Here is a 143,697-nt window from a genome sequence, read left to right on the forward strand (position 1 = left end):
GACTCTCTAGCACTGATCTCTGCATGGGTTAACTTACTCCACTGCTGGAAGAGACACTTGCTTCCCATGCCACAGAAAGTAGAGCCAGGTTATTCTGCCAAATAAACCAGTCACAACCAGCTCAGGTATCTCTGTGCTGCAGTACTGTCTGCACTGTAGACATTCATCACATCTTCTCAGGTCAGAGATTAGCCCCTAATCCCTTGGCCATGTTTCCCTGTAGGAACTTCACAGTATCTGGGCTTCGCTCATCTCTACAACCTATGGTTTTGCAAGGTCCAAGCTCCTTTGCAAGGATTGCAAAACTTGTTTGAACTTGTAAGTTCTCCCAGTGCTCATCCTTCCCCCAGTCTAACATGTTGGCAAGAGGGCTGAAAACATGGCGAAAATAAATAAATATGGAACCTGCCCTGGAAGTCAATAATTTCTCAGAAATTGATCAGACAGATATGGATACAGACACACAGAACTTGAATTTATCACCTTTGTATGTTCTTACATTCTTTTCCCCCCGTCTTTTTCCCTCTAAACTAATTTCACGTTCCAGCTCCCGCACTAATTTCTACTGTGGGTTTTCTTCATGCTTCTGGTGTAACTGTCATACATCCCTTTCCATCTTGTTCTTGCCATGTAGTTAGAAGTGCATATAAATGATTGCAAACGCTTGCAACCTCACTGCAGTACGTTTCCCAACATTAAGCTCCTCCAGCACCCTGTTGATCCCAATCACTCTGAATTTTATTACCCTCCTTTGTATCACCTGACTCCCTGACCTGACCCTATAGTTTACAGTTAGCCCAACCCTTCCGTTTCCATCAGAAGACACTTCTCAGCTAATATTAGAATCAAGTCTTTTAGAGCTACTTAATAAAAATTCTAAGAAGTCCTGAAGGGTGGAACCAGGGATGCAAAAAGCACAGGAGCAATAAGCTTGTTCCCTAGCAAGCATGATCAAAATGATGGATCTTGCCAGAAGTGTCAGTTGCCCAATTTTTATTCTTAGTAAAGCTGCAGGGTTTCCTTCACACCCTTTAATTACTCAAACCTTACTTAAGGAAGATGGTTCAAACAAACAAACATAAAAAAAAGTTACAACAACGTAGGATGATCTTGACATACAAGATGTCAGAACCATTTTAAACCCCTTTATTCCAGAATGATGTCTTTTGTGCTTCGAGGCATGCTTGCTATTCATAGATCTACTGCTCAGCTGTTCCAGTTTTTAGTTCTGCATAAATGCCCACTCATTATGTCCAGAGGGTTTTGCCTGTAGCTTTGTGTTTGTAGCCTTGAGGCAAATGTCTTGATGGCTTAGGGAACTCGTAGCGAATGACCAAATAACATCGGATTTTCCACAGCAACGAAGCCATTATGGGACAGCATTTCTATGTAACAGCACCCTTCAGTGTGCAGTCATTATAACTAAGGATTTAACCAGGCTCTAGGGACGTAACAAAATCACTCTGAAGCCAAAAATCCACAGTGAAATATTAAGCATTAGATTTCTGAAATGCCTCTCACAACTGCTTGAGTCAAGCTGCTCTGGCACTGGGGAAGGAGTTTTATGCACATCTTAACCATGTATCCAAGTATTCAGACCGGTGCACACAGAGCTGGGGGTGCAGTATGCATCAGCTGTACGCAGATTTTGCAGCTGCATACAAAGCCATCAGAAGCTCGCACATGGCTCCTACATAACATTAATATTTTTAAGCATACCATTTTCACTACCAAAAAATGTTCAAGTACATCGCTTACAGTATAAATAGAAATCTGTAGTTACACAGCTCTTGTAGGTCTTGCGGCCCAGAGAGTGCAGAGCCCCAAACCAGACCCACTGCAGCTGCAGTGCTCTCAGCTGACTGACATGAATGGAGCTGGTGAGGTCCTGCTGAACCTGAGACCAGCTTTGTGGTGGAACAGAAGATTGTGATGAAAAGAACCAAGGCATGAGGGATGGGCGAGAGCTGCACCAGGAGAGGTGTGCAAGCTGACCCAGGCTGCAGCCCCACAGCCACACTCCAACCTCCCTTTTCCTATGGCCTGAAAAAGCTCAGGGGTCAAGCCAGACTCCACTGCTTAATCCTCAACTCCTCGACCTCCAACCACCACCCAAGGGGCACAGGAGGGCAGGGGCTCCTCTCATGCCCACGCACTCCTGCACGGTGCCCACAGGGCAAGCAATACCTCCTGCAGCACCCACAGCACCTCCTCCCCTCTGACCCTGGCACCTGTAGAGCTGTTTCTGTTGGCTTTTTACATCACATTTGGGCTCACTGTCCCTGCGAGGCACCCCCAATGCTGCTGACAGACCCGCAGTGCCCTGAGGTGAGCTGCAGCCTGCCAATTATGTGAGCAAAAGACAGATTTTGAGAAGTCACAAACGAAGCTAGGGCCTCTCCGTTGAAGGAATCTCTCAAACTGAAAGAGAAGCATTGGTATATGGGCAGCTGAAACCTATTATAGCCACCTCTTTCCTCTGCGACGGTCGGGGTGCACACACACAGGTACACACACATAGGACTGCAGCAAAGCCCCCCTTCATGCCTCTGATCTCAGCACTGGAAGAAGAGCTCACTCAGATAGCATGACTGTTCTGACGGAGGGGTGGGAAGCAATCGTATGCGGAGCAATCTGTGCAAGGCAGCCCACACCCCTCATCTGCAGATCTCATGGGGGGCCTTTGTTAATGAGCTTGCAGTTGTGGCACATGAGAAGCTTCATTGCAGCCTCAAGAAGAGGAGGCAAGACACCTGCCTGCTTCACATATGGCCACTTCCTCCCAGCAAAGGTGGGGAATTAAATTGAGCTCAGGACAGCGTGGCTGAGAGAGCAGGTGTCCTGGCTCCATCAGTCCTGGGGAGAAAGAATGAGGCAGAGCTCCCAGCTGGGTCCTTCCACCCTTTAGCACATGTGCCCCAAGACAGCCAGCATTTCACCCAGCGTACATCTCTCAGGATGAGCAGCTGTGCTTTAGGAACTGCAGAGATGCTCAGGGTAGGATAAGGGCTGCATTGATGAGGCAGGAAGTTGAAGCATGGATCAGAAATGCATGACTGCATGGAAAATATCAGAGGTGTACTGAGACAAATGACCCTCTTGTATACGAAGGTGATGTGGTCCAGCACTGGACTGAGATGGAAAAGGAGCTCCCAGTCACATCACACCCAGTTTGTAACCCTTGCAGACAAGAGCTATCGTATTATGACATGACTCAGAAAAGCTAACTACAACACAAGGACTAATCTGGCTGCCCATCTCGCCCCAGATACAGTGTGATTTTTACATCTCCGAGAAGGCTGGATTAATAGCAGGAGCCAGCAACATCACTGTCACAACATGTTAGCGCTGCCAGGAGAAGTAGCAGGAAGAATAACATCTGTACTATAGAGGCTTACAAAATGGTTCAACCCAGCAGCATCGCTAGGCACTGTTTTAGCTCAGCAGTGACTCACCATAACTGCTCACATGCTCCTCACATGCTGGAAACACCATGGAAGGCTCCCCTCAGAGAGTCTTTCAGCAGCCCCTCTGGGGCCACACTGCAGGTTGGCGCAGCCAAGAGCAGTTGTGCATTTTACTATCATCTTCCCTCCCCATAGATGCAGTTTCCTACCTGCCCTAGTAACTGTAGATTTTAGCCCCGATGGAAGGAGCCTGGGGGTTACATGGTTGCTTCCCTCCCCCACCCCTCCTTTTTCTGTTCTGTTGTTGTGAGGATGTACATTCTTTGACACCCTTTCCTTGTAATAAGGTCAACTAACACATGCCAAGTGAACATGTTCCTTTGAAAGAGAGAAGGGTTCAGTTCTTTCCATTAGCCACCCAGTTCAGGCTTCATTTGTTTTTAGGTTTCTTCCTTAAACACAGTTACCTCCTTCTCTTCAAACTGCTCTTTTGGATAAACTGGAAATCAAAAATTTTGCTGTATACAAATTACTTTAAACACCATCCCAAAGCTGCCTGCATTTGATGGTCTTTCAAGTCTCAAAAAATAATTGCAGAACACAAGAGTCACCTGAGAGATTTTCAGCAGCCAGACATCAAGTCACCAGCTGCAGGACTCAGCTCTCACACCCAGCAGCAGCAGCACAGACTGGTTTGCTTGACTGGTTATTGTAATGTGGCTTATTAAAGTCCTGAGACAGTATTCCACAACATCCTGGCACCAGCACATCACATAAGCATTTCCATGTTTCCTCCAAAGGAGAGAGCTTCTTGACAACCCCTAAACACACACCAATCCAGGCTGTATTTAGGGTTGAGGGAAGTGTAGGAACCACAAGAGGATTCAGCTTTTCTTGTGTCCTTCTGAAAATGGCAGCATGATGATACAACTCATTCTGGATCTGTGCACACTTTAAAAGACAGGGATATAAACCCTGGAGAAGAAAGCACATTCTTTTGCAAATTAAGTAACCCATATCTAGCACAGATATGGAGCGTTCAGGCCTCTTTCAGTGTGTTTGTGCATTTCCCCCCCCCATTTCGAGGTTTGCACACTAGTACAAAGCAACAGATTTCCCCCACATCCACAAACTATGGGGTTTATTTTATAAGAGATGTGAAGGAATGGAAAGGGAGAAGGAGAAAAGATAAAACGTTCTGTATTTGTATTATATTTTCTCACCAGACCTAAGCCCAGTTCCTTACACAACCACTTTATACTGGGCATGCTAGGCTCACAGTGTGGATTCCCTATCCATGGCACTTTGCACCCCAGGATCATCACACCCCTCACAGCTTTGCTATGGTGAGAAGCCACGCACCTGTTTAGATATATATGCTTAAGACAGAAATAAATACACCCTTTCGACCTGCAGATCAAATAATGTGCGCAAATAATTAGCTGCTATTTATTTAGGTGATTCTTAGGGGCCTAAGTATATGCCTGAGGGGACAAGAGATAACTTGGGATGTAACTCACTGTGACAAGTCACAAATTTACACCTCTTGTATCCAGAGCAAGCAGCTGGCCCTGCTTTTGTTGCTGTACAAACAGATGGACATGCTCTTGTACATGGACATAGCCATGGACAGCACTGCTAAGTCCTAGAGAAAAGCAGAAGACCACAACTCTGTGAGTCCTGCACAGTGTTTGAGTGAGGGATTAGTTAACCCAGCCCTGCTGAAACAAACATCGCAGGAAACTCAATACTGCTTCTCATTCAAGTCTCTTCATCACTTACAAGTACAGGGCTGTACTGGAAGCTGTTTGGTTGGCTTTCAAATAAGCAACAACTGAAAAATAACTTCCAACTTTATCTGCTGGCCATCCCCGTTCCCAGCAAGGGAGCTGGACACCTGCCCCAGCATCGCCCAGGAGCTTGCCCACCCATGCTTCACCACATTTGTAGGGAAGCAGGTGTGCTGCCATCCAAGAGGGGCATTTTGAAGCACAGATTTGCCTGCTGCACTCCCTTCGAATGCTGCAGTTATGGCTAACAATGTGCATGGCCATAGCTACACTCAGGGATATATATCATACTTTTCACAAACACAAGCTAACATTTCCTAATGCATCAAGATTTCTAGTTTCCCATGGAATTTTCCTCTTCACCTCCATATATTTTTCCACTAAAGAACCCTTGCAGGATTAGCCCCTAACGTGCAGGAGGGGCAGTCAGCCCTGCAGCAAGCCCTCAGCAGCCTGCTGCATGGGGCAGCCTTTGCCCGAAATCCACTCATACACACCAAGCCAGCACCGGCTGAGCCTGCAAGTAAGGTGCATTTCTGGGGAACATACACCATTTACTGACCTCTGCATTAGCACCCGAGTCACTCACAGTAATTAGGCAAAGCAAGAATACCTCGGGTTTGTGACTTGACAAGCTTCAGCAGCCCTCCCCATGCAACAGCCCTGCTGCAGAAGGAGGGTTTCCTCCAGCATGCAGCAGCCAACAGATGGGAGAAAGCGCTCATCCTGAGGGATGTGTTCCCAGGTCACAGGTCTGATTCTTACTTTGGGAGCACCCCTCTCCCTCTGGGTTTTTCTTTCGTCCAAGGACACGTTCCGCAACAGATTCCTCCTTTAGACTGTCCCCCCTGAAATCATTTCAAGCCCAGATACTGACACTGTCATTTTGAGAGCCCCGGGCTTCCGATATCCCATTCTGTAGAGCTCTTTCACCTATTTTCTTCCCTTTTATGCAAAAAGGAAAAAAAAAAAAAAAAAAAAAAAAGTTTCCTCAGTTTTAATCTTGTAAAACACATTATGCAAATTTATGGTTTTATGTAAGATGATGGCCTGTGGCCATATCACCCCCGGCCCCGGCTGTGATCTCGTCAGATCTCCCAGCCCAAACAGGCCAGGGCCTGCTCAGCACTGGCTGTGAGACCTCCAGAGTGAGCCAGGTGCTGCCCGGTGTGCTCCGGTAGGTGGCCCCGCCATCGTGAGTCAGCACCCATGGGTGCACGAGTTCGGCCTGGCCATGAGCACAAGCTAAAGCTCAGGTCCCCATGGAGGTTTGCAGCATCCCTGCATACCATGAGGCAGGAGCAAGGCACTTCCGAAAGGTGTTTGCCATACCCTCCGTAGCCCAGGCAAACAGTACTATCTGAAGCAATCCCAATAGCTGGTGATGGTTGTCTTTTCTTTCTTTCTTTCTTTTTTTTCTTTTTCCTCCTCTCACAACTTGTGTTACATAAGATAAATGAATGAAAAGGAAGCCTCATAATTGATTTAATATGTTTCTGCCACACTCAAACTCTCCTTTTAACCAGCGCCCAGCAACTCATTCTCATCTTTGCCCTCCAGGTGCAATTGATTACCCCATACCTTTCCAACAAACAGCATTTTAGCTGCATTGCTCCTTAATGCCAGCATCAAGCATTCAAGTCCTCAGAAGTCTTAAGTACAGATTAACTTTACGGTCATCTTTGTTAATGGTTATAGTAGTTTTCTCCTCTGGACGAGCAGTTTTTCTGCAACAAATCCCTGGAAACTCTCTACAGTGGAACACCTCAACACAGCCTTACCTGAATCTTATCCACTTCTATCTCCCACCAGACAAAGCCACTAACTACAGCTTTTATTTGCCAAGGCAACACGAACATGTCATGCTATTGGAGCTAGAAAATAAGACTTGAGGCTCTGAACAGGAGACCCTCCCATTTGTATGCAAACATGCATAATTTTTCTCCTCCTTTAACGTCATCACAACAGCCGCATACACACACAGATGTGCACCCTGTCACCAGACACACACACACACAGCAGACTGAGGAGAAGCATTACCTTTGCTGAAATGCTGGTGCAGGTAAGTCCAAGAGGAGCCCAGCCCAGCACAAATGCTGGGGAAGAAATGTTTCAGGCTGTTAGCTGCAGCTCTGCTAAAGTCAATCAGCCCCAAACCCAGCTGATGCCCCTCAGTTAATCAGGTGACCTCACAGCCTAATTGCTAAACCTGCTTTCACTGGGCACCTCACATGTGAGGTCTGGAAAAACAGTAACCTCTGCAGTGAGGCGAAGTGGTAAAGCCTCTATCCACATTACAGCCTTCCCTGAGTCACATCAACTGGTTACAGCCTAGTTAAAAACTATAAATTTTCAACTTAATATAATAAGACCTCAACTGTGAAAGGGCTTTTTCCTCTTATGGCCAGAACCTGTCTGCACTGGTGTTTTCAATAATATCCCCACTGGGGTTTCTGGGTTCAAAGTAGTAAAGATCTAGAGCCTCATCCAGTGTGTTTCTGGAACAGAAAATACAGTTGGGCTTAAGCCCTAAAGGTTACTTGGTTATGTATCTGTGATGCAGGAACTTTCTGCTGGGAGGTTTGGTGGTCATTACCTTATGAAAAAAGGGAACTTGTAAGACACCCCAGGATAGATGTCCAAATATCAGACAATGGCTTCTAGCAGCTCAGGACCTGCTCCCAGTCCCACTGACACATAGAGCCACAGGGCTTCCTTTGCACCTACGTGCACCTTGAGCTCCAAAAACGCACATTTTCAGGCATCTCCAGCTCTAAATATCCTCCAGCTTCTCTCATGTTTTCTTTCTCTGGATTTCACCACACCTTAGCCTTAAATACAGAGTGCCATTTTGGGGTAATTAGAGATTCCTAATTAATTAGAGTTATAGATTTAAGGATTCAAAGCTTGACAAATGAGCTCAGGTAAATTTTGCAGCACAGGCTGGAGAAAATTACTGGCCCCAGCTACCTGCCCTGCCCCTGTGCTGGAGGTTAATTACCGTTTCTCTTGCATAGCCAAAACCACGCGCGCCTCCATCCCAGCTGCTCCAGCTCCCCGTCCAGCACGCAGCTCAGTCGCAGCAGCACCCAGCTGCCAGGCTGCACCAAGGCTTCGCTCAGCCTTTGTCCCACTGTCCTCCAGCAGAGAAGGGAGCAGAGGCTGAAGGCTAGCCCACAGCTGCAGCCCTGGCAGCAAGGCTGGTGGGTGCAGGTCTTTTCCTTCACCCCTTTAGGCTGTCTCAGGTCTCTCAGCCACAAGCAGAGGTGCAACAGCCTGACACTAAAGAAACAGCATCTTAGTGCCTTACAAGGGGCAAAGTAATGCACTGCACTCAGTATGCCTCAAAGCCTTGCATGGCTCATGGTTTTTGTCTTTCTTTTCTTTTTCCTTGAGGATGGTAGGAACCTATCCCTTCTTTGTTTAGCAACCCTGCCTGTAACAGGGGTGCAGCATCATTTTAAACTGCTTTCTGTTTCTACTGATAAACTCTTTCAACTAACTAGGAGACAGTTTTGTATTGCAGTGATCAGCTGAAGAACTCCACCGTTCAGTGACAGACTGTATGAAGACATTTTACGCTGCTATTTTTCCTTAGTTGGCGGTGGTTTGACCTGGAAATATAAACTCTGAAGTTCAAATAAAATATTAATTCTATTGTTTTGTATATTGTACATCTCTGAACTTTCCGCACTATTAGAAAGCAGGAATTTTGAGTTTCACAGCATAGAAAGCGAGAGTTTGTACATAGTTTGAATTAAAAATCATGGGTAAAAATATAAATCAAGGGGAATATTCGGAGAATGCGCCATGCACCAGTTGCAGCGTGGGAGCCAGGGCTTCAGCAGAGGGTTAAAGAGGGTTGCTCAGCCATCGGAGAAGAAAAATAGGCTATTGTGGGCAGACCTTACACAATAATGGCCCATGGAAACAAGTAAGGATACCCACATTGAGACGAGCAACGACGTCCAATAAAAATGGCATGAGAAATCTTGTTTATATAAGTCTGTGAAAGTGAAAATGAAAGAGAACGCAGCAAATGGTTCCAGTCATCCATGCAGCTCTGCAGATAACGTGACAGGGAAAAGCAGCAATAGCCATGTGTCACAGAAATGTTACGAGACCACAACTGGTTTAGATATTGCACAGTTTGCAAAGGCTCCATGCAGCTGGCTGCAGCCAGGGGTTAGGAGTAAATTCTCATTTGCATGGTTCCATCTGCAACATGCATTAACATCACATGCAGGGGGGAAAAAGATTGCAACTAATCTACACAGCAGGATACTGCAGCAAGTAAGACCCACGCTTCCTTTTCTTCTTACATATTAGCAGCTTTTCATCACTATTTCTCTCTGAGGCCATGAAAAAAATCTTCAACTGAAAGTGAGGCAGCCATCAGGTCAAATGATTCAGGAGCAGAGGCTGACATTAGCACCTACGCTGGCAATGCAAGTACTTAAAATGGTCCGTTTTGACTTCCTACCTCAGAAGAGCCCTATAGTGTAAAAGCAGTACTGAGTGTGAAAGTTTGAAGAGGGGTAAAGAAACAAACCAACCCCCCTGTTCGGGTAACTACTTCTCAGCCTCCCCCAGAAGTTACTGACCTAAGCATGTTCCCAAAATCGGTTCAGCTGACAGACAAGTTCAGGTCAGTTTAACTGTTCTCCCCAGCGAACGGAGCAGAAGACACTGTGCTTCCATGTGCCTGCAGAGCAGATGAGGAAGCTGAGCCTCAACATAATGTACCGTCTAAAACATACAGTAGAGGAAAAGCATTAAGGTAATGGAAACTCAACGTTTCTAGTGTTCCAAACATATAAATAGAACCCGAGCCAGTACATTAGACAATTGACTGGCTTTGTTTGAATGCATGCAAGAATAAATGGAAAGATCCTTATTTCCTATCCCAAGGGGCAATTATTTTCAGAGCCTGGTTTTGTGCACTAATAAAAAGCAAGATTCCATTGTCTGGCAGCTAAAATCTTACTGTATATACTGTATAAGTGAACAGTGCAAAAAGGGGAAAAAAAAATATCAACCTGGCATCACATTCTCAGATGAGCAATTGTCCTTTAGCTCTCACCATACCTAGCATATTTCTGTGGGTAGATATACAATACAGAGAACTGGTAAAATACACAGATATAAGTCAATGTACATTTGTTTACAGATGACCAAAATGCTCATTCTTCCAGTGTTACAATGGGCCCAAGCAACACGAACAGGAATTCCACAGCTCTCTCAAGCAGGGAGCTGAGTTGCAACTCAAACTACAACACAGGCTTTGCCCCAGTCCACTGCCAGCAGCAAGTTTGTTTCTTTCTTTGAGCTTCCCCCTCCTTCCTTCTCCCTGTACACCTTCAGAAATTTGCCTTTACATTTCAGAGGAAGAATAGTGAGAATAAGAATTTAAACTTTGAATGTTGCATCTGTTGTTTATTATCCAGAACTGTGCAAAAACACACCGCACTGCTGCAGTTGGAATTGCATTCTCTTGCTGTTTTGTCCACTGCCATCATTTGCAACGTTTGCCCCAGCCCCACAACAGCTGCATCCATCAGGTGCTGTAATTTCAGGGGCAGCATAAAGGCAGAGCTGGCATCACTCCTGCTTTAGGAAGCTCTGCCATGCAAGTCCCCCTTCAGGAAGCTTTATTTGGCTGCGTTGCATCTGCGACGGCGAGTGCCTCAGATGCAGCCTCACCACTTTGAGGACTTTCTGCAAAATTCCTTACAGCACTGAAACCAGATGGCACATCTATCACATTTCACATGCCAGGATTCTGCAAATATTTATCATTAGAGAGACAAATTATTCCAATAAAGGCAGATTCACTGGAAGGCAAAGCTGGCGGAGATTGATTTTTATTTAGAGGAAGCCTTGCAGTTTGTGTTTAGATTTCAGTTTGTGTTCTATTTAAATAGGCAGCTAGCATGATCATGACAGCTTAGGAAGGGGGGGGAAAAAAAAAAGAAAAAGGATTCTTGGAGATACATAGCATGTTTAATTGAAACCATTAGTTTTACTGGCAAACAGCTCCGTATTTCTGTTCTGTTAATCTGAACAAAGTGCTGCAATTATGACTCAATACATAATGTCCTCTAGTGCTATTCGCCCCACATTCCCCAAGTATAGAAAGAAAACCAAAACTGTTCTCAGTTAACAAAACATCCCATGCTTCTATCCAGAATACTTTTTATTATATGGTTATCATATACATCAGCATTATAGCGGGAACATTTACAAATATGTAAAGATAGCTCAGAACCTCCATTATTCACATACACACGAACTCACACACTCATTTTGCATGTCTGCTCAGTTGCCGGGTGGATGATGCACAAAGTTGCTGCTTTGTGAACACACACCTCAGATTAGATTCCATTTTCAGTGGCAAGAATCGCAATATTAAAAAAAACAAGTCTTAAATACCCTGTATAACATACCTGTGCATAAACCTAAAGATATGTTTAGCTTACCCATTACCTTTGAAATACTTACCAAAATTAAAATCTGAAAACCCATTTATAAAAAAAAAAGTATTAAAAAGTTCACCATTATTTACAAATCCGATTAAATTACACATAAATTACTATTTACATTCAACACACTGCTTCCCTTAATACACATAAAGCCTCCCTGGAAATTATTTTTTTGGCCTTACAAGGCAAAAAAAAAAAAAGTTCAAAAAAAAAAAAGTTATGTGCCTATTTTTCCAAGTTCCCCCCCTCAATTAAAAAACAAAAAGACAATATAAATAGGTGAATAAAGCTGCAATATCCTCAAACACAGAAAGTGAATTTTCTAAGAGTTTTCATTTTGTACTGATCCTCGTTAAAAAAATACCGAGATAATTTCCACTGCAGCCAACATTACTGCAGTGTTTAAAAGCCTGAACATTTCCATAAAAATAAGCATGACCAATGCCATCAGATAACTTTATCCACCAGGATTTTAGCACTCTCTTATGGTAATCTGAAAATAAAGGGAAAAAGGAAAAAAAGAGAAAAATCTTACTATTTTCAGGTGTTTGTAAAAAATTTTTAATGTACATCAATCTATATAGCACTGTTTAATACTGCTTTACTGCTGCTGTTGCATGAAGAGAGAATAAAACCCTGAACATTTATCTGATAACAAATAACCTCCCATGTAAAATCTGCCTCTTAAGAACTACACACAAAGCTGGTTGCCACCAGGTACCGAGATGTGGGAAAGCAATCTTATGTATTTCATCTCTTTGTCTATTTCCAACAGAAACCCTTATAGCACCACTTTTACAGCAAAGGATGGCAACACACGGGTACCAAGTACTTATCTTCAGGTCACTGCTTCCACAGACAAGGGACACTGCAGCTTTTGGAAAGACTTGTCTCCCGGATCCAGGAGGAGCGAAGATCCTGAATGATTTTGTTGTTCTTGTTTCCTTTTCCCTCCTTTCTTAATAAAGAAGAAAAAAAAAAGTACCCAAATTGCTACGTTCCCCCCGGCAAGAAGATCCCAGCCTGCGTTAAGGAGGAAGAGTCTAAAGTCTGTTTTTTCTCCTTTACTTCCTGTGCTTGTCCATTTTATCCATGGTTTTGTTGGTTTCTGCGGGGCTCTGGTCGCCAGTGTTCATGTATGTTTTGTCTGCTATTTTTAATGCTTCATTTAGGTAGTTCTGGACGGATGTCATGGCAGCACAGATGGCAGCGCTCCCAAAGCCATGTGTGATCAGGCTAAAATGAGTCAAACAGCCCTGGATGCCAGGGTCCAGGATGGGACTGGGCCTCGTGTTTCCCAGCGGAGTTCTGTCCTGAGTGAGGAGGTCTGTGAATTCCTTACAGATCTGCCTGCAAGACACAAAGCGAGCGTGCTTTACACCACGGTGCAAATTTGTGCAAAAGCAAATAAAACCACCAAGTCCCCGCCAACTATTTGGCATACGTAGGAACGGAGTTTCAGAAACTCATTACAACAAGATAGGGGTGTTCTTCACAAGCTAAACTTAAGGCTTATTCCTTAGGATCAGTTCCTGACAAGCCTGCTGTTTGATCTGGGTCACACCAACACGTATCCATTCTGCAGAGCAGCACCCCACCGCTGCTGGCTGAGCTCTGCAGCCTTTGCTCTGGATTTAAGGCAGAGCACAGGTTTAGGGCCAGATTCTATGAGAACTTCTGCAGCTGCAGCCCAGTGATTTAAGACGACTGAAGCAGCTGAACAGGAGACTCAATCTAGTTGTGCACATTATGTGTATATGCTCTGTTTAATAAGGACCCGGGCCCTGATCCTGCAAACACGAACACATATGCCTGGCAAAACATGAATGGTTAATAACGCTCCAACATATGTTGTTTGCTGCTTGTAAATCTGTCCCCTTGATGTGATTTCACATGAGATGAGCAATCTTCACAGAATCATCACTTTATCAGAATTTCTCAATCACAAACATCTCCCAAAAGATGACTGTTACTGGTGTTAATAGCAATGCCAATAATAATAATGAGGAGCCAAAGGATTAGTGTTCAATAGAAAGCATAAAGTTCAAGCTATAGGAAAGAGATAATCTATTTCTAAGAAATACAGTCTTGTAAAAGCAGTCTCTTTCTCAGGGAAAGCCAGATTAAATCAAGAACAGGTGGAGTGTAGAACCTCTGCACAGGATTTTGCTTGCTTAACCTGAGCACACAACTAGGGCAACTCTTCTCATCAGTTACACAGGATTTTCTCAGATCCTCTGCATGGAACCGCTGCTTTCAAAAGCAAGAAATTGCACCAACCCTACCCAGAAAACATCTCAGACCAGGACAGAGGGCTTGATTAAACCTCAGCATAGCAGGGGACATCGAGCACTGGTTTATAACAGGAGTAACAGATGCTGCCAGCCACGGCCCTGCTCAGCACGTGGGTAATTTGGATACAGGTGTCCTGCAGAGGAGCTCTAACAGAACATCTCCTTCACCTTTCCCCTCCCCGAGATTTCTATGAATTTAGTAAAGAACAGGGACTCTTCCCATCTGCTAAAGGCTGCCTTTTTCACTGAAGATCTTCATCTCCAACAGTGAAATGGGACCATCCACAGCTTCTGGTTCCTGGAGTCCTGCGATGGACACCTGCCCGCTGTTACTGCTGACAGCAGCCAGGACCCGTGTCTGAGCTGCCCTTGCTCCCCTGTGCCCACCAGCAGCTCCGTGCAGCTGCACATACACACACAGGCAGGTCTGCCCTCCGCTCCCAGCTTTCCCAGCCACACCTGCCCCCAGGCACTCAGTTCTGTCACACCTTAGGGTACGTTTTCCTGCAACACCCCCAGCCCCCACTCACTTGGCAGCCAGCAGCATGTTCTTCCTGTTGGCCATCTCATTGCGGCCCATGTGCGGCCGGTCAGGTACTCAGCCACAGCCTTGGAGGGGAACTCCGTCTCACACACGTAGCCGAAGTCACGAGCAAGGTGCACAGCTTCACCTGCGGCAGGCAGAAGGGAGAGCTTGTTACAGATGTGTTACTGCCTATTTATTGTTGGGAGATCAGGAAAATTAAAGCAGGGCGAGCTGGAAGTGTTATTCTCCTTTGGAAAGGGACGCTGCTGTTTTTTTCACCATACCATCCATCACCATCCTCTGATCAGCAATTATCAGTGTTTCTTTGTAAATTTCCATCAAGAAAGAAAAACCGACGTGATGACAGCTACAAAATAGAACTCCCTTGTCGTCTTACTGGAAAGAAAAGCTTTGGTTTTGTCTCTATGCAGATTCACTACAGAGCAAAGACTGGAATTTATTCTACAACTAATTTCCCACTGATACATAAGAAAACACGCAACTAAATTCCACCAACGTAATAAATTTTTCCCTTTAATGCATTTCTAGCTCTGTTTTATAATAACCACCTTTGAAAGGCGAATAAGTCAGCTTTTTTTTTTTTATTAGGGTAATTTCATCAGGCTTAAGGAAAATGGATTGGCACAAAGTGGTGCTCCATGTAATGCTGTGTGTGTGTGTGTGTGTGTGTGTGTGTGTGTGTGTGTACATACAGAAGCTCTCAAATCCAAATTCCAAGTGCTTTTCATGGAAGCTGCTATATTACTCCAGTTTGTGCAGCAATGAAATAGCAGTGAGGCAATGCTGGACCATTCTTCATGTTTCAGTCACTGCTTCCACTCCCCTTAAGTTTTACCACTACCAGGAGCTGCTTTCAACAAACACAACCCACAGCCACACACATCCATATATACACACACCCTTCAACTCCACTTAACCAAGAGGGTCCACATAACATGCTGCAGATTAAAGGGGCTCCAGTTTCCCATCAGGAAGCCAGAAGCTATAAATCTCACTTTATACGCCTACATTTATTAGCAAAGCTTCTGAGGACGCTGCTGAGGGAGGGCCGGGCACCGGAGCAGCTGCCCCACATCTCTCCAGTTTCCCAGTGGGGAACCAAACCCAGTTTCATCCCTTTTGCCCTCCCTGCACACACCCTCAGACAAAACCCCAAACAGGGAGCACAGACTGGACAGACGGGGTGTTCTGCAGAGCCTGGCACGCACACGGGAGGAATGGCATCTCCCTGCAGCACCCTGCCCTATGGTGGGGGCACACAGCCCCGTGCAGGCGGGTGGGCTGGGGGCAGAGGGGAGCACAGCCCAAGGCAGCACAGCAGTTGCTGCGGTGCCCCCCCGTTGCACTCACTTCAAAATAACCCCCCCAGCAGCCCACTGACTAGTTGGCCTTCCCGTGCTTTGTTTAGGAGGATAAAAAGCTGCGCACGAGGGAAAGAATGTTTATTTTTAAGACATGTTCAGGACTGACCTTCCACCAAAGATGTCAACAGTGTCACATTTGCAGCTTTCCTTCTACCAGCTGGAAGGTTCAAACCAATCTTATCCAGCTTTTCCCTTAATGATCTGCCACCATTTTTAGATTTGGCTCTGTAATTAGGAAAAAAAAAAAAGTCTTATTTATCTTCAAGATACTTTTTTTTTTTAAATAAAGATGAGAAATTCCAGTTACTGACATTCAATAGGGTTCTACTGGGGGTAAGATAAAAAGCAGGCTCTTTCCCAATGACCTACTTTTAAACGCTTTGCTACAAACCAGCCAGGATGAAACACAGCAGAGGTCAAAATCAAAACGTGTCAAACTGCACTGCTGAAACCAGCAGCTGTAGAACAATCAGGAGCCAAATTGTGTTAAAAAACAAAACAAAAAAGAATCCCAGACATACAGAGCATCTTTGTAAAGGCAAAACGAGATCGTGAGATTTAATCCAAAAATCGTTCCACAGGAGATGGTTTGTTACAGGAACTGGAAAGCTCCACCAGCAGCAGTTTTAGAGACAAAATCCACTGTTACACAGAGAAGGAGCGCTGCTGTCAGGGCTGTGAGCGGCACTGCTCCCCATACGAGGCACAAGAGCAAAGCAGATTTCCAAAGCCCATTAGGATTCAGCGCTGCTGGGCTTCTTAAAAAGCTGGAGTTTGGTAAAGGGCTCTGAGCTCCTCATTGTCCTCATCTGGCTGCAATCACACAACACGCACATGGGGGGGAAAATAATAATACTGTCATACAGGTGACAAATATTGGCCGGGCTGCAGCGTACCTTCGGAGCACACCTCCCAGCAGAGAGGCATTGAGGCACTCCGGGGGGGAGAGCCGCCTCTGCACCTCCGCCACCGTCACTTTGTACTTCGATGTGGAGCTGAGGAGGGACAGCCGCCCCGGCACGGAGCAGAACACTTCGTTGGGGTTTATGACCACTCCGATCAGTCCGTCCTTCTGGCACGGGAGGCTCAGAGCGCTGTTCTTCGTTAAGGAAATGGGACCTGTGGGAAGAGGAGGGCAGCGGGTATTTTAGAACCGGAGAGAAAAGCGAGAAGCGGCAAGCGGGTTTGCTTTGTGCAGGGGGAGGGCGGGAGAGCGATTTCGTTCTGCACTGAACTGCTGAACAGAGCAGTGCTCTGCCACAGTGCAAGGAGCTGCCGAGAGAACACGGCTTACAAACAATAAATAAAAGGCACATAACCTTCACAACATCCCTATCCCAAAAAGCTACGAAGCAGTGCGCGAGTTAGCAAATCCCTTCTTCTAAGAAGCTGAACTAGCTGTAGGCTGTGCCAGCATCCTTCAGCCAGGACAGGGGAAAGGCTCCACCGGGCTCATCCTCCACCCCAGACACACTAGAGAACGCCTCTGGAACCCCAGCAAATTCATAGCAGGGAGTACTGGGGGGATTAAACCCAAAGGAGAACTGAAAGCAAAACACGGCTGTGCGTGGCTGAACGGGGCCAATGCAGCACAGATCAGCACTCCCCGCTGACCCACGGCTCCGAATGGGTTAAAGGGCTGCAGTTCCGGACGGGAGGGATTCGGCCGTGCTCCATCTGACAGCGAAATCGCTCTCCCATGAGCTGAAGGCAGCAATCAGCGCCCTGCCCGGCACTTCTGCTTTTCCTCAGTTTGGTGTTCGTTTGAAGTCTTCAAAGCAAAACCTCCACCGATATATATATATATATATATATATTTTTTTTTTTTTTGAGCACGAATTTGTTTAAAAACAAAAGGAGGAAAAAAAAAAAAAAGAAAAAAAAACTACTCCCCAAAGCCCTACAACCAAACTCCTGCACTGAGTCACTGCTGCTCTCGCTCCCCGGCTACAAAACCGCTTCGATTAAGGTAAAGCTGAGCAGGCTCACCGCACCGAGCTGATGGCAAATAAGGGAAACGGGGGGGATTAAAAGAAAAAGAAAAGAAAAAAGGCTGCTACCGAGCTGAGCTCCCTGGTAACAGCTGCAGCACCACGCTCAGCCCCGCCGCGCACACGGGGGGGGGGCACGGCCGAGGCACGACCACCGGCAGGCGGGGACGAGCTGCCCCTGTCTCCAGCTCCGCTCCGGAGGCAGCGCACACAGAACCACCCCCAACTCCGCTTTAGGAGATGATGGAGCATCCGTGCGCCGCTGCGTCACCCAACGTGAGCACTGAGAAGGGAAAGCGAGCGGCGTGCCGCCGTACTCACCTTTTCTAATGACTGTCTGGTCGTGCATTAGTAAGTGTTGGTCTTCCACGTTCTGCAAAGAGAAACGGGAGAAAGTTTTGCATCTTGAGACGTGAGGAGGAATGAATTGAGGGGGGTCGCGAAGCCCACCCGCCCCATTCAGGGCGAGAGAAAAAGCGACTTTCACTCCGAAGGTGGGGCGGCGAAGCTGGGCTGAGCGCTCGGGCATCTGCAGGCTGTGGGGTGAGGGGTGGTTACCTGTACATCCTCTATCTGATGGGCCATGTCGTGGAGCCCCAGGTTGTCGGCCAGCGCCGAGGCATCCAGGCCGTGACCGTGGGGCAACAAGAGGTCGGAGCGCCGGAACGTTTCCCGACGGCCGCCGGCCGAGCCGCTCTCCAGCGCCGAGAGGTGCGGGACGAGGCCGGGCCGGCCGTGCGGCGGGAGGCCGGCGGGCTCCTGGCTCTGGCGGTTGGGCCAAGCGCTCTGCTGCTGGCTGGGGGGCGGCGGCGGCGGCTGGTGCAGCGGGTTGATGGAGAACGGGTCCCCGAGGTGCGAGTAGGGGTCGCTGGATTGGGAGTAAGGCAGCGGCTGGTAAGGGGGGGGGAAGTAAGGAGGCTGGAAGTCGGAGGCTCCGGAGTGGGAGAGCGGCGGGGCCGGGCTGTACAGGTGCTGGCTGACCGCCGAGAGGTGCGGGAGCCGCGGGTTGCCGTTGCTGCTCCCATCGTGGCGGTCCTGGAAATCACACGGAAGGGGGAGGGAGGAGAAGGGAGGCGGCGGTCAGGGGCTGCCGGGCCGCTGGCGGCAGGCGCCGGGCGCTCGAGGCACGACAACAGGGAACAACTTGGGAGGGAGCGGGGGGTGAGGTGAGGGGGAGGCAAAAGCCGCCCTTCTCTATTTTCGGGCATTTCGTAGGAAATCAACGCAACTTGTAGGGAAGAGGTTAAGAACCAACTCCCACCAGTTTCATCACAAATACACCGCAGTAACCCCTGCACTTCCAAGAACCTATCAACATCTTACAACCACCATTAAAAATAAAAATAAACAATAAAAGGCACCGGCCCGCTTCCACCCAGACCCGCAGCACAGGCGGCTCCGCGCCCGCGGAAGGGCTGCATTCCCAGCACAGCACGGCGCTCCCCGACGGCCTCACAGCGCTCGGTCGGAACTGGACGCGCTTTTCCCCCCCAACCCCGACTTCAAAATCTCAGCAGTCAAAGCTTAAAAGTCTACACGAAGCTGATCGCGAGATTTAGCAGTTTCAGGCTTCACGGTCGTTAAAATAACAGCGCTAATTAATAGGAGGTGAATAGGGTCCCAATGGTGCGTGAAGCGAGGGCTACAGATAATCTGCTGCAACCGGGCAGGCAGATGATGACCGGCAGAACCGGGCAGACTAAGACCGCAGCCCGGGATCGCCCCGCAGGGCTGCGGGAAGGGCGCAGGGCGGCTTTCTTTACGGCAGTTCCCCTGGAGCGGTCCGACAGCTGCGGTGCTCGGGGCTGCGCGCTCCGTCCTCCCCACTTTTACTGCTCCGATTCACTGTACGGGGCAAAACCCCGTGCCGTAAGGCGCTGCCTCCGGCTCCTTACAAACGGGGATGCCCCTTTTTATTTTAACGTCCAGAAGTTTTGGTGGAGGAAAAAAAAAATAAAAATAAAAAAAATTAGAAATCCTAAACGAAGTAAAAAGCAAAAGGAAAAGGCTCGGGGAACGGAGGGACTCCGTGTGGCGGAGGGACGCGTACGGCCGCCACCGAGCGGGCAGAGCCCCGCGGCCACACAACGCGGCGCTGCCCCGCACCGCCAACCCGACCCCCGCCACCCCCTCCCCGCGCCTCTCACCTCGCAGTCCTCCTCATACTTGACGTTATCTGCCAGTTTCCACAACATGGCGTCCAGCGTCCAACCCAGGTGTGCGGTACCGAAAGCAGACGAGAGCTCAGCCCCCCCCCACGGGCGGTAAATCCACGTCGGCGCTGGGGAAGAGGAGCTGCCCCCCGGACGGAGCTCAGTTGGCAGGCATGAAGGCTGCTGGCGGACTAAACCCCCGCGCTAATGGTCACTCGGGTTTTTTTCCCTGCCCAGACGCCCTTAATGGCAATAGGATTATCATAACTCCTCCCCAGGGATGGCTCGGGAGCCGCGGCCGGCAGCCACTCAGGAGGCGGCGTGGCCCTAAGCCACTCCTTGCGCGCCCGCGGAGGCTGCGCGGAGCCGGACTCCCCCCCCCACCTTCGGAGCGGCCCCGGCCCGCGGGAAGGGGTACGCGTGGGCACCGCCTGCGGGAGCGCTGCGAGGAGGGCAGCCCCTGAAGTGCCGCCGCGTTCCTTCTCCGTGGCTGTGGTTTATTCTTGGTGGGAGGCGTGCTGTTTGTTCGGCAGCCCCCCCGCGTGGAAGTGCGCCCGGACTCCCAACCCACGCGGCTCCGGCGGCTGCTGCTCGGAACGCCGGCAAAACCCTCGCCGCGAAAGCGAGAAAAAGTCCGAGCGCAGCCCGAACTCGATTTGCATAATTGTCGGGAGTTTGAATTACTGATTACAACTTGTAAGCTACCGATGGTTAAGGTATAATTTGCTTAATTATCCGACAAGGTTATTGCAGCCGGGCTCAATCCCTCCTAGGTAAAACAGCGCTGATGGAGCGTCCCCGATGCGCGGCGGTGCGGGCGGTGCCGCGGCTTTCACGCAGCGCGCTTCCATCCGACGGCACAGAGCGCTGCCCCCGCAACAGCCCCATCCCTGCGGCGCTGCGCCTCGGACAAAATGAACGTCGTGCTCAAAAGCAGCGACATCTCGCAGTGTTCGAAGGTCCGGATCACCGCTCGTTTACGCGAGAGCGGCGGCTGCGGGTTTGCTGTGCTCGGGACAAAGCCGAGTCCGGTCAGTGAGCAGCTCTCGTGCCCGGCAGCTGCTCCGAAGGGCTGCGGGCGGAACCACGCCGGGATCCCGACCTGACCGAACCTCCGCCACTTTTTTTTCCTGAAGATCGGGGAAGAAATAATAATAATAATAATAATAATAATAATAATAATAATAAAACCACCAATAACAATGAAAACCAAACACCCTCAGCACCTCTCCCTGATTAAATGAACGATCCAAAAATAAATCCGAGGCGGACGGTGCTGCTGCAGGTAACCGTTGGCGGTGTTATCAGCCCGACCTGGCACGCAGGTGCTGATTTGCAGCGTTGCGCTGAGCCCAGCAGCAGCAGCAGCGACTCCGCATTATCATTTTTGGTGGAGTCTCTATTTATTTTTTTAACGACGGTGTTTTTCTTCCAGGGATGTTTCTTTGAAATGCAGTTCACGACGATTATTAGCGAGTGTGCTCGCGCGGCTCCTGGCGTCATTAAGACTAGGAATCTAAATAATAAAAGACAGGGGGAGCTTAAAGTTCATTTGTATTAAAGGGACAAGATGGATTTAAAGAGAAACGAGGAGGGGAACCGTCGAGCTCCCCAGGTTTGGGAAGATCGCCCTCCTTTCTCCCGAAGGCATCCTGCGGTGCAACAACGTGGGCGTTTTTACCAGTTTCCCTTCTGCTCGCAAACGTCACACTGAGGGGCGACGCAGTTTTTCTCTTTTTTGGTGTTTTCAAGATCTGAACACCTTCGTTTTGTTTACTTCAGCGGACCAAAGAACGCAGACGAATTCGGCTCACTATTTGATTACGTATACCTATATGTATAATATAGAGAAGTAGAGGCGTGAAAGAGGGATTTAGAAGAAATTACCAAAACAAAAGGACGCCTTGGCTTCCTAGAAAACCAAGAGAGCAGAGGAGGCTGAGCACGGGGTGTGGAGCGCAGCCCTCGAGCCGCCCCTCCCGTAGGGATCCCCGGACCCCCCAGCGGCGCTGCCGAGCCCGGCCCGGCCCCGGTGCTGCTATCGAGGGATGCTCGGGGCACCTCGGGCCTCTTCCCAAGGTTGGGAGGGGGAAGGGAACGCTGCGAAACGTGGCTTTCTGCAGCCCCCCCACGTTCACACCTAACCCGGAGAGAAGCGGGCTGGGCGGGAGGCGATGGAGCAGCTGGGAGGAGAGGCGGCTGCTGGCAGGTGGCAGCTTTCCTGACTTATTAAAAGGGGGGGAAAAAAAGGAAAAAAAAAAAAAAAACCCAGTGCCCTTATTTGCGGACGTCGCCTATTTGCAAGGAGGGCGGGCTGCCGGCTGCTTGCAGGCTCAGCTCCCCCTCACCGCTCTCTTTTTACGAGGCTGCACCTTCCCGAGGGGCCGTAAAGCACCCCCAGGTGTGCGCGCTCTCGGGGAGCAGAGGAGAGCCCGCTGTCCCACTCGGTAGTTTTCCTATTTGGCAGCAATTATAGGAGAGCGTGGGGATGCTAATTGGTTACATACTCCTTCCTCAAAAAATTATTTAAACGCGCACATATCTCCGTCCTTAACGCCGCAGAAACCTGCCCGGCTTTTCGCTTCGGCTCCTGCAGAGCAGCATAAAGACTTCCATGGCCCCGGAGTCGTTCCGTGTGACTCCACGGCGCGTGTGGGGAGCGCTGGGAGAGCAGAACTTCAGCCCGGCCAGGCTCTATGGGGGGCTTCCTTTGGCGGGGATCCGGCTAAGCTCAGAGCACATCGTTGCCGCTCGGACCCGTCCTGCAGGTCTACGGGGGGAAGGAGTCACGAGCACCTGGGCGCAGAGCAGCGCGCCTGCGCAGCCCCCCCGAAATACCAACCAAACAAAAACGCCCGCCCTGGAGGCGCAGGGGGGGATTTCCCCGTGGCTGCCGGCATCGGGAGCATCCCTGACCGGCGGGAGTCTCTCTACGCGCGCGGCGGCCCGGGAGCTTTGGCTCCGGCGCCAGCGGCGCTCCGGGATCCCTCCCGCACCCCGCGAGGTGGCAGCGGGTTTTACCCCCGGCCATCAGAACCACAGCGGCGCCGGAGGTGCGGCGGGACAGGGAACTGCGAGCATCCTTTGCCCCCAGCTCATAGCTGTGGGCTGGGAACGTGCGGTCGGTGCCCTTTGCCTGCCTCTCTGCCAGCCCTCACTAATGCAGGAGGCGAGGGGAAAGCGTGCCCGCATCGCAGCTGCTTTTTCCCAACCTATTAATTTGCTTAATAAACGCGAATTCAGCTCTGCTTCCTCCCCGCTCCCTTCCAGAGCAGCAGAGTCCCCCGGCCATAGCGTGCTGCCCGCCAGGAGGCTGTGCTTAGCAATGCATGGGCAGAAGTGACAGACTTTGACACCCGGCACTTCGGGGCCCTAGGTTAGATGTGGCATGGCATGTGGCAGAGGCTTAGCAGCGGGGCACGGCTGCCCGGGGCTCCTGCACGGAGCTGCACGCACAAAGTTTTGTGCACGGCAGGAGATGGGGCTGAGCCACAGCACGGGGAGGGCGAGCAAGAGCCCAGCTCTCAGCCTGGCCGTGCCTCGGAGGCAGGCGATGACCATGAATGTCACTGCAGCTGCATTTACTTCCATCTCATCCTTTCAGTGAAAGCAACATTTGCAGTGCTGGGCTCCGGCAGGTGGGAATGAGGGAGAAAGGGGTTATGCTCCCCAAGATCCCTGCATGACTACCCCATGATGCTCCTCCTCAGGGCTGTGACATTTTGCCTGTGTCTGTCCATGCTGGAGAGATGATCTCGTTTTTCCTTTTTATTCCCTCTGTTTTATGTCCAGCAGGAGCAGCAATGGCATCAGCTTTGGTGCTGTGAGCCGGCGCTGCTCCAAAGGAAGCAGCAGGCTGTGTGTGTCAGTGCTGCAAGAAGGCTCCACACCAAAAAAGTGAAGTTCAGACCACCACAGTGCTAAATGAGAAATCGGAATACACACATCTAGCTCCCTTCTGAAAGCAAAAAGAGAAACAGCTTTTGGCATGATATGTGTAATTCATACTTTAAAAAATAAAGCCTCGATGGATCACGCATTCCTACAGCTAATTGCCTATACTACAATAGGAATAAAAGCATCAGTGCCACAAAAAGGAGGATTCCAATAGGCCAAAACAGCAGAAAACAAATATTTCAAATGCAGGCATAGAAATGAGCTGAAAAACCATTGCTCAGCACAGTTCAGGCTGCAGCTGATACAAATCCTTCAGTGTGAAAATGTGAACCTTCCATTCCTTTTGCCCTGTCAGAAAAAGGAGCGGGCACTGCCACTGCGCTGTACTTACACTGTAAAACATGGCACTAGATGCTCTCCTTATCCTTTCCTCTGCTTTCAGGGCATATGCAGACAGTCTGATGCCTTAAATGATGCAGCACGCTTTCAGAAGGCAACAGCTGAGGCAGAATGGGGATGGTTTGGGAACAGTCCCTCCTCTGACAGTGAGATGGGACATAAGGGCTCTCATCCCCAGCCCTGGGGTCCCGCAGGCTGTGCTCCTTCAGGGCATTCACCACATACCCACTTCTCCATGTATGTATGTATACACACGTGAGGTTAGAAATCCAGATAGACACATTTATTAAACTTCTACTTTCAAAGATGCTTCAAAACACATGCCTAGGGAGTTTAGAAGAGATGCAGGCAGTACCTGTATGGTACAAACGGAATTTACAGAACTATTCACCTTTTTTTCCACTTACCTGCCTCTCTTCAGTCATCCCAAAGGGATGATGAAATCAGAATGACCTCCATGTGGAGAAATTGGGTCACGTGTGCTGAAGCTGAAGATTTTCCCTGTGGGCAATTTAAAGAAGAAAACAAATTTGCTTTCTCTTTTACTCCTGTAGTCCAGATTCTTGAAAACCTGCAATCCCTCCCCATAGTCTTCATCTGAGCCTTCCACCCAGCACTGGGGCAGAGGAAATCTGAACTCGCATGCACTGATATCACACACATATCTGATATGCCATACAGGAGAAATGCAACGCAAAAATCATTTGGAGACAAATCCAAACCCCCAGAGCCTTTCGCTCTTTTTTACCACTGAGGAGCAAAGAAGACACAAAGGCCACTCTTTTCCAGTACTCATCCCTGCTCGGAGATTACCACAGGTGTTTTCTTAATTGCAGTGTATCGGAAATGCAGAGGTTTTGCTGGCACCACATTTCCTCCTTGGTGGTGTGCTGGCAGGGCTGGGTGAGCTGCAGCACTGCCATGTGGTGAGAGGAGCAGAGCTCTGGGCAGAAAGCATTGATCTGCTGATAAAAACTTTACCCCTATTGCACTCCATCATCTGTAGTCACACCAATAATGCAGCAGTGAGGGGCTGCCAGCAAATGAGCTCCAAATTCTTCCAAGCCCACTCCAAGCTGCATTCCTGGTGTTGGAATGTAGGACCTGATGTTGCTGGTGTATTTGCACAGACAGGGCTCTGTGATGACGTTACAGTCACTGCAGGAAACCTTTGCAAGGCATGATTTGTTTCTTTCTTTTTTTTTTTAATAACTTGATTTTTTTTCTATGCAAAATGATTTGCAAAACTTCATGCAGCACTATTGCTGCAGAGACACGAGGGAGATACTCCCAGGTGTAAGAATTCACAACATTTATCAGACCATTTAATTGTGTTCCCCTAACTGAATACAGGTATGATTACAGAAGGACAGACTTGGGCTGCCTGAATGCCTGCATTTGCATTAAAACCCTTCACTATTCAGTAATAAAATGGAGCCCATACGACACAGGTTCGTCTGTTCAAGTCTGAATTCAGGCAGCATTTCAGGCATCTTTGGACATTTGGAAATGCAATTTTTTTTCTGCCATCGTCCCTTTTCCCTCTAGCTGCAGCCACTGTCCAAGACTTTGTGTGCCTGCTGTCATTACAGTTATGCACAGGAGCACCACTGTGGTCAGGCAGCTGTGGCTCTCATGCCTGATTCCCAGCTCTCTCTGCCTGTTCTCAATTTCTGCTTGCTGGAGCAGAGAAAAGTGCCTGGCACAGATCAGTCCTCACAAGCTTAAATGCTGTAAGAAAAGTGTTTGCTGGATTTCCAATCTGTGCCATAACTGTCTCAGGGAAGAGCTGCACGTTCCTGTCCCAAATGATATAGGAACCAGTGTCCAGATGCCTCTGAGCAATAGTTCAACCAGCTTGAAATCTTTTACCACTAGTACAAAAATCTGCCACTGGAAAGCACTGAGACAGTACACATTTGCTCTACCAGTACAATTAAAAAAAGCGGTTGATGTTAACTTGGTACCAGCAGCTTTATGCCGCATGAGATGCCTTTTGCCCACATCACTGCATTCAGATGTGGTCCATCACACTGTCACCAAAGCCAACTCAGAAAAGCAGCAGCACCAAAGCTGCCCATAAGCACGTGCATTGACTAACACAGCAGGAAGGCAGAGCTGGACCCACGTCTGTCCAGATCAAATCTGTCCCGTGGGATGACGTGGTGGTCCAGCACTGAGATAACAGCCCTAAGGAGCACAGCCTTGGACTGCAGCCACAGGAAGGTGAGGAAGGGATGTGAGGAGAGCTGCTCCCTCCCTCTGGGCACTGGGAATTTTGCTCTGTGGAGCTGTGGGCCAAGAGCCTGTTGAGGAATGGGAGAAAACTTTGACACTGGGGAAGAGTTCTTGCAGTCGCAGGTCGCATTGCTGCAGCACGGCAGGTCGCCCTGCAAAGCCAGCTCCAGTGCTGAGAGAAGAGCAGGGCTGCCACTTCCTTGTGCTCGGCTGCATTAGAATTGAAAACAATCATGGCTGGAAAACAAAACCAGCTCAGCTGAATGGATGCAAATCCAGTGGCAGACATGGGCTCCAACCATGTCAAGCTGCACCCACGCAAATGATGGCTTCCCCCGCAGCGCGTCGTGTCTGCAGAGAGGGGTGCTGGGCTGGCTGGGCTGCAGCCCGTGTGTCAGGGCTGGCAAAGTGCCTGCCAGGCACCGCCAGGATCCCACAGCCCCCCAGCAACCCACCCCTCCTCAGGGACTCTGCCCGTGCAGCTCCACAGCAGAGCTGCAGAGAGAAGACAAGTTAGCCCGAGGGGAGATTTGCCAGTATAGCTAGACCGATAAAGCACTCCTCTTGTGTAAACACAGAATACACCAGCTAAGTGCTCTTCTGTCAGCATAGCTTATCCCAGCACAGTTTTGCCAAAGGAATCCTTGCTTGTGTTTCAGCCAGACTGTAAATCTATTGTAGTGTGGTTAAGAGCAGCTCGGAGCAATATCACAAGCAGTGCAGATCTCTGCAGCAGTTCAAGTTTGCTCCTAGGTTTCCAAGACAGTGTCGTTCTTGCACGGCAGGTGTCATCTGCCCTTTCCCAGCCAGCCCATAATGCCAGCAGAGCCACTATGGTGGCCAGCAAAACACGGCCAGCCCTGCACTGCCTTCTGGAACCCAAAGCTGGCCCTGCTATGGTGGCCTGTAAATGGTGACAGGAAGTCCTTGCAGAGCATGGCAGGGAGCGGTGAGTTCCCCTCTGCTGCACAGCTGCCTGCAGACCAGGCAGAAGGGCAGCAGTGCAGGAGTTTGTCTGTACCAAAATGTTTGCGCTGACTAGGGGAGGAAGGGGCTGAGGAGCCACTTCAGACTCTTGAGCCTTCCCTTTCTAAAAGCCATTCCCATCTTCTCTGGAGCATGTATTGTGCCCACAAGCCTGGTCAGCAGTGGGGATGTCTGCAGCAAGCAGAGAACACGAGTGTCCTGGTGCAGGCTCTGAACATCAGCCATGCTCTGTGGCCTTTGCTAGATCTGCACTACCTGTGCATGTAAGCAGCATGATGTGCCTGTCCCCAAAGTTTGGGGATGCAGTATTTCCTTGTTTATAGCCAGGCAGCAGGAAACACGGAAATGTAAAGCATATCTACAAGCTATGAACACCTCCAGCTCGCCCTGCCCCTGCCCCGAGCTGGCCAGATGGGATCTGGGAGCCCCAGGAGCCCTTGCAGTGCCCAGAACACCGATTCCCAACTGGAGCAGGCTGACCGGCTCCAGCAGAGCGATGGCTGGCAGCCTCCCAAGCCCTCTGACACATCCATCCAGCTCAGAGCAGGAACAGAGAAAGCTCTGCTCTCTGCAGACATGCCCAAAGGGTCTTGCTCAACACAGGAAGTCTGTGACGGCACAGAGGTGATGCTGGGTCTGCCACCACCGCTTCACCTTGGATCCATCAGCAAGGCCTGGCCATGGGCTGCCAGCTGCATGGCCCCAGCATGGCGATGCTGAGGTGCAGGCTGCATGGCCCTGCTGAAGCTCTGGTGTGGCACACAGCACACACACACACCTGTCGGCAGGATCGGGCCTTGCCGGAGACCTCCTGGCTCCAGTCTCTGACCTGAAGCATGCAATTGATGCTCCTTGTAATTTTACTGGAGCTGGTGCCATTGCAAATGCCATTCTTATCTACCTAAGTACAGATCCTCTCTTGAATTGTTAACAAGGTAATGTAGCAATTTGTTACATAAGCTCATTAGGTTTTATAATATATCTATGTTAATGGGAACATAAATATGGAAATCTTAATTCCAAACCTGTTTCAAAAAGCATTAGCTGGGAAACTAGTCTGAGCAAAAAGCAAACATGACCCAGGAATACCCAGGAGTTTTTGTTCAGGGCAGAGCACAGGGATGGACAGGGCAGAGCAGGGGGTGCAGGATGCCCAAGGTCTATTCCTCACCCATCGCTCTGTGCCCTTTTGAAATGATGCTCTCAGCAGAAAAACTTCAGTGGCTTTGCACTGCTCTTCCTGCCCCTCGCCATGCCACAGTCACAGGCTGCTTTTGTTTCTCTGATTTTTGTCCTCGTTGCAGATGAGTGGTTAATACAAATAAAAGTGCACTCGTTACCCAAAGGAAACCAAAGGAAACATTGACTGCTGCCCAAGTATGCACAAGAACAAAATAAGATCACATACTGCGTTAAAATGGTATTCACCTGTCTTGCATCTGTATGCGTTTCAGCGTTAGTTAGTCGCAGCTGCAAATGCTCTTTCAGCTGCGTTTGCGTTTGGCTTGACCCATTCAATCTGGCAGCTTAACATGGGGGAACATCGGCTCACATCATCATCCTCCCCCAAAGGGCTGCGCTGGTCACAGTGCCCTCTGCCATTCAGATCAGTGAGGCTACTGCTCTTCCAGCGGACCTCTCCCTGTGCCACCAGCGCCGTGGGCTGCGAGCCTTGTGAAAGCTCAGCGTGATATTTAGGGACCCCTACAGCTGGGCACTGTGCTGGCTGCTGGCTGGAGGCGATCCAGGGAGCAGGAATCGCTCCATCTGTCTCAGGGCCACCCGGAGCGCTCACCCAGCCCGAGGTGTGGATTCGAGGCAAGGATTCACTGTCTGAGGCAGGGATGGGCCGACCTGAGCCTGCTTTGCCATTCGCAGCTTACTTTCGTAAGCCTTTTCCGACATCGTGGCGATGGCCGCTAATACCTGGCCTTACAGCCGGCCATTTCTCGCCATTGTCTCCGCCAAACCCTTTTGAGGGCCGGGGAGTCTGGAGCCCAGACGGGGATGGAGACGTGAGCAAGAGCTGAGGCATGCAGCGGCCCTCTGCATCTCACTGGGGGCTTTTAAATGCAAATGTCGCCAAGTGCTCTGCAGCCCCCACCCTCGAAATGGCCATCTTGTGTCGTTGAGATTTATTGTGAAATATTTCAAGTTGTTAATTAGGCAATAATGACCAATGGGAAGGGCATTTCCTGGCTGTTAATCGGAGGCTCCTGACCTCAAGGTCAGTTTCAGTCACCCAGGATTTATTAAAACACGGCGGAGAGGAGCAGCCCGAGAAGAGCCGACGTCGCCTCTTTGGAGATCACCCCCCGCCCCCAATGGCTTCCGTTTCCCAATTCGTCGCTGCTATCACGAAGAAGCAGTCCACCACATATTCAGGATTACATATTTTCTATTACGCGGCAAAAATGTGGACGCGCGTAATTGCGGGTTAGCAATGAGCTGAGCTGCTGCCGGGCTCGTAAGCAGCCACTGCTCCCTGCTTCTGAAGGGAGGACTCTTAAATCTGGGACCCTTCTCCCATTCGCTTGCCCTGCTCACCCTTACAGGTGGTTGTGTCACTCCAAGCCTTCCCCGGGTTAATTAAACACAGATGAGTTGCTCTATTTCCCAAGGGGTGACGGCTGTCCCCGGCTCCAGCCCGACATCCTCCCCATGCCTGCCTTGGGCTGCAGCTCACAGGCCACATCCAGAGGACAAACAGGGAGCAAAAATTACCATTGCTGTGCCCTACTTATCCTCGTGGAGTTTGGCAAATAAACACGACTCCGAATGTACTTTAAGAAGGAACAAAGAGCCAGAAGGGAGCGAAGAAGCTGCCTGCCCCGTGGGGCTCCTGGGCTGCATGGTGGCACTGCCACTTTTACTGCCACTGAGTCACAGCCCCAGCAGCCTGGAGGCCCAGCACTACAGCTGCTGACCCAGAGCCACTCCCTCCCTCCTCCAGATACGTTTCTTCGAGTTTTTCCAGGCAAACCCAGAAGTCACAGTGCAGTAAGTGGTCACGCACAGGCTGGTAACACCCAGGTCCTGGGTGTTTTAAGTTCACATTAACCCCAAGTAATGTTCACGCTTTTGGCTAAAGAAATGGTGATGAGATACACAGAGAGGAAATTGTTAGGCTCAGAGCTTTGGATGTCCCTTCTTCTAGGAGAAATCATTAACCACAGGCTGCTGCCCACAGCCTTTGGTTGCCCATCCCTGGCAGGGCTGCAGGCAGATGAGAACAGCCCTGCCAGCACTGTAAGGAGAGGATGACACCCCCAGATCCTACAGCGTCAGCTTCGGCCTCGAGCACCACCTGCAGCATCCTGAGCTGGATCCGTGCTCACAAACCAGGTGATGATCTTGGACAAAGAAAGAGAGATGAGCGCAGAGGAAGTCTCACCTTCATCACAAAGCAAGCAGGTTGGCACAGGGTGCTGCAGCAGCTCCCTACCCGTGGGACAATTCTCCCTACAAAGTTCAACTGGTAGCCAGATAGAATATTGAAAAATGGAGCCATTCAAGCAAGGTGTTTTTTTTTACATAGTGTTTCCTATTTGTCTATGTGCGAGGGATGCTCTGAGCTGTGCTGTTTAACACGCACTGTATCCAAATGTTCTGTCAGATGGGTGCAGCTGGGTGCAGGCACGAGGCGGGCTGCTCCTCTCCTCTCCTGTCCTGTCCAGCTTCATCTCATTCCCACAACAAGCAGGTAAGTCCTGTTAGCCTGTCTGCTGAGCCTTGGTTCTTCGCTGTGATTTCTGAAGCCAGTCATGATGTGTGCCCCAGAAATACTGGAACATGAGTGACTTTTCTTGAACACTCCTCGAGGACCGGAATTCACTCCTTTTTCCCCCAGGTGATACCATTCCCCCGGGTGGGTGTGTTAAAGCAGCAGCACCAGCAGGGCAATGAAAGGACCTGTTATGCTCCGTCGCCAGGGAGCTTTCCCATTCCTGGTGAGGAGCATAAAGCCCTTGAAACACATCAGAAATTGTACAGAGGAGGGTTTATGTGCAGCCCGGATTGATGAGCTGAGGTATGCCGCCTTTTAACGAAGAATCACAAAGCGATCCACACCCAGCACAAATCAGAGGGGAATAAAGGCTTTTAGCAGACAGTTCCTGCTTGTGAATTCTTGGAAAAAAAAACACACTATTCCATCCTGTCTCTGCAAAAGGTTGGTGAGGAATTTACAAACGCCGTAATCCCCCCCTAATCCCTTAAAATACCCAGCTGTGATCCCACACGCTGCTTGTGATCATGGCTCTTCCAGGCTTGTTCAGATACATACGAGGAGATTCTGACTCACTTCTGTCACAGGAAGGCACAGTGGCTCAATGCATTCCTGTCACACTTTGTGTTCTGGAGGGCTCTATGGGGCTGTGCAGCCCCACACCATCACCACGGCTCCGGGGATGGCAGCAGCAGCAGTGTGCTATACAGGAAAAGCTGTAGAGAAGCACACAGCTGTTATTACAGCCTTTGGTGGTGCCTTCAGCTTGATGGAGTCCATGGCTGCTTTAAGCTGTGTGCGATACTTCTGTGCGCAGATAACCAGGGCAGAGCTGACTCTTAACTGCTCATATGTGTTTAATTAGAGCTGCATTTTTAATCCTTTTAATTTGTATCTCTTTCTTAATAACCTCAGCTTGGCAAAGGTTGAAAAGGAATAAGTTTCATTTGAATATTGGGTAAAACTTGGTAACAGCAGGGCAGATGGTTTAGCAAAGGGGTTGCAGCACGTTCTTAAAGTCTATAGGTGAGAGTTTGGCTCCATTAAGCTCCCCAGCAGGCTGAGGTTTTTGTCCTTTGAAAATCGTTTCAGAGAAGCTTAATAACAATACATGGGAGCTCCGTGTATCATCCAGGCTTGCTTTGGGAAATTTAACTACGCCAGCGAGGCGTGATTTGCCTGCAGTCTCGAGGCAGGTGAGATCACAGCAACATTGATTCGTTTTTCCAGCACTTCTTAAATAGTAATGCAATCGCCTTACAAATTTCTGTTTAGTTTTTGCCCAAAAGCAGAAAGTCATCGCGGGCTCCCGTTGATGAAAGGAAATCTCAGAGATGAAAACACCGCAGAACGCTCCGAGCTGAACTAGCAAAAAGAGCCCAACAATCTCGACATCTCGAATCCCGAGCAAATGGAAAGGAATTAACCTATTTCCCAAACACTCGCTGCTTTGTTTCAGATAGATTAAAAGCCCGGTTTCAGAAGACCTCTCAATGAGTGCATGTAACTTGAAAAGAGGAGCAGCTCTGGGCAGTGAATGCTGCAGGGAGGGCTCTCCCCAGCGGTGGGTGGGCAGCTCAGCCAGAGGGCTGCTGTGCAGGCAGAAATGAGGCCCGGCTCCTTATGGGAACAGCACCGTTTTCAAAGTGACATTTCAGGCGTCTCCCGTGCCAAAATCCATGGCTTTATTTTTTTGTTGTGCCATCACAATCCGACACTGATCTTCGAGCAACAGCCATTCGCATCTCATTGAGACGGGGCAGCCAATGTTTTTGGTTTTGGTGTATCTGACTATGAATGGAGGTCAGTTCTCAGCATACTTAGTTTTGGTGATCTCCAGACATCTTCCAGAGGATGCCTGGATCACTCTGTAGTGAACGTGTTTTTTTCTTTGCATTGGGAAATCACCCACAAAGCCCCCGAGGCTCCTGCAGCTGGCTGGAAAGCAGCAGTGGAGATTTTTAAAAAGGCCAGGTGTAAAAGGAACAATTTAATTTGTGCTCTGGCAAATCACTGCATCCTTATCCTCAGGACAACTACCTTGCAGACAGCAGCAGTACAAGCTCACAAACAACCTCCTTTTCCATCCCTGGAGATGTAAGGATGTAGCCCAACTCACAGCTAATCCTCAACTTCTGCGGTTGCTCCCTAAGTCACTGCAACAAAAGCACCTCTTAGGCTGCTCTGCGCTCCTTCGCTTTCAATGCAAGTCAGTAGGAATTCTTGCTCCAGATGCAGAAGGTTCCATATTGCTCTCAGACAGCATTCCTTCCTTCCCCTGTGAGTGCCAATGCCCGCACTTACATGAAACATAAAGGCATGTTTCCGCATGAAACTTGGTGCAGCTGCTGCATATCTGCATGAAGTGATCTACAGCAGCAGTCCTGCGAGCAGCACGTCTGCACCACTCGGATTCTCTCTCAAGGACTCCGGTTTTGCCTGGGATTGTTGTGGCCACGTTGCACTGGGATGTTTTGAAATCAATAATCAGTTCTCCGGTCAAACTTCTTGCCCAACGCTGCTGTGCTGTCTGTGTTTGATGGGGTATTTCATGCTGGGTATTATGTGTTACTTCCCAGAAGGCATCTGAGTTCTCCGACCAAATTATATAGTTTTCATCATTGCTTTTGTTCATACAGTCACCCAGTTCTCATATGGACCATTCTGTGGCACTGCTGAAGAACGAGGGCAATCTTTGTGATCACAAAACGCCAACATCCTAGAAAAGCAGAGCTTGCCACAGCAGCAAAGGGTTGCCATGTGTTTGTGCTGAGGGACATAAGGCTGCTGACATTTCCAAACATGTTGCTTCCACTTCTAAGAGAAAACAGCTATACAATGTGATCCCGAGAGCTCAGGCATGATGGAGAACCTTTTATTGCAGAGACTCAGGGATGTTCACAGTAAGACACAGCTCCACGTGGATAGGGGCTGGTCAGTGAGTATGCTGCCACGAGCTGGTGGCAGTCGTATCTGATGACATTGTGTGAGAGTTGCAAAGTAGTGAGGGCAGACAGAGCATCTTCAAAACTGCACATTCGCATGTGGATGGGGCTTGCCTCTTGAAATTTGGATGGTGTGAGACTGATCTTTCCAAAGTGAAACAGCACAGGGTTCCATTTTCCCAGTTGTTGGGCTGTGTGGAAGGAGCCCACTGCCAGCACTGCCACAGGTGTCCCTGAGGGAGCACCCAGCACAGAGGCACTGGGTGGGCAGCAGTGTGGGCTGTCACAGCAACCTATGGACCCACTGCTGTCCTTGCTGCTGCTTTCTATCAGTGCTTGTCAGCAATAGACAGATCCCCTAAGACATCCTGGCCTCCAATTCCTTTCCTAGATACTATTTGACTAGCAGTGATACCAACTCCATCAGCTACACCTCTGTCAGAGCACGACGGCAGCTCTCAGGGAAGAAACACGAAAGGATGACAGCGCAAAAACACTGACTTGTCTTACTTTCTGAATATCATTTTTCCTCAAAGTAACCCCATGTTGGGAGCTGGAACCTCTCAGACACAGCGCAGCTTCTCCTGCTCACAGCAAACTCTACAAACTCCCACATTCCTGGTCCTGTACCTGTGCCTGGAGCAGTGGCAGTGCTTCGCAGTCCCCGCAGAGCTGGGATGGCACCTGCTGTGAGCCAGCAGCACGGCCAGAGCAGCACGGCACTGATCAGTAAGCACTCAGATACACACTGATGCACGCTGATACAGTCAGCCCCATTCCCAAAGCAGGCTGGCTAACGCACACTGCACTGCGAGAGAGTTCACGTCAAGCACTGCTTGCAGATGCAAACGCCTTTAGTTTGAGTGAACGCAAACCAGGTGGCAGTGATGTGCAGGGAAGCGGATCTGTAAGAGGCACAGGCAGTCGTGGCACAAGGACAGCCTGCTGACTGCAGGCACTGCACGAGCACACCGCTCTTCCAGCTCCATGACCAGTCTGCCGTGCTGTCACCATTGCTGCTACCACGGGGTTGGCACCGAGGAACACTGTGAAAGCAGACCAAGTGCCTTCCTACTGCCCCACTGCCTGGAACCAGGCTGCAGAGCCAACAGCTGCAGTATGGATGTCAACCCTGCAAGCAAGACAGATCATTGTGCCATCTTCTCAAAAAGTCATTCTCTGCCTTTGATATGGTAATTCTGCGTAAGGCAAATTCTCCCATTAGAATATAGTCCATTCTGGTCCCCATGCAATCTGCACTATCCAGTTCAAAGTTAAATTAAAAATCCCAACCTGTGTGAATGTTGCAATCACATTATGAAATCTGTAAATCTATTTTTAATGTCTTAATGCTGCTCTAGTTGAACAAGGCAAATAGACCTGCTGCATTGCATTTGCTTCACGCTTTTTTTAGATTCTCATGCACTTGTTAAATATTCACTGTGCAGAGTTTGCATTTCCAGTACTGCGAGACCCTAAAATAGAAGACGGGTTTTTCTTTCCCTCTTTTGTTTTCAAAACTTCAGCTAGAGCAACTTGACTGGGGGATGTCTCCAAAGCAGTTGTGAAGCACCAGGCATTGCAGAGGGAGCAATGCAATAAAGATGGCAGATGATAGGATTGAAATCCTGAACACAGCACTGTTTGCAGTGTTTTGAGGGGATGAGAGAGCCGAATATTTTATTGCATTTCACCCCTAAGATAAATGAATGCGAATTCTGTGAGCAGCCTGTTTTTAAGAGAGAAAAATAACTGAGGATAGCTGGAACAACACAAGGAACGGACTGAGCTGCTTTATCCCAAGTCAGTGTTGTACAGCACATTACTTCGGGGTGTTTGTGCTTCTCATTCTGATTTGGAATGGAAGCAATCTCCACAGCACTGGAATTTTCAGTGGAGCAAATACTCAATTTTCTGACTCTTCGAAAAATCAGCACGCTGAGCAGCCAAATCAATCCTGCTGCTTTCACCCCAGTCGTCCTATTAAAAGGCAGGCACGGTTTCCCCACTGCCTTCTCCCTCTAGAGATGTTTCCCTGTTCTTGCAGTCCATCTCCTTATTACTGTCGGTATTTCTCCACTCATAATGAAGATGCGTTGCCTGAAATTAAGGGCTTAAAAACCGCATTCATATGAAAACAAATGAGGAGAAAGAAGGAAAGGACACCAGAGCCAGCAATTTATCCCGTGATCACAGACTCTCCAGGGCAGACACTTGGGCAGGCTTCTCCGCGCCCCCGTGCGATGCCATCTCCCGAGCGGCGCTTGGAGTTACAGGTAATTAGCGCACGCTTTTGGAGGCGACAGAAAGGAAACCCGGAGCCGATTATTACACTTGAAAAGTGTAAACTCCACCTGGGATGGGATGACTTGCAGCCCAATGAGGGACTTTCGGTGCAAGCAAACCGGCAGGGTCGGAAGGAGCTCAGCTTTTGCAGCTCGGCTCGTCACCCGGCCGCAGCTCCCAGCCCCGGGCAGCGCAGCCCGAGCCGCGGCCTCTGCTGCCACCGCATGGGCAGCGCAGCCAAGCGCAGCTCGGGCTCCGTCGCTGCCGGGCTTCGGAGCGAAGCCGCAGAGAGAAAGATAATGTACGCACTGAGGGAGCAGCTGCACTGTAGTGCCCATACACAGCGAGGCTGCTGCTGGCTTTGAAGCAGATGCATGCTGCAGCTCCGCATCTCCCAGCCGGGGATGCCCGGGGAACCTTCGTATACATTCACAGCACGGCGGTACGCGTTCACTCCTTCTCCAATTTTCGGCCATTCAGCCGAATTCCAGCTCCCCTCTGCGGACGCTCTGCTGTGGCCCTGCTGCAGCCGGTCCGACGGCACGGGGATTGCTGCCAGAATGGAAACACGCGAACAGAGTGAGCTACGAGGAGCTTAAATGGGGAAATAAATGGCTACAGCTAAAGAGATCCAAGCAGCCCGGCGTGCCCGCTGCTGGCCACAGCTGTAAGGCAAGCAGGTGGTGGGTCGCTGAGTTAAAACAGCAGGGCTCGCCAGGAAAACCGAGACACACAAGAGCCGAACGCGTTACCACGAAGGCAGCCCTGCTGTGCGGAGCAGCCCCGTCCCGCACCGCGCCGTTCCTAGAGAGCGAAACGGACACCTGCAACGATTCAAGTTGAACTTCCCTGGCTTGAACAGACAACGCTGTCTTAACGACTGAGATTTCGTCACTTATCGGTCTCAGCAGGGAGCAGCACGAGCAGCTCCACAAGGGACGCTCCGCTGCTGAGCTCCTCGGGGCTGAGGAGCGCTCGGCCTCAGCCGGTGCTCATCGGCATTTCCATTCGCAAGCATGGAAGTGCCCAAGTATTTCTCCCCCACTTCCCCCCCGTTGCCATTTAAAAAGTATCTGACCTAATTATTACTATCCCCGTTGTGTAAATTCAGCACTTTGTCAGTGTGAATAAACGTACATTAGCCTTAACATGAGTTAAACAAGTTTAAACAATGAAGCACGCTTTATAAAGCTCCCTCGCTTTTTAACTTATTTGACACCACACTAAAGAGCCCATTTAGACTAAAGAGTTCAGCACATTTTGGGACCCATTAAATCTCCAGGTTGAGACTAGATATTCCCTTTTTCTTTTTTTTTTTTTTAATTTGTCCCACCGAGTTTGCTAAAGTCAGCACAATTGAGCAATAAGCTGCTTTGCATTTCTGCAGCTTTGTAGGCAAGTTGGAGGCAGCTCCACCCATCTGTTCAATGCGGCCCTTTCAAAGCTAACGTGGCAGAAAGCACTCACTGCTGCAAAGTGGATATTAAGTGGCTCCACGGAATTACTTTTAATTTAAAAAAAAAAAGGGGGGTGGGGGTGGAAACTCATGGAATAAAAATGTGACGCTGATAACTGTTTGGGAAACACAGAATGCCAGATTGATGCTATTTTCATCCAACGCCCAATTTCTTTCCCCAGTCAGCTCAGCCCACAGAACGCATTCCTTCCTCGCTCACAAATGACGCCGCACAGCAGCACGGACACCTGGTGCCCCACGTGTCATCATTAAGGCATCTTCACACAGAGGGGAATAAAGAGAGCGGATGGACGTCTGTCTGGTGCCGGAGAAGGCAGAGGGCAATGGGACGGGACAAAGCCAGACCAAGCACTGTGTTCTGTGCTGCAAACAGGACCTCACTCTTCACAAACCACCTGCCAGGTCCCAAGGCAAACCTATGAGGTGATGAGCTGTAGCCTGGGGTAATGCCTCCAGCTGCTGCCCGGGTCACGACGTGGCCTGGAGGGTGCAGAAGGTTCTGCCAATGGGACAGGCACATAACGAACACAAATCAGCCCCAACGAGCAAACAGGGACACACAGCCTTCCATGCCACCATTCCCTGCTCCACCAATGGCTGTTACACAAAACGCTGCACTGATTTCTGTCAGCAGAAGAAAAGAAGGAAAACTGGATGGAGGAATGCTGGTGCAGTCTGACAGATGAATGCCTCTGCAAGAGAAAGGCGACATTTTTCACTAAGTGCACCCTTAACTTTTAATGAAAGCTCTTAGGGAAGTGATGCTGACAAGCACTGCACAAGGGCTGAGTGGCTGCTGGGTGCGGCACAGAGAGCTGATAGGGCAGCACTTGGATACAGAGAGAGAATGCCATTTTCACAGTGTCACAGTGAAATCAGTTCTTTCCCCCAGATAAGCTCTGTGGTCAGTGTGCAAATTGAATGCTGTCACTGACCTGTGCGAGATACTTCAATCCGCGTGGAGTCAAATGCTTGACAAAACCACAGCTACGAAGCTGTTAGCAGCACCTCCAGTCCTGGGCAGCTGGGTGGATATTGGATTGAAATCCTGGCTCGCAGGCAGAAATCCCATTGACTGCAGTTGGATCAGGATTCCATCTTTCTTCTTCATTTTGAAGGCTGGTAAAGTTTAGAACACAGAAAAAAAAAAAAAACGCCCAGCCCAATTGTAATTTCTAGCTGTCAGGAAGGAATTCTATCAGTCCCGTCTTACAGAAGGAGATCTGTGCTGTCTAGCAGTAATCAGCTCCATATTTGTGAAGCCTTCCAACAAAACACTTCTTGTTTATGGTTTGTATTCATCTTCGGACGTCCTGATTTCAGACCCTCTGTGGATTGTAATATAATCACAGCCCTTTTATTTTTAAACGCAGCTATGAATCTGCTTGGCAGGGTCACCACAGTTTAAATCTTGAACAAAATATACCAACTGCAACTGGCGTCTGGGCTGCAAAGCAAATGAGATGGGACACTTAAAGACAATTGTGTTCGTTCAGCTTAGCTAATAATAGGACATTAATAAGAAATATTTTAATCTAACAAACATCGTTTTAAAGGGAAGAACACTGAAAGCTTTTTCTTGGCCAATTTGATAGGCATGTGATGATCTCATGCTGTGGAAGCTGGAGACTGAAGCAGAGAAGTTTGGAGGCTGCAGTAAACCTGCCTTAGCAAACAGCACGCATTTTCCCACCATACAGCCCTGTATTCCCACTGGATTGAGGATAACTCTGCTTTTACTTCTAGAAAAAGCACTGAAATAAAATTTTAAAATACTCTCACAAAATGAGCGGTGTCCACTGAAGCTCATTACTCACTGACCAGTTTTATCAGCAGGATGCCACTAAATTCCACCACCTCCAGCACATCCACTCATTTCTTTTCCAGTTCTGTCCTCCTGTGGCTGTTGGGGTCGTATCCATGTGTGCTTCTTCTCTGAGAGACATCAGTCCATTTTCTAGATTTTAAGCTGCTGCACTCTCACTTGTCCCAGCAAGGTTATAAAGCATTATTGAACCCGAGCTCAGCTTCAGAGAGATGTAATAGCCCTGAAGACACGCAGCTTTAAGAAGTCCTGATGAAAGGATGGTTGGAGAGGCAAAACCTCCAAAGAACACACTTGCAGAGGCCTCCTGCCTGACTGCCAGTTAGAGTGGAATGGCACTGGGAGCACATTCAGGTCAGGAGATGTGTAAGGAACTCTTTGGAAACAAAAGTCACCTTTCATTGCAATGTGCACATGGCAGGGGAGAAAGCCAGCCCAAACTCACCTCTGTAGCTCCAAGCTCATGGTCCTCCAAGGGACAAAGCCACAGTGCCAGCACCTCTGGGCCTCTTCTCATCTCAGGTTGGTTCATCAGCTGCTGTATTGCATGTTGGGCTGCATCATGAGGCCTGATGCTGCTCGTCTCTGGGGACAAGGGGAGCAGGTAGTTCACAGGATCTGCCGTGGGGCTGCGTGAAATGCCACATCTGATTTGGTAGGGAATAGAGCTACGGCACTGAAACTGATAGCAGGCTGATCTCCAGGGAGTTCAGATGTATGGACAGCCTCAGATTTTCAGTTTTAGAGGTACAAATATTGAAAGTACTGATATTGTGCCAGTGTGCAGAAAGGCAGAGAGCTCACAGGGCTGCACAACAGGACAGAAAGCCTTACAGCCCCTGCCCAGTGGTGCAAATCTGGGCCAGGTTTCACGACCAGCCTATGATTCCTGGACTACGTGAAGGAAGCTGTTTGATCTCAGTCCAGTTCTTGGTGGCAGGTTCCACTACACATACAAAGTATTCCTCTGTAATACAGCTGACACTAACTGGAGCCTTTTTAGGCTCTTCAAAAGAAAGACCAAGACTCGAACTTCATGGAAACAGAACTCCTCAGAACAGAGGCACACGGATGCAATGCTGCGGGGACTTACATGGCACCTCAGAAATAGAGGAGGCTTCAAACTTCTGCAGTCTTCAACTTTCACCAACATTCAAATTCACCTACATTAAAAGAAAATTAAATTGCCCTCCCCCACAAAAAGAAAACCACAACAAAGCAAACATCCTCCAGCAAAGTATTTGCTTGAATCTATTAAAACTTGCCAAGTCAACGTTCCAGTCTCAACTGCCTACCCCAGCCTGCCAGCAACAGAAGTGTCCGTTTTTTCCTCCTCTTTTTTACATTAACAAAAGTCAATTGTGGCCATGAATTGCATCACACGCCAGCAATATATCACATTCCTTCACAGCTGTTTTTTGTAAAGGGAAGGAAAAGACCTCATCAGTCACTGACAATGCTTCCATAGGCCATAAACAAAACTTTAAGAACTCCATCCACAAAGTCAGGATGGTAAACTACCAAAACAGAATTCCTTCTGATGAAAGGGAGCAGCACAAACGATCAATTCCAGAAAATAAACCCGAGTGTATACAAAGCATGAGTATATTAACCAAATCATGGTAATCATACACTTATTTTAATAGCTGAGCAGGCCAGATGGAAAAGAAATAACCTCTGTAATGCCTCAATGAGCAGGAAGGTTCATTACCAAGTCAGCAGGTAGGCCTCTGCATAACGTGCTATCAGGAAAAGGGAAGCAGTACAGCACATGGCCTTTTCTCACATTCTTCAGCAAAGTAACAGCTAAATCAAAAGAACGAAGGTAATTCTCCTTAGAGCTGATTGAAATGAAAGAAAAATGCAATCCTATGAATAAGACCTTAACCCTTATTGTCAAAACAGAATCAGATTGTGAGTAAAGGGACTGCTGTGGTCTTGTGCAGAAACTTCACTATCTGTAAGTAACAAACAACAAACAAACACAAAGCAGAAAGAAGAAAGCTGATAACGAGACATGCTTACAAAGTGTGGCTGCTCACCTCCTGGAAGCTCAAGCAAGCCCCAAATTTTGCTGTGATATGTAGATCCACCAACAAGAATGCATATGAACTCTACAGAGAGCCAGTGTTTAATTACACCTATCAAAATAAAAACAAAATCCCAGCAGTTTCCTTCAACACGCCTGAACCATGAAGATCACCTACACTAATATAAGCACAATATTAACCATTGCCAATTATAAATGGGGACACTTTTCAAAAGCAATGATGAGGATTAATTAACCATTTTCACACACAAAAGTAACGCTGTGATGTAATGCACAGGGGTTGTAAAAGCCACCTTCCTTCTGCACTCCTATTCTGGTTGGTTTGAGAAGATCACTAAAGCAGATTTTAATTTTTAATAAGGAAGAAGGAAAGGTGAAAAGCCTCCATGCCTCTTCCTGCTCACTGCAGGTATTACAGAATTCAAATATTCAGCTACTAAATCTTTGCTATGGAATAGCAACTTTTTAATAGGCCTCCTGGATGTGAAGGAAAGCTAAGAATAAAAGGGCTAAAGGAAACCCCATGATAATGCACTATGATGGAAAGTTATTCTGTTCTAACACTAACAAAATAAGAGTTTATATGTCTGTGCAACTGAACACAAAGGGTCACAGCTCTGATATGCTCCATCGAAATGTGTGTCATTGAAAATGCCTAAAGAATCTTGAACCAAGATGAATTTCTGTGCTGATATAATGGAAACTTCAAATACAGTTGCAGCAAACATCAACAGGAGAGCAGGCTCCTGTTCTCGTTCTCCTTCTGAGACTAGTTACTGTAGCAACTGGAGAAACAACAAAAGACACACAGGGCCAACAATCCATCATCTCAGCACTCTGATACAACACGGATTCTGGTTACCTATTTTTTATTGAACAGAAGCTGCAACTAACACAAATTCATTAGCTATCTGTTAGCTTACAAACAACTTGCAAACTGAATTCCAGATCACATCAGTTACTTTCTGCATTGGAGTCGTACAAGGAAGCCTCAGGGAAGGAAAGCAGTGCTGAAGGTTACAATCAGGCTCATCGCTGTTTCAGAAGCAGTAGGCTGTGTGAGTAACCCAATTGGAACACTCTTCCTTTGGGCGTTTTGCTGAGCTGTGTGTTGTAAAAATAGACTTGTACGCCTCAGATTTCTCCTCGCTGTCTGCAATGGATCTCTTAGCGGCAGTAGAAGCCTTCGTGACTTTTCCAGGGACAGATGAACTTCTGTCATCTGCTAGAAAAAAAGGAATAGAATCACACATACGTGACAGCTCACAATTAAAAAAACAAAAAACCAACACAAAGAGGTTTTTACATGAATACTGGTCAAATTATTTTAAATACTGTAGGAACAGACAAGGAGCACGTGCACTTTCTCCACACACACAGAAAATGTAACTGAACTCAACCATAACGCGTTCCTGGCTCATAGAATTCATGCTGAAAATGCATTTACAAATCCTGGAGAGTAATTCTCTCCTACTCATGTAACCCCCTTGTGCTGTAACTCAGTACTGACAACATTTATTCCTCCCAGTGAAAAAACGGCTCAGAACTTGAGTTTTAAGAAAGAAACATTAAAGTCCTCCATTACTCTGAAGTATTGTCTGAAAATCAGCTATCAAATGACCACAGCTAAACTTGTGAAATACTGTCCCCAGGGAATCAATCCTCTCCCTTTATTCTTTGCAAAGTCATTTACAACAATTGTCCACATTCTTTTTTTGGGGGGGTTAGGAAAAACACCCATCCCTCTGGTTTTGATACCATCTATCTCAGTGTATTGTATCTACCACTAGAGAACCAACCAAACAAAACCCAGCTAAAAGAAACTTGCTCTTTCTAAATGACTGCGTATCTCTCTCTGCTGCAGGAAGACAGTGTTTCAAAAAGCATGTAACAAACCTCTTGCACAAAGAAATTACTACATTGCAGCCTGCAGAAACTCCATGCATCTCGTGCATCCTAGGCACAACTGTGTATAAATAACTGGTGGGGAGCCTGAAAATGCACTTATCTGATTTCAGCATGCAGTCACAAGAATTCTATATGCAATTCTGAAACATGACTGATCAGATCCTTTTCATGTATTTGGAGAATGCTGCTTTTAATGGCACTAATAGTTGTCTGGAAAGAATTACCAAACAATGGATTTGAAAAAATGGATGTGTATGCTGCAAGTCCAGAAACCTTGGGGTGCCTTGTTCACAAATTAATTCCTATGCGACTGGCATTCCTCACTCCACGGATTTTTCTTTATTTTCTCTCTCTCCTTCTATTCCCTTTCTGGTCAGTACAACTGCTGTCAGAAACAAACCAGCAACCTGACATTTCAAAAGACATGTCTTTCTCCTTTGCATTATTGGAAAAGAAAAAGACATCAAACATCATTAGAACCACTAGGTTCCTAAACGTCCTAGAGCAATTTAACAGATCTCAAATTAAATGCTTTCAAAAGTTTAACCTTTGTGAAAGCAGTGAATGGCAGGTGAAGCATTTCCAATGGAATTTTTTGAGAAATTCCATTTCTCAAACAGAGAAATAAAACTGTAGATAAATTATTATTAGATTCTTTAAACAGGTTATACTGTCTTTTCCTGTGGCTGCAGTACTTGAACTCTTCACTTTGAAACCTCAGACTGGCTTGAAAAACACACCTGAATTTCTGTACGAAGACATCAGTATTAATTGAAGATGTCAAAAAACACAGTATGTGTTTCCTACAGAGAATCCACTATCCTTTAGATTAACAGAGAGGCAAATTTATTTGTAGTTTCATGGCAATTGCAGATACATCAATACATCCTAACGTTCTATTCCAGTGCTACCAGAGGCACACAGCAAACCAACAGCTGAAATGAATGACTACAAGTCAAGCCATCAGCTCAGGATGTTTTAATACACTTCACTGAACTGAGCTGTCATGGAAGATTTTTTTTTGACCACTTGCACTCTGGGAAAACAATAAAACAGATGCACCAAACCCTTGTCTATACAGCTGTGTGAGTAAGAATTTCTGATTTCATTTGTTCACGTTGATTTCCACCAACTCAAAGCTTAGCAGCATTGAAATGACATAAGCAGGTCTGCCATGTCCCATTGAAAAAAATGCAATTTGGCCAAGAGTGTTTATTACTTGCTTAGTTCTCACCACAACACTCACCACTCACAAGCATGTGCAGAGTCTGTAGTTTTAGGTATTATGAAACCATAATAAGAAGCCAATTCCCACTATACTGATATTTACCAAAATTCACTACATGATGGAAGTAGATGAGACAAACTGGGCAGAATGAGGAAGAACTGACAGAGTTTCAGCAGAGTCAGTTCTGTAGTTGTGTACACTTTTTGCAGACAGTATTGCAAAACTCTGTTTTAAGAAAAAGCTGAGTACAGTTCCTATTGAGCAAGGAGCTTTGTGCCAGCTCACGAGGCAGCCTCCTACTCCAGCCTGAAATGACAGCCTTTAGGACATGCTTTGAAAAGAGTGGATTCTTTGAAATAGCAAGCCACGAAATCATGGCTCACATGGAGACAGGAACTGACCTCTTATTACTGAGAAAAATAATACATTAGGTAGGCTGTGAAGAAGTTCAAAAGTCAGAACGGGGGGAACTGAAAATATAAAAAAGTATGAAGCAGCAAAGACACAAGGACTGGTGAGGTGAGAAAAGTGACAGACTTTAACCTAAGTGTGTCTTTAAAAAAAAGACTCAAAAATAAACGAAGTAACAGGGCAGCTTCTGGAAACTCCAGTACAAAACTGTCAGACATGGATCACAATATTTTTCCAAGCATATCTACTAGTGTGCTTCTTTCACACTTAGATGAAAGCACATCCACCAACCTGAGCTTTTGGTGAAGACGATGTGTCTCTTCTCCCCAGAGCTGGAAGCGATGCAGTCCTTTCTGTTCTTAACTTTAGAGGGACCTGCAGAATCTATGAAATAAAAAAGTGGAACTGTCTTTCTGTTTCATGGCTTCCAAGAGTGCAGCTGATGCACAGCTGTGAAATTACCTTCAGTGGTGACTTGCAGGGCAGCTGATTCTGCTGACTTACATTTCTTTGACTTCTGAAACAACACAAGCAGAAATCTGATGATGTACTGATTCCCAGTTTGCATCTGATAGACACACAGCTTGCCATATTTTTATGTCTCACACATTGAAACTGTTCCTTCCACAATATCGCTCCATACTTTTACATTATTTATATAAGGCAAAAATAATAATCTCAGAAACCTTAAAGGAATCCTGAAGAAAACCATACAGGCCAAAACTAAACCATCCAGCTTGGCTATTTTGGTTTGTGCACTTTGCAGTGGGGCAGCAGGAGGGATAATCACCAATGTAATCTCATGCTCTGGACCCACTTGTGGGACAGGAAATGGAAGGACTTCCAACAGGACACAGTAACTGTAATTGATAAAGATATTTTTCATTAAGAAATTCAGAATAATCCCACATCTTATATCGCATCTTTTCATTTCATTAAGTGAAAAATCCCTTCTGGGTAACCTGCATTAATTGGGTCCTTTATTGCAAATTCCTCGGGAAGAAAAGGTGTGAGTAATTGAAAAATTTTAAAAGCATCTGTGGACCAGATTTTCCAAGTTAATTTGTGATTGTCCAGATGAAAAAAAGAGAACAAACAAAAAAAACCCCATAAACAGCAGCAACAACAAGTATCCCATTACTGGCTTGGGTTACATAAAATGCCAAAGTGAAAAAGAAAGATGTATTAGAACAGCCATTGGTGTCATTATCATAAAAGCAGACTGCATACACTCAGAATGGAGCACATAACTCAACGATGTCAGACAAACACAATGAAAATAAATTATTGAAATATTTTATGAGAATTAAGAGAACCCATGCTGTGAAGAACATAGTTAACGCTTTGGGAAAAAGATGCCACACCACAAGTTGCTGCAGAGCACGGCCAGAAGGTGGTGGTAGAGCAGCACAATGCTGACAGCAGGCCAGGCTTTCCCGGAGCTCTTCACTGTAAATGCACAAAACAAACCCACCCTTATTTTCAGGGCGCTTTCGTCTTTGTTATTACTGACAAGTTTAGAAAGAAAAGCTACCTCCCATTATCTGGCAACATTATGTATAGTACACATGAATGTAGGTGAGCATATATGTATATTTCATCATGGGCACATATGAGAAATTAGAACTTGAAAAGATTGCTAGAGAAGAGAGTTAGCTCCTTCTTCCTTATGCTCTGTCTTATGGGTAGGAAGACAGGCAGCTCACTGCACTGCTGTCATTTGACAATTCTGTGCCATGCAGCAACTGCTACTTGACAGAACAGCAGTATACATGAGAGTGCACAGTAGGGATATTTTGATGGCATTCTGCCTGTTTAAATTAAAAAAAAAAATATGCCAAGACAGTGAGAATGATCACTGTCATTAATCAGGACTGGTAAGAACTGCAGAACACGACCACACTTCTTGGCTTCATTATACCTGTATCACTGAATTCCATGATTTTCAGAGCACCGTGCCTGCTAGTCACAAGACAGATTCCAGCAGATACAAGGTGAGCATACTGTGAGTGGAATATGGACACAGCATCTCACAAGCTCTGCTTTTAGAAGTGCACTGAAGTACAACACAGCACACCAAGTCCATCTTCCAGCGGGTATAAAGAGCAGCAGGAAAAGTTATGTGATCTGACAGAAGATTGCATCACACAAAATAACTCAATATACAATAAGATTACCTTTTCTAATTTACTTTTGAGTCTTCTGTCCTCCATTCTTTTCTTCAGTACTTCCACATCTTCTTTATTACCATTAAGGATAATCACATCTTCCTCTTGAAAGGGAGCACCACACTTCAAGGCAAGAGGAAAAAAATCACTACTTTGTCAGGATCTTCATCCCAGTGCACCTTTGCTGGAACTAACCCCTCTCATTACCCTCTTCTCTCTAAGGAGTTCTCTAATCTTTCCCTTTGCTGCTTGTCTTTTCCAATATTTTTTCTCTTCTCATTGTTTCATACAGCACTTGTAACACCAAAGGGAAAATCATGGCAGGTTCTACTACTGAGCAGAAAAGCACTGACCGTTGGTACCACGTTCTCACAGAAAGAAAAGCATTCAGCTTTGTAGTGAATCATGAACTTCTGACAACCACATCTAACAGCAGCTCCCACACCAGTCTGCACAGCACATTCTAAAAGAATTTCAGAGCTATGGCAATATTGGTTTTTTTCACTTGTGAATGCATTTGATTAAAACCTAAGCAGTACAGCACTGCATTTTTCCACTCACTGACAGTCATATAAAAAACAATGCCTGAGAGCAGCAATTCATTTAAACAAAGGAGCCCCGAAAATGGCATTATTCATTAACCCAGCCCTGTTATCTCACTGTACTTCACCTGATTTATTAAACACGACCAAGTTTTACATTTTCAAAGAGCATTTATTAATTAATCTGGATTATATAAGTAATCTGCTTCATGTAACTTGCTTCCTGATTGAGTACACAGATGTCTGCACAATTTTTAATCATCTGGAAAACAGCCAGCACATCCACTATGGCATTTTCCATTTTAAGATCTCATTAGTTTTTTACATTTACATTTCTTTTTAATTTTGGTAAATCCAGAGGCTTTCTGCAAATCTGCAGGATTGGTTCATGTTCCTCTCTGTTACCACTCCTCTGTTTTCTGCATTGAGGTTTGTAAAGGTTACTCATGCACTGGTAGCAGGCATTAAGGTACCATACGTACCTTTCACTTGTTCAATTACAACAAACACAGGTAACCCAAGTGATGAACAGTTTGAAAAATGAATGGGGCACTGTGGCAGAGAAGTAAGGGTTGCAGAGATGAATATTCAGTGCATTGGGCAGAGCAGTGGGTCAGAAGTGGGAGAGCAGCCTGTTTTTCCATCGCTGCTCAATGAGCTACTGTTGGAAATAGCAGCTCAGTCCTCAGGCATTTGGGAGTGAGAAGTCTCCCAGTCAGGACAGACCACAGTCTTTATCCTGAGGACAGAACGACTGGAACAGTTCTGATTCCAAAGAAGCCCTCCATGCTCACTTCTCGTTGATGTTCTTCTGAATGCAGCAGGAACTGCACACAGCCACCTACAGACTAATGACTTAGGAAGTAGTTTTTAAAATCACATCCTATCAAGCATATGAAACCACAAGGTTGCTTCCTGCAGTGAAAGTTCACGTGAAAGCACTCTAACCTTCATAAATGTTTTTAAAAAGGAAAGAAATTCCGGGCTCTCATCTGGAAAACACAGTTAGAACTCTTCTAAAGTGAAATTGCACTGACTCCACCTTCTCCAATTTCCCTATTTACAGTAGATAGTAGTATTAATTCTGGTTGCTTTTTTTTTTTTAGAAGCAAACACTGTTTCTTCATGAAAAAAAAAATAATTCAAGTACTTGAAACGTTTGTGTAAAAAACAAAGGAATTTCAGCTTTGCAAATTCAGGAAGGTTATTCCTTCTGGTCAAGGTGTTCTCTGGCAGATGTTTGTCTGACAATATCACAAGGTCTCCTTGCTGTACCTTGTTTGTACTGGGACTTTAAATACGTATGAAGGTATTTGCCACAGTTCCTTGATGCTATTGCAGCACTCTGAACAGAAGACACTCCAATGAACTTGAACACTATTCTGAAATGGACAAAGGCATCAGAACAGCAGCTTGCAGAGCTGTGGGTGAGACTCAGGGTAACTGAAGAGCTGTAAGCTGAAGGGATTTACACTGAAGGACGTGCTGGATGGGCTGTGTAGGTTTTGCCCAGATGTCCTTTCAGGATCCAATCACAAAAGCATAAAAGTACATTTGTGACACCAAAATGGCCTAACATACATCAGGGAATTATTTAAAGGCTGTGCACATACAATTAAGACGTCTTCAAAAGCTGATATTATATGTTTATATGTAAACTGTATATCCTACAAACAGCCTATGATTCTATAACACACATGAACACATCCACCCACCATCAACTTTACACCCTGAAGACTTAAAATCACGTGGACAATAAGGTTATTTTAATAGGGTGGGATAGTTGTCTTCATTAGAGAACAAAGGTGCTGGGTTTTTTTGTTTGTTTGTTCGTTTTCAGTAATAACAAAATCATCTTTTGTGGCCAAAACTTAGAAGACAACATTTGTACCCAATTCCTTGCTGTTCATTACTTCTGACAGCCATTATTTTGTTCAGTGTTTCAGATTAGTTGCATCCATGACTACTGCAGCCTCATAATACAATTAGATAACAGGCAAATACATTCCCATTATCTAAGTATTTACATCAGCATTAAAATCTAATGCCCTACAGAAACCTGAAAGTCATTTCCTGAACTACGAACACCAAATTAACTCCTGCAGTCCTCCCAAATGTGACCATTATGAACAAGGCAGGAGTCGATACTTTTCCAAAACCACTTCTCTCCAGAACAGGGGATGTGCATCCCCACGGCCCATCCATTCCTTTTTAGACAGGGCAACATGCAGAGATGGCACTGAGCAGACATGCTATTCAGCCAAGGACCAAGCCAGCATTCATTTACCAGCCACACAAGCTTGCCGAATTAACAGCTACAAGAGACAGTAATCGTTAACTATAAACATGAGAGAGTTTTCCAGAAGTTCCTTCACTGGAAGGGCAGCACTGCAGGAGCTGTGAGCAGCACTTCTTGCACTGTGTCTGAGCAGCAATGGCACAAAGACTGATGGATAACCTGGGATGAGTGGGAAAGTCTCCTCCACACACTGCACGTCTGTGCAGAGCCCTTTCTCTCAGGAGTTACACAGCATCCACTACAGCAGACTGCCCGAGCTGCAGCCTCTATTCATACAGCTTCCCTTCAAGTCAGTGAGTTTTCTATCTGCTGTGCCTGCAGCTGTGCCCTAATTTACTTTGAGGTTTTCTCTTTATTTCCGAGCAATATTCTATTTTTATCTGTAAGTATCCAAAATATGCCAGCCTTCCCACCCCACTTACTGCAACAGCTTTGCAAATCCAGTAAACCTGAACTGTTAATTTTTCACTTATTAAAACCCCCAAGAGTCCTAATAAAAGCACAAACAGTGAACAGTTCAGGAGGATGACATTTCATGCATTGTCCCTTCAGTGCCAGACATCAGTGGAAACGACCAGAGGCATTTCCTTCCTATGCTTCTTTCCTATGCTGCAATCTGGAAAGTTTCAGCAGGCAAACAGTTAAGAAGGAAGAGGGAGGAGGAAGAGGAGGAGAAAGGGCAGCTTTCCCTCCCATTCTCATCATCCAGCACACTCTGCTAGCAGCACTGGGGTTAAAGCCTTGGAGGTAAACCACAACTATTTACAATCATCAGCAATGCACTCTACGTATCTGAAAGTCTGATTTCAGGCCTTTTAAAGACTGTCTCTGAACAACGGCACCAAAAATTTGGAGAAGCTCACATTTTCTCTTATTATTGTGAAGCAGAGGACATTTCTTCTGAAGCTGAACAGCACTGCTGCAGAATAAATATGCTAAGCATCGCAGGGAACCAGATCAAGTCGTGTTAATGTTTAACCCCTTTCGGTTCTATGAAATTTCCACACAAGCAACAGAATGAAGAACGCTGCCTGAGTGTTGCTGAAGGACAACGGGACCCTATTTTTTATTATGCTGCCTTCTCCTGGCTGACTCCGGACAAGGTAAGATGAAATAAATTACATTCTTGGACTTCAGGTTTTTCACTCTCTTAAATAAAGCACAAAATAGTCTAATTTTTATGAAAAAAATTTCACTTCAGAAAGGCCATTTCACTTTAGAATACTCGAGCCTGCAGTCGGGGTCTGTTTGTTTTCACTCTGTCATTGATGTGCAGGACAGGTTGGCCATTACTACAAGCACTGTTTACATCAAAAGTCTCAACGCTTACAAATATGTGGTTTACTTCTGTTCCAAACAGCTTAGCATCTCACAAGCATGTATCTCAGGGGTTGAAGCAGCTCCTGTAGTATTTGACTGAAATTGCAATGAGGTCAAGTACACCATCCAACAACAAAATCATAGATAGGAAGGTAAGTCTCCAAAAATCTGTTTGTATTTATGGGTAAATATTGATGTAATATTCAAATAAGAATGCTCTAAAATGTATAAGGTGGTACAATTTGGGATTGAAGAACATTTTCATTTACTTGATACGTGTCACAACGCAGAGGCAGAATCAGCATACTCACCCAGGCTGTCTGAAAAAGCTAAGTAAAAAGCAGTTAAAAACACCAATTTTATAAATGAGTTTATTGAGGACTAAATTAGTATTCACTTGCTTATGCAGGCCTTAGTGTAAACATCTTTCAGATGACAGACAGATGTAAAAATATTTGGAAATACAAGAGCTACAGCCTTTTCACCATGTAATTATTAGAAGATGAAGCATTCCTAAGCCTACATTAACATTAACCAGTTCAAAGGGTACAGGCAGAGCAGGAGGTTCAGAGAGGCAACGCTGCACTCTGAAACCCTACAGCAGGAAGAAACAGTGAGCTGTGAAATGATCCCATCCTAACTCTGAAATGCACTGCAACACATACAGTTAATGGGGCTTTTATAAACTGAGGTGATATTTCACAGGCCTATTTTCAGGTATAATTGAATTTTTCTCCAGAGTTTACCTTTTAATGGAGTTGGATTAAGACAGTAACTCTCCATTAGGTAACTGTCCACTAGGACAGCAGCCCAAGGATGCGTGACCATCCCTACAATGGGCTGTTCTCTGAAGAATGCCACTCTCAGCACTTCTAAAAATTAAAGACAACTTCATGCTCTGAGTTTAGCAAACCTACCCATAGTACAGAACAGGCTGAGTTTCAATACCTACAGTTGCATTCCAGCATAAGAAAACTGAAAGACATGGCAGCCTTGGTTAGTCCTGGAGTGTGGATGTTCTTAATGGTAAGAAATGATCTTGCTCTTCAAGGGCAGGAAGGATATGGTAGCACAGCTCTTCACAGCAGGTCACAGAGCTGGGGCTAGGAGACTCTTGTAAGTCTCCTAGACTGCATTCAGAACAAGACTAACAGAGACAATTCCAGCCCCAGAACCATTAACACACAAGCAGAAAGTTAGTTTGTGCATTCTGTAATATATACTGAGGTTGAAAGATGTCAAGTTTTGCTCTTGTTGGAAAGGCTTCATCATTAAGTCATTCCCCAGAATCATTTAAGCATTGGGGAAGGAATTATTTCCTCTTGGCTGACAGCAGTGTTTGTATGCCCTTATGCTGCTATATAAAACACAGCTTCTAGATGCTACACAGTTCAGTAGGAAAAAATCCACAGTAAATACTTAATCTGAAACACCCCTGGAAGCTATGATGTGATGGGCAGTAAGAATTTCAGGGATGGAACAAACAGGTTACAGCTTGGATCTGCAGAGAGCTAACCTTCACAAACTGTGCAGAGCTGTAATGAACTAAAAAAAAAAAAAAACAAAACCAAAAATCCAACATGTAATAAACAATGGAAAAGCAGAAAAGCTGACAGAATGCTCATGCTGTACAGACAGATGCTGTTTTCCAAGCAAGTCCCAAACATTTCTGTAACTGCGCAGTACCTTCAGTGAAATTTTTATGTCCAGAATGTGAAGTTCCACAGAGATCTCATCACATTCACTATTTCAAAGTAACTGTAACGTCTCTCCTTTAATTATTCACTAAGAACAAACTGTTTTTTCTAGCTTCGGCTCCAAAAAGGTTCAATGTTTCTGTAACACTCCCTCCCCAACTTCTGCTTTTGCTAATGGCCCTTATGCAAATCCCTGCTTGGCTCTGGCAGTCAGCTGGTAGCAGCCTGCAGCACCACCCTCGTCCTTTCCACTGCAGAAATCCTTACTTCCACCTTACACTGCCATTCCTTTTCCCTTCCTCTCTGTGTGATATTGAAAGATTGGAGTGGACTCGAGTTGCTAAAGTTTTTTTTTTTTTCCATGCAAATGGCTGAAAGACAACCAAGGTTGTTTACACAGTAAATTTATCCCTTGGGAGCAGCTGAGGGAAAAAAAAAATATATTCCCCTGGGCCTTGATTTCCTCCTGTTTTTCTTTGGCCTTTGCGTTCAGTGCAGACCGAAGAGCTCCACTGACAGAACACAGAATCAAAATGGATGAATCCTCCACCTAACACACAAATCCACTTTCCAGAATGCTCAGTGGAAAAGAGGCATTCACCCAGCATGAAACGCAGTGCATACTGGTAAGGACAACAAAATAAGTACATTTCTTCATGACAACCTAATGGATCTTAAGATATTACTACTATACAGTATCTGTTCTCTTGGTACGAATTCTGTATTTTTAATGCTTTTAAAATTCTTAGTCTCTCTCTTTTTTTTTTTTTTTTAAACTTTCTCTATAATGCCCTCTTTATTTTCAAGCTTCTAAAACAGTCCTAAGCCATGTTTTCTTTTTAAAAATTATTTCCCACTTTTATCTAATAAAAACCCAGAGTCTTTGAAGTACAACAGCATTCAGATAAAAAACTACATTCACAAGAAGATGCTTGTTCTCCATTCTTACATAATGACAAATATGTTATGATGCAATGTATGGGATATTTATAGGTTGAATTATAAAATTTGTTAAAAACAAGTTCACTAAATAAGGTAGAATTCAACAGGAGATGAATTCTCTTTAAAAAACAAATGAAGTATTTCTTGATTATTAAGCTTAATGACAGCTGATGACCCTTCCTCTGCTGCAGGGAATTTTCTCTAGGAAAGGGATACAGATCTCCTGTAGCAGCTGGAGGACTCAGGACTGCTGCACTTGTGATGTTTCAGCAAGAAAGATGCATGCAGGGAAAAAAAATCACAATGGAAAAATGAGGTGCTTTCCAAAGCACTTCAACAAAGTTGTCAAGAGAAGGGGGAAAAAGTCTCCAACAAGTTAGAAATGCCTGCTCACTTTGTAGGATAAAGAACAGTGCATACTGTGGATTGCATTTCAGTGTTCCCCTTTTGGTTATTTCATACAATTGTTGCTGACCTGATTTACTGAACCCTGGTCCTCCACAGCAGAACGTGAGGTTGCCAGGCCTCAAGTAAATCCCAGCAATGAGTGCCCCTTAGCTGCAGTGCTCACAGTCTCCCCAGCTCTGAGGGCTGAACCCCAACCAACCTGCACTGGTTGTACAATTAACTTCTATATTATTGGCCATTTGGTAATTAGTGTACAAAGCCATTTGGGATTCTTTGCCTAATTTTGTTTGTCATAGGAAGAGCACCTCGTGGTCTGTAAGTACTGTTTCCAGTGCACTGCAGCATGAGCACGGGCACACAAACAGTCCTTCCTAGTAACTGGAAAGAGTAACCTCAGCCTTAACAAAAGCACTATTACTATGTCATCAATTAAAAGAGAGTCAATAGGGTTGTCTCCCTCTCTATCTCAATCTTCCTTTCAGATAATCTGCATGCCTAATTAAGCTATGATCAGAAGACAGTATCTGGATAATAGAAGATGAACCCACTCGATGCAACAAAATCAGGATTTTTACTGTGCATTGCTGTCTGCATGTTCATCTACACTTTCATCTACCTGAAGGACACGCTTTCTGCAGAGCAAGAGCAACAGAAATTTAGCACAAACAGAGCAGAGTGTGGATTTTACCCAGATGAACTTTGTCCAGCTCTTTTTGTGGGGAAAACTGCGGCCCTTAAAATTGGAAGCATTTGTCAGAACACCTACAGACCTGCAGCACTCAGCTGTGTTCGGACCTCATGCAACTGCTCCACAGTTCTCAAGGCTCTGCACTTTATAACGAGACCACTGTCGGATGAAGAAGGAAATTTCTCACTGGCGTACATTATCACAATCCACAAGGAGCTGGAAATGTTTGTAAAGCTGCTAAGAGCTATTTATACACCTCAGAATATTTACTGCATACACGTTGATGAGAAGTCACCAACAGATTATAAAGCTGCTGTACAGAACATTGTAAATTGCTTCGAAAATATTTTTATTTCCTCAAAAAGGGAGAGTGTTGTTTATGCAGGATTTTCAAGGCTACAAGCTGATATTAACTGCATGAGAGATCTGGTTCATTCCAAAATCCAATGGAATTATGTTATTAATCTGTGTGGCCAAGATTATCCTATTAAAACAAACAAAGACATTATAAAATATATCAAAAGTAAATGGAATGGTAAAAATATGACTCCCGGGGTAGTCCAACCACTTCACATGAAACACAGGACACAGGTTAGTTACAGAGAATACGTGCATTCTGGAGTGTCGTACGTGTATCCCACAAAGAATGCAAAAGCTAAACCTCCATACAACTTGACCATATATTTTGGTAGTGCCTATTACATATTAACTAAAGAATTTGTAGAGTTTACACTGACTGACGCACGTGCAAAAGACTTGCTTGAATGGTCAAGAGACACGTACAGTCCGGATGAACACTACTGGGTCACACTGAACCGTCTGCAGGGTAAGACTTATGTTATTTCTATTAAGAGTAACCTCTGCACCAACAGCACTGGGGCATGGGACAGAGCTGAGTTCTGTTCTAGAGCTTAACAACACCCTGAGTTACACTGCATGGATGTGGTCATTCTTTCAGTCTTGATGCTGCTCCTTTAAACCCTATCTTATGATGGCTGAGAAATGGAGCTTGATTCTAGAGAAGTCCTACTTATGGTACAGACCATTAGCTATCAGTTAAAGAAGAGTTAATTAAAAAAGTAAATTTTTACTGTGATAAAGCTCATGCTCTCAAAATTATCCCCCAAATAAGTAGAAAGGAATCTCATCAGAACTTTACTCTTGTAAAGATGCCCCAGGTGCTACACCACACGCAGACTGGGAAGGAAACATACGAGCCATTAAATGGAAAGATCAAGAAGGAACCGTACACAAAGGCTGCAAAGGTAACGTGAGATTTTATAGTGAGCTACAATTGCATTCACTGCTAGTTATGTATCATGCATTGAACTAGCCCCAGTGGGAACACTTTCTTTTGTGAAATTATCATATAAAACAACCGCCCATCCTGCTCTGCTGTATCCAACCCAAATACCTTCTGACACACTGTTGCAAAGACCATCACAGTATCCACCTGCTGACCGCCCTTCTCCCAACCCCCCACTTGCAACAGCTCCACAATTCAATGGGCCAACAACAGAACTGCACGTGTGCATATTTTCTTATTTTGCAAGTTTCTTTGTACTCAATTACCTTCCTCTGTTTGCATTCACCAACGCCCTCGTTACACTTTCAGTTTTAGTGAGAAGTGAGGGGGTTACTGAGCAACACATTTGTCAGATACAGCAGAACTGAATGAAATCTCCTCGATCCGATTTACGGAAGCAGGACAGCGCTGACACGTGGAATAAAAGGCAAAAGATAGTTAAATACACATAACTGCAAACTCAACCAGGAAAGCGCTGCCTTCTTAAAAATGGATCCAAATGAGGTAGGAGAACGTCAGCTGTCCCACCACGAGATAAGCACCGTCAGAGGAGCAGGTGGAGACAACACGTATCCATTTATGTAAAACACAAAACCAGAACAGCCTGGAAATTTTAGACCCAGGCTAACCTCTGGATCCATTTCAGTGTGTGAAGTCAAGAGGTAACAGGTGTTAGTAACCCCACAGCATGAAGATATTCTTTCAGGATTCCCTGCAGCTTTCCTCTGCTTTCAGACACTTCAATTTGTCTTTGCAGGTCATTACATCAGAGACATCTGTGTCTATGGACTGGGGGATTTACAGTGGATTATCGAATCGCCTCACTTGTTTGCCAACAAATTTGAGCCTGCAACGTATCCACTGGTGATGGACTGCCTAGAGAGACGCCACAGGCTGAAAGTGCTGCACCAGGCAGAGGTCCCAATTGAAGATGATTGGCGTTTTCAGGAAGAGAACTCTTTCAACATGAAGCTGGATGTTTGAGATTAACTGAAATGTAAACGTACACCCAGAATACTGAGAACCCATCAGTGTTTTCACCCATAGACTTCATTCACTTGGTGCACTGCTTACCCCCGTGCTGTGATGCTGTACTACTGTTTGACCAGTGAAATAGGCAGTTAGTGTTACTACAGTAACAGAAAGAGCAACGGCTGCTAAAGGATTAATTCCTACAGAAAATGATGTCTGTAAGAAGGGGGAAATTCATAATCTTCTAAGTGACTCATTTAACTGGAAAATACACATTCCCCATGTCTGTAGCTGAAAAAAAAAAAAGAGGACTCAGTGGTATAAGAGTAACAAAATGGAAGTAATGACTGAACAAAGGTGAAATATGGAGAGTACAAGCTAACTAAAGTCATGTCTGCTGTATGCTTTATGAAGCAGATTGCTCTGAGTGGCAAACGTGTCACTAAAGCTGCAGAGCTTGCAGAGAAGCAGATGACAGCCAGTTTCACACACAGCCCATCTCACCACCCAGCTGCACTTCTAATTTCATTGTGTAGCATGGCAACACCACTCATGCACTGTTCATGTTTTGCTCTTACTAACAAGGGTGTCTGTATCAGTAACAGTAGTAGGTGTCCTGCAACACTGTGTTTACTTCAAGTCCTTGTTTTTCATCCTCTGCAGGCGTTTAGGGCTAGGAGACATAGGAAATGGGAGGCCAGGGAACAAAGGCAGAGTGAAAAGCTGTTTTTCAATCCCCACAGCTTCCCTGAATCATGACAACTGGAGACAACACCCAGAAGCATCCAGGATAAGGATCTCATTTCCCAGATCCTTTGCAACCAACTGCAGTTCTAATCAGCCTGCACAAAGAAAGTGGCTTTTCATATCAACCGAAGCCAAAACAGGGAATAGGAATATAAAGAGATTGAGGATGCAGCCCTCCTCCAGGTGGGAGCTGCTCCTCCCCTTCCCCTTAAGGACTCTTAAATAAATCCTCTCAACTGTGCCACAGAAGAGACTGGAGATAGATAGGGGACAGAGCAGAGTTGGTGGTGAATCCTGAGAAGTCATCTCAGGTTTTCCTCCTTTAAAAGGTTTTTTATTTTTTGCAAAAATGCAGCCAAAAAGTTCATTCCATTAAATCCAAACAAGCTTCAATTTTTTGTATTAACTCTGATGGAAGCGAGTAAAAAACATCCTGTTATTTGTAAGTTCACTTGATTAGAAACTACAAACTGTAAAGAAATGTCTGTGAGCAATTCAGATGTAAACTTCAATATACACCCCAAATATTACTCATTTTGCAGGAAAACTTAAATATTAAGTATTTAAAAAAAAAAAAAAACAAAACCCACAAAACTGAATTAACAAATGCCCCAGAGCAGAACAAACACATTTCCTGGAACTGTAATGCTCATTTTCCCACACAAGTTTCTTGGAAACAATGCTTTTCAATGAACTTTAACCTAAAGAAGGACCATCTGGTCCCTATTTATTTACAGAAACTTACAAATTCAACCCAAAGGCCTGGACTCAGCCTACTCACAGCCAACCCCACAGCTGACTATTGCTGAAGACATTCCTTTATGGATGGAAGGAAAGGAACAAGTCAGTCGGCACGCTGAACGGCCTTCTGAATCCAACTCTGACACTGCTGGCTCTCTGCATATATTAGAGGGAACAAAATGCACAGTAACTCCTCTCCAAACAACACAGCAAGGTGCTCCCAGCATTTCTTTCTCCACTCCATGCTGGCTTTAAAAGCACAAATGTCACATTCCTCATTGCCGTCTCTGTAGAGAATGCAGTACCTAGCTTTCACTGTTCATCATGCCATGCAGAACAATTGTGTTTCACCTCTGAATTGAATGAGGAAAGTAGGAACTACTTTCAGATTGGCTCAGCTTGCAGGAACTGATTAAACTGAGGAAAAAACAAAAAACAAAAAACAAGCAGCTTTCTTCTTGAAAACAAAAATTACAACTTCACCAACATCAGCTGAACAAAGGTACAGGTGAGCAAACCTCCTTCCCTAAAGGATTTTATTGTTTAAATCACAAAATTATATACATATAAAAGCCCTGATTAATGCACCCATTCTTAATCATTAAGAAACATCATTTTAGCCATTGCTGAGTAATCACAACATCATCAATTTCTCATAGTGTTGCTTTTTTGGTTTGTTTTTAGTTCTATCAACAGCTTAGAAAAAAAAAATCAAGTAATAAACCAGTGAAAGCTGAAAGCATTTAACATGCCTTACAAAACCATTCACATGATCAATCTGCTCTCACACAGCTCCTGATGTTCACTAATTTTTGGTAACTGCTGCTCTAAGCACAGAGTGGCAGCGTGCTGTGCTCCAAGGAGACCCTGGGCTCTGTAACACACTGCACACACATTAACACACATCTGAGAGATGAATGCACAATTTCTATTTCAGAAAGCCTGTGGAATGCTTTCAATAGCTCTATATCTAAGGTAAACATTTGATTGTTTAACGTGGCACAGACTTTAGTAGTTAAGATATACTTCTGGCATGTATGAAAGCCTGTTAAATGTAGAAACGCTTCCAAAAGAAGCTGTAAAGAGAAGCAAGAGGCTACACTTGAAAAACCTGGTTAAAAAAGAGGTTTGTACAATGGTCATAAGCAAGGAACTAATTAAACAAAGTACAAGGAACATTATAACAATTCATCTGTACTTCTCACTGCCTTCTGGCCCCTCTGTGCAGTGGGTTTCATCAATCTCAGAAGCTGGACGTCCCTTCTGATTACGCCAGAACCACGGCATTTTCAGCACTGAGTGAACACAGAGCTCCTGTACAATTCCACCCTTTACTTCAATCATTCAGGGACACCACTGGCAGCAACGTGCAATCTTAATGACAGGAATCTGCACAGAGGAAGCAGAATCAGAGCAGCCCCATCACAAATGTCACAGAGAGCCTGTTCAGAACATGGTAAAACAGATGTTTGGTGGCTCCACTGCATGCTGCCAGCCCTTCTCCCTCCTCAAGCTGCCCTACTACATGCCACACATTCACTGATTCCCTTGATAAGGCATCTGGAACAGCTGTATCATCTCATCTGTATAATCCCTGTGTTACACAGATTGATCAGAAGTCTGGAAGTTTCAGCACAGGTTCAATAATCATTATTCTGCCAACAAACAGACTGCCACAGATTAGCACTGAGAGCCTTGTTCAAGACACCTTCAAATAGCAAAAACGATTTTCAAGTATGGTTGTTCTTTTGATTTAATTTTAGTAGTGTGATGGAGAATCAAAACACTCAGCAAGTGAAAAGCTCTCGCTTAAAAGTGCAGATTTTAACCTGATATTTTTTATGTCACATTCAGTCCTTCCTGAAGAACAGCAGGCAGGAAGCAGACAGAGCAGAAAGCTGCTGAGTCAGGGCTTCCTGCTGCATGGTACTCATCAGCACCAAGTGCCTTCATCACGAAGCAAAGTTGCTGCTCTTCCTTTCTTTTAACAGTCACATCCTGTACATTTCAGCACCCATCTTCCCATTGCTATTTACAACCTCCTTCCTTTGCTTTATAAAACTTGAAAAAAATGCCTCAGAAAAGATGCATGTCTGTGTAAAACCATCAGTACAACTACTCTGTGTAAAGCTCCTACTGAGGAATTACTTTTATTTTGAAATGAATTTTTATTGATCACTGAAATGAAAAGACCGCTTCATCCCCCGTGCACCTAAGCTCTATAAAGCCTTCCAAATCCAGGACAGCATCAAACACTGCCAAGATAAACCAAAGGAGACTGAATTCTTAATCTGGTGTTTTTCTAGTTCCTTGGGTTAGGCAGGGCCTGCTTCCAAACACTTGTTTCACAATAAGCACGTTGCTGTGTCATTGTATCTATGAGCTGCCACAGAAATAAAAAAAATAATGGAGAACTGAGCAGAGAGAAGCTGACTGTGGGACCTCCCAGTGAAAAGTGGTTTATCACTTTCTGGGTTCTGATGAGCCAAGCCAGGAGATCCAGAAAGGAAGGAACCCTCTGCTCTGAGCAAAGGAAAATAATTCCCCACGGTTCCACAAAGCACAGCATTTTCTGACACCTTGTAGCACACGAATATATGAGCTTTGTGACCTTGCTGACAGAACACCGGACTGCAGACTGCCTGCTGGCACTCGCTGAAGAAGAGATGTTCAGCAATGTTTTTCCTGCATCATTGATGCATCTCTTCGCAAAGTCCTCTAGGAAACAGTTGTTTACATGTTAGCAGGCTTTCAAACCTGGTCTGCAGGCTTGTAGGTGAGATTAATGCACAAGAATAGATTGTTTTGAAAGTGCTTTCCTGAGTTTCACAGCAGTAGAAAAAAGAGCTGCTATCCATCTGGATTTCCCAGTTTGCATTTATACCACAAATCTCAGCTCGAGATGAAGCTAGATCAGATTCTAACATATGTAAAGAAAGCCTGGGTGCTAGGAGTGCAGAGACAAAGACAGGATTGCTCTTCCTGAAGCACTCATCAAATCACACATCTGACTCACCGTGGCCCACATGGATCCCACAGGATCCATTCTGGTTCCAAACTAAACGTTCTTAAGCCAGCAGGAGAAACATTGCATCCAGCAACCACAATATTCAAACCCTGCACCTCAGAGAGTTTTTGCATTTTGAAAGAACACCTACCTGACAGCAACACTTCTTTGTTAAGAAGCAATTTCTAATCCTAGCATTAACACAATACACAACACTACTTTTCCTCTGTGATTTTTTTCCAGTTCACTTCACTGCATTGCCATATAAAGACAGAATGTGCTGGGGAAATTCAGGTAATTAGGGCTACATATACACAAACTGGCAGCTACTAATCTGCATATTGAAATGAAAAAAACCAGAACACTTTAAAATAGTAGACAAGAACACAGTTCTGCATGCATACATATAAATACATATGTACATACACACGTCCATCTGTCTCTGAGGGTCACTGTAACCCCATTGCTATTAAAGCTAAGAAAAACCCACCTTGTGACAAACTTCTGTTTTAATTTCTTTGAGAGCACGTTCAGAGAACACACAGCCACAGTTCCTCAGGAAGCAAAACCTTTAAAGAAAAGGCAACAGATCATTTTTAATAAACTGTGTGTCTAAAATACGTATCTGCAAGCTCACAATGTCATCCTTTTCATCTCAAATTCTTTAGGGAGAGCTACTCTTAATCCTCTCCATCATCCTCACACGAAGAAAAACTGCCCTGTGGTGGCCCGGAGGAAAACGGGTTTACTTTTCAGGTTCTCTCTTTAATTCCATCTGAACAACTGTAATTATTCACTTAAGGAAGAAACACTTTGCAGCTGTTAAGCTGTGAACCCAACCCCTCTCATCTATCAGAGTTAAAACGCACAGAAAAAGAAATTCCAAGTGTGCCCAAACTGAATGCAAAGGAAAGCCTTTCTTCAGCCAAATAATAATAATAAAAACATTGATACTAGCATTTGAATACAATTTGCTCTACTATAAGGGAGGGGGGGGTCTCACTCAACCTTTCTCCCCTTATCCATGTCAGTCACCCACGGTTTAGCCCTCAAACCTTGAAGTCTCTCATTCACTGTAAACATTACTCTTAACTCTTCTATCATACACATACTTTGACTCCAGAAAGGGATAACTTTACATCCTTAAAGGGGAAAAGATGAAAAGAATGCAGGACATCTATTCCCCATAAAGACATACACGACCTACATCATTTACACTTCTTTACTTGCTACAGATTCCACTTTACATTGCAGCCACTTTTATAACCTACATTCAGAAATGTAATACTGACCTGTGCCTTCCATTCATTTCCAACCCCACCACAGGGCATATAAAGCGTGCAGACTGCATGTCATCATACGTGTCACCTTTTTTACTTTCTTTATCACCACTCCAAGCTGGATTATCTGCAAGGTTTAGTTCTGTTACATTCTGAAAGATAAAAAGCAAATAAGACTTTAGCTGCTTTACTGATGATTTTTCAGGTATGACCAGATTCCCAGAGATTTTTTCCACTGCAATTTTTTTCTTTAGCAATTCTGTTGGCAGTGAGATGAGAAGCCAATTGAGGTCTCACAGGACTTCGAATTTTGTGGCACTCCTTAGTGTTAAACCTTCTTACCTTAATGCTCTTGATATGTGATGCGGCTTCCATGGGAGTTTTATCAGCTGACTTGTCCAACAAAAACTCAATGACAGCATCTTTATTATACAACCTACAAAATAAAATTTTTAGTAATCCTATTTAATGCCCATAACATTCTTTTATTCACAAATCAGCACCTTTTAACACGGAGAACATCATACCTGCCTAGCTCACAGGCCACTATGGGGCGACATAACTTCTCCTGACTCAGAGTGCAGTAATACCACCTTGCCACCAATTCAGCAGTTTTGTCAACCTAAAGAAAAAAAAGTAATAATAATTTTAAAACAGCTATTCTATTTGCAAGTTATTTACATTAAACTCAAACAACACTTGAAGCGTTAATCAAATCCCCAGGCATCACCAAAACTACTCCCTTTGTTGCTCCATGAAGTATTAGCAAAAACTCGTGATCAGTTTTGAGCTGTTGAAAATGTTTCTGCATCTTGGGGCCAGCTTGCTAACTCTAAGTCAGTTTTCTCACTTTCTGACACCTCCATCTCTACACTTCCCTCATTTACTGTTTTTTACACTTCATGTTGTCTATGATGCATCTCCACAGCACCACATTTCAGACCCACTTGATCCAAATTTCAGTCCCCATAAGGAGCAAAAGTAACAAGAAAAACAAATCTAGGGATATTGATATGATAGCTGAAAGTTCAGTTTTAAAACAAAAATTTATTAAATATTTGACCACAGAGAAAGGCTGAGATTTGAAGCTACTTCAGTTCACATAACATAGCAGTATGGCCACAGTCTGACATGGAGCAGAAATGCTATTTATTTACTTATGTTATTAAAGGTTATCTGTACAACTGCTCTGATGTTTGCTGTGATGTTTTTCCTAACTTTAATCCCTGTGACAGCGCCGTGTCCAACGCTGCAAAAATGCAATCAGATGGAATGAAATCGAGCCACACCGGCTGCCTGGTGCCACTACACACGGCACCCCAGATGCGTCGCAGCAAATACCGCATCCCTAACGAAGCACGCTCCAACCCCGCGCTATTAAAAGGCTACGCATGCCTGTAATCCCTCCCAGAGTATAAAGCGGCTTTCACCACAGCCCCCACTATCGCCCCAGGTACAGAAAGGCGCTCCCGCCCCGCTCCCAGCACCAGACCCGACTCCCAGGTGCCAACCAGCCCTGCCTCCCACAGGCCGCGGGCCCGAGCTCAGGGCCCAGCCTTACAAAACCGGACCGGCAGCCGCCCGCCAACATCCCCGCCGCCCTCGCGCGGCACCCCCCAACCTTGACGGCTTTGCGAGGCCCCTTGACCAGCTCGTGCCGCTTGGGGATGGTGCCGCCATCGCAACCCATCTCGCTACGCTTCCGTGTTCTCTTCCCGATGGGCCACAAACTTCCGGTTTTTGACTTCCGGTTTTTGACTTCCGGTTGAGGACTTCCGGTCTACCCCGAAAGCGTCACAGCGGCCGCTCACCAATCAGCAGCAGAGGGCGGGACTCACAGCGGGCCGCCCGCAGAGTGCAGCGCCGCGCCCAGCAGGGGGCGCCCTCGGCCCCCCTTCGTGCCCGAAGCCGCTTTCCTTCATTGAGCTGCGCGTTGGTTTATTTATTTACGTGAAGAAATCTGGGCAGAGCGCACATTTCGGGGAATTCGCGGCCATGCCAGACGTGCCCCCTCCAACCCAAGCTCTTCTACGTTTCTGTACCGGCATTTAAATAACCGTACAAAACACGACTGCAGCGTGACAGCGATGGAGCTGTTCTTTGCACAGACACAAATGACAGCAGCAAATACAAATCTACCCAGCCCACGTCAGGGTGAAAATACAGGTACACAGGTACACAGCTACCAAGAAAGGCCAGACTTTAAAAATTCAGATAAAACTTTTAAATAAATTAGTCAAGATAAATACAAGCAGCACAGGAAATAGGAACAGCGCGTATGGATGCTCACGGGGCTCACATCACCGCTGCTTCAGAGCAGCAGGTCTGGGGACAGGGGAGGTGACAGATGATGACAGTCATTAGAGAGACGGTGGGATACATTGGAGGCTTCGGGCAGTGATGAAGCTGCGATCCCCAGAGCTGTGGGAATGGAGAAGCAGAACTCTGCACGCCTTCTATCCGTGCTCACACAGCAGCCGGAGCATTTCTGATTAACAGCAGTGAGACGCGGTTTGTCCTGTGATGTGTTCATCACGTTTGAACATCGAACAGCTGCAAAGGTAAGGCTCTTGGGAAAAAAAGTCAAAAACAGGTTCGAGTCGAGTGCTCCAGGATCTGCTGATGATGGCACACACAGTAATATATCGCAGCTTACAGAACGGTGTGCAGATAAAGAAAGGCTTTACATGCTCAGTAAAAAAAAAAACAGGAAAAAATATATTTTTGACTTGTGTAGAAATTTAAAATAATAATAATAAAAAACAGTTAATAACATTTGCTGAAATACTCAGCAAAAAAATCCCACCCGAACAGGAAGAGGACAACATTTCTAGACAAGGTCTGAACGGCAGGAAAGGAAGCACACATTTAATTCTACACATCCCTCCTGCATCTGCTGTTGTGTGGGTCTTAACCTGCTGGAGGTGCAGAAGTGCCCAAGGGAAACTGCTTGGCAGGGGTGCTTGGGAGGGCTGAGGGTCGGCACCACTGAGCTGCTGGTGCCCTTTGGCTGCCAAGGGAGTGAAGAAAGAACTGTAACAACACAGAAATTCAAGTTTTGACCATTGTTCAGAATACTAACAGTAGTTATAAGAAGCGAAGTCACCCTCATTCTAACATTGCTCTGAACTGCTGTGTGTATTTATACAGCTCATCATTTTTGTTCTGAAGTTCCCTCATTGCGTCTGCACTGGGATATTGGATTGCAGCATTTTTGGTGGCGAGAGCCAGGTTCTTCAGGAGGCTGCAAAACCGGCTGCTGCTGTGGAGGATGTCGCTCCGAGCCTCTCTCAGTTGTGTTTCCTGGCAGAGAGAATCCACTATCTTCTGCCCCACCATAATGATCAATTTGCTGTGGGATATGAAGACTTCAGGCGGCTGGTTACTGCTCAGGCTGTTATTAAACACAGCAATGGCTTTGTGAAGGGCACCGAAACACAGCCTGCACTGCTCTGGAACTACAATTTTTTTGGCAGAATCTTGCTGGCTTCGAACTGCATTCTTTTTTGTAGATGGCAACACCTAGAAGGAGGGTTCAAAAGAATGGATTCAGGTTCTGGCATGCTGGGTTTGTTCCTACTTGCTCTACAGCACATTCTTCCATTCTTACCATGTTTCCTCACTTACAGGGAGTTTTATTGATTAACAGATGCCAAGCTGTGCCAGACAGCCCAGCATGGTTTTTTTTTTGCCATCATTTACTTTCCACAAAGTACTGGGCTTCAAAACAGTGTTTTCGCTCACTTACCTTTTCCCTGAGAAAACTTCACTGAACACCATTGTCATAATGGATAGCAGACAACGTTCTGTAGTTAAACATCAATCCTTTATGGAGTCTGGGCTCCAAGCTTTTGGATAGCAGAAAGCATTTAGATTTGATTTTAATGGTAATGACTTCACGAGGGGCATGAATAATTAAAACTACACAATAATGAGATTCAGTCCTTATAGCAGTGCATTGCTTTGAAATATTACCTGTCACAGCCTTCCCCAAACGAGACACAAAAGCAAAAAGATGAAGAACCACAGGACTTTAGAGTGGTTAATTACATTTAGGGAAATAAATCTCTTGCACAGCTCTACAGCACTAGCTAAAAAACCTCCAGCTGTGGGAAAATGAACAGAGAAAACAAATACAACTCCATGTGTAGAGGTGGGTTTTCAAACACAGAAATTATTTTGAATTTTAGCAGGCACAGAAATAAAGGACTGGGACTCCTTGTATGCCATAGTTTTCAAAATCAGAAATACCTTTGGTTTTGAATCTGTGCTCTTCTTTGACACTTCTTTGCCAGAAATTATTTTCTGTGCCTGTTAAAAATCAAAATGAAAGCAAAATTGAAGTGGTTTACATAAAATATTTAAACATAAGTGTGCTTTGCACTTCTTTCAAGGGAAGTGCTTGCTGTCTGGGTTGCATTACAGATCACATCGATGCATGTATTGAAATAAATTGTACTTTTTTTCTACTTAAACTTTTGTGCAATCCTGTAAGAGCTACGACTGAAATAAACATCAACAAAATACAACATTTCCTAAATCTTAAGGACATCCAACATTCCTTTGCGAGGCCAAAGAGAATGAGCTCTTAGCAGACATTACAGTAATCATAAGAAAAAAATGATAATTCTACCAAAACTCCAAAGGTATTCTAGCAAATAAATTTAAAATTCACAGTAAGAGTTTAATCTGTTATTAAAAAAAAATCTACAGAAGCACAGTGTATCTTAAAGCAGAAAATCAGTATTATGCATATTATGATGTCAGAGTTAACAAGTGAAACGTATGGGCAAGGAGAGATCTACTAAGCTAAGAAAAAAAGCCAACCTACAGACAAAAACTGTCTCTCAAATGAATTTAAAAGGGCAAGCTGCAAATCTTCCTCGGTTTCGGCTGGCTGCGTGGACAAACTCTCTAACACAAGTTCTCTTTGTTACTTGCAATTATTGATCACTGTACCTTCGTGATCGAAATTCTAAGTTCACATAAGGTCTGGAAAATAGATAGCAGTGCAAACTGAAGTTGGCATCGATACAAAGATAGAACAAGGAAAATGACAAAATCTGCAAATAATGCAAATACCTGCAAATATAATGATAGAATCCCACTTTACTAACCTGTAGCTGAACGTATTCACAGTCCTCAGTGACATTTTCTTTTGTTGTCTCATTACTGCCTTGACTTGAGTTGGGTTTATCAGGAGCATTTACTGGAAGCGAATCTATTTCTGTTCTTCTTGGTGCCGTGATTTGTTTTGGCATTTTATATTCTGGGCTCACTCTTTGTTGCTTCAGTTCTTGCTCCTTCTCATTCTTTCTGAAGAGAAGCTTTCCGTTGGCAATGATGATGGATACAAATCTCTTGAGATCATCTGGAATCGTGCGGGCAACCATAACAAAGCGATCGAGGTCATCTGGGTTGTTGTAGGGTTTCTTGAGGACCAAAACCTCTAAGGACCAATTGCAGTTGTTCAGAGCTTCTCTTGTTTCTGTCAGGATTTGGAATGAGTTCATCAGAATTTCTAGCTGTTTTTTAATTCTGATCTGAAGGTTATTATCAGTGAGGTAGGATGCATTTACCTTTAAGGCTCGAGCAAAGGCCAAGAATTCTCCAAGTGACACTTTTATGTGATCAATGGCCCTATGGATTTCTTCAATGTTTTTCTCAAGGTGCTCTTGTAATCTCCACTTACTGCTCACAAAGATCATTAAACTTGCAACTGAGCTAGATACACTGTGCTGCAATCTAGTCAGCGTCTCTATGGCCACCTCGAGGTCCAGCTTAATTTCTTTGGCAGGCTCTTCTGATGATGACACAGAAGAAGACTCAGAAGAAGAGTTTGAGGACGTAGAAAGGCTGCTGTTTCTGCTGTCCACACTAGAAACAGATAATCTGTCGTGTTCTGGTTTGGTGTCTCTCGAGAGCTGTGGGGGAACATGGTATGCCTGGTTTCCAGAACAGTTGCTGTTTTTTTCCATCTCTTTCATGGACTGTGTAGCAGCGGGCAAACATTTTGGGATATCATAGACGTTTCCTCCAGAAATCTGATTCTCAGCATTTGGAGCCAGGAGACTTGGGGGTACATCACAGCTACCATTCTGCTGCAAGAGAACATCCTTTGAGGATGGAACGTCATAAAGAGGGACATCTGGAAATGTTAATTTGCGTTGTGTTGGTGGAATATCATACAACTCTGGATTTACAACGTTGGCTTCAGCATTTGTTGTTAGTGCCTTGTACCTGGCTGGGGGTATATCATATAGCACCTGGTTCTCCACGGAATGGACAGAAGAGTTTTGTTTTAATCCTGTTTTTTCAGGTGATATTGGAATATCATAAATCCATTCTGACTTCCGAGGATTTGGCAAGGTGTTACAGTGACCCCAGAACTTCTTCTGAGATTTCTTCTCTGAGGCATCAGTTTCTCTTTTCGGAGGGACATCATACAACTGCATCAGAGCACATAGGATTTAGAAGCAGTGTTTTTAAAAAAGAAGTAAGAAACAAAACTAAATTCTCATTGTGCACATGTATGCAACAATAAGAACAGAATGATGCCACAAAAAGCTTAGTCCGCAATTTTTATTACCTTTCTACAACGCACAACCTGCAGATGTGAAGGCTAAAATATTTTGGGCACAGGTGACTAAACCATGTCAAAGTTCTCTTGGACCATAAACTGTTCAGGAAACTTGAGATGCTTGGTGCTCGACTAATGAAGAGTCTCCATTGAGGTATGTTCTTTATTGTGAAGTTTGAGATCAGCCCTTTCTCCAAGGATGATCTTTGGAAGGTGGGGAAGCCCACCTCACCCCTCAGCACTGCCCCCAAAGTCAGGTGTGCTGTACTCCCAAAGAGTGGCAGGAGTAGCCTGCACGCAGTGGGAAGTGTTTGCTTCTGTCTGCTTGAATACTGCAAACAAGCAGACATTCACAGGCAGTTTTCTTTTTAGCACGAAGCACAAAGTGCTGCACTGAAGATGTGCTGATGCTGTCCCTGTGATCCTTGCTTGCAAATGCACTCGGAGAGTGTTCAGCACAGGTGCCTAACATCAGAGCACTAGTGGGAGATTAGTCTCTCACGACCAAAAAGTCTTACTCACATTGCCCACTGCTGAATCCTGGATAACAGCTCCAGCCTTCTCTGAGCTGGATGGGATGCTGTACAGCTGCTGCTCTTCCTGGAAGCACTTGGGTGATCTGACCAGCACAGAGCCCTTTCGTGCTGCAGGTGGAGTGGCACCACTCTGGCCAAAGGGAAAAGAATCAGGTTTCAACCCACTTTAGAGCCCTCTGAAGACTCCCTTAGTATTCAGAGATGTTCAGGTCGCATACTGCACATAGCTCCTGATTTCCACAGTCTAGGTCAGGACCGTGGTAGTTAAACTGAATGTGTTTGTAAGAAACATAAGCAGATTTAAATGACATTTCTTTGAATTTCTAACCAATTCAAAACAGAACTACTTTGTTTTGAACTTCCCCAAAAATACGTGTTTTTCTGCCAAATTAAAAACAAAACAAAAAAACAAAATCAGGAAAACGCTAGAATTAAAACCCTAAACCTTAAGCTGTATCCTGAGGCTCTATGGGAGGGAGATGGGCTGGGGGCCCAGTGGTATCTGAGGGACTGAGGGAAGACGTACCTGTGTGAGCAGGGACTCCCGGCTCTGCATGGACGGGACATCGTACACCTCACTGGTGATGTTTGGCACTGAAGCCCGGCATGCCCTCGGGAGAGTAAAGAGGTGCTTAGAGGAGAAGGGAAAACAAAGCAAAACAATAATGAGAAAACCGCAGTGGGCAACAAGCTCAGGACATCTTTGAAAACTCAGCTTGTTGAACGGGTCACTGCTAGAGGAGGAACTCTGCAGTGATTCACAACCTTTAGTTTTTTCACTGATGGTGATAAATTTGGTATTTTCTCCTTTGCCACCATTTCTGCTTTATTTCAGATAAGAACAGGCGCATACGAATCAAAGGGAATCAGTGTTATTAACCAGGGAGGGAAAAGATCAGCTTCTATTATCACTTCAATCTTTTGACCTCTCCAAAGCAGAACTGTTAAAAAAAGAAAGCAGGGGATTTTCTACTTCTCTCTCACAGAGCCATCAGGTCAAGCCATGCTTCTTGGTAATAACAGCAGCAAAAGGATACAGGCTGAGATGTGTTACTCTGTAGTCGTGATGCATTTACTCATTTGGAAGAAATAAACACAATTACCTCAATGTCCTATCCAGCTGCTTAAAACAGAGAAGCCTATATGGGAATTACAGTATTTAGGCTAATTACAGACTAATTCTATATGCATAAAACATTGTTTTAAGAGCTGAGATCAGAGATGTGGCACCAGTAGTTAAGGCACCAAGATGAACGTTGGGAAAGGCCTTTCATCAACCTTGAAAATACTGACTTTTGTTCATTCAGCGCACAGCCTGGGCGACAAGCGAAGCGACAACGTTTGTATACAGGGTGAAAGCAGGCTGGCTTTGATTTACTGCTTTCAGTCATCTCCCTCAAAGACTTCCAGTGGCTTTACTCAGCTGCTTGGGGAACAGCTGAGTGCGTTGGCAGCTTTGCCAGTTGTCTGGTAGGATCTACGCAGGGCAGCCCTGATTGCCTCTGTGTGCAGCCCGTGACCACCACAATGCAGTTGTTGTGGCAACAGCTGGGACGTTGTGCAAGAGCCAGCTCAGGCAAAGCTGAACGTTGAAGTAGTAAAAGCAGCTAGGACTTCTGTTTTTTCCTCTTTTTTTCTTCCTTCCCCCTTTCTCTGGCAGAGTAAGCAAGGCATAGACTCACGAAATTACAGAGACAGGAAAAGCCAATGAGCTCTAATGTTGGGCCACTCACACAAATGAAGAAATAAATGACATTTCCAGGGCCTGATCCGTTGTCACAACGTGGAAAATTGCGCTGATCTCACTTGAGTTTGCAAGTGCCTTGCCCTCCTTGTGGTTAAGAATGCGGAGAAACCAGATCACAGCAAGTGCACAAGGGTCTTTGGCAGCTACTGCCCAGTTTGAGTTTGCCATTATGGACACAGTACATGAGGTCTGGGAGTGCAGCCGAAGTGCTGAAAATACAGTTTGCAGTCACCAGAAATTCACCAAACGTGTCTGTTTTCCAGCACCTATTTGCTGCACAGGAGGAACCAGCTCCTCATTCTGTAGCACAGCGGGAGGAAAGCCGGCCAGCTGCGTCCTGTAGATCAAATGCTCATTAATTCAGACTAAAGGGCTGTATGGTTTGGGGTTAGACTTCTTTCCTATGCCAATTAACATTTTGAATGTGATTTTCGCACGCAGAATAAAGAGCTACCCAGAGCTGAAGAGCTCCTGGGACTGAACGAAAGCTTGCACTTGGAACTGCCTCCACACCTGCTCTGTTTATCTTTTATAATAAAAGATTCCTCATTAATCTCGTGCTGAAGAAAGCACAAGGTTTTGATGACACTCACTGTGACATTTCATCAAATTATACATTGCCCACTCAGATGTTTCACCCGAATGGAAGGAACAGGGAGAAAGAAAAGACCACATCAGCAGTTGTAATGAAGTCCTGCGAAACAGGGCTTGTAATCCCACAGCACTAAGGAGACTGGTGACTGCTCTCATTCCACGTACTCTGCTGACTGTCTCAGGAGCAGCAGCAAGAACAGATCTGGAAAGGATCTGGCTGAGGCCATGCTCACAGCTGAACAGCCCCACGTCCTCCCACACGCCTGAAGAAGAGCTGCTGCTTCATGCAAGCGTAGTGACAGCCTACAAGGCAATGGCTCTCCGAGAAAGCTGAACGACAGCCCTGGCAAAAGATAACTTTTGTTTGTCAGAGATCTTCTTCCTGTGCGGTTGTCTGCAAAGACCCCCAGGGTGCACCAGGAGGCTCTGAATAAAAGCATGCTGGTGAGCAGCAGGAAGGTGCTGTCTCTTCTTATTTTGACTTCGGGGTGGGTTTGCGAATCATTTAGAGATTTCTGCAAACAAATGGTTTATTCTATACTTCCTGCCATGCTTTACAGACTTCGTAAACTGTCAAAAAATGTGAAACACTACAGAACACGGAGTATCATACATTGCCCAGATCAGCCTTTCTCTCATCGTGCTGTGATGGAACTCATTCCCTAAACACTCTTTATTTGGTCGACTTTGCTGCAAATTCCACTGGAATTTTCCACCCAGCAGCCGTTTGGATCCCCCCGCCCCCCAGTTCAATGGCAGCACTTGGTCCCGTGCTGCTCACACCCTACCTGCTGCTTGGAGCTCCGTGTCCTCTCACTGAGCAGCTGTGCAGCCAAGGCCGGCACCTGGTAGACCTCCTGAGCAGGCAGGGTGGCAGCCCGAGCCGGCGACATCACCCACCCCTCCATCTTCTCATAGGTAGAGGATGACGCAGTGCCCTTGGGCACAGATGGCACCTGGTAGATGTTCTGCGGGGCCGCGGGTGGCTCTGGAGCATCGCTGGGGATGGCAGGAGGCGGCAGGGCTTGTGGGCCCGCCAGGAGCTGCAGGCGGTTGGCAGGAGCCAAGCCTTGCCGTCCATGCAGTGAGCACCTCCACCAGCCCTCGCTGCCGACGACGTGCTGCTCCAGCACTGTCAGGATGTCCCCTCGACGGAAGGCCAGCTCGTCTGAGCACTCTGCCTTGTTGTCATACAGAGCCTTCGCCAGCGCGTTCTGAAGGAGAGAACACAGCACCATCACACCGACAGCAGAGCAAGGCACCGGCATGGCGCTCACCTCCACTGCCATCTCAATTTGATACAAAATGGGCTTGAATTAAAGACCCTATCTCGGAGCACTGGATTCAGAGCATCAACTGCCTCTAACATTTGTCTGCTATGTTGTACAGAAGTAATAACTCTACTGTATGTTTCTGCATTGCTCTCCCACTGAGGTTCTTGGCATTCATTACCTGGACTTCATGAGCATCGTTCTATGAAAAATCGGTGGTTTTCCCCATGAGCATTCTGTGAATTGTTTGTCAGAAGCAAGAGGAAATGTGTCACCCAGCCAAAAATAAACCTCGCCTCGTCCTCCCTGACTGCCGCCTCGTTTATCTGAGGGCTTCAGCTGCACATTAGTAATTAATTGTTTCTTATTAGAAAAAGAAATAAACACACTACTTATTTTCCCTTAAACACTCCTTCTCTCCCCAGGCCTTATGAAGGCAAACCCAGCAGCAGTACCAAGGAGCTCAGTCTCTTGGTGGTGCTGGGGCAGCAGCACTGAAGGCAGCAGCTCCAGTGGTGCCCACCTCAGCCCTCCATCAGGCTGGAGAGCTGCCTCCTATTGTATCACAGATCCCAGGCCAGCGATGTGTGTCATTTAGCTTGGGGAGAAACCCCCAGCCTTGTGCACAGTGACACCGCATGCATTGCTCTTTCTGCTGGCTGGGCAGCGCACCCAGGAACTGAGCTTCAGGTGAGAGCAACTGGAACAGTGCCCTTGTTCCTCTCCATGACACAGACATCAGCGTGCACTGAAGCATTCAGTATCTCTCAGCAACTCCAACAGTGCTCTTATCACCTCCCCTCTCTCTCTTTAAATATATATATATATATAAAGATATATATATACATACATACAGAAAGTCAGTGAAGAATAGTTGACAGATCACAGGAAATCCGTAGGAAAGCAAATATTCATACTTTCCAAGCTTCTACACCACAGGGTTGCTCTACCTGCCTCAGCTGAGCTTATATACAACCTGGCAATCTTGAGTGATAACACTTTTTAGCATATTGATTTTGGATATTTGCTTACTCCATATGGGGCGAAAGAATGAAAAGCAGCTGCAGCAGGTAGCTTCATTCATATGAAGCATTTCTGCAAAGGATGAAAAGAATTGTAGCTGCAGTACTTCCACTTATACCATTTGCTTTCAGCTTAAAATGTGACTGACTGCTTCCCACTGGATGTTCCAGCATCAGTTTCTTAGCAGAAAGTGCAAGTAACGTCCATAGAGATAGCACCCAAATAGGAAACATGATGCCTTGTATTTTTGTGCAGAGCATTTGCTGCAAAGTGACAGCTGGTTTGAAGCAGCAGCAAACCCATTTGTCAGCTCAGCTGATGGAAGCAGCCTGCTGTTAGCAGCACACCCTCCTTCAGGAGAATGGCCGTGAACAATGGCCTTGTTATGATGCATGGACTTGTCCATCAGCAGCTGTCAGAGACAGACAACAACAGTCCCATTTACCTTATGGCATGCTCTGATTAAAGCAGCCTTCTTGCCTTGGACACGGCAGCCCGCTTTCTCTTTGGGCACTGCCAAATGCTCTCTCTGATCCACCTGTGCTGAAGTCAGCCCGCCACGAATCTCACCAGAGAGCAGCACAGGCTGTGCCTGCACTTCACACATTGTTACAGCTAAGAGGAAAAACAAAACAAATGCCAACCAACCCCCCAAAATCTCAAATGGACAACTAAACCAAAACCCCAACACCTCACCCAACTTTTCCTGCTGTTAGTTACAGACATTTCTACAACTCTCTTGGCATTTGCTCCCTTTTTGCTGAGCACTCTACACACTGAAAGATAGACCCTCCTCATAAGACTCCAAAGGGATGGGCACACAGAGGAACCATCCTCACCATGCAAACAGGCAGCTGAGCTACAGAGCCTTATCCGAGCTCATGCAGGAGAGCTGATCTTGGGAACGGAGCCCTTCTCTGCTGCACTGAACAACAAAACTTTCTTTCTAACTCCAGCAAAAGGAGGAGGAGGAAACTTTGGGTTGTAAAGGGTGTTTCAGTGCCAGCATTTCCCAAGCTAGCGTATAAAAGTTATAAAATCACAGAAGTCTAATAGCAAATTGCACTTGTTATTGAGTAAATGTGCTGATTTTCACCAGGTCAGAATCTGACGTGCACACATCACAGCACATCTGGCCTCAGTTACGGAATGACCCTCAGTGCTACTCAGCATCACCCAAACGTGTCCTCAGCAGGTATTGGTGAGAGGATTTATTCCATCTGACCCCATTTTGCTGCTGCAGCGACCTTACTGGCAGGGAAAGATTGAATTTAAGGCCGTGTTGTCCCTTTGTGGCATTCTTCAGCATATTTGAAGGAGGGCAGGAAACTCAGGAAAGTATTTTGCTGAAGCTTTCTTATCCTTTCTCCTTGAAACTAATCCTGGGAAGAGTTTTACAGAAGGCAGAAACAGGTAAGATAACAGATCCCTAATTTGTAACCACTGAACTACAGGAAGGTCTGAGGCAAAACTCTTGAACTCAATCCTCTTTTTGCATCCTTATATCACACCACAGAAACTAAAACAAGAAAACCAAACCACAAGACACACAACCATCAATTTCTATCCTCACAGGGACTCTCTTCAGTTCATTTTCAGTGCCCAAAACCAGGCAGAAATTTGCAGCAACTCACTGCAAAACCAACCCAAGTGCTGGCACACCGCTGAAATTATTTCTGAATTTCTGCTGAAATCTCTAAGAACACGGAAGAAGGAACATTTTCACAACATGTAAAAAAAAAAAAAATAGAAAGAAAGAAAGATCAAATGGATCTTGTTCTGTGTTCTCTTTGCTCCTCTGTTGTAAGACAGACCCATGCAGCATTTCTTTTATGCATTGCTACTACCAAAGGCAGCAAGGAAACAGCGTAAGTTCTGTTGGTTTCCAGGAGCACCAGCTATGGCTTCAATGTGTACGAGCTCAGGATAATGAAACCGCTGTTAAAGATCAGCCTAATATCAGTAAAAGAAAATGCAGCAAACTCACAGCAGTGCCTAACATCACAGGCACTGATGAATTCATCTTATGGGAAATACAAGGCACTGAACCAGCTAGTTTTGGCACTGGCAAGTGCTGTATTTCTGTTAGCAAAGAGCTTTCTGTGGGCTAGCTGCTTTTCTCCTCTGCGGCTCAAGGTCACCTGCAGTGCGGCTCAGCTCACCTAACCAGGCTGTGTGCCACACATCAGGCCCTAGCTCTGCTTTCAGCTGCCCAGGACATACGTAAAGAATTACTGTGGCAGCCCCTTCCCATCCTGTAAGCAGAAGCATCCCTGACCTTCCATTAACCTTAAACAAGCTTTGCATTCCCAGGGTTGCAGAGACTTTATGGGATGCTTCACTGGGAAGAAGCTGCGCTTTGGGGCCACTGGGATCTGAATGTTTCCTTTATCACCAGAGGAGCAGAAGCAGACTGACACCATCATCTGCAGAATGCTGTGCATTGCTCTTTGTTTTTTTGTGTCACCTCATTAATGTGTCCTTACAGTGACCAACACGTAACGAGCACTAAAGCAAAGCAAATGAGATCAAAGTGTTTTTCTTTGGCATTTGTTGCTTTTTCCCTATCAGCAGCCCTATAAAACTATCCTGAGATGAAGCACATCTTAAAGGGCTGTTCATCACCCCATGGGAAAGCACTTTGGAGGATGCTGCTGTTACCCCCTCCCTCTGCTCACTTAGTGAAGCAATGACGGAGCACAGACCTGGAGGGCAGAGGCTGCATCCTCAACAACCTGTTTCTAAGGTGCTGCTCTCCCTCATATGGGAGTCTGTGACCTCGTCACTGCAGTGTTAGTTGGTCATACACAATCAACCATATCCAGCAGCTTTATACTGTAAGGTCTCCGGAAGCACAGCTTCAATTAAGTTAGGTGTGAACAAATTTCTTGTGTACCCACTTGTACTGAATTTTAAACCAATTGGTCTAATACAAGGCAGTCACTCTCTGTAATTCCCATCTTTATAGTTGGTTACCCAGCTCTGCTCCCAACACAAAAAAAACACAACGCACCAAAAGCCCCACAACCTCAGTGTAGTGATGGGGATTACAGGCAGCACTGCTCATTCTCCCCGAGCCCTCTTTTCTCCATGTTAGCTGTTGACCAAAGCCTGGCTACATCTTAGCCAGCACACATCTCCCCCTCGTCTATGCACAGACAGGATTTCATTCCCATGCATAACACTCCCAAGCCAAGTTGAAGGAAAAATAAACTGCCATTTCCTGACATTTCAAGAAGGAATGTATGTATTTCTGGCCTTTGGTTCCTGCTGCTGTCTAAAGGATTTGCCTGTATGTTCCGATTCATTTATATTTTTGAGCCTTTTCTAAATCTTTTAGCATGTTAATAGTAATTTAGCACAGCACTTATTTCCACACATGGACCTAAAGTAGCTGTTTAGGGCACGGACAGAAGTCCCTATGGGAGCAGCTGCCTGGAGCAACCACCAATCACTGGTCGCAGTGGGACGGATAGCCACAAGCAGCAACTGCTGCCTGTTCTCCACTCGGGTGCACAAGTGGACAGTCCATCACCCACACCTTGCAGCAGAGCTCTTATTGATGCTGTGAGGATGGCAGAGGCCCAGGGGAGGCTGCTCTCTCTGATTCATAATGAATGAACAGCAGCACCACAGCTTCCTCCATCTCCCTCACTGCAGTTGTCTGCTCAAAAATATTACTAGGATTACGTGGTAAGATAAGATTTTGGACAAGATCTCAACTGAAAATTAAAATATTCTCTAGGAAATGAAAGAGATGTTGCTCCCACCCGCCCCAACACCCACCACGTGCTGCACTGTGTGCTTTTTAACATGGGGCACTCAGTGACTGCAGCTTCTGCCTGGAGCCGCAGCTGCTGGAGCTCAGCTGTGCAGTTGGATGCAGAGATTCACTGCTGTGCACAGCCAGACAGCCCTTGCTTAGCACAAAGCAAGCTCCTACGCCATGTCTGCTCATGCACTGGGGCAAAACACTGACGTGAAACCCGGTGTGTAGGTGCATTCATCCAAATATTTCAAATATTCACTGTTTCAAAGCAGAGCAGTATTTCTTAAAAGCAAACAGCACCAGCGCTCCTTTCTGCTTTGGAGCTTCAGCTCTCTTTGCAGAAGCAGTGTAGGACGTGGTCAGTCCCTATCCTAGAGAGCATAGATAGCCCTGCTGACACTGCTTCAGCAGAGTGACTCAAGCTGCTAAAGCATTTCCTTTACCTGAACCCTCGTGATCAGGGTCTAATCACCATAGGAATTGCAGCATCCTCCTTCTGTTGAAGTAATACTCAACTTTTAGTTCCCCATGCTAATTATTTCCAAGGAAACAACGAGGGCAAAGGGCATCCCTACAGCCCTCTAGCCCCTACTCATGTAACCTTTCAGCAAGGCACATTACTGCCCAGTATTCGTGGTACAGAACCTCACTCTTATCAGCCTTACTGCTGGTCAGAGGCATTTCTTCAGCTGAACTCATGGAATCATAGAATGGTTGGGTTGAAAGGGACCTCAAAGGTCATTTGGTTCCAACCCCCGCCCCAAGCAGGATTGCCAACCACTGCACCAGGCAACTCACACTGTGTTTCAAGAGTTCAAACCACACACTTTGACAGTAACCTGGAAACAGGAGCAGCAGCACACACTGAGAAGCAGCTCTGCCAGATGCAGGTTTCAGATAAACGCACTTCCACCACCAATACAATAAACCACACAGTTAAATTAAATGCCCCAGAAATGCGATAATCCAGTACTTACATTGACCTTCATTTTGGCACCTCCACTACTCCATCCCCTAAGCAGGACTGAAACTGCTGAGCCCAGGAGCAGCTCTGTTCCTTCTGCACCACTGGGAGCCCCGAGCACAGCACTGCTGGGAGTGGAGGGAGCTAATTACGTAGCACAATTATCTGCATGTGCTATTGGCCTGCAGCTGCTGCTGTAATGGGGCCTGGCACAGGGCACGCAGATGTCCCTCATCCCCTGGGAAATGCCTTTCTGTCTTACAGCTGAATCTTGGCTGGCCGACGGGGGCAGTGGGGATGAACCAGAAACGGATTTGTTTGATTTCATGGTGTTTTTGTAGTGTCATCTTTTCCTCCTGTTCTTGTGTACTTCCAAATGTCTCCATCTACTTTGTAATTTTCAAGTTTGTGTTCCTCAAAACCTGAGATCTCCTCTACAACTGGGGAAACGGCTGCAAAATAATCACCTGCTTCTTTAGAAGCAGAAAAGGCGAGGAGCAAAACTAACCATTAAAGCTAACCATTAACTGCGGGTGAAAGGGCATGCTTCTTTAATTATTAAAAGCTGTTCAATGCTATCAAACAGGAGTGTTGTTTAGAATCATCCATCACCGCCGTTCACTCAGCAAGTTGTGCCCAAGCAAACACACAGGTTTCACTGCTGCGGGTTCATTCACATCACTGCTTTTCTTTGGCTGCAGTTCTCCTTCCTCCTTCCACAGCAGCTTCAAGATAAAGTCAGGCACTCCTGCAGCCACAATCACTTCACTAGAAAAGCCACACATCTCAAATAGAAAAAGTTGAATTGAAAATGCCTTATCAACAAAATCTACACTTTTGGACAGGGCTTGGAACAGAGCAGCAGTTGCTGCAGTTATCCCAAGGAGAGGGAATCCTGACACAAAGTAACTCATCTGTACCTCCTCTGAATACTTGGTGCAGGCAATAAAGAGCAGCTGCTCGTTTACTGCCCTGGGGTTCTAGAAGGGGCTCCCAGAAATACACAGAGCAGTGCTGCAACTTGCAGCCACAAAATATTAAACAGAACTGAACATTGCCTGGAGCCAATGCCAGGTACATCCCAATGGTGTCAGCATGGCACTCCCAGGAGTGGGACCATGGGTGAGCCCAGTGCAGCCCCAGGACAACGAGCAGAGCCTGGTGGTCTCCCAGGTTTGAAATGGGGATGTGTGGCTGTGGGTTTTTGTATTCCCGCGTGGCAGAGCTCCCAGAACCCAATCTCCGTGCACCTGGTTGTGGATGACACAGGAAGACACGAGCTGAGCATTTCAGATGGAGGGGCAGATTTCAGATTAACCTCATGCGTGTTTAAGAAATGCCCCTGGTTTTCTTTTGGCAAAAGCACAGAAAATGTTGCCGAGCAGTGAGAGAGCTATTTCCCAAGCACAGCCTACCATGCTAACTGCGTTGTAAGTTGCACCAAGATGTGCAATATTTCCTGTGCGGACGATGCTGCAGGTGCAACGAGAGAGAAATCCCACATTCCTCTGGGTGTGATCCTACCCTGAATCCATCTTCAGGAATGATTATCTACGTGAAGGTGGAAGAGCCGGGGCACAGAGCAAGCATGGAGCGCTGCCGGGCAAAGGAACACTACTGCTGGTGCTTCAGCAAGTCTAGAGAGTGGGAAAAACACCACTTCTGTACTCAGAATGGCATTCAGATATTATAATGAACAGTTCTGCCTGATGCTCCCTTATAAATAGTATATAAATGATACAGCAGAAAGAAATCTGACTTCTTCTAGTTGTTATTTCCCCTGGATTTGGCTGGGTATGCTGTGGTTGTGTCCAAGGAGCTTGAACAGCACTGGAAATCATTGTGCTGCCATCACATTGATTTCAACAGGCCATGTAGGAAACCTCGAAATAACTCACCCAGAAATAAATGCTCTTGGAATAGATGTCATGCAACAGTCTCTGGTGACTTCACGTAAGAAATTGTTCTGCCACCGCTGCATGTCTGAGTGGAAATGGGCAGCCCATGGCTCACTGAGCTGCTCGCCAACTCCTTTCCCTTGCTATTCTCTGTACCAGGCTGCAGTTTATTTAGAGTCAACACTGGGACCATCGTCAGGGTTGAAAGATCCTTCTGTTACACCGCTCGTCAGACAATCAAAGCACCAAATAAGGAATTAAGACTTCAGTACTCTGAGCTTACAGCAGCAAACTTTTATCCATGTCTATTAAAAGCATATTAGGACAACATGAATACACAGAGACACGTGAAAAACCTTGCAGATTGTTTCTGTCGAAAAACCAAACCCAAAGAGAGCACTTCAAATCTTTTTCTGTTTTGTTGTAACATAGGGAAATTGTCTGCAATAGGATGTCTGGAGCTCCCCATACAGCTGTGACAACATACAGTGTACACAACTTATCACAGAGCAGCAAAGCAGGGGAATCTATTGTTCCACAGTTTATTCACAGGCAGTCGTTACTGGGAATCTTGCTTCTTTTGGAGCTCTCCCCATGACAACCTTTTTCCCATTAATGCTTTTGTCACACAGTGAAAGCACAGACACCCAGCACAACACATCCCAACGCGCTCTGCCCAAGATGAGAGCATCAAACACCTCCAACATCACCAACCCTCACGCTGAGACCAAACATCAAACCTTGCACTAGAACCTATCTTTTCACTTCTATTCCTTGCTCAGACAACCCAAAGCAACGTACCTTTGCAGTTCGGCTGCTTCTCATGCTCACACCGGTGCTGTCACCCAGCAGCAGCTCTCAGCACGGTGCAGAGGAGCCCCGGCGCTGCGCAGTCCCTGCGTGTGGGACCTGCAGCTCTGACCGCCCTGCCCTTACAGCACCCAGCAATGATGTGTGTAGGCAGTTCTCATGAAATACAGTTTCTGTGACAGCAGATAAGGTGGAAAAGAAAACTAAACAAAGCAGGAAAAGTTGACCAGCACCAGGAACTGAGAGAAAGTCTGTCTGCAAGCGGAATTTTCCTTGAACTGTCACCAGCTTGCATCAATTAACCACAGCCAGAAGTGTCACCCTCCTTTTCTGCTGCCTGTTCCCGTATTTCTTTGTTTAGAAGTGTAACAAACACAAGAATACTTCACGCCACAAGAGGCTGCACAGCCTGTGATAGAAGGAAGGCTGCCACAATCATACCAGTTCAGGATTCCTAAGCCAATGTTTTCACGCTTTTCAAGGCTGTCTCAGCATTTAAAGCACCCCATTATAATTTTTGTTGTCATATAAAAGTGGCTTTGAGAGAACCTTAAGCATTACCCTACGTGAGGGTGAATTCTATGGCAATGACTCTTCCTCACTGCCCAGAGCCTGGTGCATTCAAACAGCATCCTGTCCTGCACTGTGCTGGGCAGAGCAGAGTTGTTCTGTGGCAGCACTGGAGGATATTTTTCAGTCACATACACAACCTCCCACCCTGAGCTATAGTTCACCCCAAGCTTACCCAGTTTTACTGGAATTCATAGGGTACTTCTAGCAGAAAGACAGCATGCAGGAGAAACACTCGTCCCAGGCCATCACCCTCTTTTAAGTGGGAAGCATCAATGAGTGGCAAACCAGCAGATTTCCAGCAGCATCCCTGTGGGAGAGGCCATCCCCAGAGCCGTGTGTCAGCTGCTGGTTGCCAAGTCAGCACCCCAAGCAGTGCTAAAGCCCCAAAGGTACAAATCCACAACTGTGGCTTGCCTCTAAAGCTGCTCTGCTTTCAGGAGTGCAGTGGTACAACCTCAGCACTTGTCCATGACAGACAGAAGGGGCAGGAGGGGTGATCTGCCGGGTGGATACAACTGACCTTCAGCAGGGGATGGAGGCTCTCCTGCAGAGATACAACCAGTGCTGGGTCTGAGTGGAAGAGCATGGCAGGACATAGTTACTGAGAGCTACAGATGAGAATAAAGCATTCCTTCGTCAAATGAAGGGCTGCCCAAACTGCAAGAGCAAGAGAAGAAATCGACATCCATCAGTCAGCAATGTCCCCCAGCAGAAGTTGTCTGCCCAAGGAAAGATCCCTTCTCCTCGGAAAGGCAGCAGGTCACTGCTTTCTCACTGGCAAGTGCTCGAACCCAGGGCAGCTCGCAATCTCAGGCAGGAATTCTGGTTGCCAAGAGCTTGTTTATACATTTGCTTCCTCTTTCAGGTGAAAGAAGAGCTGCCCTTAATCTCTGAGGAACAAAGAGCTTAAAAACGGGGCAATAGCAAAGTTTGCTAGTCTCACAAGAATATCTGAAAACCACAGGAGGATGGTCAGCTAATGACTGTGCTGGTAACATGGTATGTCCCATACCTGGAGCAGGCAGGCATCCATGTGCCATAGCACTCTGCTACCTGAGCACCAGCAGCACTCAGCACACCACAGAGAGCTTTCCCATAACACCCACATCCCCTCCCACTGTATCTCATGCTACCCCCATGGATTTGCACTCAGCTCAAGGAAAAAACAGATGAAGAGTAGAAAAGTGGAAGAGTATGCATGGCTAAGAGAGTCAGAAACAGATGCTTTCTCCAATCTAACAAGTTTACCAAGCTTGCATTTTGTAATCAAGGACAAATCAGCAGCAAGGATGCTCTCTACACCTACTGCATTAACCCACAAGTGTGAGACTTGCTTCACACTTGTCTGAATGTATCAGGGAAAAGCAGTTTCAAAACAGGTTCCCTGAAGGTCAAAGACAGCTGCAGAACTGGGCTGTAATCTTTCTTCCCCTTCTGAAAATAAACAGAGCTGTTCTGAAGCTGCTAGCAAGAACTGTGATCCACTGAGCTGACTACTCTCAGCAGTGCTGAGTACAGCAAAAGCCCTGTACTACCTAACAGTAGGTAACGTGCTAAAAACTGCTTTCCTTTACAAAGCTCATTTTAAGAGCATTCCAAATATTGGAGCAGGGTTGTTTCTTTTTCTCCCCAACTTCATTAACAGAGAATTTTAAGAGCACCAAGGCAACAACAAACAGCATCCTTGCAAAGGTCATTCCTCTGGACACACTTGTGAACGTGCCTGCTTGCAGGCAGGACTGGTTCTGAAAGACCCAAGCTCACTTTGCCTGGTCAACTTCAGTGCTCTGAAACTTGAGTGAAAACATTCCTGTCCCTGGATTGTGGAAGGGGAACAGAAGCAGTTAGAGATTATCTATCCTAACCTTGACTGCCTCCTCACTGACTCTAAACTTTTGATCCAGACTGAAGGTCTTACTTCCCTGCTCTTGGTTCAGCTCCCCAAACTCAAGTTTGATTCAGGCCACTTGCCCTTTTATATAATTATATCCTGCATACAAACATTTTTACTTCAGGTAGAAGACATCTTACTCAGTCTGAAGCCTGAACCAAAATGGTTTTCCTTTTTCTTTATGTTTTGTACTGTTGGATCCAAGCTGCTCCCTGAGCCACTTCACTCCAATGGCTCTTGGATTTTTCAGGTAATCTACTTAAGTAACAAAACACAGTAACTAGCTTAGTAAATAACTTATTTTTACTGGGAAAATAAAGGCCACTTTTTGTAAATACCTATGGAAATCAAACTATTTTAATGAAATCAATACGAACATCCTGCAGCCAAATGCCAGAGCATCATCTCTCACTACAGTACTGCTAAAAGACAACAGCACAGGAGCTCATTTCAGGATGTTTTCTCCTACATCTCTACTTCTGTTTCAAGAGAAAAACAAGGAAACCAACCTCGTACAGAATTAAGGAAGTCTGAAGTGAAAGCTACAACACTGCTAACTTAACAACTTCAGCAATGGTTTAATATACAAAACACTGCTTCGAAAATAGAAGAGCCCAAAGATGCACAGCGAATGAGTTACTTACAGACAGCTGCTTTACCAGAAACACTTCAATTTAATAAAGAACTCCCACTGCTCCCAGTTTAGCCCACTGGTGCTGGTACCAGAGGGCTGACTGCTGAGCAAGGACAGCGTGTTCATAGCTGTGACATGATTTCCCTTCTCCCTCCCACCGGCTTTCCTTGTTCCTTCACCAAAGCAGCCAGCAGAACCCACCACTTCCTGCCTCCCGTGCATCTAAAGTTGTAGACAATTGATGTAGAAAATCGCTGAGTCTAATAAATTGGTTCTGTACTGCTGTACTGTTTAAGAATATTAAATTTAGAAGAACAACAAAACTGAAACATTCAACACTGCAGGTCTACAACTGCCTGATTCGAATGCGGTGCAACAGAGCGATTCAGACTGTAACACATCCCAAATCCTTCCAGTACTTTTACTATCTTCTATATAGAAAACTAATACATTTCCTTCTTTATATATTAAATAATTTTTAAAAGATCATCTTTATTTATATATAGACAAAACCTGCATCCTCATCAGCCCCTGACAAGACACTCAGTGGCAATAGAAAGTTAACCCAACGTTAATAAACAACCATACATTTAATGAAAGCAAGTGCTGAGCTTATGACTAAGGGAAATTCATTCCCAAAAGTGAATCTGAACAGCACTGCACCACTATGCTGCAGATAGAATGCCTGAATGAACACTCTTAAAACTGCAAAGACCGGATATCAAACCTCACCTATAAGAACATGTAGTGAATTTTCAAATGTACAGAAGTTTTAACCACAGATTTCTTGCTTTGTACTTCTAATGAATACAGTAAGATCTGGGAAACTCAGACTATCAGACACAGCAGGCAGAAGAAACAATGAGTCTGTTTTTAAATTCAAAAAAAATCTCAATTGCTGTGTGACACACTGACAGAATGTGAACTAAATGAAGCAAACTGACATTTCTGATGTAGATATATGAAGAAAATTGACATTTCTCAGAGGAGTTACTAAACAGTTCCTATTGCCAGGTTATTCTCACTTTCATATGCTGCAGCACTGCCACATTTAATAGCTTCAGTGTGAATATTCCTTGAATTTACTTTAAGATTACACTTAAGATAAATTGTAAAGAAGACAAGATTTCAAGTCTGAACTTTAATATCAGAACTAGAACATCATTTCTTCAATTCATCTGAACAATTTAAAACCACGTTTTAAATTCTTATGGCACCAAACTGACTCAGAATCAGAGGCCCGCTTGGCCAACTGAGGGAAGGAGACTGAAAGATATGAAAGAGCTTCAAAGCATGAATCAGAACTGAAGACGGCTTAAGGCTTCACTAAAACATTCACTGAGTTCTACCGTTGCTCGTGTAATCCATTCTTTAAACAGACTTTAGGGGGATTGCACAGATACAATGCAGAGCAAAACTGGCTCACACTGCCCAGTTTGAGCAAGATTTAGTCACATTATCTTTCGCAGGATTCAGAAAGACAGGAGAGTAAGTTTAATCCTTCCTGCAAGGATCATTTTATTCCGCACCCCAGCTCCTCGAGTAAAATCAGAGATGACTTAAAAAAAAAATTAATGCCACGCACACTAATAAAAAAAATTAGCGTGGGGCAAAACTGAAGTTTCAGTATCTCAATATTTTTCTGCCATCTGACAGAATTAAAACACAAAACAACAAAAAACAGACACAGCGTAGCTCTCCTTTAGGCATCTGTCGGCAGTACAATCAATACAGGATGATACAAGGAATCTGGATAACCATTCTTTTATCAAGACGCCCTCAGTCCGTCGTTGACCTCCTGTACCAAAATCTAGCCCTGTAGTCGTCACTGCAGGTCATGAAGCCGGGGTTGGTGGGAGAATGGACAATACAGCGGACGATGCTGTTGTGCCCAAGAGAAAGGAGATTTCTTCGCTCAGCAGTTCTTGAATCCCAGCAGCAGAGACTTATGGTCCTTTCATCTGGCAGCAGCACGTAGTCTTCTGTGTGGTTGAAGACTGCTTGTGTCCTGTGCACTTGACGTCCACTCAAACCAGCTCCTAAATACATGCAGTGAAATACAAGCCAAGTAAGATCTTTAGGTTTTTTTTCCCCAAGGATCCAGAAGTAAACTACAGCAATTGATAGTTATGGGAAGTCTATTACCGAGCCTTATTTCCTCAGTTAGTATACATGTAAAGCAACTACAGATATCCTCTTGTAATTATATACTGTATAGGGCAGAACATGTTAGGGAATAGAAGGATTAAGCACTCCACTTGTAAGAAGTTCAGCCAGTCAGTATGAATGCAAACATTAAGAGCAGTATAACCTTACATCTTTTGTACAAGGCTTACAGCTAACTAACTGAAGACCACAGTTCTTGGTAAACACAGATTCCTGTTATCATTAATAACTTCTGCTTTTAATGTGGAGGCCACACAATGTGCCACACGATGTACTTTAGCCACACCTCTCCTCCTCCCTTCAAAGGGGATGGATTACCCACTCATGCATTTATTTTGCAAGGAATACATCGCTGCATCCTACCTGGTGTTTGCAAGAGTTTACTGAGGAGGTGCTGCACCCTGCTGGTTGGCAGCAAACACAGCCAGTGCACACAGACTGCACACATCCAAACCAGTGGTACGAGTTCAATTCCCCTACAGTCTGGGCAACAATCCAGGCAAGTGGACTCCTCTAACTCCAAAAGGATTACACAGTATTTTTGACTTTCCCATTTTTTGGTTAGACTAGGCATACAGCTTAAGCTGGTGAGCCCCCAAACTAAAGTGAACATTAACAAGAAAAGCAATTATGCTTTTTTAAAAAATAATGTTCAAGAAAAACTAGAAAATGAAATTCTCTCCACAAGCATTCTATTCCTTAAGGGATCCACATTCCTATTTACTTTTTCTCTAGTCTGGTGATGACTTCCCTCTAAAAGTGTAATGATGTCAGTTATGTGTCCAAGCTCTAGCTAGAGTAAATAGGCTGACATTGACATAGCTTTTCTTCTGGAAGTATTTTACATTTTCAAATTTGGGGCCATTTATCCTCACAAAAGCAGTCCCCCCTTACGAGTTACTATTCAGCAGTGACAGATCTTACTCTTCAGACAGACACCACCACCTGCTCACTGGTCAGCACACAGAAAAGGTGGTCCCTGGCAGGTCAGCTGCCACGTACCTGTGTACTTGACCAGCGTCCGACCAGTAGATATCTCCCACAGTTTAGCTACAGAGTCTTTTCCACTTGACAAGATATACTTTGAATTCTTGGAAAAAATAGCAGAACAGACTTCAGCTCCATCATGTGCCTTCTCAAAAGTAGTGATGCAGCGGTTTGAAACACCATCCCACAGTTTGATGCATCCATCCTTGCTTCCTGTCACATACATGTTTGCGCTTGCGTTGTAATTCACTGAGCATATGGCATCGATGTGCTGGTCTTGAGGATTGCAAGACACAAAACATTGGAAAGTATTGATATCATAGAGTCGCAAAGTAGGGTGCTGGGTACCCACAAGTATGAAATCTCCAGAGGGATGGAAAGAGATGGAGCGCAACATCTCTGCTTCCTGTTGGAGCAAAAAAGACGTAATTGGTGTAAGTTTAAAAATAAAACACAAAAATCGAAGCGTCAATCGTGGTGGCACTAAAAAATAAAACTGCATTATCAATTAGCACAACCTGTTCTATTTTCACAGCATAGAAAATGCCCTGTGTATTATTTAAGTGACAGGCCACGCTGAAATGTATCATAGTTTCTCCCCTAGAGCAGCTTGCTGTGCCTATTTGTTGGATACTGTACAACAGCAGCAGGAGGTTTTGTCAGCCACCACATAATCACAAACTTTGCCTCCAGAACCAAGAAAATGTAGCTGACTTCAGAGTCATCCATTTTAGATTAGGTCTGAATTAATAAAAAGCCAACAGGCACAAGATTCTATGACTATAGCTATCCATTACAAATTCACAGTGCATAACCAGGTCTGAACATTTTGTAGCTGCATACTCCATACACTTACATACCCAGATGCAATTCAGCTCACTGATACCTCAATAATCACACATGCAAGATTTGGTTGCTCTGAATTGAACTATTGTATCTAACCTGTATGTATTTGAAGGCTCTTTTGGCAGAAGGTTTTGAATAGTCAAACAATTTAAGTGTGTAGTCCCTTGAACCAGATGCTAGGATCTGTTCTGTAGGATGAAAAGCTAAACATGTAACCTCATCCACATGATCATACAGAGTCCGAATAACAGGGTGATTTTCCATGTTCTGCTGTGCTGTCTCGTTCATCATGACCTACAAAGAACATTGAACAAGTCACTGTTAGAAGGCAGAACGCTCCTTTGACAGGAAATTTACCATTTTCACTCGCACCAGTGATCGTATTGCTACCTTTTCTGACATACGACTTGGCACATTATCACTGATCTTAATTATCTGAAGATGTGATACCTTCACACAGTTACAAATTCTTATGAAATAACGTCCCTGTATCTTTACAAAGGTTACTGGATCTGCTCAAGGACAAACTACTGTCAGCCACAGAGAACTGATGCCTGAACATACATCACCTTTGTGAACAGTCCAAATCAAAAGACATTATTGCCACACTAATTAAGGGAAGCAGGTACCAACTGGGAAAACTGCAACTTTCACTCATGTTGCATACTGCTGGGAATTTGGTGTGCATTTAGTGGGGAAAAAAAACAACAAACCCAGAACTCTTAAGCTGTTGCCAGATAAGTGTATTAGAGAAAAAGTAAAGGAAGCAAATATGAACTCTGTGAAAAAGTACTGAAGCAGAGCCATGCGTTGTATAGTCAGATGTGAAGGTAGGTCCATAACCAAACTGTCTGCATGGTTATAGAGATTAACAACAACTATTAGAAGCAATTTTTGTCTCGGCTCTCTAGAATGCTGTGAGGAGTTACACAGGTATACTCGCCCTGTTTTTTCTTCCTTTTCTTCAAGGGTGCTTTATGAGCCACTGCTGGAATAGGAAATACGTCGAGACAGATATTTAGTCCAACCCACTGAGCCAGCCACAAGGCACAGACATGGCACGAAACAGAGAGAGCAGCCCAAGAACTGACAAAGTGACTGTGATTCAAGTCATATTTTACCTCAATAGGCATAGCACTTTTGGCCAGCATTCTCTCCGTGTCAAGAATTTTTATTGAGGCATCAGCAGATCCTGTAGCTATTAGCTGTCCATCTCTGCTGTATGTTGCTACACGACACGGCCCCTTATGAGACGTGACGTAACAAGTCTCATACTCAGAGGCCTCAGGAGACATGGTCTGTACATCTGCATCAAATTCCAAGTCGATTCCAGTGCCTGGAGCTACTGTATCTGACCGCCCAATTGCATACTGAACAGCACTGTCATCATTCTCCATCCCTGAAAAGAGAAAGTTGACATTCTTAAACCAGGCTTACCTCCTCTTTAGACAGGCAGGCTATGCCCACACCTATCCTACAGATTTCTTTGGCAGCTCTCAAGTTCAGGATTTAAGAGACAGCCCACGTTGAACAAAGCTAAGCTAGCAGAACAGATTTAGTTGTAGTACAGCAATATCTATCATTAACAGTGAAAGGCAGTTTGACTAAAAGCTGTTTAGTGTTCAGCACCGGTGTAACTGTGGCAAGATAACCAGTAAATATAGGATGGTATTAAGTACTGATTACTTATTAACAGCTAAACAATCACATACAGAAGTCAGTGACATGCCTATAATCAGGTTACAATAGGGTGAAAGAAGACTCAGTGCTATTACATGAGATTTAAAGTGGAAAAAATAGAAACATTTACCAATTACTCTCTTTTTAACTGAACTGAAAGAACAACACATAAACTCCTATCCTAACACTACTCACAAAAATTATTAATTCAAACCCACCTTAAAGAATCATTTTGACTGCAACATGCATCTACATGACAAAGCCAATTCAGCACTGCAAACTGCACCAAGGCACACAAGCTTTAAGCTAAGTGCCTACTTGCAGTTAGCGACTTTCACAGAAATGTTTTTTCCTGCTTTCATCTACAGACTACAAAGCCCAGTATTCTTCTTTCAGACAGATGAGGCTCCACATTTATACCCATAGAAATCAACTAGTTCAAGCAGCAGAACCAGTTCAGTTACAATACAGAGAAAACACGTTGTCATGGTTAGGACTGTTCCAGTAATCCAGGTGACTTGTTTCAACAGCTGCCCAGGAACTCTGGGCTTTCTGCAGCACATATGTACTTTCAGAAAGATGCATAGAGGGAACAGGAAACACACCTTTGCCAAGATCCTAGACCGTGAAGCTTGTTTTCTTGAGAGTGGTATAAAAAGGCCAATGAATGGGGCCAATAGAAGGACTTATTCCCTCCCCTCCAACACGTCCAGGAGCAACCAGAGAGAGTTGTGCCTTAGTAATGGATCTAACACTATTAAATGTGCAGTGATCCTGCGAGTCACTGCACAGACTAAAGATATAAAAGCTTTGTGATTTACTACAAAGGCGTAGAAAACAGAAGAGATGCATTCTCAGTAATACTACACTATTCACAAATGTTTAATCCAAACATTTGGGAGCACAAACTTTACAGGAGTTATTTTGTTTTTAAATGCCAGCTTACCTAATTTAATAAGATGCAGCAGTTGTTCAGATGGCGCACACACTGATTGTGGCTTTATCTCATTTATTAAGCCATTGGCAATATTTATGTATCCGTCATACAGTAGCTGACTAATGATTAGTTTATAAAGTTGCTGACGGTCTTTCAAGCTGACTTTTGTCCTATACATTGTGAGCAAGGAATGCCTTGGAGGGGCCTGAAATAAACAAATGGGAAAAGTCACACACAAGAGAGTTGCACAAAACAATTAAAGCCTTTAATTGAAGTGCATCCTGCCGGGTATCAGTGCTAACAGCACCGAAAGTTTAGGTAAGACAGAGACCGAGAAGCGAAAGACAGAGAAAACAGGAGAAAGCCGGTGCAGCTTTATTGCAGAAACGAAAACCCGACGAATAAAAAGAATGTGAGTTATATTAAGGAGCAACGGAGAAATAATGAAATAAAATAAAATAAAGAAGAAAAAAAAAAAAAGCAGCTCCGGTGAGCGGGGTTATCGGGTCGGTAGCGCCCATCGCGCCCCACTGGCAGCAGGCAGGTGGGCGGGGAGCAGGGGGACGGAGCGGGGCACGAGCAACGTGCGGAGCCCGAGCGGCAGCGGCAGCCCCGCCCGGCCCGGGGAGCGACGACCGGAGCGGGAGGGGGCGTGTGGGAACGGGGCCGAATGAGGGCGGGCACGGCGCCCGGCGGGAGCGCGGCGGGCAGGGGAGCGCGGGCGGCGCCGAGCGGCCGTTAGGGAGGGCGCGGCGCTGCCGAGGCCGCGCAGCCGAACGCGGAGAGCGGCGCGAGGCCGCCCGGTACCTACCGAGCCTTCCTTCTGCCTCCCTCGCTCTCCCCCTAAAATGGCGACCGGAGCTCTGAGCGCATCGATCGGCGGCGGCGGTAAGGGAGGAGGCGGCGGCGGCGGCCGAGACCGAAGAATGCTCCTCCGCGAAGGCTGCTGCATCGAGCGCCCGCAAATCGATTGGAGGCGACTCTTGGGGGAGAGAACGGCGGCGTCACGTGAGCAGTGACGCCTAACGTGCGCGCCGCGCCGCTGGCAAGCCCCCTCCCCGTCACGTGACGCGCGACGCGCGAAGTGAGCCCCCGCCCGGCGGGGAAGGGGCGGGCTGCGGGCGCGGCGCCCCGCGGGGTTACCGGGAGTCCGCCGCCCCTTCCCGGCGTGGCTCGGGCCCAGCTGCAGCCGGCGGGGCGGCGGCTCGGGCGGGGCGGACAGCGGCCCGCGGACGCGCGTAGGGCCGCCCCGCGCCGCCCGTCGGAGTGTGGGGCCGGCTGCTAAGAGCGTCAGCGGCTGAGCGCCGAGGGTCTTTGTGTCTGGGCCGCGGGGCGCCCGCCCGGTGCCGCCGGGACACCGCAACACCCGACGCGGGGCTGCGAAACGAGCGCTTGGCTTCGCCGCCCGGTGCCGCAGGCCTCGCGAACGGTTCGGGCCGCCGGCACGGCCGGCCGCCCTGCTTCCAGGTCCCGCAGGCTGAGCTCCTGCCCCACCGCCGCCCTCCCCGCAGCCCTGCCCTACTCACGTCAGCCTCCAGAAACGGCAGCCGAAGTGGACGCGGGTCGAGGAGCGGGGCCGCCATGCTCCCCATGCCCCGCGGCAGCTGGCGTCGGTCACACGCGGCAGCCACACGACGACCCGACATCTTCTTTTTACCTATCGTGTCCCGCTTGTCAAACACCAACACACCGGGACCGCCCTCGCGCTGGTTGTTAAGGACGCAGAGCCAAGTTGCCTTCAATCACACTTCTTCAGAGGCCGCACGTGTCGCACCGAGCGGCGGAGGTCCCGGCACCGCAGCGAGCGGGGCCACGCGACAGCGCAGCGCCCCGCGCTCCTTCGCGCTTCACGAGCGGCACCGAGCGCTCAGCCCCGTCTCAGGGCGCCGCGTACCGCTGACAGCTGCGAGCCGGCAGCGCCGTTACACGACGTCGGGCTCCGGCCGGGCGTCCCCTAGTGCCGAGGCGGGCGGCCGTCCCCTTCGCGCTTGTCCTTAAGAGCCGAGGGCACGTGGAGCAGCACCACACAGTGCCGCCGGTGCGAGGCAGAGGCCTGCCGCAGCCCTCCCGCTGCTCCTCGGCGCTGCCACCCGTCGCACCTTGCCTCGCCGGCAGGACGCGATGGCCCCGAGCCCCCGTTCGAGCTCGGCTTCACGCGAGCCGGCGGCACCGCCTCTCCCTCGGCCTCGGGCTGCGGGTGGGCGTGCGGGTAGCTGAGAGCGACGAGGTCGGAGCCCGGTGAGATGCGGGACTAACCTGGAGCCCTTCCCCCCGACGCCGGCGGCGCGCTGCAAGGCCTCGGCGGCTGCGAGGAAGGAACGGTAGTTGTAGCGTTGCCACAGGTGGGTGGTCTGGACGTACGCGATTTGCGTAACGAAAGACCCGGCCGGGCAGAGACTTGCGGAGAAAAGTGTGTAAGCGGGGCTCGATCCACGCAGTTGGAGTACGGAAGAAGCCAGCGGCGGAGAGACGGTACGTAAAATACGCATGTAGCGCAAACACCGCCCTCGGGGCGGGCGGGTCGGGCCGACGCGGGTACGCAGCAGGCTGCCGTTGCGCATGCGCCCCGCCAGCTCACGGCGACGAGTCTCGGCCTCGCGACGAGCGGAGCTTTAGGAGAGCCAATCGGCGGGCGCGTCGACTGAAAAACAGCCAATCGGCGGGCGCGGACGCCGGGAGAGGGGCCAATGACGAGGGGGCGGTAGTTTAAAGGGTATTTAAGGGAGGGAGGTTTGAATTCAAACAGTCGGAGCGGCCGGAGGCCGAGGTGAGGGGGGTCGTGTGGCGTTCGGGGCGGTGCTGCGGCGTGGAGCGACCTTCCTGCATCGGGGGCGGCCCGGCCGGCGGGAGGTGCGGGAGGTTACGGGGCTGTGGCGGATGGCGTAGGGGGCAGAGGGAGAGTGGAGCCGGGGAATGGTGCTGTCTGCGCGTCTCACCCCGTCCTCTGCCCGCTCCGTAGGCGAAACCGCATCTTGCCTTTCTCAGGCGCTATGGACAAGAAGATAAAAGAGAACTGTCCTGGAAACCCGTCTCGCGCTGCTAAGGTAAGGGGCTGACGGAGTTTATGGGTGTATTTCTCGCGGCTGTACAAAACCTGTGAGTTTCAAGGTGTAATGGTGGTGACTGGTTTTGCTAAGTGGCAGACAGGAGGAAGAAGCTCTGAGCGATGCTTTCTATGCACAGTGAGCAATTATCAATATGGCCTTTTAGCCTCTTTGTTGCAGAGGACAATGTCCAAGTCTGAACTTCTTACTGCCGTTATTAGCATGCAGTTTTTTAATTGGCAAGTCTTAATAGTGCAATTTTTATCCGTAATCCCTTAATTAGATAGCAAATGCGTGCCGGGAACTGGCTGTGATTTCCAAAGGAAATGCTGCTTTCATGCTGTTATTCACATGTTTAAGACTGCATATCTTTGCATACAGAAGCAAGGATATTCTCATTCTTGTAACTTCAATATGAACAGGTCCTGATCAGATTTTAGAGTAGCAGAAGCAAAGCATAGTTTAAAATTTGCTTTCAAGGCATTGAATCAAAAAACTAGAACATAAGTGTTCTTAGGGGAGTCAAGGCATCACTTAACTGTGTTTGAATTTAATTCTAAGCAAAGTATTCTGGAACAACTAAGAATTGCTTAAATATAAATTTAAACTACCTTCTTCAACTGAAAGAAAAGGATTAAAAGCAGATAAAGGAACCTTACCAAACTTGCTTTGGTCCGATGAACTCCTGTTGCAGTGCAAGGCATCTTAAAATGCACAGCATTCAAGGGAGCAGTGGCTCAAAGCAGTGCATGTGAATAGAATTCCTGTAGTAAAGACCTGTCTAAACTTTCCACCCATATCTGGACTTTGGTGGGTCCATGACTAATTATGAATAAGCATGTTGTTAACAAGACAGCAGTTTTCCACAGGTTAATTGAATTCTTACAATATAAGATCAGAGTAATTTTAAGATTTCCTTTTAATATACTCCGTTGTTTTTTTTCTCCTGCCTATCTTTTTTCTCAACCTATTCCTAACTCTATTGTACAGGAACATAAAGGTTGTAGTGTGCTATTCTATTACTAATGTACAATTGCTGTTTTTTGAAGGTAGCAAATCCTGTTGTAGATGGCCCAAAACGTGTCCCTGTGTCTCAGAATTCTGCCCAGAGCCGGCCACTGAACAGTGGAGTTCAACCACAGCGTGTTCTGTGTCCTTCAAATTTTGCCCAGCGAGTTCCTGTACAATCACAAAAATCTTCTTCACTGTCAAACCAAAAACTGTCCAACAGTCAGACAACACAGCAGCCCCGGCCGAAACTCCCAGTCCAACCAACTGCTGGGCCTCAGGTTGCAAGCAAGAACAGTGAAAAACCTCAACAAGCTCCTGTACCTGGTAATTCTGAAGATGACATCTTTCTGTGTTTGTGACACTTGGGATACTTCAAACAAGAGTGCAGTGCAGAAAATGTAAAGCTCATGCTATGTTGGGCAGTCCTGTAGAGAAATAGCTGGTTGCACCCAGAAACAGAAAAGCAGCACATACTTCATCTTAGATGTTACTGCACTGTCCTTGTTGCTAGGATTAGGGATTTAGAGCCCATATAAGTGTTTCTCCAATCTTGAAAATTTACAGATGCACATCAGTCAACCTTGAATAAATGGAATTGGTATTCCTGCAGCACGTTTTTTTTCCAGTGTTTATGGTAATCTGATACACAAGGATACTGTATGAGCAGGAATGAGGAGGTGGGGGGAAGCTTTCTTAATGTTTTCATTGATTTCAAAAAACCATTTGAAGTTACACTGTGATGAAGTAGCCCTAACTGTTGTGCTGCTTTGCCAATGGTAAACTACACTAAGTTTTAAATATCATGGATGGTGGACTGTAAACTGCTGTAGATACAACCCAGACTTGTTCTTCATGTGAATGTGTTGTGTTCACTGGTCTGTTTTATAAAATTGTTCTACTTGTTTGTGTACAGCAAAGAGTTCTGAAGCAGACAGCACCTCTAAACAGAAAAATGAAGAATCTACTAAAAAGAAAAAGGAAGAGACTAAAAAGTAAGTTGTGCGCCTATAAAACTTATAGCTAAGTTAGTTATTCTTTCAGTGTCTAGCACTTCATGCTACAGCTAAGTTGCAGCCAAGCTGCTGTCTTTAGTCTCTTGACTGCTAAGAACGGTGTCCTTCTCACCTCATGGTGACAATATTTATTAATGAAACTCTGGGAATGGTTATTTTGCTTTGGTAATCTTCAGAAACAATAAATTACTGTAATCTGAAGAAAAGCTTTTGGCTCAACAAGGAGCAACTTTTCCCATGAGAGAGTTCTGATAATCACTGCTGTAATCACATGATGAACACATTTTTCCAAGTGATCTTCATGTGTGCAGGAGGCTTGAATCAAGTTTCACTTGTAGTATGGCTGCTTTGAAACAGTTCTGACAGTCTAGAATAGATCTGTGTCAAGTATTTTGAAACGTACTTTGTTATACAGTTTTGGTTTTGTTGTAATAAGTAGCTGTACCTCAATGCATGTGCTTTAGAAGCAAGAGAGAAGCTTTCAAAACTGCCTTTAGAGAAATCTCAATGCATGTTTTGTCCTCTTGGTGGTGTGCCTTTAAAGACTAAAATCTAGCTGAGCTCACTAATTATGTATTTAGCTGGAACGTTGCTGTCACACCCAAGCATTGCTTCTGTAACATTCTCTCCTTTTGCAGAAGACAGTGGTCTCTGGATGATTTTGAAATTGGTCGTCCTCTGGGGAAAGGAAAATTTGGAAATGTGTACCTGGCACGTGAAAAGCAGAGTAAATTTATTCTTGCACTGAAGGTGCTGTTTAAAGCACAGCTTGAGGATGCTGGTGTAGAACATCAACTACGAAGAGAAGTTGAGATACAGTCTCATCTCAGGTAATGTGAGCAGTTAAACTTTGCTTAGTTTGTGCTCAATTTAAAAAACAAAGTAATCTTACCTGAAGAAAAGCAGTTCTGTAATATGTGACAACTTGAAACTGCTTCTTGTCATTCTGCCCCTGCCCCACCACCCCATAGGCCAAAAGAACCCAAACAGAAGTCAAGCAGCTGGCCAGTTCTTACAAGTGGATGACTGCAATTTCTCAGTCTAGGCTTGTCCCTGGTATTGTTTCACAGAAAATAATTGAAGTATTTAAGCTTAAGTTCAGAGAACTGTAGATATTTGCGTGTTGAATGGTGATCTATTCTGTGTGTAGAAAGCTATGTATGAGAAAATACAAATGAGCTGAATTCTTGGCTAGGTTTTTGCTACTAGCAAGTCTGATACTTCTATGATAAATACCCTCTGTGTGCTCTGAAGCTCTCATAGAAACGGACATGGCAATTGGAACTGTGCTGTCTTGTGTAGCGTTAATGTTAAATTACAGGCCCTATATGTATAATTAGTTGTACACATACCTTGTTCAGGAAGGCATTTCAATTTTCTTGCAGGCATCCCAACATACTCAGACTGTACGGCTACTTCCATGATGTTACAAGAGTCTACCTTATTCTAGAGTATGCACCTCGTGGAGAAGTCTTCAAGGAACTACAGAAGCTTACCAAATTTGATGAACAAAGAACTGCAACTGTAGGTTGTTCTGACTGCTTGCTGCTGTGTAGCATACCTGAAGTATAAAGCTAGCTCTTCAAGAAAAAGTCATTTTCAGTTGCATGAAACCAACTCCTTAGATGCTAGCTTGCTTATGCACTTGTAGCCTATGTAGGAATGTGCTGGGAGGACAAACTACTGCAGTGTTAACGGATTAATGTTCAGCATTGCCCAGCACTGCAATTTGTGTGGTCACTTCAAGCAACACCTGTTGCTTGAGAGTGTAAGGAACAATTTTTCTACTCCAAACTGCTAATTATGCCTAGGGAACTGTGCTAGTAAAGCTTGAGCGTCAGTGTCTTCATACCTGATAGTTTTGTTTTCTTTCTAATTGCAGTACATTACAGAACTAGCAGATGCCCTGTCATACTGTCATTCAAAGAGTGTGATTCACCGGGACATCAAGCCGGAAAACCTGCTGCTTGGCTCAAATGGAGAATTAAAAATTGCAGACTTTGGGTGGTCTGTGCATGCTCCATCCTCTAGGTGAGAATGCAGTATATACCTTAGACAGAAATTATTCTGTAATGAAAACTTTAGCTTTCTTGCCAAACTTACAGTTATGGAATGGAGGTAAATGTCCACTTGCTGAAATACTGGCGGGGAGCGTTCAATGATTGGACCACTGTTGTCAAGGTCTTAATAGTTGACTGATGTAGCATAGGGAGAGTGTTATCCTGCTTCTCTATCTGTGTGTTTAAAAACTTGCTGAACCTGAAACAAGAGCGTTAGCACACTGTTTTAGGGTTATGGTGGTCCCTGAGATGAAGATCAGAACTTCTGTCCAAATAGTTCACACTAGCACTATAATTGGAATATTTCCTTAGTCTGATTTGTACCTGACAAAGAAAGTCACACTGACTTGTAAACCAGTGGGAGAGAGGAAAAGGAAGGATAAGACTGCCTGTAGCGACAAGAATACTTTAAAGCAAAGCTAGAAAAGTGACTGATGAAATTCCAGTGATACTGAGTTTATCTGGGGCAGATTACACTGAGATACAGATAAGAGCACTTGAATCCAGATGCTAATACTAGCAGTTAAAACAGATCTTAGCTGCCATAAAGGGTAAATGATACACTGTACTCTGTGCTTTTCTTCAGGAGATCAACTCTCTGTGGGACACTTGACTACTTGCCTCCTGAAATGATTGAGGGAAGAACACATGATGAGAAGGTGGATATTTGGAGCTTGGGGGTTCTGTGCTATGAATTCCTTGTAGGAAAGCCACCTTTTGAAGCAGAAACATATCAAGAAACCTACAGAGCTATTTCCAGGGTATGTGCTGTAACTTCAACTAGGTGAATTTTGGTTTCACTTCTTGTCTTGAAGGTTAATATTCCTTTTGAGGGAAGGAAAGACATAATGAGATGTACACAAAACTACATCCCTAAAGCTATCCTGAAGTCACTCCATTTGAATTACAATGAAGAGTAGGATGGCTTTCCTGGCTGCTTGGTTCTCTCCTGTTTCTACCTGCATCTGAACACCTACCTTTTCATATAGCAGCTATTCTTCTTCACTATCCTTCACTACTTTCATGTTTCTGGTATATAAAATATTAATCATTCAAGGTATTAGGAAAAAAGTAAATTATGTTTCTAGATTACAAGTGTTCTGTAAACTTGAGAGGTTCCATCAAAGTGGTTTTGTGTTGGGAGCACAGAGAAAAGCACACTGGCTGAACTCTGGCAAGCAGTGAGAACCTTCAGTTTTATTCAGGATTGTGATGAAATTACTCACTATGTACAAGGTACACAGCCCACAGAGCTGATAGTTTTCTTTGCTCTCTGTACCTTGGGGACAGAACCCTATTGCTCTCCAGTTTTGATTAGTGCCAAAGAATATTGCATCATCTTTTGTCTTGTTTTCTTAGGTGGAATTCAAGTATCCATTATTTGTAACAGAAGGTGCAAGGGATTTAATTTCAAAGCTTCTGAAACATAACCCATTCCATCGGCTGCCCTTGAAGGATGTTCTTGTTCATCCCTGGATTACAGCAAATTCTACAAAGCTGCCCAACGATAGAAAGTGATGTTGCTGCCCCATCCAGAATACAGTCTTAACAAGGGTAATCTCATTGGACTAACAAGGAGATTTGTACTGTGACTACTGTAACACAATAAGGAGGAGCAGGTCTTGGAATCCAGTGGCAATTAAGAACACAAAGCCTTTGGGTTGGTTATCATCTTGAACTGATCTTGAATTGCAACGTAAATCTATTTGACTTCTAGCTGGGTGTTGTGGAATACTTAACGTACTTGAAAAATAACTACATGTGGGCCAGCTCTATTGATGTAAGTATTCAAGGTCTGTTCAAGGCCTTTATGTTATGGTCTGTCATAATTATAGCTCATTGTTCCAATAACAAGAGACAGTGGTGGTTCTATCTTACTGAACAGTGCAATATCCCAGAGATACCTGCCTATGAACTCACTGGGCTGCTAAAGGGTATCATACCTGTGGTGTAATCTGAAACTGAGGTGAATGCATTTGTGTCCTAAAAATGAATGATGTGTGTGCATTTTTGTTTCTAGTTTTTGTCTTAAATGTGAGCACTCAAGTTTCTAAATAAAGATTGCTTATATATTGTAGAGCATTGGAAGGTTCCTTACAATACATGATATCATGTGCTGGTCACCTCCAACCACCTGTCATTACTGTCAGACTACTAGAGTACATCTTGACTGCTCATCTATGGTCACAGACTAAGCTCACTAGTTCTGTCCAAAAGTAAGTTGATATAAAATAAGTTTTCCTCTAAGTGCTGGTGTTGTGTAAGTACATATAGCTATTACTCTTCAGGCAAGTACCAGAAGTGTTAATAAATACCTTACAAGAGTTCCACAGTCACTTAAAAACTAAATCTGCTTCTTCCCTTGCAGTTAAAGTGTAATAGTCATAAGCAAGGTTTGAAAGTACTTCAGAGAGAAAGACCTTGAAAGTCATTATCAAGCAGGAGATGGATATATATAGGTATATATACATGTATAGACATATACACACACATCAGAAACAAGAAAAAAAAAACAAAGCATGCTTACCAGTTCACATTTCCAATTCTCTAGTGTCTATACCCTAGGCTCTAAATTTTTCCCCCTATTTACAAAATATCAGAATCAATAGATTAGAGCCTAGGCTCCATAGTTACAAACATAGACAGAAATGGCAAAGTATTAAAATGCTTTGTTCCAGCATCATTGTTTTAATCACAAGGTTTTCTGCATTTTTGAAAAGAAGGAGAGTGTTTTGGTTTTTTTTTTAAATTAATTAAAAATAATTAGAAACATGATAAAACTTGCTTGTAATTTGTCATTAAGTGCTTTCTCATTCCTCCAATTAGACAAGGCAATCAGAGAAACAAAACATGCAAAGCAATTATTTTCCAGTAAAACACTTCAAGCAAATGCTACGAGAAAGCAATTTATTTTTTTCATTATCAGGAGCCATGGAAGGTCTCTCATTATCTTACAAACTATTTTAAAAAGATCTTTTACAAGCAAGGATTCTAGGATTCAAAATATATTCTCAAATCACTGTAAAATATTTAGCAAAAACTCATCTAAAAGTGCCAGTAGTTCATACAACCATCTTTATCTTACAGTTACAATTTAAATGAAGGGACTTTCTATTACCACAACAAAATCTATAGTGCTTGTACCTCTTAATAACTTCAGGTACATTTGCTTTAAATGAGTCTTGTTTTATAGAAACATTCTAGGAACAGGAAAGGAAAAGTTTGACTCCTTTTATCAACTTCACGACAAGCCCCACTTGCTAGAAATCACTGATCAAACAAAATAAGGCTGTCATTATTTGATTATAATGGAATCCTTTTTCTTACCCTTGGATAACAGAACAATGACCTGAACAGCCAGAGAACGTGTAGAAAAGAACATTTCTTGGAAAATGAAGCAAGAAGAGCCCAAGTAAGACTTCAGTTGTCAAAGAGGCAGGCAGCATAAATTATCTCTATCCAGCCCCAGGCTGCAGTAGATCAGAAAACAATAGAAGTGCTGGCTGCGTGTTGTTACCGCACTGTATCCCTTCCTTTGCTGTGTAGACACTGGAGGTTTTTAGCTCTTGGATAGCCAGCAATAAGCTTCCATCCCACTACCAAATATAATATTCGCACTGATTAACTGAGGATGTAATTTAACATTGTCTGAGCAGTGTTAATAACTTGCTCAGGACAAAGACATGCCTCGTTCTTCCCTCTTCACTTGAGCAGTCTTTATTTTCAGAAAGACAACTCAGCAAAACATAAAGTAAAAAAATACATTGATGGTCACAGTAGTTTTCTGCCAGTTTAGTTCAGATTCCTGTATATTCATAGATCTGTGTCAAAGCCACCATGACGTAAGTGATAAGCACAAACACAGAGGCAGACAATGTCACAAGAACTGATGAGGAAGGGAGAACAGGTCCAAAAGGCTCAGATGTGGCTTCAGTCATCTCACAGAAGCACAGTCCTAAGTCTGAAACCCAGGTTTAGCACAGAATGTTAAGCTGAATACCTAGATTTGAAATCCGGTTTTTAGGTTAACTGAGAAATGGTTATATGCAAATACAATTTAATAGGAATACTGCCCAAATAAGGAAGTGAATTACACCATGAGTTGGTATGCTCAACAGTCTACCAGACAACCAGACAAGCACAAGAATTGCTTTTGAGAAGTTCTAAACTGTAACATCTGGACTTCAGGTGAGGATCAGATTCATCCACAGGAGCCCCCATGTTAACAGCTAACTTAAAAAACAAAAACAAAGCCCCAAAACAGACCAACAAGATGTTCCCAGTAACAAAGCTAGGTCTCAACACCACAGTTACTTTGCCTCTCACTTTATCTTTGGAACACATTCACTCACACAGGAGGTAATTCTGGTTATAATGATTTCACTAGACTCAGTATGAGTCTGTAGCACTTAAAACTGAAAGGAAAAGAAAAAAGACCTTAGAAAGGTCAGAAAAACATAGTTACAAACAACAAAATCTTGAGATATGGAAGCACCACAAAGGAGCCATAATTTCAGAGAGGTGCATTGCCTCTTCCAGCTAAAACAATTATAACTGTGCAACAATTAAGCATACAGGTACTCTCATTAAAGTTAGTTTGGCATGTGTGTTGGATTGCAGGAGTGGGATCATAACGTATGCCCTCTGCAACAAAAGAAACACTCATGTAGCACCTTAGATCCCAGTACACCTACTTACCAACAGATCTGTTTACATGGTCCATGGAAGAAACAGCACTCCACTACTGGGAAAGGAATCTTACTCTATTTCCCAACTGCGCAGTAATAAACTGCAACTGCATTTTGGCATGAGAAACATGAATGATCCAAAAATCCAGAAAATAAAGACCCAGAATTGTACTTCTGGTTTTTGTGAGAGACGGCACATTGTCAAGCATTTATATGAGCACTTGAAGTGGAAACCAGACTCTGTTTCAAGAGCTTTCTATAAAGGGAAAGATGAGGACAGCACTTGTTACTGCCACATCTACCTGAAAGAATCAGCCAGAGGAATGCAAGAGAAGGTCAGCATTAACATGAATTCAAAGGAGTATCTGAGGAGCGACGTGAATATTAAACATTTAACAAATTATAATAATAAACAATAAGAAATTATCATGGCTTTGGAGCAGGAGGTTTGAAGAAACCAATCTTCCGGCAGTACCGGACAACAAAGGGCACAGAAACCACAGTGATGCTGATTCGTAGCGGGGCAAACAGCTTGTGAACAGCATATGCCAACACAAACGTGCTTGTACCAGCAGCCATCTTAGACTGCAGTGATGATTCACTGAAGCCAAGTTTGAAGAGAATTGGAGTCATATCCACACCGCTGGGGAAAAAGAAAACGAGACTTGTCAGTTTATTTTAAAATGGCACACTAAAGAATATGAGGTGCTATTTACTCAGGGAATTGAACATGGCATAACTTCCAACTCTGGAATTTCTATTCAGTTTTGATAAATAATAAATGAATTCTTCCAGGACTAACAGCACGATTTACTTCTGTGACAACAGCACGCACTTATTTTCAGATACAAATTTTGGTTTTAATTGACAAGATCCCTACAAAGTCAAATATCTTCTTAGTTTATTGGCCACACAACTGCAGCACAGAGAATGCTCAGCCCCGTGCACCACCTTCCTGGAGGAAATCATCAGTTCCTCCTCACAAAACAGAAGCATCTAAAGCTGCTGCCCTTCCCCCTGACACAATATCCTACACCTCTTCTGTAAGGTTAAAACAGAAAATACTGGATAGTCTAATCCTCTTTTTTTTTGGCTGGTGCCTTCTGCAGTTTAAGCTGTGTTCAGCTCCCAGAAAAACAGATTTATCTCTAAGCTCCAGCACTTTCATACGGCTCTATCTCTACATGCCACACTCCTGTTTGAGAACAAAAGATACCTCTGCAGAAAAGTAAATTCTTTCATCTGGTTTCGTCAGTCACTTTGGTGCAGTCTCTGCTCTGTTTTCATCAGCCCACCACATCTATCTTCACTCATGCCTGAGTGGAGATTAGACCAACTTACAGGTCCATTTATACACAAAAAGCAGAGGATTCCTGTATATAAATCCAACAAGCTTAGAGAATGCCTCCTTAGAAACGAGCACAATGGTCAGATATTTCCCTTGTCTAAACCATTACAGTCTACAGACACTGTACAAAGCACACCTTGACACAGCCACGTAGAAGATCCCTAGAGATATTAACGAAATTCCAACATGGAACGAAACTCCTACAGCACCATACTGTTTGAAAACTTGTTTCAGCTGCTGAGATTTGTTGAGTTTCTTGTTCTCACCACTGAGATCTGTGGCTGCCTTTTCAGGGGATCCCGCATCCTAAAAAAGAACACAATAGTATTAATTAGCATTAAGTACCATATAATATTCCAATCAGTCAAACTGATTTGAAAGAATGAAACAATAAGCATGTGTAGTGATGGTTGGAAAGCTTTGGGAAAGAGCAACACTGTTCTGCTTTTTTACATTGGGATTGCTGAGGCCCATAACAAAGCTCATAAAAGCTCTCATTTTCCAGCTATTCACATTAAACAGATGTACTGATCTTGGTGCATATTCTTACACAACCTAAGTTTCATCATAAAAAAAAGGAGTTGTTATGGTTCCAGCACTCTATCTGATACAAAAGAATGCCAAAGCTCACCCACGTAGTTTTGGGGAGATGAGGTTGAGGTGCCAAAGAGATTTCTGTCCATATCCACTGCTTTTGGTTCATCCCTGCACTTGGCAGGATTGTCACCAGGGTACAAAACACACAATGCAATTTACAGTGCTCACGGTGAAACAAACCCACTTCAACCAGCGATTTTAATCACGCCCTCCCGTTACCCAAGGCAAACAAATGATGTTTGCCTTCCCCCCCCCTCATTGGAATTTGCATTACTTTTTATCTCGTCTCGAGAAAAGTCACACAGATCCATAAACACGTATTAAGGAACTATGGAGCACAACCTTATTTATTCTAACATAAGGAATAATATCATTATTCTTTTGTTAGGCTTTGGCTCATGAACCAAAGCAATGTTTGAACAGAAACTGAAAGCTGAAAAACGTCCAGCAGGAAAAAAACAGAAACGCCTCTAAGCCCTTCACTGCTTAAACCAGATTCAATGCTAAAAAGGAAGCGAGGAAACAATTTTCATTATATATATATATATATATTTATATTAAAGCAAGCTCTTTAAGCAAAAGCCAGCATTCACAATCAGACAATCCAATTATTTCCAGCCCTGATACAGCAGTACTTCTAAAGTCGTTCCCACTCTTCAGTTTCATCACAGGAAAGGATGCGAGGAACAGCGCTGTTTGTACACCGCAACCCGGCGCTCCGCGCTCGCGTGCCGGCGATTCCCGGCTGCCGCGGAAGCCCGAAGCTCAGCTCTCTGCCGAACGGAGCGGCACCGACCGGCAGCCGGCCGTCCCGCGGGCAGCCGCACGGACAGCACGCACAGCCAGCGCCGAGCCCCGCCGTCCCGAGCCGAGCCCCGCTCCGCGCAGCGCCCCAGGGCGGGCGGCTCCTCCTGCTGCGAGCCCAGCCCCCTACCTTAGCGGGGCTGCCGGTGGCGGCGCGCAGCGCTACGCGGCACGGCGGCGCTGGCGAGAGAAGAGGGCGACCGAAGCGCTGCTCGCTGCCCGGGGGACGGAAAACGGCGGCGGGCAGAGACCTGCGGGGCAGCACCGGCGGCCGCAGCGGGCCCGGCCGCAGCAGGCGGAACATCGCGGCACAGGCAGGCGGGCGGGCGGGCGCACGAACCTGACAGAGCGAACAGCCCAGCCTCCGACAGCGGGCGCCCTCCTCCTTAAAGGGACAGCAGCCCAGCTAGGGCGCCTTCGCCGTGACGGGGGAGGGCGCCCCCGCTGGGCGGTGTGGGGCACTGCACTCACTGCGCTCACCGCTGAGATGCAGGGGCAGCCTGGGTTGAAGGAGAAAAATGTCTCTGCGGGTGCTGCGTCCACACCTGGGATGTCATGAGGGAGAGCCCTGCCTCAGGTGGCTGCAGTTCCCCCCCAGGATAATGGTTATGATGATTATACGTGCGTACACGCATACATGTAGGTTGCTCCAAAAGTAATGACTCCTATTTATTTCCATGGAAACTATGGCAGATACAAAGAGCACAATAACACCATTTGATAAAGCAAATTCTCGGCCACAAAACACTATTTTTTCAACACAGTCACCATCATTAGCTGTGCATTTTCACCAGCAGTGAACAGGAGCCTGCATGCTGTGCTCCTGCAGAGGTGACCACTGTCTGTATTAGCACTGCTGTAACACCACCACTGCCTCATTGTGCTCACACCCACTGCTTGGTTTCCATAAGAGTTCTGCAAGAGTTGATTAATATCAGTTGGTACTATTTTTTCCTCATGGAGGAATTCAATTCCATGCCTTTGCTTTGTATGCACTTCCATGTCAGACACCAATCTGTCAATCTGCCCATCTGCTGCCAGCTGTCACATGGCAACAAAATGTAACAGGATATTGGCAGGAAGGTTCAATCCCTACTGCCACACCACCAACATCTGTCTCTGACATTGTGAGCCAACATCAAAAAATGCAAGGCATTACTTTTGGAGCAGCACTTGTATACATATTTACAAAATAAGGCATGCACAAAGTAGTCGCTCATAGCACCAACTGCAGGGCAGTACCACAAGCTGGAACACTGAAATGTCCTTGGCTTTGTGTAGCACCGCTCAGCAACAGCTAGAACATGGGTATGTTATCAGTGCTGCTTTTCTCCTAAAGCCAAAACAAAGCATCATTTCATGCACTGTGAAGGAGATCACCTCAGTCCCATCTGAAACCAGCACACCAGGCTGTACGCTGAGGTAATTTCTGTCATTCCTCACAGTGCTGCCATGCTCCCAAGGTCTGTGCGTGTATCCAGGCATGGATGTGGTTAAAGCCTTGCTTCTGCAGTTCTGATGTATGGGCTTGCAGTGCAGGTCACTTAATTAATCACTCACTTTATGCTGATGAGTCCCAGCCATTTGCCAAGTCTCATCATGTGGGACAGAGCGTAACTGCAGAGCTCTTCCAGCCTCAGAGGGTTCACAGCAGCTCTGAGACCTTCTGAGGCCTTCCAGCAAATGCTGAAGTCTCATGCATAGCCTCATTTCTGCATCATTTCTCTAACAGGAAAAATAAGAATTAAAAGTACCATCAAAGCAGAGAGGAGAGTGCCATGGAGAACTGTAGTTGGTGGGGGGCGATGTTCCTGGCAGCGACCCCACTGTCCTCTATTTTAACCTATTTTATTTATTTTTTTTATTTAATTAACCTAAATTTTAATTTAGAAGGGCCTTGGTTAACAGGAAAGGTCCTTGCTCATTTTCATCACACACCGTGGTGATTTCCGGACCTTTTGAGGTGTTTCAGCCATGTAATGTCAGTGCTAACAGAGGTGGTTTCGTGCCTGCAGGTTGGCACTAGCCTGCACAGAGCCAGGGCTTTTCACAACCACACTCACAGCAGCGATGCGAAATGGCGGCTGCGTGCACTGCACACTGCCAGGGGACAGCAGGTGTTGTGTGAGCCTATCACTGCACAGACGGCACGTCTGGATGCTGAGCTCCGGCAATAAAGTGCGTTTCTTTTCCTGCTCACTGAGCCTCTCCTCTCCAGGCAGGCTGTTACAGTGGCGTAAGCATACAGGGCAGTACAATAGGAGAACTGTGAGACATAAATAGGAGGTTTTCCCTCCGGAAGAGAGTGCAGTGGGGAGCACAAGCTGAAAGCGGAGAGGACAGCGCTGAGCGGTACAATGCTGAGACAGCATGGTGGGAGGCTTTGTTAAGTAGGATGCACCGCGGAACAGATGGGTTTCGAGGAGAGTCTTTCAGGAAGAGAGAGAGCCTTGCATGCATTAAAACAGAGTCTGTCCGGAGCATAACAAAGAGCACTGCCAGTTCTGGGGATTTGTGTTTTCCTTAGTTCTTTCTTCATAGATTCAGTTTCAACCTGAATGCTTTGCAGGGGAGTAGTTTCTCCCAGTGCAATTTTGTTTATTTAGTATGTTGTTCTGTTACTGTTCCAAAGCAGTTTGTTTGCTACTGTGTTTTCTGTGACTATTTATACCCTCTCACCATGATCCCAGCAGACAGATGACACCAGCACAGCAGTGCTGTCATCACAGCACATCAGTTTTGAACTTTTTCCCCCTAATTATAATAAATCCTGAGTAATCTCACCCAGTAAAGGAGATGCCACTCAAGTTCCCGCAGTGTGGACTACCCCTGGGGTCAGTAACTCTCAGCTCCTTTCAAGAGAGACCTAGTAACTGCTGAGTAACTTGGAGTCGTAGCTGCAAGTTTTTCACGTGAAGAAAGTTCTGAGAGCCATATTTCTACCTGAGATTTTCCTGTAAGAAATATGTAGGCAGTTGCTACAAAATGCAGGTGTTATAGTCCAACATGTTCTGAATTGCTGGTGCGTGCAACGTGGAGATGGTCTGCCTACAGCAGGAAGGTGCAACTAGATGGTCCTTCAGCTCTCTTCCAATCCAAGGCACATTGCATGGGAACTGTTGATCACGGCCTGAACCTCTGATTGACCACGTGAGGCAAGCAATGAGTCAGCTGCAGCAGCACAAGTGAAGGCAATTCTCCTCTGCTACCAGAAGGAGTGGAGCCTGGCTGCACCTCTCCTAGATCCCATTTAAGTGCTGACTACTACTGAGATTACTCCTTGTGGAGCTTATTGTGAGCCTACCAACGTTGGTGAGTGTTTTTTTATTATCTTTCCACCACGATAATTCTCCTTAGCATAACCTCAGTGCACCTATTGTTTCTACGTATATGCACAGATACTGCCCTCTGTCTGGCAGATTCATTGGAGCCGTTGCATGATGTAGAGCATGGAGTTACTGTCCTGCAGTGTCTGTGTCATGCTGCTGCTAGGTGTCTAGAAACCCAGAGCAAGTGCAGAAAAGAGAAATAGGTCGGTTAATGAGGAATAAAAGCAGATGAGTTAACAGCTTTATGTGCACTGTCTCCAAAATCTCAGTGGGAGACTTTCTTAGAAGCAGGAACCAACAACACCAGAAACAACCAAACCCTACGTGTTCCTTGAAAAACAAGCAAACAAACACTCCAGCTTATGATATTTTAATATAAATGGAGTCTATGAGCACAGAGAAGCTAAGAAAAGGAGAAACTGAACTTCCAATGGCAGCTCACGAATATGAATATACTTCAGCACAGGCACACATCTTGCACCATCCTGGAGGTGCAGGTCCCTTTGAGGTACTAACAGGAACACACAGCAGTGAGAAGTAAGGCCACAGAGCGTCAAGATGTGAACCCCAAATCGAGATAGCTTAGGGATCTGTCACTGAAAACTAGACTTGATTTGACAGCTTACTTGATCTACTGTATTTGTGACATGCCTCAACTTGTGACATGCTTCTTCTCTCAGCTTTTTGCTTTGTAGATTTACTATGACTTTCCTTTTGTAATGATTTGATGAGCAGGTGCACTGGCTTTGTGTTATTCACATTATTATTTCATCATCATTGTTTGTCATGAGGAGAAGTGAAGCTATGAACTAAAACACGAGTTTTCCAGTCAGCAGTACATGAAGTGTCACCAGAAGTTACATTTCAATGTCAGTGAGCCTTTATTTTTCCATTATGTAATTCTCACATGATTTGTTTCAGAATTGGTTGTCATGCTTTTATCAGAAAATGTATAATGAAGTAATGTAGGAATGTCCTGTATCAGGATATCTATTTAAGAACCTTTGTACTTTCCCTCCCATAATTTAACTTTTTGAAGCAAAAATCCTTCTTGGTGTTTTTATGGTGCTGTAGAAAGAAGCAGTGGCAGAATTGAAGTACTCTGTGGTATGCAATTTCTGTAACTAGAAATTCATGCTAAAAAAGAATCTATGCTGAATATCCATTGCTCAACCTTTGGTTTCCCAACAGTATAAGGTAAACAATGCCATGGGCACTTAAGGGAGCACTGCAACAGCTTGTTCAGGAGTTCAGCTCAGTTGTAAGGGTAAATGTGATTAGTAGTTGAGTAGCAGATAACCTTTGATGATGGATCAGTCAAATGGTGATGAAGAAACCTTAGAAGTCTTCTAAGTTTTATATATGGTTTGGAGGCAAATTTATTATATGTTTTTCAGATCTTTTTATCTATTCGTAATTCAGGGATTTTGAATGTGGTAGTTCCAAAATATAATGGCTTCTAATGGGCAAGTAGGAATTGGTTCCTGTGTGAGTGGGAAACAGCTGCTAATGCATGATGGAAGCTTATAATTTAGTATTATTATAGATGCAGTAATGCCATGGGTCATAAATATAATGAGACAAGTTGGGAACTGAGCACGAACCTCATTCAGAAAAGAGGCTAAAGCAAATTTTGTTTCATTTCAGTAAACGAAGGGCATGGCATGTGAAGTTGAGTTTTAAGAGGCTCAGTTCTTTAATGCACTGGCATTTTCACATCATCTTCCGACGCTGCTTAGATTATGAAAATGAGGTAATATAGGTAGATGATAAGATAAGCGTGAGTTTAAGTAATATCAGCCAAGATTTTGTTTCATCAAGGCTAAAATGTGTATATGTGAAATATGCACAATGGATATTATTTGAGAAATCTGAAAACAGTTTATGGAGACATTTAGTATGATATTTCTCATGCCACGAATGCTACAACATCTTTCAAAAACAAAATCATTAAAACTGAAGACAGTGGTCTTCTATTCTAATGGGAGAACACTGTACTGCTGGGGCAGCTACAGCAAAGGATGCCAGCCCAGGGAGGTTTACCTGTGAGGCAGGAAAGTGGGGTGACGTGGGGTGAGAACATCTCCAAACAGGCAAGCAAAGAAGGAATGATTTCTCTGCAGATCCTTGAAGAATGTGGCTGTGTGGCCCCATTTCATTTCAGTTCCCTGGAAATCCATGGGACGCTTTAAAGCAGAGCACTGATTATCCAGGCAAAGGAAAACATATCTTCAGCCCAAAGCTCACTGCAAGCTGATTTGAGTACATGGCAGCTTTTGTGTAAATCTCTGCACAAAGATGACTTTCACAGGCGAGGCAGGTCTTGATCCCTGATCTTGATGACCCTAAATGGGCACAAAATTTCTATTGCTGGGGAGTGCACTGTCTGTGGAAATCTTGCCACCTTCTGCCCTTAGATTGGTACTTATTTTGCAGCTAGGTGTAAGCAATTAATTCAGCTACCTGGGGTGTGGCACTGGGATCAGGTATCTGTGGCCATTTAATTTGTCACTGTATCATTTTACCAATGCAACCCACATCTCTGGAAAGGAGCCCTCAAACTTATAAAGCAGATGAAGTCACCTAGCCCAGGAAAAGCACAGTGCGTTTATTTCTGAATGTAACACAGAGGAATGTGAAATGTTACTGTTTAGTGATGTTTTGTGTGTTTGCTGCTGCTATAATGAGATAAATCATATTTTGTGAAGTCAGAAACTGTAGGGCCAAATTTGGAAGCCGAATATCTAAATTGCTTTGCTAATTCCTCCTCAAGCTGTTTTACAGCCCTGCTGATTCCCGCAGACGGTCAGGTTTGCACAGACTTAGGTTTACCTTTGGATTTGACTCACAAATTAACATAGTTTAACTTAGGAAAGATCATGCAAGAGATGTGTTTTGTCTTCGTTTTTCTAAATGTTCAGCAATATCAAATTGTTTCCACAGATACAAAAAAAATGGTTGTTCTATTCCACTTCAGGCTTAAAAGCTATATGAATAGTTAATAACATTCTGCTGTTGCAGCCCATGATTCAGATTCTCAAGTGCAGATTTCCTGCCCTTTGCTCCTTACCTGTATTGCTATAAAGCAAATTGTCAGCTTATTTAGATGAAACAAGTAACTGTCAAGGCCAGATACCCTCTTTTCTACCCCTCGCTTCATAATGCCATAATGAGATTCTGGCCAAAGAACTCAGTGCAATGCAATATTCAATCTGCAGTGTACTCAGGAAAGGCTGATATGAATGACCCAACACAGCCATTTGTCCCTGTTTGTATGAGGTTATTGGCAATTCTCCTCACATCTTTCATGTGGTTTCATTGGTTATATATTGCTGCTCTGAGACACAGCCCTTCAAAGCGAGTGGCACAACCAGTTTGTGCTCTAATACATGCAAGTGAGTTTACCTTTTTGCTCCTGAATATAAATCTCTGTTTTTTGCTGAAGAGGTTCTGATATGACTGACCATAAGGAAGGAAAAGAGTACACTTCCTCAGAAGCATTGTTAATGGGGCTAAGATGGCCAGTAAGTCTTGCCAGCTCTACAGAGCCAGCACTGGGGAGCAGTAGAGAATTTGGGATACACCCAAGTTTGTAACTATTTTTAATGCCCAAACCTTAAATAAAAATGTTATTTGCATTGAATTGATACAAGTAGCTCACATTGGGAGCTAGAGAGGCATTAAAGGTTACAAACCGCAGTTAACATCGTTGTGATGTCTAACAATCCCCAAAACAAGGAATATCCTTTTAAAGCCTATAACCTGTCACTTAGAAAACATTTGCGTAATGTATGTCACATTTTCAAGTGCTGTTCTGTAAAGTGGGACCACAATAAGAGAGTGATGCTGTATAGAGCTGTCAGCCCTCAGATCCTGAAGGAAAAGAAGGAGCCTGTTCTTGTGCCCAGCACTCACTGTACTGCCAGTGCCATGTTACTGTACCTGGATCTGTTCATGCATTGTGGTGCTGCTCGTTATGTGATCTCAGAAAGAGAAAAGAAAAGAGCCTGTTCTTTGGCTCCGGGCATGTGATCACCCTGTGACTTGTCATGTTCTTCTTGTGACACTCGTTAGCTGGCACAAACACCCATCTATCAGGAGCCAACAAATGCGAACGCAGACATTCTGCCAGGAGGAGTGAAGTTGTTTGACATATCTGGCAGCTGTTATTTGAGAGCAGGCATTGTAAGAACTTGTTTGGAACCAGAAACCAATGTAGAAAGACATTGGCAAACTGTGTGCAATTGCAAGGAGGCAGGATACAGGAGTGTTATCAGTTCATTGATAGGTATTTTCCCCTGCCCAGAACGTGCTTTATAAAGTTCAGTCAATGGATGGCACTGCTGGCTTTTCACAGCTGGGCTTGTTTTGGGAATGGGCTTGTGCAGTGTTTATGACTCACTGTTCAGTTTAAACCATGTCTGAAAACTTGCTGTTACAAAGTGGTTGTTTCAATGGCAACCATGCAGCTAACTCATCTGGACCGAAGGTGGGGTAGATGTGGGCTGTCAAGGAGCTTGTAAGGGAAATGTAACTGAGTCTCCAGGCAGTTCTCATGCATCACTCCCTGGTTCTTCTTACAGAAATGCTGGCTGCCCTTCATTCTGTGAACATAGTGGCAACACAGTCAGCTGGCTTTTATTTTTTCTCTCAATTGAGAAGGCCTATGGCACGTTTTACTGCTCAACCTGTTTGAGCTCCAAAATAACCTGAAGTCATGTAACAGTTCTGTGCTGGAATAATGAGCTCTGCTGAGAAAAAAGCACTATTATTTCAGGCCTGATGCATGCATGTATCTGCTGGGAATATGGACAGATATCAACTGAATTGCAGACTGTTTCTTACTGCTCCAGAAGGTTTGTTCTTCATCCTTTAGATGTGCATCCAACTGCCAAAATGCATTTTCCAGAATCACTGGAGGAAGGAAGGCACACCAAATATCTTCAGCACTAGAGAGAAAGAGGGAGAAAAGCCTTTGATTGCCCTGTTTCCAGCTTTTTTCATTATCCCTCTGAGATGCTACATAGTTTCATACTGAAACCCTAAGTGGTTTCTGTGGTTCATGCCTTTTGGAAATACCTTTAAGATAATAATAATCATAAATTGGTAGTCCCTTTTGTTTTTAAGAGGGTTCAGAATTACTGGGCTGTAGGAAATGGGAGCGTTTTGCTAATTGGCATCCTAGCACTGCCTGCTTTGTTCTTAGCTCTTTGTGAAGTGTCAGATCTTTAGAGGATGCTACATGCACCACAAACAACCAGGGAAGGATGATTCTGAGGAAGCTGCTCTGCTGCCAAAGTGTGATTTTGTTGACCTGAAGGTAAGATACTTTGTCCTCGTATTTCAGCTTACAAAACCCAATTTTGCCTATGTTATAGGGAAGCCTTCAGCTGCCTCTGACAGGACTGCAGGCAAAGGAACTGTACAGGAGAAACAGATCTAACAATATATGTTTGCTATGAACTCCACTGGGTTAAACAGTTCTGTTTTGTTCTCATTCATAAAGCAAGTAAACACTGGTGTTTAGCAATTGCTGATCATGGTCCATGTGAGTTCATCCTTTCCACGCAGCCTTTGGGGTTTGGAGATGTTGCTGGATAATGCTTGAGCCCACAGACATTAGGCATGGGGTTGTAAGCACAGTTTCCATGGGAATTGTAATAAAAGCTATTTAAAGAATGGAAGAAAAACAAACATGTCTTTTGGAATTCTTCATACCAGAATAATTGATGCTAAAAGCTAATGTGCAGCATTTCACACACTGACAAAAAGGTGCACAGAGGTGGTTAATTCTGCTTCTGTTAGGGGTGAAGTGCTCACAAGTACCTGTGACTGGAAAGCAGCACAGGCAGAAGTTGCACAGACATCTGTAATTCTGCTTTCTATCCGCTCTGTGTGAGGATGAATTGTATGATGAACACTGCAGCCCTTTGCAGCTGTATTCAATATTGGTATTTAATTCTCAAGCTTAGATCAGAGGGAGCAGAAATGTTTCCATTCTCTGTGCTTCTCAGTGATTACCCCTGGGATGACTGACATTTCCAAGCTCCATATTTTAGCAACATGAGCATATATATGAGCCTGGAACGGCTGTTGTGCAGTGACTTTGTCTGCTCCTCTTCCTGGAGCTGCTCCTGGGGGCAGCAGAGGAGGAGATGCTGCCAGCTGTGCAGTCCCTCTGGGAACGTAGGAACAGAAAGTGTTCCTGAATCAGGCAACCTCATGGGGAAAATACCCTCGTGTCTTCACTGTGGTGAGATCTCTTTGCCAGGATGGCTGTGAATTTCTGATCTTGTCTCAGGTGAAGGTATTTTAAGGCAGGGTATTGAAATGTAAGCCTCTACTATTATTTCCTTCTTTTTGTTATTAGAATCAAGTGAGGAATTTAGAAGGAAAATAGAAGATAAAACCTTTGGTCTTTTTGCAGCTCTGAGAGGCTGGTTATCATCAGAGTAGCAAATTGGGGCACTCAGCACTTATGAACACCCTAGAATAAAAAACAACATAAAACACCAGGAATGAAACCAGGCTGTGCAATGCTTCCCAGCAGCTCTGCTTTTACAGCAGATAAACTGGGAGCAGCGAGGCAGGGAAAGAGGCTGGGAACAGTGGGAAGAACTGCTTCAAGAGCCACAATCTTGTTACGGGCTGCCAGGGAAGGGTGGCTGATGGGGAATATAAATGGTGAGTTCAGTGAGATCTGAAAACACTTCGTCAGTGTCATTTTGCATCAGGTCACTGTTGCCCAGTGCTGGGGTATCATCATCAGTGCTGAATATGATGAAACTAGTAGCAACCAGGCGCATTCGTTAAGAGCTGGGTCAGCTGTCTTTTAGCATTGGTGACAGTGTTCTCCAGCTGTGATACATAAATATATTTTCTCACACACCATTGCCAGATGTTTTTTTTTTTTCAGAGCTGACAGTCCCCAGATCAATAGCTTATCTGATACAGTTTCTGAGCCACCTACAAGAAACTTTGCATGTGTGAGATTGGAAAGAAGTCACCTTTATGACAGCCCGTTCTCTTGCAGCTCTTTCCCTTGGAAAAAGGATCTTCCCAGCAGGCAGCAGAGGTCGCACTTGCAGGAAAGCCTCTGCAGAGCTGCAGCTTTGGCTGCTTTGAGCAGCTCTGCATTGCCCACCATCACTGGGAATGGTGGAATTGGCTGAGTGGGAATTCACCCACTCATAACCTACCCCATTTCTGTGGAGCAAATATAGAAACCTGCTGCTGGAGGCACACGCTGACATTCAGCTCAGCGTGGGTTGCCAAACAGGGCAATTAGGGCCTGACCTTGTGGCAAACAGCATGTGCTATGAGAAATGCCTCAAAAACCTTGGGGCTTTTTGGATTTTTATATAGAGGAATGAAGAGATGATCTGTTCACAGAATGTGCTGCAGCAGGCAATACCAATCAAAATGAAATTCTAAGCTGTACATTTGTGCTTGGCAATAACTTTCTAAAAAGGATGTAAAATGCTAGCTAGAAATATGATTTCCATCTAGATAAATAGGTGTTGTCGTATATGCCACCAGAGCTAAAGAAAATACTTTAGAAGCACTACATGAAATCTTCTGAAGGAGACTGAAGGTAAAAATTGAAATCATTTCCTCTGGAACTTATGTTATGTTGAGCTTGTTATCGACATCTGAATAGCATTTCTGAAGCAGCCATATGTGCTCACAAATAAGGACACGTATTGTACACTTGTTTTTTTTTTTGTAGATAGAAACGCTTCAAATGAAGGAAGAAATCTTTGTTGTTAGGAAGACTGATGATAATTGAAAAAATGACCTTGTCCAACTTGCTGTTGCTTACTGTAGGCAGCCAGGCACCCCGCTTGATGAGCTGCTTGTTATCAGAAGGGCACCAGAATGTCCTTCAGAGAAACTCTGTGGCTTCCTGGGAATTTGTTGAGGACCACGGAACAGAACTGAATATTTTTCTCTTCTAAAAATCAATGGTAGTTGTAAATTTAATCGATATTACAGAAATGGTAACATTACCATCCCTCTATCTTTCTTAATATGAAAGGACTTTGGAAAAGGTCCAGAGGAGGGCGACTAAGATGATCAGGGGGCTGGAGCACCTCCCCTATGAGGACAGGCTGAGGGAGTTGGGCTTGTTCAGCCTGGAGAAGAGAAGGCTGCGGGGCGACCTCATTGCAGCCTGTCAATACCTGAAGGGAACCTACAGCCAGGAGGGGATTAAACTCTTCAAAAGGGCTGACAATAGCAGGACTAGGGGAAATGGATCCAAGTTGAAGGAGGGAAGATTTAGGTTGGACGTTAGGGGGAAGTTCTTTACGAGGAGAGGGGTTGGGCCCTGGAACGGGCTGCCCAGGGAGGTTGTGGATGCCCCGTCCTTGGACGTGTTCAAGGCCAGGTTGGACGGGGTCCTGGGCAACCTGGTCTAAATGTGTATGTTTGGTGGCCCTGCTAGGCAGGGGGGTTGGAGCTACATGATCCTTGAGGTCCCTTCCAACCCGGGTGATTCTGTGATTCTGTGATTCTGTGTGTGATTCTGTGACTTAAAGGCTGCACATTTCTGTGCTCAAAGGGTAAGGTCCTTGGTAATTTGAAAAGTAGACCAGCAGTCTGCAGTGGCTGGGTTTGTGTGCACGTGTGTGACTACAGGAGATCTGCTAATGATTTCCAAAAGATTCAGAATTCTTCTCTTTCTTTCATTAGCCATAGTGTAAAATTCCAATATGCTCTCAGGTAATGCTCTCAGGTGCTGTCTTTGTTTGCCTCACTTGGCCAGTCTTACTAACATGATAAATAAGTTTGAATAGAATTTGTCCTAAGAAAACACCAAGTCAAATTTGTTGATGAAAATCTGTCAGCTTTGGGCTGTGAAAACAAATCAGGAAGAATTTGCAGTGCTTTTGTCTTTACATAGAAATGTTGTGTTTAATGCGTTTGTCAGCTTTTTTCATCCTATCAGCAATCAAAAAAAAAAAAAAAAGGCCAATCCTCCAACAATAAGTAAGGAGAAAAAGTGCTTCATGCATTGTTATTCTGTGCATCTACAGTATCTTGAGGGAAGAAACAAGCTGAGCTTCAGATCCTCAACTCTTTATGGCAGAGCTCATATTTAGTCCCAAGTTTTCCATGAAGATGTCAGAGTTTTGCAGAGCATTACTGAATAAATCATGTTTCCCTCTGACAGAGCTGCCAGTAATAGAAGAGAAGTTTCGTGTCTCACTTCATGTATCCAGATAAGAATGCAGTCTGGAAATTGCCTGCAAAATGGCTTCTGTTTCCTGGCTTTACATATGCTGAAGGTAAATTCCATAATCTTAAAAAGAGCACATTGATGAGAAACATGGTATGCTTTGGGGAGAACCAGCGATAACTGTAACAAAGTGGGCTTTTTTTTTTTTTTCACTAACTTGACATCTATGTTATATATATATATATATGTATGTATGTGTGTGTGTATATATATGTATGTGTGTGTATATATATATATATATATACTGGATCTGAATCAATTTCAATCTGAAGTTTAATATTAATGAAGAGTTCCCCTTCATATCACTCGCAGTTCATTTTCCTCTTCATCTCTAACTCTCCCACTGATGACATCTTGAACTAGCTCTTTGTGTGGCTACTCCTGTACCAAACAGAGGCAGAGGATTCTTCCTTCACGTATTTGTCTTTTTTTATTCTTTTTTTTAATTTGAGTAGCAATAAAAGAACACACACGTGGGATATAATTGCCAAATGATAACTCCCTGCCTCCTCCGCATCCATTTCTTGTACTTTTCTTCCATTTCCTGTGCTACCTGCACTTTTGCACCCTGTGATGACAAAACTGACCTCAGCATGTTGCCAGCATTTGTAAAGAGCTTAACAATTACTTGCATGACTGACTAGAGAGAAATGTATGCCCCTGAGTCCTTGATTATGGGCCTTTCTGCACAGAACAACAGCCTCTTGGTGCTGGAGGGCATTGAGATTTGGAGCCTGGACAGGCAGAGAAGAATCAGAGGAGGTTTTGAAGAGAGACTCTTCCCATGAATAGAGACCACAGCCATGGACAGAGAGGCACAAAGGAGCTTCACTGGCTTTAAGTGATTACTGTTCCTCTGATTCAAGGGGTGAAATTACCCTAAGAGAGGAAAAGGAAGGAGGAAAGGAATAATCTCTGGACTTCTTCCATTGACCCTGACCCCACCAGCAGATTTTTTCTTTTTCTTTCTTTTTTTTTCTTTTTTTTTTATACTTTCCTCTTTGGAAAGTATCTCAGTTAAAAAAAAATACAAAACTTCTCAAGCAATTCCCACTGCTTAAGCACATACCTTCTTGTCATGCTTTCTACAGCTGAGATTAACTGTGCAGGTGAATACTTAGGGGAGGTCTGTGTGTGTCTGAGAGCCCACAGCACTGAATTGCAGGAGCATTCAGACAGGATCCTGCTTTGGAAAGTGTACCTGAAGTGCTAGAAACTATTGGCAACAGCCAGTGACTATCCTGAGTGCTGAGTGGGTGAAGAGAATGAAAAGCAGAGCTGCTACAGGATTCAGACGCTGGGTGTGATATTATTTCATCATTTGGATAACTGCAATTTTCTAATGGTACAGTGTGGTACCACATAATGGCAGTGCTACTGTGGGAGCAGGACTGAGTTAATACGTAAGAAGGGCAGTCTGCAAGTTACAGCAGTCTTTGACACTGTGGTTCCTTCAATCAATATGTAAGATAAACAATGTTTGATAATAATGGTGTAGTTATTCTCTGGCAAATCCTGGATATTGAAAAGGAAAAAAAAATCCAACCACTTTCTCATACTGCAGCCAGAAATGGACATCAGTCTGGTGTTCCCGCAGGCAGGGAATCTCAGCAGTGTGACTGAGATGAGAGGGGATACAAAGCAAAGCATGCAAACAAAACTGCTCCTTATCAAGAAATCCTTTGATTCACTGTGAGCCCAAACATGCGTCCAGTTTGTTGGTTGTTTTTTTTTTTTTTTTTTAGAAAACTGAATCACTGCACAAAAATTGCAAATATAACATGTTGTTTTCTAAGGAAGATAACTCACCTTTTCACAGCCTCCTTCTGAAGTAACGTTGCTCATTGCCAGCACTTAATATCCTCACACAGGATCCTACTACTACTATGTAATGAAGACAGTGAATCACCCAACCTCAAGTTACAGCTAATGAGAACAGAAACACCAGTGCAGAAAAAATGGATAAAATAAATCATAATCTCACACAGGTTTACATGGAGGCCTAAACATTGCCTCCTGTGCAAAGCTTAGGAGCTGGGGGTGCGATAGTTAGCTCATGAGGGTTTTAGGCTGTATCAAGATGAACTCTGTACTTTCATTCTATTAAAACAGTTGATGTCTCTGACCCCAAATGAAAGCTATTTTCTGAACCATTACCATGGTGATGCACAGCCAGAGTACTGTCACTGCTAGTGCTGTTAGAGCTTTATTGAAATGCTTTGGGGCTGAATAAAAAGTTCTATATGAAATGATAGTACATCATGTTGGAGACTGTTTACAATGTTGTGCTAAATAACATAGTTATAGAGTTAATGGGCTCCCTAAAATTATAGCCAGAAAAGTTACCAGAAAATTAAAAAGACCAAAATATACAGAGCAGCAAACATCGACGTTAGTGCCTAAGTACCATCCAGCCTCTCCTTCCTAGGCACTGCAGGAAGAAATGTTTGCTAGCAAATTGAGTAACTGCTTTTGAAAATTGTCAGTTTGCAGGTAAGAGGCTCAGTATTACCTGTTCTTAAGAAACTTCTTTGGATGCATAGAGTGCTTACTATTGTGAAGCTAATGGGTGTGTTTTTTATGAATACATTTTTCCATTTGAATGGTGGAAGTGTAACCTTTAGTCCTACACAGACGAAATCATTTCAATTCTAGGCTGAGTCTGGCAAAATTGATTGATTAAGAATCTGATGTGCACATGGGCTAAATTTTTATTTCCCTGCTGATAATCCCTATGTGCTGATCAGATTGTGAAATTGATTTTATGTATATTTATCTTAGATTTGATGAACTCATTTCTCCTCTGTTCTCTCCTGCTCTTAAAAACACGCCGGATTCCTTTTGCTGTTTTTTTTTTTTTACAAGCTCACTTTTAAGCTTCATATTCTGTAGAACCAATCCCATCTTCGCCAAAAGCAGTAAAGCCTGCAAAACCAGCAACAGGTGTTTGCTGTGAAATCCTGGCCACGTTCAGGGCTCAGCAGGAATTTAACCCAAGATCAGGCAGTTCAGATCCCACACTCAGCACAGCAGGGGTCAAACCCCCCGTTAACTTTTCCCAGATTAGGCAAGAGTCCTAAAGCTCTACGGCTGAGGTGTGCCAGAGTTGGCTGATTTGCCTTCAGTCTGTGTGCTTGCTCTGATTCAGGCTGGTGCAGTCACTGACATGCATTTTTTTCCTTGTATGTAATTAATTTTAACATATTTTGCCATTTCCTCTCAAAATTCATTAACAAGAATAAAACCATTATATTTGCATAAATCAATGACTAAGCACTTAAGTTAGCTAGGTCGTTAGAAACGTCAGTATTATTTGAAAGCAGATCTAATTATACACTGCATCACATATTGGGTATTATTTCTGTCAGAACTGCAAAGTGGCTAAATTATTATTTTGATTAAGTTGAGTTCACTCTCATTTATCTGCCTTTATCTCCTTCATTCTGACTTCATTCAGAAAAAAACATAAATGTGCATCACTGTCCCACTCTGAGCAGTGGTGATACAGTGCTGTTCTTCATGAGAGCAGAGTTATGAGGAACAGGGAGAAGGAAGGGAATAGGAGAGAATATTTTAAGCCATGGGGCTGAACTTCTGAAGAGGATTTGGGAATTACCTAAGAAGTCTATGTTAATGCAGATCAGTGTGAATCAGTTCAGCTTGGCATCCAGAAGTCCAATAGATGGGTTGAACTGGCAGCTCGACCTTGCTTGTGTTAACCATCACTCTGATGGGCTGCACCTTCTGGCAGGTCCTCAGCAAGTCAGTTATTTTTTTTCCCGAAGGGTTTTCATTTTGCAGTATATGTGTCATTTCCTGAGGCTGATGCTTTGCTGGTTGGTGAGTGCTCTGTCTCCTGAAGGAGGCTCCTGACATATCAGCTAGGCATTGCCTAAATAATGGGAAAGATTGCACGAGATCTTTCAGAATTACCTGCAGTTCTCAGGGTGGACTCCTTTCGCACACAGCAGCAGGGAGGCTGACAAGGCACTCCAGCTTCTTTTTTCCTTTGCCAGTCATGTAAGCAGGGCTTCACATGGAGGCAGGGAGCAGGGAGAGCAGCTGGGAGCCATGAGGCTCTCCAGTCTGACACACAGCGTGCATCTCTTGTCTAAGGAAGTGACTCAGCCCTTCATTTTCAGATCCATCTGTACGACTCATTAACACTTTGCCAACTAAATCATAATAAAAGTTCAGCAATCAAAAAAAAAAAGAAAAAAAAAAAAACAACAACACAAAACCCACAACAAATTAGGAATCATGACAATTGAGGCTGAGCTCCAGAACCCACTTTCGTCATTTGCTTGGACTGTACCCAGTCACCTCCATCTAGTTAGGCTGCAGGGACTATGACTGCGCTTCTTAACCTGAAGCTTTGCAGACCTTGTCACAGGTAAAGGACAGCTTGTGTACTGAATTGCTGTTTGGACTGTACAGGACCTCCTGTATTATACTTCCAATACTGTGCTGTAGCTGGGGCAGGTTAACAGAGGTGGTGCTGATGGGTTACCCAAGAAAGTACTGTGGATTTAAAGGATGCTGGCTCTACATTACCCATTCTGTGCTGAGTTGGTGCTACTCTGCATAGCCATACCTTGTAACACCAACAAAATACCTTAAACATTTGTTGCCTCTGAGCTTTGCCAAAGATTCTTTCTGTCTGTGAAGTCCAGAGCACCCACAAGGAACGCAGGGAAGTGGCTGCTCACTGCCCCTCTGAGCTTTGCACAGCTGATAGGAAAAGGGGAAGGGAAATGTGTTCAGCAATTAACTTCTTTGTTCAACGTTCACTGCTGTCCTAAAGGCTTGTTACCAGCAGCAATCACAGGTTAAATGAACCAATAAACAGATTAATGAATGCATTTCCCCTAGGTGAAAACAAAATGAAACAAAGCCCTTCAGATAAGCAATGAGCCTTTTGGTTGTGGTTGAGTATCTTGAGCCCAGTCCTGCTCCCAGCACTGTCAGTGGCTGGTTACAGCCAGGCGCTCTGTGCTTAGAGGCTTTCTTTTCCCACAGGAAGACCTGTGCCTATAGCATGGGGTTGCACTGTTCTCCAGCCAGTCTTTGTTTCTGGCTTCCACCCTACTTGGATGCAAGCTGTGTGCTACTTCTAGTTCCCCATCCCTTTGCAGTGCCCAGATGTGCACGTATGTTCCACCTTGACACATATGAATGTCTTTTCTTAAGACTTCTCTGTATGTATATGGCACAGAATATTGGGTCAGAAGATTAACATGACACCACTTCTTTGTGTCACTTCTCTAGTGAAGCTTTGTCATCCACAGGGATGGGGATTTCAGAGAAAGAAAGGGTCTCACTATGATCTTGGTTTCAAAAAAAAGACAGAAAATCAAAATCCCCATTTTTCTCCCCACAATTTCTTGACAACATCAGGGCAACAATCACTGCAATGATACTGGTGGAAATAAGTCTGCTTCAGAGCTTCCCCATTGCAGTGGGAATCTGGAGACAGTTGTAAGGCTTAGACTATTGTAAAAGAGAACTGCTACATGCTGCTTCAAGAGCTGCCTTAAAAAACTACAAATCCAAACTCATTCTAATGTCAATTGCACTGAACTACACGCTCAGCTAATTGCAGAGCTTTTAGCTATGTTGGTTGTCCATGCACTCCTTACTTCTCTGCCCAGGAGTCCTAAATTACATATAATGGAACAAATTAAAGCATTAAATGGTTACTGCAAGTGGCTGAGATTGCAGCCTGCCATAACATCTCTTACGTCACATGCACAGGAAACAAAAATGTTATTGTCTGGGACATTTCCATTCACCTACAAGATATCAGGAAGGCCTACCACTTGGCTTTCACATGAAAAATTGCTTATCTTTGAATGCTACAAAATAGAAAAAGAGGTTGTTTTTTTTTTCCTTAGAATTCTTTAATGATTCTGAAAGACCTTGGAAAGCTACGCAGAAGCACTCTGCAGATTAGTGAGTAAAAACACGGAGGAAAATAACAGAGATAACTCAGTTTTCGTGGTTAACTTTTTAAGTAGCATGCCTTGAAATACAGCTTAGGAGAGTAACACTCAGTGGTGGAGGGTCTTGTCACTGGGAGGGAGTGAGGGCTCCTCCTCAAAGGAGGGGATCCATGAAGGGAGAGGGACACAAAGCTGCTTCCTGCTGAGGGAAGGCATCTGTTGGTGCAAGCGAAGCCAAAAAGTTGTGCCACAGAACTAAATGGCTGCAGATATTTCCCCATGTGCAGTTTTTTGTAGTTACTGATGAAGTGCTTGGCTTGAAGGTGCCATAAAGTGTCTTCTTTCACCACAGTGACGTGACCTACCTGGAAGTCTTGGAAAATGGAATAATCAAATTGTGCTGGTCTTAAACTGGTCTCTTGCAGTACTTTCAGCACGATATACTGACGTTTATCACACATTTCTCTTTCATATTACCAATGTCCTGAAGGTGACATCCTGCACATTCACTTGCTGGGCTCCCCATTCTGCACTGCTCTCAGATGTTGCTGTTTGGTGGCAGTAATCACAAAGTCCTCCTGTTCCTCCTTACTAATGAAATGTCATGCAGTGTGGGAGATGGGGGAAACACTGTAGGAAAGCTGCTTTCATTTATGGACATGGCAGTTATCTTCCTTGTCTTCTTTTAGTTATCTGGAGAAAAACGTAACAAAACAAAACATTTCAAGAGCATCATAGCATACCTTAAGTGACAGCATCTCTGAGACAAGCCTGTTAGCAGGGTGGCACAGTGTGTGAAAACTGGAGTGAGTTTGGATGACCTCCTTCTACTGTTCAGAAACAACACTGTGAGCCTCGCAGCATGTTTGCTTTTTCTCTGCTTTGCAGGAGTGTCCCGGAGAGAAGATGATCATCTGTTGTCAAAAAGTAACACCTTTTCTAACAAGAACATTAGGATTAGAAGCACGAACCTGGAATTATGGCAGCATATTATAAATGAGAGCAGCTGGAGCACAAAACAACAAGCAGATCTATGCTTCATGAAGAAAGTATGGGAAAGGTACAGCTGGTATCTACCAACACAATAAATGTTGTGCAGAAAGGACATCCTGATGCGTTAAAAATGTCTTTGCTCTCATCCATTCCTCATGGACATCTCTCCTAAGGTATTTGGCAATCAGACAGTTTTGTTTGTTTCTGAATGAATTTTCAGAAAGGTGTTGTTGAAGAGCAAGATTTTTTGGCAGTGGGATGGAGAGGCCATTGGCAGCGAGGTACAGGAGCCCTGAGCACAACAGCTTTTCAGGAGAGGGTTTTTAATGGGTAGGATTTTCACTTCTACTAATAATTATTTCTTTTGGGATTGAGTGATGATCTCTTGGTTTTTTTTACTGTTACTGGGAGTTATGTGAAGGTCTGAAGCTGGCCACTGTAGTAAAGGGAACTACATTCTATTCACACAGCATATGAAAAAGCCCTGTCAGTATTTCACAGTATGGTGCCAAGAAACCCTTAATTTTCATCTGCTTGTCTGTAAGAGGGAATTGATCTGTATTTTTTGTAGTAAGAAACTTGTCTAATTGTCATTTAGTGTACAGTGTGGTATCCAATGATTATTATCCTAATCACTCAAGTGACTATCTGGTGGTAGATTCTGTCTGAACCTGAGCTTTTTGTCACATCCAGCTTCAGGATGGCTCCATAGCCTTCCTGCCTTGAAAAGAAGTAATTATTCAACCCAAATATACACACTTCTGTTATTATGTCAACATACCCATTTCCTGCTGAGTATTAAACTGCATTATTCCTGGACTGTGCACCAGAAATATGACTAATAACAAGCTCTGATACAGAAGATAGCAAATGAAGGCAAAGCAATAGTAATTTTCCATTTGAATTGCAGCCAAATTGGCTGTTTCACAGTACACGTCTATGGCAATTATATGTTGTTTTGCTTCCTAATGCTGATTTGCTTCCAGAGTTTATCAGCATGAATGACAGGGAAACACTAGCACAGTGGTTTTGTCTCCAAGCTCTCCTGGCCAGGTGGAGAAGGCAGTCTGCCTGATCAGACCTGCTTGAACACAGCCCATCTGCAAGGTGATGATTTTGCTGAGTGCCTCTGGCCCTGCTGTGCTGCTTGTGGCATCGCTGTGCTGTGCTGTGGTGGCTGAGCATGGCTGAGCTTTGGGAAACCATGCAAGCCAAAAAATGCAGTGTATTCTGAAAGCTGTCATCCTTGCCAGGCTTACACAAGCAGCACTGGGAGCTCAAACTGCAAGTTTGTGCTCTGCTGTGGAGCTGTGCCAAGCTGCTTGAAAGGCCTTTCACTCTTTATTATTACAAAATAAGATGTTGAGCTCATCAGAACTGCTGACCTGCTGGGTTAGGTTTGCAATCAAACTGCCTGGGGATGCTCAGCAGGGCCTGTTTGGTGTTGCTCGTGGTCAACTTACTCAGTGATTTCAGAACTCATTGTTCCCAGCAATCTGAAGAAATTTTGCCCCTGTATGCCTTTAAATACACAGAGGAACTCAAGTGGAGAAAAATCAAAGGAGGAATTGCTTTGGTATTCTGATCTCTCCACTAGAACAGTTGTATTTTGTAGCTCCACAAAATAAGATGATAAAATTGGAATCAGTAGTTGGATGAACAGAGGCTCCTGAAAAGAATGATTGAAATTTGAGCTTCACAGAAAAGCCAGGCAGTGTTCATCTGAGTACATTGTAGTTTGCCAGGTTCCATTTCGTCTTAAAATGACCATTATACATCCATGGATCTCATTAATTTTTCACGTTTTGATTCAATCTAGACAGACGTAAGGCAGAAGAACAGAGGATGTTTGAATTCCTGCTAAAGTAACACAAACAAGTTCCACTTTCATACATGCAAAGAACAAACCTTATTGCTTTCCTATGGATTGTGAGTTTGAACCTGAGTGGTTCAAACTACGTCTTCATAAGGAAAATGAATGTATGGCCCTGTAGACCTGTGTGTGTGAATGCACACATGTATGTAAATACATGCACATCACATAACTCATGATGGCAGGAAAGTTCCTACCAAAGTACTTTATTTTTTCTTGCAGCAAGCAGCTGATTTCAGCTGCTGAAACACTGGGAGTGTCCATCTCGTGCAGGTCTGGCTTCATTGGGACTGACAGAAAGGCTGTGGGTTCACAGTATGAGCAAAAACATTTCTGAAAATGACCTCATTGCAATATTACCCTGATCAGATAACAGTGCTAAACAATATTTTTCAGAAAAACTACCTGTTTTGTAATGACAGAGACTCATGAAGATAAGACTTGTTCAAATTCCATCCCCCTGCTGAAGAAATGAATTTTTATTTTTAAACACATATCTGCTAATTATGCAGATGGATTAATGGCCCGAAATACACTGCTGTATAAATGAGGAAGCTGCATTCTTAGTTCTGTCAGGTCCACCTCCTCCTTTATTCAGAAATCTGATGGCTCACTGTTCTTTGAAGTGGTGGTTTTGATCATGAGAAGATTCCACTGGCTGTTGACACAGCTCTCTCAGTGTACCCATCTCTTCAGGAAGAGAAATGCAATAACTTTTGGTGACACGAGCCCTTACCAGATTCCAGAAAGACGAAACAGTGGGTGGGATATTAGTGAAGTAATTTTCTAAATAGCAATATTTGTGTAGATGCCTTGGGAACTGTTTGCCTTTCCTGATGAGCAATTATATGGCAAATTGGGAGTAATTGTCACATTAGAAGTAAAGTGTAACTTCACTGTATTGGAATAATTTTTAATTAAGGAGAACTACCACAGGGACTGTATTTAAGAAAACAAACCACACAGCTGTCACACACATTTCCTAGGAAATGCTTTTCCCTGAGTGTCTCTGTGCTGTTTGAATTTGGAAAATACAACTCCTGAGCAAAATATCCTCCCAGCCAGCTCTGCTACTTTCACTATTTCGCATTAATTCAGATTTCCTCCCCCCCCCATCTTTCCCTGAGCCTTATAGAACCTTCAAAGATGGAAACTTAAGGTCCATACTAGTGTTTAAGTGAGAAATTCTGTTTGTCTAGGAGTGGGCAACAGCAGGGAAGTACTCGAAGTATTCTTCTTCCCATGCTACCAATTAAGAGTTCTTCTGGTTTGCCAGCCAAAAAGAAGGAAAAGAACGCCTCAGCCTCTGGTCTGCATTCCTAAAGCAAACTGGAAGTGTTGAGTAAAACTGATTGCCTCTTCACAGATTGTTCTTCAGATAATTATCTGGCTTTGAACATCTCTCCCACATTGGGACTGTCAGTATTTTCACTACTCTTCAGCTCCAGGAGCTGCACTGAGATCAAAATGTAGTATTTAAAATCCTTCATATCTGAGATAATTGGTTTCTTTTTGATTACCTTTTCATTAAGAGTGCACTGCTTTCCACTGCACACTCATTGTCGTGCAGGATTTGTATTGGTGGCTATTTCTCTCCAAGTAATATTTTTCTTTGGTCTTTATTACCTTAAGGATTGAAGTTTTAAGCTTATGTCGGACTTCACTTTCATGCATTCCTTACAAGTACGAAGTGTTCTTACTCACACGAAGTAAGGATACCTAAATATAGAGGCCAAAGCTATAGGGCACACCTTGCAGATATGCTTTGGGGGTTTTTCACTTCCTGCCACACTGAGCCAGCTGGGAGCCCTGTCTGCACAACGCAGTGCAGTGGTTTCCACTTGGGGCAGGCAAATGTGCTTTCCCTTCTCTCCAAAAACCATGGCCTTTGCAAGCACACGAGCCTTCCAGCTGCATCCAGTTGTTTTGTCACCCAGCAAAGAAGACCTAATGCAAAAAAGGTCTTTACAACGTGAAGTCCTGGTGCACAATAATCAGAAGTAATAGAAATGTACCTGAAACTGTTCAAATGAATGTTGTATGAGATGAGAGAAGAAAGCAATGAATTGAAACTGTGAGAACAGTGTTTTTCCACTGGGTGAATTCATTTTTAATGACAATGTTTAGCAACAGATGCGTGCACTGATTCCATGCATGGATGATTCCATTTCACAAGAGTTTATAACTATACTGCCTGCCCATAGAAATTTAGGAAAAGGAAAATAAAAGGAGAAAAACAAGAGAAATGGTTACTTTTCTCTTGAGAACGTGTAACCTTCTGGAAATTACCTTCAGTATCATTCTATTTCTCCTAATTTTTGACTTAAAATTTAGATTTTCATTTTCATCATTAACTTTGAAATGGAACTCATGACATATCTGGTTTATGACTTTCAGGTACGTTTTTTCAAATAACAAAAGAATGAATGCATTTTGGATAATAACAGTGTGATAGAATTATTAAATCAAACACCAGGTCATCCGTAATAAAGCTAAATTATACAAATCAGTTACAGAAACAGTGCTCACATTGTTATTACTCCCACAAGTCAACCACTTGTATTTGCTCTCAGTTTCAACAGCTTGCTTAGCAGAAAGAAAAGGGCCCATGCTTCCTCATAGAAAGGAATTTATCATAAGAGAGCAACTGTTCCTTACCAAAAAGCTTTTTACCATAGAAATATGCATCTGCCACTTTGTGCACAAATATACTCATGCTTCCAAAGGTAACGTTTTCAGTGCATATTCTCATTCTCTTTTGTCTGTTCCTTTCAGTCCAATTTTGATCAGTGGGAACTTCTTTGGATCATGAAACTCAATTTGGTGTCTTACTGATTGTATTTACCTAAGTTGTTTTTAAATGTTTGTTTGGACATTTCAAAGCTTCTTCCAAACCTACCCAGATTTCCCTCTTTGCCTCCCCCCTCTCCAAATATGCAATTTAAGTGGCTCATCACCATAAATTAAATCATGTCTTGATTTACTTTTTCCTATGACCTCTCAGAAAATCAGGACGATTAATATTCTGTAGAGCTTGTTTAAGCATTAGGCTTACATTAACTGTATGCAAATGCCTTTCATTACTGGAATTGTTATTGCAGATTTCTCAAATGAGGGTTATGAAGGTGGTCAGCAGTGCTGTGATAGCTTTTGTGGAGCACATGATCACAGTCACTGATTACACATCCACAGCTCAGAAGGAAATAAAAAGCTGTGTAGTCATGAAGTGGGAAAATGAAGCAGCTTCCCCATCCTCATCCACACTGCTCTGCAAACCTGGAAATGTAGCAACAGGGTCCATATTATTTCACATTTTGGAGTATCTTCTGTATGTCAGAGAAGCAACTTTTTGGTATACGATAAGCCTTCCGGATTGAAAACATGATATATTACAGAAAATACAATGCAATGCACTTTATTATGGCACTAGTAAGATATTCTATGAGCAAACCCATGAAACTATTTTGTAAGAGGAAAAGTGTACATCATGCTTTGTGTTTGGTCTTGCTTCCTAAATGTATCTTTATTTTCTCGCCGGAAGGTTTGAATTCTCAAGTCTCCTTAAGCCGATTTTGTACAGGGAAATCTAAAAAAGAGATAGCAAATCTTTGTTTACTGTTCATAAACCACTCAAGAACTTCAAATAATGAGACCTTGGTTTAGAGCTCATCTTCAAGTACAAGCTTGTGTGATTTTAAGATGACCGAAGTCACCTTGTTCATAGGTATCAGGTAACTGACTGCAGTGGAGAGGTAAGCAATAAAAGGCTATGAGGAGTGCTCTGCTACTCTGCCCAAACAAAAAATGCGTTCTGCAACAATATGAAAGACAGGGCTGTTGAGAAGAGCTGCTTTGCTCTTACCAGCTGAGGACAGGAGTAGCACTGGGGCTTTGTGAAATAAAGCAGTTAACGATGATGATTCAAAGTCTGCACCAATTAACTGCAGATGCTTGGATTTCACAGATAATAGCTCTCCTCTGCTTATAGGCACGAAAGACATCCATTCTCACATCTCTTCTTCCCATGAAAATGGGGATTGCTCACATACTTTAGGACAGCTGTGTGCTGGCAGTGCTGGAGCTCTGGGATCCCCACTCTTTGGGCAGTTCTGGAAGCAGATTTCTGTGATCTCAGAGGGGATAGCACAACTAGAAGAGACAGAGCTGCCTCTGCTTGACCCTTTCCATTCCATAGCTATTTCAGGGGAAAAAAACCACAAAACCCCACAGAAAATCCACAAACAACTTGAGAATTTTATTCACTATTGAATGTCTAATTTGGAAAGGTCAAGATCTGCAGAGTTGCATACAGATTCACTTTACTTGGGGCAGAGATCAAAATCAAGTTATTTCCAAAAACTCTGCCCTGCTTTTTTTTGGGTCCCTGAACACAGAACAGCGTAACCACTCACCCCAGCAAAACCAGCAATTAGATGAAAGCATTCCAGTGCTGGATTCTAGCAGGCCCTGCCAGCTCTCTCCGTAGTCAAAGAGGAGAGCAGCTCCTGGCATGTCTGTAACGCAAGTCACTGATGAAAGTGATCTAACTTGAATTTTCTATAAAGCGTGCAGAAGTCTTCAATGAGTGCAGAAGACAGGAAAATAACCGCCTTGCTTGTGTCATTAGCTTTCAGAAACAGCCACTATCATGCAATATTACAAAAGGAGCACAGGAGTTAATTGCAGCTAACGAAGCCTTGGATGGGAGCACACACTGCAGCAGAAGCACTCTGTTAATGCTTTTATTCTGAATCATTCTTGGATGCTTTCCTCAGCACGCGCTCTGGCTGCTTTAAGCTACGTGTGCTGACACTCATGCAAAACTCTGTTAAGGAAAAACACGAACCCCTAAGAAAATGAGTGCTAATAGACCCTCACTGCCTTTCCTCATCACAGGAAACAGCCATTCAGAACAATGCTCCCAGCTGCACCTTTTCACTGCTTTGATTATCTGCTCGCTCACACAGTGCAAGGGCCCCTTTGGGTTTGTTGTTTCAGCAGTGCAGTTTTTGAAGGCAGAGAGGCACTGAAACTGCTGCCCAACTGCTTGTGCAGACTGGGACTGCGATGAGAGAGTTAGCATGGATGGGAAAATGTAACAGCAGGTGCACAAGGCTGAGGGTCTGCAATGGTTTGGCCTTGCCTGCAGCTCTTGGTGCCTTTAAGAAGCTGCAGGTCTAAATAAATGTTTGTTCCTTATGATATATGTGAATTTGCCCACATTTAATTCAAGTTAGTATTTGAATGCAGCCCCAAGTCCATTATGCTTGGCCTCTGGCTTTATGATTCTTGCAGCTTACCCCCAGAGTGCATCCTCACAATTGTGGTAATTACATCAGTAATGGGTTGAAAGTATCATGCTGCTTATTATAGTCATTACAATGAAAGAGAACTGTTCAGTGCATTTTACTTTTCCTAGAATATTTATTTTTGACATTGACTCAACAAAAGAGTATAGAACAAACCAGAAATAGCAGCAGTTAATGCTTGAAGATGAATACTGACTATTTATGATTTATACAGACAGTTGAAATGGAAGAACCATGGAAGGCTTTTTGGAGTAAACCTCACTTTACAAATGTCTTCTTTATTCATAAGCACAAGAGAAAGAAATACTTTCAAACAAATTCTATTTGTTTTTCATAAACAGAGAAAGGAAATACATGTTCCACCTTTGTTTTAGATTTTGTAGTTAAAAAACCCTCAGAAATTCATAACTGTTTACAGCAGACAGCTAGCTTTGGCACAGTGAACAACATCTAAAACAACAGATGATATTTAGTAAACTTTGATCACCAGCAATGCTGAGTCACAGCCTGAAGCAATGATGGAGCACCTGGTGGGAAGGCAGGGCCAACCCAAGGGAGCACAGGTGTGAGCAGTGCATCTGAGTGATGGAAGGGCTGGAGCCAAGATTCACCCCTTCCAGCCCTCATTTGAGAGTTGGTGGTGAAGGCATGGGGTTCTTATTAGAGATCCTTATGGACCTGTATTCTTCTGAAGGTAAGCAGCTTTTTTTGCCTTTATTTCTCTGGCTGTTGTATTTGGGCAAATCTTCACTTGCTGCTGCCTAGGACTTTGCTGCTCTGCTGTTATTGCTGTGCTTTCCTCAGTGTCACACTGCAGAACGTGGAGGTGTGCTCTCTTCTGGTGCAAGAAAAGTTGTATGATTGAGTAACCAATGAGTAGATCTACTTTTGTCATCAGTGTTTTCAGAATGTTGTGAATATTATAGGAATTTGCCTTAATCCTTCAAAGCCCTTGTGATAAGTCATCCTGATTATATATACATACTTGGACTTACATTATGCCCCACTGACAAATACAGTGTTGTACAAACACCAAATCTATTGGGTTCCATTTTATTATAACCTGCTTGTGAGATACAAACCTCTGCACGTTATGGGAATTCAGGTCTACTTTATACATCAATGCATTAGAGAGTGTGATGGAAATGCACCTTTTGCTCAAATCTGTGCTGGTACCAACAGAAATGTCCTGTGCTGGCACCTTGCTCAGGTCTGACTCTAAACTGGGTGTATCCTATGAGAGTGATGAATAAGTACAGTCTTGAATTACAATTTAAACTGCAAATAAACATATATGGCTGTGAAGTTGCAGTGGATGGTTATGGCAATGAGATTTGTAGCAGGTTTTCCTATGCTTGCTTTTTTTAATTCCCAGAAAAGAAGCATCTTAAGCCAGTAGGAAGAATTAAAAAGAATTGTTTTCCAAGTAGAATTTAAACATCAAAACTATGTTATTGATTTTGGAGAAAATCCAATGCAACTTTTTTTCATCCATCCTTTGAAGTCTGACTTGAGTTGTGACCCCATTCCCTTCCAGCCCAGCCAATAACCACAGTGACACGTGCAGCTGTGATGCTGTGGGTAATTTGTAATTGGGTAATCTTTGGGTAATGAGTTTACCCTGTGCAAAAAGGGCTTCACTTATAACTCCAGCCTAGAGAATCTATCTTCCTTGCTCCATGCTTCTGGTTATTAGTGTGCTTTATAAAATTTAAACAGCAGGGCCGTGTTTTAATGCCTTAACTCTAACAGTCAAGATATTTGTACCAGTGGACCAGCAATGACCTTGGCTTACTGCAGAATTCTGTGCCTGGGCTTTGTTATTTATCCATTAGGGCAAATACATTCAATTGTAAAATATTTAGACAGTTATTGATAGAAAAAGTGCATGCACTGTGCTAACACTACATCAGAGAGGTGAGGTTGGTTATAATTTGCAGAACATGCTGTGCAGAGTTGACTTAGTGAATTACTGCTGCTCCTGAGAATTCAGCTATTTGTCTGAATGTATGGGGGTTTTTTGTTTTTTTGTTTTTTACAAATCTTTGAGCAAACTGATTGTTGTGTACAGAGGTGGAATCAATAAGTCCAACTAACGGCATCTTCAAGTGAAAAGGATGTTATCTCTGCTATTTCTTGCCCTTCTCAAGGGGAACTGGCAGACACCCTGCTAACCCCAAATCCACCTTTGTGGAGGAGAGCTGCACCTTTGGTGCCTGGTGCTGGAAGCAGTGGGAGAGGTGCTGCAGGGGTTTGCTCTCTCTCTGTGGCTGCTATGCACACTGAGGTGGTTTTTTCTTCCCAGTGTTAAACTCTATTTCTAGTCTTGTGAACCAGACCACACAGACTGTGGTTTGACATGGGATGGTGCTCCAGGAAAAGCAAACACGATTCTGATCGATGTCTTCAGATTGCTTTATTCAACAGATCTTTTTTTATTTTTTTTTTATTTTTTTGCTTAAATGTGCAGCACAGTATGAATTGTAGTCTCACCTAAAATTGTGTTTAAAATGAAAAATAAGACATAAGGTACAATAAGAGCTAAATACACAATAATCTGAGGCAGGGAATTGTGGCAAATCATGCTCTGTAGAATTAAGGTACATATCACTGACATCAGGTAGGGATTTTTACAAGTAGGTACAGTTTTGCACAGCAAAATAAGGTCTGTTAATGAGACATCCTATGCTGATTTCAGTTCATCTTAATGTACCACATCTGCTGTTGCAAAAGCCAGAGCCAACAAAACAGATTTTACTACTGCCCAACTGTGGTTTGTGAGATGCAGGTATGGGCTGAGAGCACTCAGCTTGAGCTTACTGCTGGGTGTTGGGATTTTTTTCTGGTCACTACCTGAACCATGGCAGAGATGCCACCCATCTATGTCTGTTCTGCTATGTGCCCAAAGGACCTTGGTGGTTTTTTTTTTTTTTTTTTTTTTTTTTTTTTTTTAATAAATTCTTTCATTTTAAATGTATTCATGAAGTTACATGAATGGTGGAACAGTGGGAATGTTGGGGAAGTGGAAGGGAATGGGTTCATGGGAGGAGATGAGAACTTGATAAGGGAACTTCAGGTGTGATGATAGTGCAAGGGAAATGGTGAATGTGAGGTTGGTTTGGCTGATGAGTGGAATGGGGTTGGAGCACAGGGAGAGATGGTTCTTGAATCTGTGAATGTGACCTAATCCTCCACAGCATTAGAAAGCTAACGTGCCTTCTATGTATGCTGTAGGATGCTGAGAATAAAACACATTCATAGAAACATTCTAGGCCAGTGTTTGGAGTCAGTGAGGCATATATTTCCCACAGACAGTAAGAGCTGTGTTCCAGAGCCAGCAGTAAAATCCCTTCAGCTGGGAGCTGAGCCATGCCATGATGTGTGAGTGCAGAAATGGAGGCAAGAGGGACTGGGAGGCTCTGGTCTACCACAGGACTGATAGTGAGAGCCCCAGAAATAATAACATAGCAATTACACTGAAAGGAAGAAATGAGAGAGAGACTTAAATCAAATAAGAGCTTTTAGTTGCTCGAAAGCAATAGACTTTGTTTTCCTGAGGGTTTCAGGCGACTGCCCTTACTAGAAGCAAGATACCAGAAGGCTGCTAAGCAGATTTTTACCATGGCTTAGAGTTTTTTACTGTGGCACTGTGATGGCAGCAATACAGCCTATACATTGTAATACACACAACTCATGTCTGCCTTTGCTTAGTTACGAGATGCTACTTGAGGGCTTCTCACGTGGTTTGTTCCTACAAGAAGCAGAGGAAAAGACTGAACTACTGTAGCTGAAGTCACATGCTTTATATGCCACCGACTTGCACGTAAAAATGACTGCAAAGAATGTGTTGCTTTCTTGATTTCAGTGCAGGAGTGTTCATCCACTGTTGTCAGGTTAAAGCTCTCTAAGTAAAACCAGTCTGACCCAGGACATACAGTAATCGGTGCATAGAGCCACATCTGCCTGCTAGCAGGTACCTCACTCAGCCAAATGGAAAGAAGAGTCTGTGTAGATTTAACGCAGCTTTGTGTTAAATGATTTGGCATCTTAGCTATTCATTACGTTCAGCTCCGTCTTCAGATCCTCGGTCTTCGAAATTCTCATTTACGAATTTACGAATCTCGCTGGATAATAATTATCAAAACGAGACATCCGATTTGTCAACATACCAAATACATTAATCAGTGCAATCCACTCTTTGAAAAACTTCAGAGGATACAGTACTGCTATCCCGCAATAAGGAAAGTAATTGGCATCTTCAAATGAGTTCACTTCTACCCACCAGCTGTGTAAATCACACTGTCGCTCGCACAGTTGTTCATTCTCACTGAGCTGACTTTACAGGAGGAATAGTTCAGTGCCGGGGATGGTTTGCTTTCATCCTTTTAAGACTTTTCTTGATTTGCTTTATATCAAGCAGCACAAATGTCAGTCTGTTCCTTTATTAAAAGGTGGAGACATCAGAGCAAAGCTGTCACTGTCAGTGGTTTGATTTGACTGTGGGTGAATAGCTTTCCAGAGAAGTTCCTAAGGGAATCTTTTGGGAAACACTGATTTCACTGCTAGAGGCACAGAGATAAAGCAACAGGTGCAGATGGAGGAGAGAGACAGAATATTATTCCATTCTCTGTAGGGTAACATTCACTCTCAGGATTCTTTTCTCCTCATTTCACATTTGTTTCATCTATTTTGCAAGCTGCTTTGGACTTTGCTTTGTTATGGCTATTTAAATAGCTTCAAATTGTTTAGTTGAATCCTTTCCTTTCGAAAAGCATAAATCAAGGCATTAAATAGGAGCTTTTTTCCTGTGCCCTTTCTTCAAGAAGTGCTCTTAAAATGAAGCTGCTATGTATCTACGTACACGTTCATACACCTACTGTATGCTTCCTCTGCTCCCACACAAAGCCGGGAGCTCACAGCATGCACTGTCCCACGCTCACACCATAGCAGCAACATACTATTTCTTTGAAAGTCTTTCTCATCTCCAGGCTCCGGAAGGCGTAAATGAGCGGATCGATTACCGAGTTGCACATTATCAAAACCAGATAAGTGTTGAAGTGTGAAGTGTAGCAGACACAGTATGAATTCATAGGGCAAGAAATGATGAGAATGAGGTGAAGGAAGAAAGGCGCCCAGCAAACAATGAAGACACCCAGCAGTATTGTGATGGTGACGGCGCCCTTCATGCAGGTCCGCTGGGAGGGCACCCCGTCCACAGGCAGGGCTGCGATCCGCTTCACGTGCAGGCGTGCAAACAGGAACATGTGAACGTAAAGGGAGGCCATGAGGAAGAGCATGGTAAAGAACATGGTGATGAGACAGACAATGACAGTTTTGCTTTCTGAGTAGGCAATGAATATGATGCCGCAGATGATGCAGGCGATCCAGATGAGCACAATTAGGGTTAAAGCTTTCTTCACAGTCATGATACTGTGGTAACGGAGAGCATAGAAAATAGTGATGTACCTGTCAATGGCTATAACCAAGAGGTTGCAAATTGACGCTACCAAAGAAATGCATATCATTGAGTCGAAAACATTGTCCATGTGCTGGATGAAGTGGTCATCGATGATCAAATAGCCGCTGCTCAGGATTGCAATCATGACGGTCTCCAAGGCGTTTGACATGCTCACCAACATATCTGCCACAGCCAAGCTACAGAGGAAGAAGTACATGGGAGAATGTAGGTTTCCATTCTTCAGCACTGCGAGAATGACAAGGATGTTTTCCAGCAGGCTGATGATCCCTAAAGCCAAGAAGACCTCAGCTTTTATGAAGACCTGCTCACAAAATCCATCGCTGCTTCTGTTGTTGAGAATTGAGTCATTGACATCTTCGGTGACATTAAGCAGCACAGGCTGAAATGAAAAGGCAAAGTGTGTGCCGTTCATGGTCAGCCAGGTTTGCAGGAGATAACAGAGCTGACAGAGCAAAGGTTAAAAGAAGAAGAAAAGAAAAAGAAGGGGAAGAAGGGAAAGAAAAAAGCAAAAGGGAAAAATAATTCCTTCCAAGTTGCTGCAATGCATGCAGGGTGCAACCAAGCAGGAGTTCGCGTTAGTCACTTCTGCAAGTAGAAACTTAAAAAGAAGATTCTTCCTTTACAGTGCGCCTCATGTCAGTCCCAGGCTGCTGCTCTGCCTTGCAAGGAAGTGAGCTTAAAATCGGGCATCAAGCTGCTTTTTCTGAAGAGAGAAGCCAGCAGCAGCACGATGCCGGCACCGCGGCTGCAGCCGAAAGCCCCCTCTGTGCTGCCGGCCGGTCTGCTGCAGCTCGAGACTTCGATGGCAAGAAAGGTAAAACAACGAAAAACCGACCAAAACACTCGCAGGGCTTTATACACGTGTGAGAGGAAAACCAACTCCTACTCGGTCCTCCGCGCCGAGCAGCGGCCACTGCCGAGCGGGCGGCTCGCTGAGTGACAGCGCGGCGCGGTCCGCATAGCGCCACCTGCTGGCAGCCGCCGCCGCGGTGCGCGTTCCGTTCGTCCCGGGGGAGGCGGAGGCGCCTCCTGACGGTTTGGGTTTGTTTATTTTCCTGAATTTGCTCAGAAATAAAGCAAATCGCAGATGTGCGGCTCTTGCTAGTTGATCCTGTGGGGCTTTTTTCCCCTCCCCCCCCCTCAGCTTGGGAAGCATGTTGTGTAGGCAGCAAAGGGTTATTCCAGGTGGGTCGGAGCCCCAGCTGCTTTCTGAGCAAGTTATCTGGCAGTTAATTTGTAGCTGAATTCACTTCTCAAACAATCTCTGGCAGTCCTATGTTCAAGGACAGGGTTCTTCAAGTTCAATTGCCTCTTCTTTTTCGTCTATTTTAACCTATTGTTCCGTTCATGAGAATGGAAATTTAATGTTGGTCTGGTTTCCCTGGAAGCATGTCCAATGACCTCGAGTATTCCTGCCTTCTGACTTCAATGCACTTGAGCTTTGTTATCATTCCCTGACTATCTGCAAAGTCCTTTTTTTAACTCGGAGTACATGGCTATGTGGGGTTGCTCTGATATCAGGCCCTTTTAAACAAAGATTCTTCTAGTAACACTCATGGGCAGTTCAGCTGAGCACAGAGCTATGGGATGGATAGGTCTGGGCCAGTGCTGCTCTGGGACTGCCTCCAATGTTCCAGCTCTTTGCACCTTGGGCTCCTGCTCCGGAGAAAGAAATTCTGTTTCCATGTGTCAAAGTCCCTCCCTAAATTCACAGAGGTATGTTTCAAAGAAGCTAATTTAAAACAAGAAAATCTCTCCCTTAATCCCGTGGTAGGGGGAAAATATTCCCTCTGTAGATTACAGCAGTTGCAGATTTATGCCTCCAGCAGCTGTTTTTATTTTGTGTGGTGAACCTCAGTTGTTTCTGCTCAACTCTCTTGAACTGATGGATTGGGCTGGAGAAAGCACTTTGGAGATACAGTGCTACTGCTGCTAAGCAGGATGGGACACTGCTAAGGACTGAGCTTGAGGTGAATTCGCGTCTTGTGCCGTGGCAGTTGGAGGCTGTTGTTCCTGGGCTGAGGGCAGGATGGGAGGCACAGCTTCCATTTTTGGTGAAAAGCACCCATCACTGGGGCAGAGTCCTCCTGGGCTCGGCTCTGGGTCACCTGCTGATGTAGGGGTGCTTATGCTGTAGGCACTCACAAGTAAATCGATTCCCAGATGTGCTTTGCAATTTGAACTCGAGTCCTGTTTTCCCCATCTGGTTGGACACAGCAGTGAATGCACTACTTGTGTTAGAAATCCAAAATCAAGTAAAGCTGTTTAACTTCAGTTATAATGCACAACCAAATTTTAGTCATGATTAGTATAAAGCATGTATGAATCATCATATATGATGCATTGTTTTGAACATCATGGTTTGATCCATAAATAGCCATTAGCTGGAGAAATGACTCAAGGGCAGGAAAAAAAAAAACAAAGCCAAACCAAAACAGCAGAGCTTGCAGCTGAATCTTTCTTCAAGGGGAACCTTGCAGACATTTTTGACAGGGACTTCTTTTTTCTAGAAAGACCTACTGCTTTGTCTTGTTTAATAATAAAGCAAGCACACAAAGAAACCAACAGAACTTTTGCTTAAAAGGAGTTCAGATACATGCAGGAGGGAGAATACATGAATTGTATTGCATAATTGCAGAAGAATGAAGGATGCTCAGCCAGATCCAGTCCTGGGAGTCCAAACACAAGGGCTGAGATGTACTGGGAGTATCCAGATTGACTGAACATGGGTCTCTAAGGCATGCCTCTCTTCTTTGTTTCATAGTGCTTCAGCCTTGGCCAAACATTAATTTTCAGTTTTTGCTCTGTAAATATCAACCCCGGAATGCCCCATCACACTGTTTTAAAGGGCTGCTACAGATTTCCCCATCTTTCAGCTGAACCTGGCAATAAGAAGTCATTAAATACATTTCATCATAATTTTGTGAATGCCATCTGTCAGCAGGGATCAAGCTGCCATTTGCACCGAGATGCAATTTAAAGCAGAAATTGGATGTTATATATCAGAATGGATTAATGGCACTATTAGCTTGGCCATTAAACACTAAAAAGTGTTGGCTTGAGCATGGTGGATCTGATTGCAGGCTCAAACCAACTCCAAGGTCTTTGCAAAGATTGGCAGAAGCTGTTTGCACAACGCAGAGACTCCTAAGGCCTCCCTCTACGTAGATAGGAGGGGGCTGTTCTGCTCAGCTGTCCAATTCTACTGCTCTTGAAGAGAGATGATTACTGATCGCGTCCATTGCTGTGCAAAATGGACAGGCTGCTCTAATATCCACAATAACATCTTCTGGAGATGCTGCTACAGGAGAGTATTTGCATCCTTTTGGAGTGGGCTCACTCAGCTTCCATTCAGCCCTGGCTGCCGGCCTTTGTGCTCAGTGAGGAGAAGGGACGTCTGGTAGTGATTGCAGTGAAGCGGCATTCAGATGAGTATTTTATAATTTCAGCCAGTTAGCAGGTTTATTTAACCAGACTCAACTTTTGGACATTATAAGCAATTTTCTTTCTCATCCAGGTAGAAAAGGAGACAAAGCAGACCTGATTGCAAGACACTTAGCAGCACCTGCAGGTGCTTTGTCATGTTCAATGGACTTTAAGTGCTTCAGACTGATAACACTGAGCGTCGGTTTTGTCCTCTCGTGTACAGGTTGAAAGACAAGCAGACCTGATTGAGCCAGCTGCATTCAGCTTCGTTGGTGCCAAGAATCCCCGGAGTATTTCCGTTGTCTCTCTGCAAAACATTGCAGCCTTTGTGTTCATAAACCTCCTTGTCCTGCTGTGCTGGGGCTGAGCACTGTGTACGTTAGCGGCTGGCTGCTCTCTTTCCAGACCCTGCAGGTGACCAGAAGACTTTGGATACAGTCACAGCTCGATGAGGATTTTACTGAGATGTCAGGTGCCGTGGGCAGATGTAGCAGCAGAGCCTCCATTTGTTGCTGTGCTTGTAGTCCTGCATTGCTTCCATCCAGATTAAATGCACATATAAGGACAGGAGGAAAAAAAAATAATCAGGAAATCATATATATTTTTTTCTGCTACTCATTATGCCCCAGGAATGCACTGCATGCTGGACCTGTTCTCAGCTGCTCCCAGGCCTGCTGAAGTACCAGCTGTGGGCTGCTTAACATCATGTCTACATGTGTGGCTGCCTATCTACAGGACTACAAAGGAAACATCCTTGAGGGACAAAAAAGAAGAAGAAGAAGAAGAAAAAAAAAAAAAATGAAAAAAAGAAAAAAAAAAAAAAAGGAGGAAAAAGAAAACGTGGGGGAAAACAGTCGCAGTAAAAAATTGTGTATGTGGTTTTTCAATAAATTCTCATTTCAGAGTATGGGACTTTCCTGAAATCAGTAGGAAACTACCATGGGTAGTTTCCTCTTTCTGGCTCTGAATGGGAGCTCCCAGACTGTGTGTCTCACCAAGAACATATCCCCTAATTTGAACTACCAATTAAACCTAACTTTTGCCTTGTTAATTTGGTGCAGTCTTTCCTATTCTGTTCTTTTGGTGTTCAGCAGATGTGACCTCAATACCA

The 143,697-nt window shown here is 44.8% G+C and overlaps 8 protein-coding genes across 12 annotated transcripts; 2 read left to right on the plus strand and 6 right to left on the minus strand.

Annotated features, from left to right (window-relative positions):
• Positions 1 to 12,743: 12,743 nt before the first annotated feature.
• On the minus strand, positions 12,744 to 20,070 carry TFAP2C (transcription factor AP-2 gamma; the record flags this gene model as incomplete). Its single annotated transcript, XM_079543264.1, is given in 8 exon segments — positions 12,744 to 13,029; positions 14,504 to 14,564; positions 14,567 to 14,644; positions 15,991 to 16,109; positions 16,781 to 17,003; positions 18,197 to 18,248; positions 18,434 to 18,910; positions 20,023 to 20,070. Coding segments are annotated over 8 exon segments (1,344 nt in total).
• Positions 20,071 to 42,899: 22,829 nt separating this feature from the next.
• Positions 42,900 to 65,213, minus strand: RTF2 (replication termination factor 2; the record flags this gene model as incomplete). Of its 2 annotated transcripts, none has more annotated exons than XM_079543424.1 (9): positions 42,900 to 43,081; positions 45,698 to 45,790; positions 45,869 to 45,923; positions 47,584 to 47,697; positions 62,734 to 62,812; positions 63,536 to 63,675; positions 63,866 to 63,959; positions 64,051 to 64,145; positions 65,145 to 65,213. In XM_079543424.1, 9 exons carry the CDS (start codon positions 65,211 to 65,213, stop codon positions 42,900 to 42,902), a joined length of 921 nt encoding a protein of 306 aa, XP_079399550.1. The 2 variants fall into 2 exon arrangements, with proteins under 2 accessions (XP_079399550.1, XP_079399549.1); XM_079543423.1 differs by having other exon boundaries at positions 42,900 to 43,084.
• LOC306952843 (beta-1,3-galactosyl-O-glycosyl-glycoprotein beta-1,6-N-acetylglucosaminyltransferase 7-like) lies at positions 55,321 to 57,760 on the plus strand (the record flags this gene model as incomplete). Its single annotated transcript, XM_079543615.1, has 3 exons — positions 55,321 to 56,296; positions 56,640 to 56,735; positions 57,534 to 57,760. The coding sequence occupies 3 exons, from the start codon at positions 55,321 to 55,323 to the stop codon at positions 57,758 to 57,760; spliced, it is 1,299 nt and encodes a 432-aa protein (XP_079399741.1).
• Positions 65,214 to 66,631: 1,418 nt separating the features above from the next.
• On the minus strand, positions 66,632 to 82,730 carry CASS4 (Cas scaffold protein family member 4; the record flags this gene model as incomplete). 3 transcript variants are annotated; one of them, XM_079543399.1, is made up of 7 exons in its annotated part: positions 66,632 to 67,045; positions 67,775 to 67,834; positions 68,641 to 69,972; positions 70,626 to 70,769; positions 71,166 to 71,270; positions 73,769 to 74,194; positions 82,707 to 82,730. In XM_079543399.1, the coding sequence occupies 7 exons, from the start codon at positions 82,728 to 82,730 to the stop codon at positions 66,632 to 66,634; spliced, it is 2,505 nt and encodes an 834-aa protein (XP_079399525.1). The 3 variants fall into 3 exon arrangements, with proteins under 3 accessions (XP_079399525.1, XP_079399526.1, XP_079399524.1); XM_079543400.1 differs by lacking the exon at positions 67,775 to 67,834; XM_079543398.1 differs by lacking the exon at positions 82,707 to 82,730 and having other exon boundaries at positions 73,769 to 74,269.
• A 4,862-nt stretch (positions 82,731 to 87,592) lies between these two features.
• On the minus strand, positions 87,593 to 94,075 carry CSTF1 (cleavage stimulation factor subunit 1; the record flags this gene model as incomplete). 2 transcript variants are annotated; one of them, XM_079543244.1, is made up of 7 exons in its annotated part: positions 87,593 to 87,852; positions 88,982 to 89,372; positions 89,909 to 90,106; positions 90,934 to 91,211; positions 92,439 to 92,634; positions 93,241 to 93,411; positions 93,956 to 94,075. In XM_079543244.1, the coding sequence occupies 7 exons, from the start codon at positions 94,073 to 94,075 to the stop codon at positions 87,593 to 87,595; spliced, it is 1,614 nt and encodes a 537-aa protein (XP_079399370.1). The 2 variants fall into 2 exon arrangements, with proteins under 2 accessions (XP_079399370.1, XP_079399371.1); XM_079543245.1 differs by lacking the exon at positions 93,241 to 93,411 and having other exon boundaries at positions 93,956 to 93,985.
• A 1,344-nt stretch (positions 94,076 to 95,419) lies between these two features.
• AURKA (aurora kinase A) lies at positions 95,420 to 101,075 on the plus strand (the record flags this gene model as incomplete). Its single annotated transcript, XM_079543557.1, has 8 exons — positions 95,420 to 95,473; positions 96,523 to 96,808; positions 97,398 to 97,476; positions 98,136 to 98,327; positions 98,883 to 99,021; positions 99,380 to 99,528; positions 100,144 to 100,318; positions 100,917 to 101,075. The coding sequence occupies 8 exons, from the start codon at positions 95,420 to 95,422 to the stop codon at positions 101,073 to 101,075; spliced, it is 1,233 nt and encodes a 410-aa protein (XP_079399683.1).
• A 3,596-nt stretch (positions 101,076 to 104,671) lies between these two features.
• On the minus strand, positions 104,672 to 107,298 carry FAM210B (family with sequence similarity 210 member B; the record flags this gene model as incomplete). The annotated part of the gene is made up of 3 exons (XM_079543533.1): positions 104,672 to 104,888; positions 105,730 to 105,899; positions 107,125 to 107,298. The coding sequence occupies 3 exons, from the start codon at positions 107,296 to 107,298 to the stop codon at positions 104,672 to 104,674; spliced, it is 561 nt and encodes a 186-aa protein (XP_079399659.1).
• Positions 107,299 to 138,594: 31,296 nt separating this feature from the next.
• Positions 138,595 to 139,572, minus strand: MC3R (melanocortin 3 receptor; the record flags this gene model as incomplete). Its single annotated transcript, XM_079543416.1, has 1 exon — positions 138,595 to 139,572. One exon carries the CDS (start codon positions 139,570 to 139,572, stop codon positions 138,595 to 138,597), a length of 978 nt encoding a protein of 325 aa, XP_079399542.1.
• Between the last annotated feature and the right edge of the window lie 4,125 nt (positions 139,573 to 143,697).

This window comes from Tetrao urogallus, assembly GCF_951394365.1.
Source record: "Tetrao urogallus genome assembly, chromosome: 16".
Classification (NCBI taxonomy): Eukaryota; Metazoa; Chordata; class Aves; order Galliformes; family Phasianidae; genus Tetrao; species Tetrao urogallus.